Source organism: Taudactylus pleione, unplaced genomic scaffold (assembly GCF_031769625.1).
Source record: "Taudactylus pleione unplaced genomic scaffold, aTauple2 ptg000258l, whole genome shotgun sequence".
Classification (NCBI taxonomy): Eukaryota; Metazoa; Chordata; class Amphibia; order Anura; family Myobatrachidae; genus Taudactylus; species Taudactylus pleione.
In genome coordinates, this window is record NW_028284660.1 from 4,697,641 (window position 1) to 4,819,536 (window position 121,896).

Genomic DNA, 121,896 nt, shown 5'->3' on the forward strand with positions numbered 1-121,896 from the left:
ACATTATACACACAGCCTGAAGGTAATTTTATACAATATTTTCAATAATTTTGTGGCTCAAACAAAGTTTGTGTAAATATATGACATTCATTTATGTGTCATATACACCTTATACACACAGCCTATAGGTCATTTTATACTTTATTTTTAATAATTCTGTGCCTTAAACAAAGTTTGTGTGCATTGAACCATCAAAAACCAAAGTTTTCTCTATCTCAGTCATGCAAAAAATATTCCGTATTTCGGAATATTTGGATATGGGAGACTCAACCTGTATTACCTTTTTACTCTGATCTATTAAACATTTAATTTTCTTTTAAATTTGTGGTACACTTTTTCAAACAAGCGCTCCACTTGTATTGTATTGTGCAGGTAGCAGATCCTGCAGTTGGAGCTGCTAGATGTGAATTAGTTACATTTTCTGATTAAAGGGGTAGCGCACCTATTGTCTCTGTTTACATCTAAATATTGTGTTGTCTCATCTGCATCACCAGTGACAACGTTCTTGTAAACAGCTCTTTGCACCTCTTTAGATCTGTGTCCTTTGGAAAGAAAGACAAGACGTATGACTTAAACCTGTGATCGAGCACGGTCACCAAAATGTATTGAGTTGATTTTAAGATGCTGACAACCCTTGGATCCATGTGAAGTGAATAAAAGACTTGATTTACAAGTCCAACGTACTTAGCGGAATCACTTCATTTCAGCTTCTCCTTTTCCAAATTCAGATTAGGGGAATCACCTGTCTCAAGCTGGCAGTGTCTTTACATGTAACAACTTCAAACGCTTTCAGCACCTTGCACAATATGGAAAGTATTCTCCACTGCTCTTGTGTAAGATACATTCTCCCTATGTCATGGCTTGTTGTATAGCTTTGGATGGCTTTTTCCTGTTCCTCCTTCCGCTGAAGCATATAAAGAATGGAATTCCACCTTGTTACTACCTTTTGCTTCAGCTGGTGTCAGGGCAAATTAAACTGTTCTTGCAGGTGCCGCAATTTTCTACATGCAGCTGCTGAATACGGAAAATGTCCCGAAAATTTTTGTCCCACATACAACAGCTCCTGCTTGGCCCTGTCATTTTTAAAAAAAATCTGCATCACCAAATTGATTGTGTGAGCAAAACATGGGACGTGTTTGAAATCACCCAGCCATAATGCCCTCACAATATTTGTGGTGTTGTCAGAAATCACAAATCCCGAGGAGAGTCCAAGCGGGTTAAGCCATTTTGCAATGACTTCCCTGAATTTTTTTGAGAGGTTGACACCGGAATGCCTCTTAGTGAAGCCGGTGATACACAGAGTAGCCTGCCTTTGAATGAGCTGGCATTTGTTAGCTGCAATACACCCACCACAGTGGGCTGTCACAGTCATGTAATGTTTAATATGCCCTGTTCTGCTTTGTACACATATCTGTGGATAAGTGTACAGTTGTTACAATGGCATTTTAGATGGCACTAATTAAGTTTATTTAATGTCCATGTACAGGTTGGGAATTGCAATTTCTAGTGAAGTGGAATCTAGATGGGATTTGGTACTGGTGACACAGGACCTCAATTAACTGTCTAAAACCCACTGCATTGATGGCAAATATTGGATGCAGATCCAATACCAGCATAGCTGTTATGGCATCAGTGATCGCGGTGCAACTGGATGACAGCTGTCATACAGTAGTTGCTTCCTCTAACAAAGGATTGTTTTACAGTCAATTGTTTTTTTAAACTACTACTAGTAGTAGTCTTGTTGGTCCTTTTCTGGAATGAATATCTACCCCAAGAAGCAGCAGCATCAGGCCTAGCGCTCAAAGATTCTTCTGGGGAATCCTGGATAGGGGAGGACTCGTTTTGCCTTGTCAAATTGGATGCAGGACTATTTCCGATCATGATTGTGGATATTGATGATAAAGGTGTTGGCTTCTTGTTACTTTTTTAGCATTAGTTTCTGATTTTGCCAAAAACTTTTCATGCACCCGCTCTAAATGACATAGTAGGGAAGAGATTCCCAGATGGTTTAAGTCCCTATCTCTGGTTACCATGGCTTTTCAAACTCTACAGATGGTAACATATATGTTGTCCGGCTTTGGGAAAAAATTATTCAACACATAAGAGGTGGATTTTTTTTGTCTTCTGCCCTGTCATAACAATGGCCTTCTTCTTATCACAGACAAGAACTGCTTCCACTGGTGCCTCACTTACACATAGAACATCCTCATCATTAGCATCCTCATCATCAACATCCTCATTAGCACCTGAGTCAGCTACACAAGTATCCCCCACATCATGTTGCACTTTTGTCGTAGCATCCTCAATATCTAGGTCAGCAACTTCTTGAGTGAAGTGGATGGACACAGCAGCAGCCACTGGACACAGGGCCTGGAGTGGACATAGCACTGCAGCAGCCACTGGAGGTGGAGAGGATGAACACAGCACAGCAGCCACTGGACACATCAGCCTAGACTGGAGTCAGTGAGAAATGGTGCCCGAATCACGGCGGGTGGGACTTATATACAGTAGAATCCACAACCCACGAGAATCTGACTCCAGGATGATTACGTCTTGCCCCGATTTGGAATCAGAGCAAGGCGGCAACACACGAGCCGCTGCTCAGATTCACTCGGATCGGGAAAGTTTCAGAAAACCAAGCCCACACATATATATATATATATATATATATATGCTGAAGAATAATAAGAGACGTGCACCTAATAGTGTAGTAATTAAAGTAAAATAACTTGTGCTCAAAAGGTAAGTAATGTGCGTACCAAAAAATAATTTTGTTAAAGCTTATCTGATGTCCAGGCAACACTCCTACAGTCAGGAAACATGTGGCAACATTATGTTCAGGATAGAAGTCCCAGGGGTGGTATTGCTTGAATAAACCAGATAATGCAATATATAGTACATACAGGAATCTCACTCCTCTGTATTCCTGGTATTTAAAGACCAACTACCAGCTTCATAAACTAGACACAGCAGGCCTCAGACCATAAAATGGAGAACATTTTTCCGTAAACAATATTTAAAAACAATCCAGACAGGAAACATAGATAAACATAGAGTAGTGACAGAATAAACTAAAAAAAAAAAATGCTTATCTTGTAAAAGGTTAAGCAAACAAAATTCACCTTTGTTACCTTTTGATGTTTAAAGAAGTAAATATATCAATCATTGGTAGTGATATGCACAGACTCCCGTGTTTTAGTTTTAGTTTTGGTTCTACAGTAATTCATCATCATGTTTTGGTTTTGGCAAAACCACCCTCAGTGTTTTGGTTCGGATTCAGTTTTGTTTTTGGACCTGTTTTGTTCCTTTTACCCGCCAACATTCCACAAGTAAAACATTGGCTTTGTGAAGCTATCAGTATTGAAATGTTTGTCTAAGCCGCTGGACATTTAAAGTACGTACATTGTGTAGAAGGTATGTTGTAACTTATAGTGAGGTACTATTATGTATTGTTATGTAGTTTTCAATCTGCTGCTTGTGGAAATGTCATAAAAATGTCATAAAAACGTGCAAATAGTAAAATTAGCTTTTAGCTCCAACTGTACACGTGAAACGCAAACGATTGACCCATCCTTGTGAAAGTTATATTGTGAAGTGTTTGTCACACATTTGTATGTACAAAACAATGTTTTATTTTACTTGGTATTCCGCTGGTGTATCTATGAATGCCAATATGTGAAACATACAGTGCATCCGGAAAGTATTCACAACGCTTAATTTTTTCCACATTTTGTTATGTTACAGCCTTATTTCAAAATGGAATAAATTCATTTTTGTCCTCAAAATTCTACACACAATACCCCATAATGACAACGTGTACATTTTTTTTTGAGATTTTGCAAATGTAATTATTAAAAAAAACTACATGTACATAAGTATTCACAACCTTTGCTCAATACTTTGTTGATGCACCTTTGGCAGCAATTACAGCCTCAAGTCTTTTTGAATATAATGCCACAAGCTTGGCACACATGTCTTTATGCTGTTTCGCCCATTCCTCTTTGCAGCACCTCTCAAGCTCCATCAGGTTGGATGGGAAGCGTCGGTGCACAGCCATTTTCAGATCTCTCCAGAGATGTTCAATTGGATTCAAGTCTGGACTCTGGCTCGGCCACTCAAGGAATCTCACAGAGTTGTCCTGAAGCCACTCCTTTGATATCTTGGCTGTGTGCTTAGGGTCATTGCCCTGCTGAAAGATGAACCGTCGCCTCAGTCTGAGGTCAAGAGCGCTTTGGAGCAGATTTTCATCCAGGATGTCTCTGTACATTGCTGCATTCATCTTTCCCTCTATCCTGACTAGTCTCCCAGTTCCTGCAACTGAAAAACATCCCTACAGCATGATGATGCCACCACCATGCTTCACTGTAGGGATGGTATTGGCCTGGTGATGAGCGGTGAATGGTTTCCTGAAAACATAATGCCTGGCATTCACACCAAAGAGTTCAATCTTTGTCTCTCATGGTCTGAGAGTCCTTCTGGTGCATTTTGGCAAACTCCAGGTGGGCTGCCATTTGCTGTTTACTAAAGAGTGGCTTCCATCTGGCCACTCTACCATACAGGCCTGATTGGTGGATTGCTGCAGAGATGGTTGTCCTTCTGGAAGGTTCTCCTCTCTCCACAGAGGAATGCTGTAGCTCTGGCAGAGTGACCATCGGGTTCTTGGTCACCTCCCTGATTAGGGCCCTTCTCCCCTGATGCTCAGTTTAGACAGCCGGCCAACTCTAGGAAGAGTCCTGGTGGTTCCGAACTTCTTCCATTTATGGATGATGGAGGCCACTGTGCTTATTGGGACCTTCAAAGCAGCGGAGAATTTTCTGTACCCATACCAAGATTTGTGCCTCGAGGCAATCCTGTCTCAGAGGTCTACAGACAATTCCTTGGACTTCATGCTTGGTTTGTGCTCTGACATGCACTGTCAAGTGTGGGACCTTGTATAGATAGGTGTGTGCCTATCAAAATCATGTCCAATAAACTGAATTTACCACAAGTAGACTCCAATTAAGTTGTAGAAACATCTCAATGATGATCAGTGGAAACAGGAAGCACCTGAGCTTAATTTTGAACTTCTTCATGGCAAAGGCTGTGAATACTTATGTTCATGTGATTTCTTAGTGTTTTTATTTTTTATTCAATTTGCAAAAATCTCAAAAAAATTTTTTACACATTGTCATTATGGGGTATTGTGTGTAGAATTTTAAGGACAAAAATGAATTTATTCCATTTTGGAATAAGGCTGTAACATAGCAAAATGTGGAAAAAGTGAAGCATTGTGAAAACTTTCCAGATGCACTGTATGTCTGTCTTCCATTCTATTTTACAAAGCAGCCCCAAATGTTGTATACTGCACAACCTTAGCACCAATGTAAATTCCCCATATTGAACTCAACAAAGCAATCCGATGAGTGGTTCATGGTGCAGTGGGGCAAAAGGTTAACCTTCAAAATCTTGTATATAACATATTGATAATGTATTATAGAGATCATGTTTATTTTAGAGAAAACTATTCCGGAGGCATCTGAGATTTATTATAACCAGAACACTGTGATTAATACAGATGTTTGAAAGCTGTCTATTTAAGCTGGAGACCTTTTTTAAATGTTTCCTCTGATATAAAGTATTTTTCTCCTATATTATGCATTAATGCTGTACTGCTTAATGATACCATAAACTGGGATTATGCTACACCTACAGGAACAGACGTTATGCTTTATATATCAGTACTGTACAAACCCACCTCCTCTTCCTGATGAAGCTGTGGCCATCCCTGGGAAACGCAGTGAAATTCCGGTGAAATTGTATCACATTTTGTGCCTGATCAGGGGAGGATTTAGGGGTCAGGCCGCCCCTAGGCACAACATTATCGCCACCATAATAATTCCAACCGCACCCCGCCACCTCCTGCACAAAAATTTGCTGCCCATTGCTCACCGCCGGCCAGTTGCAAAATAAAAAATTAGTTAGAATGAGAAAAAAAGAATCATATGTCCTCATCGGGCTCCTGCACCAGAGCCTGCTCAGCCACCCCCAGCAATTAGCCTCACGTGCCTAGTGGGAAATCCACCATAGGCCTTATCCACTATGGCAGCCATGACTGTGTCTTTCTATGCATCGTGACTGCAACTTTATGCTAATGCCACAGCCCATAGACTTCCTACTGAGATGTCCACTGACTGTGACACTTACCTGCCACTGTACGCACAAAGACACACCATAGGTAACACCTTTGGCCATTGTACCAGCTCTATGGAGGTGCAGAATGTCCATGAGAACATGGCTGCTGGTGCCAGTGCAACTGCGGCAAAAGACCCAGTCACTGCTGGTGACACGCCCGCATACTATATGTTACCACCCAGAAATGCCCACTGAAACTGCCTCTCTCTGCGTCCAAATTCATTCTGTGTCTCCCGGCGGTAACCATCAGGACACATGCTCAGTGTGACGCAGACACACGTTGAGATTTGCTTTTCACATCATGTAACTCTGAATCAGCCCCTATGCTGGTCTAACTAACAAATATTAGTGCTTTCTTATCTATTATATTTATTCTTAGAATAATACTGCACCAGGATTTATATTGCATGTTGAGGATGATTATGCATCCCATTAATGTAATTTTATCCAACATAGGATTGCGTGCATTTATAACCCAAAAATGCAGGGTACACACTGGCCGATATATTGCCCAATCAATTGATCGGCCAATATATCATGCCCCCATCGGCCAGTGTGTACAGACGATATGTCTGTGAACAACGTCATTCACAGCATTATCGCATTGGCTGTGCTGCACAGCCGATGGACAGATATGTCTGCAGACATAGCTGTCCATCGGCAATTGTGTACGGGCGATCAGCCGATCGCCCGTACACAGGGGTGCAGAGAGGGTGGGTGGGTACTAATTACCCGGGTCTGGCACCGTTTCCCCTCCCTCTTAGGTCACAGCAGCCCAACACACGTTGCTGTGTGCTGGGCTGTACTGGGAGACTGTCCGAGGCTGCTAAACCAGCAGCCACAGCAGTCTCTTATCCAAAAGGGGTGGAGCGATCATGCTGATTGCGCCCTCCATTGGCACACGGCGCCCCTCTCCCCAGCGCACAGCGCCGCAAATTATTTTTTATTTTTTTAAGGGGGTGTGGCCACACCTTTCGCAATTAGGCCACGCCCCCTACCCGCCCCCAGGCAGGGCCGACCCGCTGCAGCATGCAGATGATTGTTGTTCAGTGTGTATGACCGACCATCATCTGCAGATATATATCGCTATTAGTGTGTACCCACCTTTACAGTATATACTGTATCTGTATACAGAGAACTTTTTTTTTACTTTTTTTTTATCCTGATTTGTGAGTATTATTCTTTACATGTGTAATTAAGTACAAAGGAAAACAAAAAAGGGTGTTTTGAGGACAATTATTTCTATATACAGTATGTTTGCAGAGATAGATATACAAGGACTGATTCAGAGTTAGGAGAAAATTATAAAAATGAGTAATTTGCCACTTAGAAAATCCATGGTGCATGGCAGGTGGGGCAGATCTAGAATGTGCAGAGAGATTTACAGCTGTACCAGGCATTATTTTCCTAACATTTGGCAGCTTAAATTGGACGTCTGTAAGTCAAAGAAATTATTTACCTTTACAGTTATTACTATAGATTGTGTCCAAGATTACGTAGAAAAGTCCTTACAGTGTAGATGAAAGTCTATATACGGAATGATAGTAGGGGGTAAATTCACTAAGTGGAGGGTTTTCAAAACCACTGGATTGTTGTAATATTTCCAGCTGTTACTAGTATGTGCAATATTTGAAATTTTTTTAATTGATTTATGGTAAACTACAGGTCCCAGCAAACCCTGTTATGCCCGACTTTAATGGCTGCAGGACATTCTGGCACCTGGATAACTATCATACTGTCCTGGTATTAGTGTTCCACCAGCACCTACATCCACATCCACATCCACAAAACCCACATAAATAACACCCTCATTTACCCATTTATTACTCATATATATTGCAAAGATCCAAGTAGGCACACACTATTTATTTTTCTCAAAATAAATACAATGGTCGATGATAGGATGATTAACTTGTCCATTGTGGACCCCCCCGCATGGGTGACAGGTTTACAGCAAGTCATTAATATTAAACTGAATAGCTTGGCTCTGATTGATGAGAGCGTGAGAAAAGCCATTGTAATTGGTTAGAATGCCACGTGAGCAGGTTACTTCTAACCAATCAAAATGGACCTCTATAATGCAATCTATCCACTTTGGTCTGCATCAGTGTCAAACAGCCAGGGAAACCAATGCTAAGTTATACCCCTTTTCCACCAAAATTCCGGGTCTGACCCACAGTTATAGCGAGCGGCCAGGAAGATGGTCGCGATGGTCAAGACCATCGCGCCCATCGGGCTTGCGACGAGACCCTTGTGTAGGGTCTCGTTGCCGCAAGCCCCAGAGAGATTTCGGCTCTAACATCACTCGTGATGTCAGTGGGGCCGCCCCCAAACAGAGGCGTTCACATGGGACCCACCCACCAAAGGGGGCGTGCTGTCACTCAACATCGACAGCACTTTGGTACGAGACCCGGAGCGACGGAGTGCCCATCGCTATCCGGGTTTCGTGCATGCGCACGACGGAGCCGGCTCCGTCGTGTGCATGCGCACTGGGCCACCATCGACCCGCTTGTGAGTGCATTTTGCTCGCGAGCAGGTCTGAATCAGGCCCAGAGTTCCTATCCAGATCAGACCCAGAATTTAGCCGGCACCAACTTGGGATATTCCAGAGTCGGCGCCACTCACACCGGAGTCGGGTCTGCATAGACCCGCCTTTTCCGGTGTGAAAGTGGACGCTTGGAGATGACACCAATCGGCCGGCTAGCAGCGCACTCCAGGTCATCATGACCCGGAGTGCGCTGTTCTCACAGCAGGGTTTCACGGGCTATGCCCGTGTTAAACCCTGCTAGTTACCTGGGTTGGATTGCTGGGTCACTCGACCCGGCGATCCAACCCTCTCCCCTTTTACACCAGGGAGCTGCCCGGGTTAACCCTGCAATAACCCGGGTTTTAGCTCCGATGTAAAAGGGGTATAAGTTAAGCCCAGAGGGCCTCATTTATCAATGAGTTTTATCACTCACAACAAGTGATAAAACTCATTGCGTATGATAAATGTTGCTCCAGCCAATCAGCTCCCAGCTGTCATTTTTCAAACAGATGACAGCTAGGAGCTGATTGGCTGGAGCTCCATTATCATACGCAACGAGTTTTAGCACTCATTGTGAATTATAAAACATGTTGATAGATAAGGCCCAAAATCTCTTATCTGAGTGTCAGGTTTTTGAACAGAGGCTGGAACAAGAAACACAAAGAATTTGAGGTCTTCAAATACATTTATGGTTACATTTACTAAAGCTTCTAAAAGTGTAAAGTGATAGTGTTGCCCACAGCAACCAATCAGATTCTCTAAGATGCAATAGAGAAATGATAGACAAAAACTGATTGGTTGCTAAGGGCAACACAACAAATCTTGATTTTTAAAAGCTTTAGTAATTCTACCCCGAAGTTCTTTGCCTCTGTTTAAAATGGTTGCCATGACATTAGTTAAGGTCTCTGGGCCAGATTCAGCAAGGAACACAAGTGAGAGAAAGCACGCTGCGAGCCGATGTTTGCGATCTGTGTATGCATTGCGCGAACAGGTTGCTGAGTACGGTAAGGACTCAATCAGAGTACGCAGAGAGTCCGCAGAGACCTCCGATGTTGATTGACAGGAAGTGCCGTTTGTGAGTGGCGATGGGGGTAGTCAGCCGAACGCAGGCGTGCCTATGCATTCGCACGCCATTACAGGTGCGTGCATAAATTAATCTCAGCGGCGCCGCACGCTGCTAGGTGCCTCCCTGCGTGCAGGAATCTCTCAAGTCCTGCAGCAGGGTCATGTCTATCCTTAGCGTGTACGCAGTTTCCATGGCACTCGATGTTCCCGATGTTTACGCTGTCAATCACGGCAAAGGTGGGCGGCTTTATGTTTTGCTGGGTGTCTGCTTCTTATGCTGCGGTCTGCGTGCGTATGCATTGATTACCATATACTCACAGTGGCTGGGGTGCGTGCGTTCCTTGCTGAATCAGGGCCTGATTCAGACCCGCTCGCGAGCGCTGAGCGCTCGCAAGCGGGTCGATGTTGCATAAGTGTGCATGTGCACGACGGAGGCTGCTCCGTCGTGCGCATGCGCGAGACCTGCCTAGCGACGGGGAAGCCATTGCTCCGGGTCTCGCACCAAAGGGGGCGTGCTGTCGATGGTGAGTGACAGCACGCCCCCTTTGGTGGGCGTGCCGGGGGCGTGGCTGTCCAGACAGAGGCGTTCCCATGGGAACGCCTACCGTCTGGGTCCGGCTCCACTGACATCACTAGTGATGTCAGTGGGAGTGTTTTTGGCTCTGACAGAGCCAAAAGCACTCCAGGGCTTGTGGACAACGAGACCCTACCGCAAGGGTCTCATCGCAAGCCCGATGGTCGCGATGGTCTTGACCATCACGACCATCTTTTTGGCCGCTCGCATAATGCATCCTTTTGGGGTTCAGACTGATTTCCCCAATTCTGACAGTACTTTCCGCCTGTTTTGCATTCGCCACGTGTCGTTTTTGCCTGATTAGTAATTGAATAGGGCGAAAAGCGGGGACGCGCAAGATAAATTTTCTCGTCCAAAACACGCGATGTAGGCGAGAAGTCGGGTAGGCGGAACTTTTTCACCGATGCGAAACTAATTGAATATGCCCCTAAATTGCTATTACATTGCTTGGTCCACTGCAGCTGTCTATCACCCTACACTGATCTGTGGGTTCTGGGGAACAGTGTACTAATAACACCGGACCTTCACAATAGGAACAGGAAAGAGGGTCCAACATACCTCTGCTAATAGGAAAGCCCGGGGAGAACGGCCGCTCTGGGACACAGGACTGAGACCAGCAGCCAATACCTGTCTGTACAGCATCCGGACAGCTGATTGTTCATAAGTCCGTAGTAAGATGCTGCTTAAATGTGGCCCCGCTGCAGTAGACACGGGGACCACTTAATATATACACGCACCTTACCTCAGCCTGTATATCAGGTTGGCAGGAGATAAATCATCTATTTGGGTGAGACTATTGGCACTTTTTCTGGACAATGAGTATTGACTTTATAGAAAAGTGTGACCCACGGATATATTTCACAAGAGAGGGACTCTGGGCCTGATTCAGAGGCGCCCGCAAAAAGCGAGCGATTGCTCTGAATCAGGGCGGGTGCAGGTTTTTTTAGTTGCGGCCTCTTGGCCGCTCACATAGCTGTGGGTTACCACCCACAGCTACTGTGAACGGCCATGATGATGGTCACGATGGTCAAGACCATCGCGACTATCGGGCTCGCGACGAGACCCTTGTGGTAGGGTTTCGTGGCCACAAGCCCCAGAGAGCTTCTGGCTCAAATAGAGCCGGAAGCTCTCTCACTGACATCACTGGTGATGTCAGTGGGGCCGCCCACAAAAGGCAGGCGTTCGCATGGGAACGCCTCCATTTGTGAAGCCACCCCCCCGCCACACCTACAAAATGGGGCGAGCTGTCGATCAACATCGAGAGCCGCCCCTTTTGTAGTGAGTGCAGGAGCGAGTGCTTGCTCCGGGGCTCATGCATGCGCAGTGCACATGCCGCGCTTGCGCACTGGGCCACCATCGACCCACTTGCGAGTGCAATGCGTTTGCGAGCGGGTATGAATCAGGCCCTCTGTTCTGGTTTCCGTATTAAACTCCATGTATTGCCTTTTGTTGGATAGCATTTTTATTCTCACTTATATATTTAGTTTTAGCGTTCATATGCACCTTATTGATTATATATGTGTGTACAGGTTGAGTCTCTCATATCCAAAATGCTTGGGACCAGAGGTTTTTTGGATATCGGAATATTCCGTATTTTGGAATAATTACATACCATATTGAAATGTCTTAGGTATATGGCCCAAATCTAAACACAGAATGCATTTATGATTTATATCCACATTATACACACAGCCTGAAGGTAATTTTATACAATATTTTCAATAATTTTGTGGCTCAAACAAAGTTTGTGTAAATATATGACATTCATTTATGTGTCATATACACCTTATACACACAGCCTATAGGTCATTTTATACTTTATTTTTAATAATTCTGTGCCTTAAACAAAGTTTGTGTGCATTGAACCATCAAAAACCAAAGTTTTCTCTATCTCAGTCATGCAAAAAATATTCCGTATTTCGGAATATTTGGATATGGGAGACTCAACCTGTATTACCTTTTTACTCTGATCTATTAAACATTTAATTTTCTTTTAAATTTGTGGTACACTTTTTCAAACAAGCGCTCCACTTGTATTGTATTGTGCAGGTAGCAGATCCTGCAGTTGGAGCTGCTAGATGTGAATTAGTTACATTTTCTGATTAAAGGGGTAGCGCACCTATTGTCTCTGTTTACATCTAAATATTGTGTTGTCTCATCTGCATCACCAGTGACAACGTTCTTGTAAACAGCTCTTTGCACCTCTTTAGATCTGTGTCCTTTGGAAAGAAAGACAAGACGTATGACTTAAACCTGTGATCGAGCACGGTCACCAAAATGTATTGAGTTGATTTTAAGATGCTGACAACCCTTGGATCCATGTGAAGTGAATAAAAGACTTGATTTACAAGTCCAACGTACTTAGCGGAATCACTTCATTTCAGCTTCTCCTTTTCCAAATTCAGATTAGGGGAATCACCTGTCTCAAGCTGGCAGTGTCTTTACATGTAACAACTTCAAACGCTTTCAGCACCTTGCACAATATGGAAAGTATTCTCCACTGCTCTTGTGTAAGATACATTCTCCCTATGTCATGGCTTGTTGTATAGCTTTGGATGGCTTTTTCCTGTTCCTCCTTCCGCTGAAGCATATAAAGAATGGAATTCCACCTTGTTACTACCTTTTGCTTTAGCTGGTGTCAGGGCAAATTAAACTGTTCTTGCAGGTGCCGCAATTTTCTACATGCAGCTGCTGAATACGGAAAATGTCCCGAAAATTTTTGTCCCACATACAACAGCTCCTGCTTGGCCCTGTCATTTTTAAAAAAAATCTGCATCACCAAATTGATTGTGTGAGCAAAACATGGGACGTGTTTGAAATCACCCAGCCATAATGCCCTCACAATATTTGTGGTGTTGTCAGAAATCACAAATCCCGAGGAGAGTCCAAGCGGGTTAAGCCATTTTGCAATGACTTCCCTGAATTTTTTTGAGAGGTTGACACCGGAATGCCTCTTAGTGAAGCCGGTGATACACAGAGTAGCCTGCCTTTGAATGAGCTGGCATTTGTTAGCTGCAATACACCCACCACAGTGGGCTGTCACAGTCATGTAATGTTTAATATGCCCTGTTCTGCTTTGTACACATATCTGTGGATAAGTGTACAGTTGTTACAATGGCATTTTAGATGGCACTAATTAAGTTTATTTAATGTCCATGTACAGGTTGGGAATTGCAATTTCTAGTGAAGTGGAATCTAGATGGGATTTGGTACTGGTGACACAGGACCTCAATTAACTGTCTAAAACCCACTGCATTGATGGCAAATATTGGATGCAGATCCAATACCAGCATAGCTGTTATGGCATCAGTGATCGCGGTGCAACTGGATGACAGCTGTCATACAGTAGTTGCTTCCTCTAACAAAGGATTGTTTTACAGTCAATTGTTTTTTTAAACTACTACTAGTAGTAGTCTTGTTGGTCCTTTTCTGGAATGAATATCTACCCCAAGAAGCAGCAGCATCAGGCCTAGCGCTCAAAGATTCTTCTGGGGAATCCTGGATAGGGGAGGACTCGTTTTGCCTTGTCAAATTGGATGCAGGACTATTTCCGATCATGATTGTGGATATTGATGATAAAGGTGTTGGCTTCTTGTTACTTTTTTAGCATTAGTTTCTGATTTTGCCAAAAACTTTTCATGCACCCGCTCTAAATGACATAGTAGGGAAGAGATTCCCAGATGGTTTAAGTCCCTATCTCTGGTTACCATGGCTTTTCAAACTCTACAGATGGTAACATATATGTTGTCCGGCTTTGGGAAAAAATTATTCAACACATAAGAGGTGGATTTTTTTTGTCTTCTGCCCTGTCATAACAATGGCCTTCTTCTTATCACAGACAAGAACTGCTTCCACTGGTGCCTCACTTACACATAGAACATCCTCATCATTAGCATCCTCATCATCAACATCCTCATTAGCACCTGAGTCAGCTACACAAGTATCCCCCACATCATGTTGCACTTTTGTCGTAGCATCCTCAATATCTAGGTCAGCAACTTCTTGAGTGAAGTGGATGGACACAGCAGCAGCCACTGGACACAGGGCCTGGAGTGGACATAGCACTGCAGCAGCCACTGGAGGTGGAGAGGATGAACACAGCACAGCAGCCACTGGACACATCAGCCTAGACTGGAGTCAGTGAGAAATGGTGCCCGAATCACGGCGGGTGGGACTTATATACAGTAGAATCCACAACCCACGAGAATCTGACTCCAGGATGATTACGTCTTGCCCCGATTTGGAATCAGAGCAAGGCGGCAACACACGAGCCGCTGCTCAGATTCACTCGGATCGGGAAAGTTTCAGAAAACCAAGCCCACACATATATATATATATATATATATATATATATGCTGAAGAATAATAAGAGACGTGCACCTAATAGTGTAGTAATTAAAGTAAAATAACTTGTGCTCAAAAGGTAAGTAATGTGCGTACCAAAAAATAATTTTGTTAAAGCTTATCTGATGTCCAGGCAACACTCCTACAGTCAGGAAACATGTGGCAACATTATGTTCAGGATAGAAGTCCCAGGGGTGGTATTGCTTGAATAAACCAGATAATGCAATATATAGTACATACAGGAATCTCACTCCTCTGTATTCCTGGTATTTAAAGACCAACTACCAGCTTCATAAACTAGACACAGCAGGCCTCAGACCATAAAATGGAGAACATTTTTCCGTAAACAATATTTAAAAACAATCCAGACAGGAAACATAGATAAACATAGAGTAGTGACAGAATAAACTAAAAAAAAAAAATGCTTATCTTGTAAAAGGTTAAGCAAACAAAATTCACCTTTGTTACCTTTTGATGTTTAAAGAAGTAAATATATCAATCATTGGTAGTGATATGCACAGACTCCCGTGTTTTAGTTTTAGTTTTGGTTCTACAGTAATTCATCATCATGTTTTGGTTTTGGCAAAACCACCCTCAGTGTTTTGGTTCGGATTCAGTTTTGTTTTTGGACCTGTTTTGTTCCTTTTACCCGCCAACATTCCACAAGTAAAACATTGGCTTTGTGAAGCTATCAGTATTGAAATGTTTGTCTAAGCCGCTGGACATTTAAAGTACGTACATTGTGTAGAAGGTATGTTGTAACTTATAGTGAGGTACTATTATGTATTGTTATGTAGTTTTCAATCTGCTGCTTGTGGAAATGTCATAAAAATGTCATAAAAACGTGCAAATAGTAAAATTAGCTTTTAGCTCCAACTGTACACGTGAAACGCAAACGATTGACCCATCCTTGTGAAAGTTATATTGTGAAGTGTTTGTCACACATTTGTATGTACAAAACAATGTTTTATTTTACTTGGTATTCCGCTGGTGTATCTATGAATGCCAATATGTGAAACATACAGTGCATCCGGAAAGTATTCACAACGCTTAATTTTTTCCACATTTTGTTATGTTACAGCCTTATTTCAAAATGGAATAAATTCATTTTTGTCCTCAAAATTCTACACACAATACCCCATAATGACAACGTGTACATTTTTTTTTGAGATTTTGCAAATGTAATTATTAAAAAAAACTACATGTACATAAGTATTCACAACCTTTGCTCAATACTTTGTTGATGCACCTTTGGCAGCAATTACAGCCTCAAGTCTTTTTGAATATAATGCCACAAGCTTGGCACACATGTCTTTATGCTGTTTCGCCCATTCCTCTTTGCAGCACCTCTCAAGCTCCATCAGGTTGGATGGGAAGCGTCGGTGCACAGCCATTTTCAGATCTCTCCAGAGATGTTCAATTGGATTCAAGTCTGGACTCTGGCTCGGCCACTCAAGGAATCTCACAGAGTTGTCCTGAAGCCACTCCTTTGATATCTTGGCTGTGTGCTTAGGGTCATTGCCCTGCTGAAAGATGAACCGTCGCCTCAGTCTGAGGTCAAGAGCGCTTTGGAGCAGATTTTCATCCAGGATGTCTCTGTACATTGCTGCATTCATCTTTCCCTCTATCCTGACTAGTCTCCCAGTTCCTGCAACTGAAAAACATCCCTACAGCATGATGATGCCACCACCATGCTTCACTGTAGGGATGGTATTGGCCTGGTGATGAGCGGTGAATGGTTTCCTGAAAACATAATGCCTGGCATTCACACCAAAGAGTTCAATCTTTGTCTCTCATGGTCTGAGAGTCCTTCTGGTGCATTTTGGCAAACTCCAGGTGGGCTGCCATTTGCTGTTTACTAAAGAGTGGCTTCCATCTGGCCACTCTACCATACAGGCCTGATTGGTGGATTGCTGCAGAGATGGTTGTCCTTCTGGAAGGTTCTCCTCTCTCCACAGAGGAATGCTGTAGCTCTGGCAGAGTGACCATCGGGTTCTTGGTCACCTCCCTGATTAGGGCCCTTCTCCCCTGATGCTCAGTTTAGACAGCCGGCCAACTCTAGGAAGAGTCCTGGTGGTTCCGAACTTCTTCCATTTACGGATGATGGAGGCCACTGTGCTTATTGGGACCTTCAAAGCAGCGGAGAATTTTCTGTACCCATACCAAGATTTGTGCCTCGAGGCAATCCTGTCTCAGAGGTCTACAGACAATTCCTTGGACTTCATGCTTGGTTTGTGCTCTGACATGCACTGTCAAGTGTGGGACCTTGTATAGATAGGTGTGTGCCTATCAAAATCATGTCCAATAAACTGAATTTACCACAAGTAGACTCCAATTAAGTTGTAGAAACATCTCAATGATGATCAGTGGAAACAGGAAGCACCTGAGCTTAATTTTGAACTTCTTCATGGCAAAGGCTGTGAATACTTATGTTCATGTGATTTCTTAGTGTTTTTATTTTTTATTCAATTTGCAAAAATCTCAAAAAAATTTTTTACACATTGTCATTATGGGGTATTGTGTGTAGAATTTTAAGGACAAAAATGAATTTATTCCATTTTGGAATAAGGCTGTAACATAGCAAAATGTGGAAAAAGTGAAGCATTGTGAAAACTTTCCAGATGCACTGTATGTCTGTCTTCCATTCTATTTTACAAAGCAGCCCCAAATGTTGTATACTGCACAACCTTAGCACCAATGTAAATTCCCCATATTGAACTCAACAAAGCAATCCGATGAGTGGTTCATGGTGCAGTGGGGCAAAAGGTTAACCTTCAAAATCTTGTATATAACATATTGATAATGTATTATAGAGATCATGTTTATTTTAGAGAAAACTATTCCTGAGGCATCTGAGATTTATTATAACCAGAACACTGTGATTAATACAGATGTTTGAAAGCTGTCTATTTAAGCTGGAGACCTTTTTTAAATGTTTCCTCTGATATAAAGTATTTTTCTCCTATATTATGCATTAATGCTGTACTGCTTAATGATACCATAAACTGGGATTATGCTACACCTACAGGAACAGACGTTATGCTTTATATATCAGTACTGTACAAACCCACCTCCTCTTCCTGATGAAGCTGTGGCCATCCCTGGGAAACGCAGTGAAATTCCGGTGAAATTGTATCACATTTTGTGCCTGATCAGGGGAGGATTTAGGGGTCAGGCCGCCCCTAGGCACAACATTATCGCCACCATAATAATTCCAACCGCACCCCGCCACCTCCTGCACAAAAATTTGCTGCCCATTGCTCACCGCCGGCCAGTTGCAAAATAAAAAATTAGTTAGAATGAGAAAAAAAGAATCATATGTCCTCATCGGGCTCCTGCACCAGAGCCTGCTCAGCCACCCCCAGCAATTAGCCTCACGTGCCTAGTGGGAAATCCACCATAGGCCTTATCCACTATGGCAGCCATGACTGTGTCTTTCTATGCATCGTGACTGCAACTTTATGCTAATGCCACAGCCCATAGACTTCCTACTGAGATGTCCACTGACTGTGACACTTACCTGCCACTGTGCGCACAAAGACACACCATAGGTAACACCTTTGGCCATTGTACCAGCTCTATGGAGGTGCAGAATGTCCATGAGAACATGGCTGCTGGTGCCAGTGCAACTGCGGCAAAAGACCCAGTCACTGCTGGTGACACGCCCGCATACTATATGTTACCACCCAGAAATGCCCACTGAAACTGCCTCTCTCTGCGTCCAAATTCATTCTGTGTCTCCCGGCGGTAACCATCAGGACACATGCTCAGTGTGACGCAGACACACGTTGAGATTTGCTTTTCACATCATGTAACTCTGAATCAGCCCCTATGCTGGTCTAACTAACAAATATTAGTGCTTTCTTATCTATTATATTTATTCTTAGAATAATACTGCACCAGGATTTATATTGCATGTTGAGGATGATTATGCATCCCATTAATGTAATTTTATCCAACATAGGATTGCGTGCATTTATAACCCAAAAATGCAGGGTACACACTGGCCGATATATTGCCCAATCAATTGATCGGCCAATATATCATGCCCCCATCGGCCAGTGTGTACAGACGATATGTCTGTGAACAACGTCATTCACAGCATTATCGCATTGGCTGTGCTGCACAGCCGATGGACAGATATGTCTGCAGACATAGCTGTCCATCGGCAATTGTGTACGGGCGATCAGCCGATCGCCCGTACACAGGGGTGCAGAGAGGGTGGGTGGGTACTAATTACCCGGGTCTGGCACCGTTTCCCCTCCCTCTTAGGTCACAGCAGCCCAACACACGTTGCTGTGTGCTGGGCTGTACTGGGAGACTGTCCGAGGCTGCTAAACCAGCAGCCACAGCAGTCTCTTATCCAAAAGGGGTGGAGCGATCATGCTGATTGCGCCCTCCATTGGCACACGGCGCCCCTCTCCCCAGCGCACAGCGCCGCAAATTATTTTTTATTTTTTTAAGGGGGTGTGGCCACACCTTTCGCAATTAGGCCACGCCCCCTACCCGCCCCCAGGCAGGGCCGACCCGCTGCAGCATGCAGATGATTGTTGTTCAGTGTGTATGACCGACCATCATCTGCAGATATATATCGCTATTAGTGTGTACCCACCTTTACAGTATATACTGTATCTGTATACAGAGAACTTTTTTTTTACTTTTTTTTTATCCTGATTTGTGAGTATTATTCTTTACATGTGTAATTAAATACAAAGGAAAACAAAAAAGGGTGTTTTGAGGACAATTATTTCTATATACAGTATGTTTGCAGAGATAGATATACAAGGACTGATTCAGAGTTAGGAGAAAATTATAAAAATGAGTAATTTGCCACTTAGAAAATCCATGGTGCATGGCAGGTGGGGCAGATCTAGAATGTGCAGAGAGATTTACAGCTGTACCAGGCATTATTTTCCTAACATTTGGCAGCTTAAATTGGACGTCTGTAAGTCAAAGAAATTATTTACCTTTACAGTTATTACTATAGATTGTGTCCAAGATTACGTAGAAAAGTCCTTACAGTGTAGATGAAAGTCTATATACGGAATGATAGTAGGGGGTAAATTCACTAAGTGGAGGGTTTTCAAAACCACTGGATTGTTGTAATATTTCCAGCTGTTACTAGTATGTGCAATATTTGAAATTTTTTTTATTGATTTATGGTAAACTACAGGTCCCAGCAAACCCTGTTATGCCCGACTTTAATGGCTGCAGGACATTCTGGCACCTGGATAACTATCATACTGTCCTGGTATTAGTGTTCCACCAGCACCTACATCCACATCCACATCCACAAAACCCACATAAATAACACCCTCATTTACCCATTTATTACTCATATATATTGCAAAGATCCAAGTAGGCACACACTATTTATTTTTCTCAAAATAAATACAATGGTCGATGATAGGATGATTAACTTGTCCATTGTGGACCCCCCCGCATGGGTGACAGGTTTACAGCAAGTCATTAATATTAAACTGAATAGCTTGGCTCTGATTGATGAGAGCGTGAGAAAAGCCATTGTAATTGGTTAGAATGCCACGTGAGCAGGTTACTTCTAACCAATCAAAATGGACCTCTATAATGCAATCTATCCACTTTGGTCTGCATCAGTGTCAAACAGCCAGGGAAACCAATGCTAAGTTATACCCCTTTTCCACCAAAATTCCGGGTCTGACCCACAGTTATAGCGAGCGGCCAGGAAGATGGTCGCGATGGTCAAGACCATCGCGCCCATCGGGCTTGCGACGAGACCCTTGTGTAGGGTCTCGTTGCCGCAAGCCCCAGAGAGATTTCGGCTCTAACATCACTCGTGATGTCAGTGGGGCCGCCCCCAAACAGAGGCGTTCACATGGGACCCACCCACCAAAGGGGGCGTGCTGTCACTCAACACCGACAGCACTTTGGTACGAGACCCGGAGCGACGGAGTGCCCATCGCTATCCGGGTTTCGTGCATGCGCACGACGGAGCCGGCTCCGTCGTGTGCATGCGCACTGGGCCACCATCGACCCGCTTGTGAGTGCATTTTGCTCGCGAGCAGGTCTGAATCAGGCCCAGAGTTCCTATCCAGATCAGACCCAGAATTTAGCCGGCACCAACTTGGGATATTCCAGAGTCGGCGCCACTCACACCGGAGTCGGGTCTGCATAGACCCGCCTTTTCCGGTGTGAAAGTGGACGCTTGGAGATGACACCAATCGGCCGGCTAGCAGCGCACTCCAGGTCATCATGACCCGGAGTGCGCTGTTCTCACAGCAGGGTTTCACGGGCTATGTCACTCGACCCGGCGATCCAACCCTCTCCCCTTTTACACCAGGGAGCTGCCCGGGTTAACCCTGCAATAACCCGGGTTTTAGCTCCGATGTAAAAGGGGTATAAGTTAAGCCCAGAGGGCCTCATTTATCAATGAGTTTTATCACTCACAACAAGTGATAAAACTCATTGCGTATGATAAATGTTGCTCCAGCCAATCAGCTCCCAGCTGTCATTTTTCAAACAGATGACAGCTAGGAGCTGATTGGCTGGAGCTCCATTATCATACGCAACGAGTTTTAGCACTCATTGTGAATTATAAAACATGTTGATAGATAAGGCCCAAAATCTCTTATCTGAGTGTCAGGTTTTTGAACAGAGGCTGGAACAAGAAACACAAAGAATTTGAGGTCTTCAAATATATTTATGGTTACATTTACTAAAGCTTCTAAAAGTGTAAAGTGATAGTGTTGCCCACAGCAACCAATCAGATTCTCTAAGATGCAATAGAGAAATGATAGACAAAAACTGATTGGTTGCTAAGGGCAACACAACAAATCTTGATTTTTAAAAGCTTTAGTAATTCTACCCCGAAGTTCTTTGCCTCTGTTTAAAATGGTTGCCATGACATTAGTTAAGGTCTCTGGGCCAGATTCAGCAAGGAACACAAGTGAGAGAAAGCACGCTGCGAGCCGATGTTTGCGATCTGTGTATGCATTGCGCGAACAGGTTGCTGAGTACGGTAAGGACTCAATCAGAGTACGCAGAGAGTCCGCAGAGACCTCCGATGTTGATTGACAGGAAGTGCCGTTTGTGAGTGGCGATGGGGGTAGTCAGCCGAACGCAGGCGTGCCTATGCATTCGCACGCCGTTACAGGTGCGTGCATAAATTAATCTCAGCGGCGCCGCACGCTGCTAGGTGCCTCTCTGCGTGCAGGAATCTCTCAAGTCCTGCAGCAGGGTCATGTCTATCCTTAGCGTGTACGCAGTTTCCATGGCACTCGATGTTCCCGATGTTTACGCTGTCAATCACGGCAAAGGTGGGCGGCTTTATGTTTTGCTGGGTGTCTGCTTCTTATGCTGCGGTCTGCGTGCGTATGCATTGATTACCATATACTCACAGTGGCTGGGGTGCGTGCGTTCCTTGCTGAATCAGGGCCTGATTCAGACCCGCTCGCGAGCGCTGAGCGCTCGCAAGCGGGTCGATGTTGCATAAGTGTGCATGTGCACGACGGAGGCTGCTCCGTCGTGTGCATGCGCGAGACCTGCCTAGCGACGGGGAAGCCATTGCTCCGGGTCTCGCACCAAAGGGGGCGTGCTGTCGATGGTGAGTGACAGCACGCCCCCTTTGGTGGGCGTGCCGGGGGCGTGGCTGCCCAGACAGAGGCGTTCCCATGGGAACGCCTACCGTCTGGGTCCGGCTCCACTGACATCACTAGTGATGTCAGTGGGAGTGTTTTTGGCTCTGACAGAGCCAAAAGCACTCCAGGGCTTGTGGACAACGAGACCCTACCGCAAGGGTCTCATCGCAAGCTCGATGGTCGCGATGGTCTTGACCATCACGACCATCTTTTTGGCCACTCGCATAAGCTGTGAGTGGTCACCCACAGCTATGCAAGCGGCCAGGAGGCCGCTCCAATATTAGGTAGGACGGCCCTGATTCAGAGCGAATGCTCTTGTCAGAGCGTCCGTCTCTGAATCAGGCCCACAGGCCCTCTGATACTCAGCTGCATTGCATTACTAAGCAGCACAGATCTGCAGTTGGGATCGGCTACTACTGGTTTATAAGGCTGACTGCACCCAGTTTTATACTGTATCCAATGATTGTGCTATTGTTGTTATCGTACTACTGCTTGCATTTTTGGTGTTATGTCTGTCTATGCTCAGTGACTTTGTATCCAATATAATATTTGTATGCACCAGTCTATATAAACCTATACTATAGCACACTGACCTGGGCTCAACTAAGAAACAGTAATTTCATAGCAATCAGGGGTGGCTCGAGACACGTTTGACCAGTGTGGCCAAACAGGGGCACCACTCCATAGAGGGTGGCGGGCGCACCCCTCACAACCATCCCAATTTCAGCGGGACAGTCCAGTTTTTTGGGCACTGCCTTGCTGTTTCACCCGTAGTCCGAAGTGTCCCGCTGGTGGTTGGGCAGTTGGGCACCCCCACCAGTGGCAAACGCAGGATTTATATGCTTGATTTTAATGCTTGATTTTAGAGTGAGTGTGGCCAGTCCATGAAGAGGGCATAATTAGCACTTATCCAGCTTTAATATGCGTCATACAAAGTGTATTGTGTGTCATAATTCTAGCATATACTGGACCAGCGATCACAGTAAGCCATTAAATGCGGCACTAGGGCCATCCTGCCTGAGCTGAATGTTTTTATTTCAGATGTGGGCTTCAGGCACTGGAGCAAGTCTGGGGGAGCAGCAGAAGAACCTAGCACTGCTCTGGACATATATGTACATATTGGTCTCATCATGTACTGGATAGTGTATTGTTATAGGGTATTAATAAGTAACCCTATTGATGGTCTGTAGCAGTGCACCCCTAACAGTGCATGTTTTCCAGATCTCCTAGTTAGTGCACATTTGTATTTATTACTGGCTGACACATTTTAAAAGATCCACAGGTGGTGCTAATTATTTCATTTGTGAAATTGAGAAGGGGGGTTTCCAGGCAACTGGAACCCCCCCTGCATTTGCCTATGCCCACTGTGATACCCTGTTAATGTAGGTAGGTTATTATTAAGCAGTGCAGATTTCTTACCACCGTTGAAGTTGGTCACACTCGAGTTATTCTCTTCAGCAGCAGGAGTTCCCAATAGTGAGAGGAGGAGATCTATTCCTTACACAATGAATCAAACCAATAGTCCCAACAAAGTTGCTATTTATTTGCTTTAACAATTATTATTCTACAAATATAGACAATGCAGCATAAAGCAACACTTTTGAACAATAGGTTATACAAATAACTTTTCAGGTAAGTAAGCACACACAGAACGATGCAATTTTTATTACACTGGAACTCTGCAAAACCACGATTTCCCCGAACATAGTTCCTAAAACCTGAATTAATTAATTAACAGAGCAGAAGTTCTGCACAGTATTTTCCTATGCAATAACTTATTTTAAGCAAACAAAACAATTAAAATATCACTAGAGTTCTTATATTGCTGTCCAGCATTTACTATAACGGTGGTGCACAATGGGTGTTATATGGAGTCTGCAATCCCCTGAGAAATACGGATGTCTGAAGTAATTAAACTAATTAAATCCTGTTAGTATCTCTGTTGCACTTTCCTGTCTCTCTTCACAGCTTGCTTGTTTAATGAGGCACAGATTAATTCTGCTTTGCAAAGTCAATAAAGTTGCTAATTGTAATCCTGCTCTGGGCTGTTGATACTGTTGCTATTTGCTTCCAAAAATCCTCTCCCCACAATGCACCAATTACAATGCCAGGCTGCGTGGAGGATAACAGTACAGTATCAAAACAGTGAATTGCTTTGCAGCATATGAAGGAGGCAAATTTGCTGTATCCTAATAGAACTGCTTTGAGACTCTCTTGCTAAATTGGGACGGCTATATTCCCTATACAGGCGGTTATTGTTATTAACTTCGGGTTAATTGCTAACTGCTGGTCTGTTGAAGAACTTGTAAAGTCTGACAGCTTTAACTACACCAATAGGGGCAAAGTCAATGGGCATCAGGGCAGCGGCTACTGCTTTCTTAACTGGCTTCCTGAACTGCAAGAGCAGCTATACTGTCATTATTAGCCAGCCAAATGGAGGATTTGTTACTGCCTTAATGATGTACAGTACAGGATCTGCATGTGTGAATGTAGCCTGTCAGCGCAGTGCCACAATAGTAATACAGGGTGATGTTGGTATTTGTAAGCAGGTACATACCTCTCCTGCAGCTGTTTACACTGAGATGGGAGTCTCCTCTCAATGCATCACCGCCCCTCTCCAATACAACCGCCGGGCCTCTCCACCTCCAACAGGATACTCTGATAGCCAGCGGTCTCCGTAGTCAGCGGACCCTCAGGTAAGAGCTTAGTGTAGCTCCGTCCTCCGTGACAGCTACCTCAGAACACCAATGGTTGATCAGACAGCCCCTTATAAAGGATCCCTCCTGGACCTCTGCATGCGCTCTCTCTCCTCCCGCCGAGCGTTCGTGCCAAAACCCTATTGCTGCGAGACAGTTACTGGCACCCCACAGGCGTAGAAGGCTCCCCTCTAATGTCAATAGGCAAATGCTAGTCCCGTGCCTGGGTTACTTTTAACATTACAACTGGCTGGAGGACCATTAACCCCTTAGAATAAGGGGGAAAATCACATACAGTATATACAAAGCGTTAACAGAGGTTAACAGTACATATTAGGGGTGAGCGGGTTCGGATTTCTGAAATCCGAACCCCCCCGAGCCCCCCCGATCCGAGTCCGATCCGAGTCAGGCTCGACTTTTCCCGCCTGACTCGGATCTGAAATCGAGGCAAAACGTCATCATCCCGCCTTCCGAGTCTCGCGGGTTTTGGATCCTATATAAGGTACCCGCGTCGGCGCCATTTTCTCACTCGGCTGTGGACAGTGAAGAGGGAGGGTGGGAGTTAGGGCTGTGTAGTGTAGTGTAGTGTAGTGCTGCTGTTGTCCACTACTTCAAAGTCCATAGGGGCTGGCTGTGTTGTGCTGTGCTGCTGTTGTTAATAGGGGCTGTGTCCACTACTTCAAAGTCCATAGGGGCTGGCTGGACTGTGTTGTGCAGTCAGTTCTCCATAGGGGCTGTGTCCACTCCAAAGTCCTGTGCAGTGTCCCAGTCCTAAAGGAGTGCTGTAGTGTTGTCCAGGGGGTGCTCTGTCCATCAGGGGTGCTCCCCCCAAGTGCTAAAAAAAAAAATATATTTTCTGTGTTTGTGAATTGTGTGCGCAGTAGCCGCACGTGCATCAACAAAGTAGTGCCAAGCGTGCGCCTGTGTCATAAGTAAAGGGCCGGCTGGCTTGACCGTTAAAGGGTGCTGTAACCCCCGAAAGTACACTCCAGTCCAAACCAAAAAAAAATTATTTTCTGTGTTTGTGAATTGTGTGCGCAGTAGCCGCACGTGCATCCACAAAGTAGTGCCAAGCGTGCGCCTGTGTCATAAGTAAAGGGCCGGCTGGCTTGACCGTTAAGGGTGCTGTAACCCCCGAAAGTACACTCCAGTCCAAACCAAAAAAAAAATTATTTTCTGTGTTTGTGAATTGTGTGCGCAGTAGCCGCACGTGCATCAACAAAGTAGTGCCAAGCGTGCGCCTGTGTCATAAGTAAAGGGCCGGCTGGCTTGACCGTTAAAGGGTGCTGTAACCCCCGAAAGTACACTCCAGTCCAAACCCAAAAAAAATTATTTTCTGTGTTTGTGAATTGTGTGCGCAGTAGCCGCACGTGCATCAACAAAGTAGTGCCAAGCGTGCGCCTGTGTCATAAGTAAAGGGCCGGCTGGCTTGACTGTTAAGGCTGCTGTAACCCCCGAAAGTACACTCCAGTCCAAACCAAAAAAAAAATTATTTTCTGTGTTTGTGAATTGTGTGCGCAGTAGCCGCACGTGCATCAACAAAGTAGTGCCAAGCGTGCGCCTGTGTCATAAGTAAAGGGCCGGCTGGCTTGACCGTTAAGGGTGCTGTAACCCCCGAAAGTACACTCCAGTCCAAACCAAAAAAAAAATTATTTTCTGTGTTTGTGAATTGTGTGCGCAGTAGCCGCACGTGCATCAACAAAGTAGTGCCAAGCGTGCGCCTGTGTCATAAGTAAAGGGCCGGCTGGCTTGACCGTTAAAGGGTGCTGTAACCCCCGAAAGTACACTCCAGTCCAAACCAAAAAAAAATTATTTTCTGTGTTTGTGAATTGTGTGCGCAGTAGCCGCACGTGCATCAACAAAGTAGTGCCAAGCGTGCGCCTGTGTCATAAGTAAAGGGCCGGCTGGCTTGACCGTTAAAGGGTGCTGTAACCCACAAAGTACACTCCAGTCCAAACCAAAAAAAAAATTATTTTCTGTGTTTAGCCGCACGTATATATCAAATCGATATAACATAAATGGAGGACCAAACTTTCTCCGATAAAAATAAAATAGAGAAAGATCAAGAACCACTTCCTCCTAGTGCTGAAGCTGCTGCCACTAGTCATGACATAGACGATAACATGCCATCAACGTCGTCTGCCAAGGCCGATGCCCAATGTCATAGTAGAGGGCACATACAATCCCAAATGGCAAAGTTCAGGAAAATGACCTTGAAAAAGACATTTAAATCAGCTGAAGAGAAACGTAAACTTGCGAATATGCCATTTACGACACGGAGTGGCAAGGAACGGCTAAGGTCGATCCCTAGTATGTTCATGACTAGTGGTTCAGCTTCACATGACGATGGAAGCCCTCCTCCCACTAAAAAAATCAAAAGAGTTAAGCTGGCAAAAGCACAGCGAAGAACTGTGCTTTCTAAGAAGATATCACAAATCCCCAAGGAGAGTCCAAGTGTGGTGGTGGTTGCGATGCCTGACCTTCCCAGCACTGGACGGGAAGAGGTGGCTCTTTCCACCATTTGCACGCCCCCTGCAAGTGCTGAAAGGAGCACCCACAGTCCACTTGCTGATATGCAAATTGAAGATGTCACTGTTGAAGTACAACAGGATGAGGATACTGGTGTAGCTGGCGCTGAGGAGGAAGTTGGCGAGGAGGATTCTGATGGTGATGTGGTTTGTTTAAATCAGGCTCCGGGGGAGACAGTTGTTGTCCGTGGGATGAAAAAGCCCATCACGGTCATGCCTGGGCAGAAGACCAAACATTCCACCTCTTTGGTCTGGCAATATTTCTATCCAAATCCGGACAACAACTGTCTTGCCATATGTACCATATGTAAAGGTGAAATAAGTAGGGGTAGGGACGTCAACCACCTAGGAACATCCTCCCTTATACGGCACCTGCAGCGCGTTCATAAAAAGTTACTGTCAAGTTCAGAAACTTTGGCTAAGACCGTAAGCAGTCCAGGGACACCTAAATCCCGTTGTCCTGTTGTATCCAAGCGCCTGCAAACCACACCGTCAACTCCCTCCTCGTCAATTTCCTCCTTAGTCAGGATCGGAAGTAGTCCTGCAGGCCATGTCACTGGCATGACTGACTCTCCTATCCGGGATTCCTCTGGAGGATCCTGCATTGCTACGCCTACTGCTGCCGCTGCTGCTGTTGCTGCTGCTGGGAGTCGTTCATCATCCCAGAGAGGAAGTAGGAACACCACTACTTTTACTAAACAATTGACCCTCCAACAGTCTTTAGCGAGGAGGATGAAGTACGACAGCAGTCATCCTGAAGCAAAACGTATAACTGAGGCCTTGACTGCTATGTTGGTGTTAGACGTGCGTCCGGTATCCGCCATTAGTGCAGTGGGATTTAGACAGTTGATGGAGGTAGTGTGTCCCCGGTTCCAAATCCCGTCTAGATTCCACTTCACTAGGCAGGCGATACCGAGACTGTACAGAAACGTCAGAAAAAGTGTCCTCAGTGTCCTGAAAAATGCCGTTGTACACAATGTCCACTTAACCACGGACATGTGGACAAGTGGAACAGGGCAGACTAAGGACTATATGACTGTGACAGCCCACTGGGTAGATGTATCACCTTACGCAGCAACAGCAGCAGCGTCACCAGTAGCAGCATCTCAGAAACGCCAGCTCGTTACAAGGCAGGCTACGCTGTGTATCACCGGTTTCAGTAAGAGGCACACCGCCGACAACCTCTTAGAGAAACTGAGGGAAATCATCGCCCAGTGGCTTACCCCACTTAGACTCTCCTGGGGATTTGTGATATCTGACAACGCCACCAATATTGTGCGGGCATTACATCTGGGCAAATTCCAGCACGTCCCATGTTTTGCTCACACAATAAACTTGGTGGTGCAGAATTTTCTGAAAAGCGACAGGGGCGTGCAGGAGACGCTTTGGGTGGCCCGAAAAATTTCTGGCCACTTTCGCCATTCAGCGACTGCGTGCCGAAGACTGGAGCGCCAGCAAACACTCTTGAACCTGCCCCGCCATCACCTGAAGCAAGAGGTTGTGACGCGGTGGAACTCAACCCTCTATATGCTTCAGAGGATGGAGGAGCAGCAAAAGGCCATACAAGCCTATACATCCACCTATGACATAGGCAAAGGAGGGGGTATGCACCTGACTCAAGCGCAGTGGAGAATGATTTCCGTGTTGTGCAAGGTTCTCCAGCCCTTCGAACTTGCCACACGTGAAGTCAGTTCAGACACAGCCAGCTTGAGTCAGGTCATTCCCCTCATCAGGCTTTTGCAGAAGCAGCTGGAGAAAGTGAAGGAGGAGCTAAGACGGAGCGATTCCGCTCGGCATGTGGGACTTGTGGATGAAGCCCTTCATTCGCTTTGCCAGGATTCCAGGGTGGTCAATCTGTTGAAATCAGACCACTACATTTTGGCCACCGTGCTTGATCCTAGGTTTAAAGCCTATGTGGTGTCTCTCTTTCCGGCCGACACAAGCCTGCAGAGGTGCAAAGACCTGCTGGTGAACACACTGTCAGCTGAAGCGGAACATGACACGTCAACGGCTCCTTCTTCATTTTCTCCCGCAACTGGGGCTGCCAGGAAAAAACTTAGGTATCCTAAGCAACCCGCTGGCGGTGATGCAGGGCAGGCAGGACCAAGTTTGGACATCTGGTCCGGACTGAAGGACCTGGCAACAATTTCTGACATGTCTACTGTCACTGCATATGATACTGTCACCATTGACAGAATGGTGGAGGATTACATCGGTGACAGCATCCAAGTAGGCATGTCAGACAGTCCATACCTGTACTGGCAGGAAAAAGAGGCAATTTGGAGGCCCCTGTACAAGCTGGCTCTATTTTACCTGAGTTGCCCCCCCTCCAGTGTGTACTCCGAAAGAGTGTTTAGTGCAGCCGGGAACCTTGTCAGCGAAAGGCGTAGGAGGTTGCTTCCACAGAATGTGGAGAAGATGATGTTCATCAAAATGAATTATCAGCTCTTCCAGGGAGACCAGCCTCCAGAAGGTACAGAGGGACCTGTGGTGGTGGATTCAAGTGGGGACGAGTTAATACTTTGTGAGGATGAGGATGTACACACTGAAGAGGGTGAGGAATCGGTGGATGAGGAGGATGAGGATGACATCTTGCCTTCGTAGAGTAAGTTTGTGCAGGGACACATTAATTGCCAGCTTGTTTTGTGGGGCCCAAACGAACCAATCATTTCAGCCACAGTTGTGTGGCAGACCCTGGCGCTGAAATGATTGATTTGTTAAAGTGTGCATGTCCTGTTTATACAACATAAGGGTGGGTGGGAGGGCCCAAGGACAATTCCATCTTGCACTTCTTTTTTTTCTTTGCATTATGTACAGTTTGGGGCCTAGTTTTTCTAACTGCCATCCTGTCTGCCACTGCAGTGTCACTCCTAGATGGGTCACGTGTTTGTGCCGCCCACTCGTGTCACTTAGCATAGTCATCCAGCTACCTCGGTGCAACCTTTTGGACATGAAAACACTATTGTGAGGTGTGAGGTGTTCAGAATAGACTGGAAATGAGTGGAAATTAAGGTTATTGAGGTTAATAATAGCATAGGAGCAGAGAAACCAACAAATTCTGTGATTTTAGCTGTTTTTATGCTTTTTAAAAAAAAAATACAGATCCAAAACACAAAAGCCAGAACCCAAAACACGGAAGGGTGGTTTTGGCAAAACCAATCCAGATCCAAAACACGAAGAAAGATCCAGATCCAAAACCAAAACACAAAACACGAAAAGTGGCCGGTGCACACCCCTAGTACATATACAGTATTGGCTGGTGACAATAATTTCCTTTATACATAAGTCCCAACACATATCAGTATGAGGGCCCCCTCCTATAAGTGATACTCCCAGTAATGGGGGTATCACACCACTGCCGCAGCTGCACGGCGGTGCTGGACCCCGGAGAAGAGGAATGGATGTGCGCAGCATTCATTCAGTGCAGGGAGAAGGCTGGTGGGCAGGCCAGCTACTGAAGGAGTGCTGTGCTCACCCCCAGCATGCCATTAAACGTGAGGCGTGCCATATGGACACGCCACCAAATAAGCGTAATTTAGGGGGAATGGCCATATGGCAATTAGGCCACCTCCCATTCTCAGTCACGTGCAGCGAAGTCGCATGCAGGGTTAACAGGCTCCTGAGTCCCGTTCTGCACAGGGCGTGGCTTCTCTTGAAACTGGCCCTGATAGCATCTAAGGGGAATATAGTATGTTATACAGTAGGTGACACCTTGATGCAGTTATATAGGCATTGTCAGGGACCTCAGTAAGTATCCCTGGTGTGGTTGTGCCATGATTATGGCCAAGCAGCGTAATTTTAATACCTAGACAATACATTGCTTCCATTTACTGCCACCACCTGTAATACATAAAGGAGCAACAAGTCACCTGACCCTATAACACAATTGCGCAGGCTCGGTGACACAATTCCCACTCAGTTAATTGGTCGCCCCCTTGCATCTGGCAATTATGAACAGATTATAGCATAACCCTAGCCGTCTAATAGTCTCCTCATATACTGGGTTTTGGAGCATATATGAATTAAACTAATAATAACATATCTTTATTTACCAAAAGAGTACGATGCTTAGGTATAATAAATGTTACAGAAGGAAATGGTTACACAGGACCTGATTCAGCACGGATCGCAAGTCTGCGCCCGCAACCGGCCGCTGCGAATATATGCTAATGAATGCAGTCGCAATGCTCTCACACCACACAATGCAGACGCCCAGCTCTACATAATGCCGGCCCCTTACCTTTACTCACATCCACAATACCTCGCAAAACAGGGAAAACATCGGTAACATCGAGAACCATCGGACCCATACACACAATAGTGGTTAACCTGACCTCCCTCAGAAATTGCTGAACTTCCTGTGTGCATCTAGTGCTCAGACTGCGTATTCCATCACAGGGGCTTAATTATGCACACCCCTGTAATGGCTTTCAAATGCACAGGCATACCATTTCACAGACCCCCCCCCGTCACCACCGCCAAACAGCACTTCCTGTCAATCACTGGTGGATGGGTCTGCGTAGAGGAGTATCGTGTAGCCGGGGCGTCTGGAGCATGTGCGTGCTATGGCGCCCCCCTCAAGTGTTCCAGGGAGGAGGCAGGTCCATATGTAATTAAAGTAAAGAGAAGTAAAAATAAAGATTAGGGGCAGCATCAAAGTGGGGCATGGAGGGCAAAATATATTCCACCTTCTTTCCCCTGTCTCTCCATCCTCCTTCCCCAGCTTTCCAGCCTCCTTCCGTATCACTCCTGTAGTAGTGTCCCTTACGCAGGGCCCTCTGTAGTAGTGCCCATATGAATTGCCACCTGTAGTTGTGCCCATATGCAGTGCCCCCAGTAGTGGTGCCCATATGCAGTGCCCCCTGTATAGATGCCCATATGCAGTGCCCCCAGTAGTTGTGCCCCTTAAAGTAGTGCCCCTGTAGTTGTGCCCCTGTAGTTGTGCCCCTTAAAGTAGTGCCCCTGTAGTTGTTCCCCTTAAAGTAGTGCCCCTGTAGTTGTGCCCCTTAAAGTAGTGCCCCTGTAGTTGTGCCCCTGTAGTTGTGCCCCTTAAAGTAGTGCCCCTGTAGTTGTTCCCCTTAAAGTAGTGCCCCTGTAGTTGTGCCCCTTAAAGTAGTGCCCCTGTAGTTGTTCCCCTTAAAGTAGTGCCCCTGTAGTTGTGCCCCAGTAGCTCTGCCCCTGTAGTTGTTCCCCTTAAAGTAGTACCCCTGTAGTTGTGCCCCTGTAGTAGAACCCCTGTAGTTGTTTCCCTTAAAGTAGTGCCCCTGTAGTTGTTCCCCTGTAGTTGTGCCCCTGTAGCTCTGCACCTGTAGTTGTTCCCCTTAAAGTAGTACCCCTGTAGTTGTGCCCCTGTAGCTCTGCCCCTGTAGTTGTTCCCCTTAAAGTAGTGCCCCTGTAGTAGTACCCCTGTAGTTGTGCCCCTGTAGTTGTGCCGCTTAAAGTAGTGCCCCTGTAGTTGTGCCCCTTAAAGTAGTGCCCCTGTAGTTGTGCCCTTTAAAGTAGTGCCCCTGAAGTTCTGCCCCTTAAAGTAGTGCCCCTTAAAGTAGTGCCCCTGTAGTTGTGCCCCTTAAAGTAGTGCCCCTGTAGTTGTGCCCCTGTATATCTGCCCCTTAAAGTAGTGCCCCTGTAGTTCTGCCCCTGTAGTTGTGCCCCTTAAAGTAGTGCCCCTGTAGTTCTGCCCCTTAAAGTTGTGCCCCTTAAAATAGTACCCCTGTAGTCCTGCCCCTTAAAGTAGTGCCCCCCCCTGCAGTTCTGTCCCTTAAAGTAGTGCCCCCTGTAGCGCACGCAGGGGGGGGTTCCGAGCACACAGAAACCCCCCCCAGGCAAATCAATTTTTTTTTTAAAGACGGAGAGAACCTTGATTCTGCAGATTCAGCGGGCTACCCACGGCCGCGATTGGAGCTGCCGCACATGTGCAGCAGCTCCTCAGGCAGAGAGCTCTGATCGGAAGAGCTCTCTGCACTGGATACAGAAGATACGGAGAGCCAAGGGAGCTGAGGCACATGTGCAGCATACTATCTGCTAGGGTACCCGCGGCGGAGAGCTCCTCCTCCTCAGCCCTGGGTTTATGTAAGTACTATATGCTGTATGTGTGTGTGTATATTCTGTGTGTGTGTGTATGCTGTGTGTATGTATGCTATGTGTGAATGTATGTATGCTGTGTGTGTATGTATGCTATGTGTGAATGTATGTATGCTGTGTGTATGTATGCTATGTGTGAATGTATGTATGCTGTGTGTGTATGTATGCTATGTGTGAATGCATGCAAACTTGTGTGTACAGTACAGTATGTATGCTGTGTGTATGTTTGCTATGTGTGAATGAATGTATGCATGCTGTGTGTGTGTATGTATGCTATGTGTGTGTGTATGCTAAGAGTGTGTGTGCATGTATGCTATGTGTGAATGCATACAAGCTTGTGTGTACAGTACAGTATGTGTGTATGTGTATATATATATATATATATATTTATATAATGGAACCCCCACCTTAAAAATCCTGCGTTTGCCACTGCCCCCCCATAGTTCTGTCCCTTAAAGTAGTGCCCCCCTGTAGTTCTGTCCCTTAAAGTAGTGCCCCCCCGTAGTTCTGTCCCTTAAAGTAGTGCCCCCCCTTAGTTATGCCCCTTAAAGTAGTGCTCCCACTTCATGATAATTCTGTCCTTTAAAGTAGTGCCCCCCCTGTAGTTCTGTCCCTTAAAGTAGTGCACAGCCCCCCCACCCCCTGTACTTACCTGATCCATCATGGCCGTCGTCCGGGCTGTCATTCCAGCTGCCGCGCTGACTGGATCTAATTAGATCCAGCAGGCATGGAACCACCCTCCCTATGCCCCTGGGTCTGCGTATAGACGGCAATCGCTTCCCCAAATGCAGTGGCTAGTTTGCGCTCCCACACTACGATGCATTCGCATGCGCAGAATGCAAACATTGGCCGGGCGCATGCAAATTCGCGGCTGCATTCCTTGCTGACTCAGGACCAATGTACTTACGTTTGTTGCAATATAAAAATAAATAGGTATAAACTTACATAATTAACCGGCAGCTCAATCCGTGCTGAGGGAACAGCAGAAGTCATGGAATAGTCCCTCAATCAGATTGAACCCTAGAGTTTGAACCAAAAGCTGCTCATGCACTTTATTAGCAGAGCTTCACACTAAGGGGCCTATTTACTAAGCAGTGAGATGACAGTTGGGAGCTGATTGGCTGGCACCTGATCACTTTCTTATCACTTTTCACTCTGTCTCCTAACACTGCTTAGTAAATAGACCCCATAGTTTGATGTCCCCTAAGGCTCTGGTGACTGATTGCTAAGTTAATTAGATCTGGGACCCTCTCCAAACTGCTACAGTCACATTTAATATAAATCCAAATAATTCTTCAGAACTTCCCCTCCAGAATGATTACCTAAGATATTGGGTGTTCATATTAATCTCTGCTATTTTACTATTTTACTCTGCTATTACATTATAACTGTAAATATGAAGCCATGTGATGGGGTATTGGGGCAATACTTCATATCTGTGACCTAAATCAATATTTCAAATATATCTGTATGACTTTGTACTATCCCAGCTATCATAGACATATCAATTTTATGTCCAAAACCATATCAGATATGGGATGTACAATAATAGGGTCCGAGTTTTTTGTGTGAGACAAACTCGGAACTTCTTGCACATTTAAAGCTTAAGTTTGTCTCAAAATTCGTCAAATGTAATAGCATGCGAACATATGAGTTTGAGGCTATTACATTTGGTGAGTCCCGGTGAGTTTTCTCCTCTGAAACTCGGGCCTTTTAATGCAACTAGCATTAAAAGGTCCAAGTTATACAGAAGCATTCACATATCAGTGAGATCTGTTAAGGCTTCGGTGTTTTAATAAAAAGTAAATAGTAAAAAAAAATTAAAAAAATTATGTGCATCCCTTCCCCACAACCATAACCAGCCCATGTTGAGCCTGTACTAGTTCTTCACATACAGGGGAAAAATGCATAGGGGTCAACTGTATTTTAAGAACCAGCACTGGGCTCTGCTGAGCCTGTCTTGGTTCTTAAAATACAAGAGAAAAAATGCATAGGGTTCCCCTGTATTTTATGAACCAGCACAAGGCTTTGTTGAACCGGTCCTGGTTGTGGAAATACAGGGCGGTGTGCTGCCACAGCCAGGGGAACCCTTTCACCGGGTCCCCCGGCCAAAGCATTACACCTGACTACTAGTCAGCCCAGGCCATGGATCCCTGGGGAGGCGGTGATCCCCCCAATAAAGGGGTCCCCCTTTCCAGGGCACCCCAGGCCTGGGCTGATATCCCAGGGCTATCCTTGGCACCCCTGGCAGGTGGGTGCCGGGTTGATTGTGTTAAAGTGTTGTGTAAAAAATAGATTTAATAATATTGTCTATTGTTGGAGAACTACAGGTCCCAGCATCCTCTCCCACATACTGGTACTTGGAGAACAACAAGCACCGGCATTCAGGGCATTAAGGGCCTGCTGGTACCTGTAGTTCACCTGCAAAAGGAATATTAAAATAAAGACAAGACTCATACACCGTGAAAGCAAAATGTTATTAAAGTATACATTCACACTCACACTCACGCATATTCACCTATAATCCCTGTAGCCATTTACGTCCCAGTGTCCAGTAGAATCCACGGCACCTGTAAAAAACAAATTCCATACTCACCTATTCCTAGTGTAGATGATATCCTCCTCTGTCCATGTATTCACAGGGTTAAAAAAAAACGTCACGCAAATCCATATACCCTTCCTTCGCGCGAATAACCGGCACCCATGTGACTCCTGCCATTGCAAGAGCCGCCAGCCCATCAGCAGGTGCTTCTGTAGAAGCTGCCCACTGATTGGCTCAAAGTGTTCAGGCTGCCTGTCATACTTTCCCCCATAGACTTCAATGGTGGGAAAGCTCCATTGAAGTCTATGGTGGGAATCGCTACATAGACTGAAAGCCTATGATGGTAATGGCAAGGTTGATTGAGGTGATCCTTCAATACCCAACAAATCCTTTTTTTAAAATTTGGAAATAACAATATTACAGTTTTGGTTTATTGTTGCTTTATTTGTATCCATCTGATTGGTCAGGTCTGTGACACATGTTCCACAGATACAGATTTCAAACTAAAGTCAAGAAAGGGTTATTTTTGTCTTATTGGAACATAAATCAGATGTCAAATATTTATCTATAGCCTCAAATGATACATCAGTACATTATCCTATAATATCAATGTCAGATCTTCACAGCTTTCCTCTGACATATGAATCTATAAGCAGAATTACAGCTGTCAGTGTAATAACCAGCTTTATCCATTAGTGCACAGTTCTCAGTATTATCCTCCAGCTGGAATCTGTGTGGAAAAAAGCAAAAAAAGACAAAACAGAAAATCACATTACAATGAGCTGGAGGTGCTGAGAAGTAATCAGTCATTATAGGATGGTCACTGATGGCACCGACACACACATGGACAGGTGCATGACCTGGATTAAAGGTCAATATTAAAATGAGACTGTATAGAACATCAGATTTACTTACAGGCTGGTGTTATAGTGATACAGTCCAATCCAATACCTGTCATCTGTCTGTTGTGTGAGACCTCGGCATATAAATACCTGTAGCAATGTGACATAAGATACAGTAGCAAATGATTATTGATCTATTTATATGTAATATGATATTGGATATAAGACAGTATCACTATGAATACAGTAGACTATAGACCGTACCTGCTGCCCCTGGTCCTCTATGACTAGTAGGTGTCCTCCCATCATCTCACACTGCTCCTGGCTCTCACTCCATGTCCTACGTGTAACATGTGAGTAGTAATAACAGTTGTCCCCATACAGCAGCCAGTTATTAGGACACAGCGCACACCCTGTAAGACACGGTGTTATTTTTTTTATTTTGTGCTGTGATTTTTTTTGTACAGTTTTCCCACTGTACTATTTTTTTTCTAGATTACTATTGTACTATAAGCCTGCAAACTCTGCTACACACAGGTATCAGTATTTACTGTATATCCAAGATGAGCTGCCTTACATTATTACATAGATCATTAATCACTGAACTGCATCTATTTAGCCTTATACCTCGGTGTTGCTCCCCTCCCTTTGTGGAGGCTTGTATGATCGTACCACTGAATTTAGAGAAAATGTAGAAAAAAGGGGGAGTTTTAACCCTCTATTGTTCCTCAGCACACTGAATTATACTTGCAACAATACATGAAGACTATATGGTAATAGAGATTCAGAGATATTAGTTGCATGCATTTGCAAATACATGGGAAGCTGCTAGGCCACGTCACGGCTTCTCTGTCACTAGCAGTCCCTAACACTAAGGGGTTCACGTCCTGGGAGCAGGGCGCCCCAAAAAATGTCCAGCCCAGGACCCCCCCAGGGCATCACACGAGAAAAGGAGGAAGGATGACAGTGAAGTGTAAAGTATTGATGTATAAGACTAATTAATAAGTGATGAAAAAGGGGTTAAAATATATGAATAAAAGACAAACATTAAAGGTGATGTGAAAAGTAACTATGTGTATTAAGTGGTGATGCCATGAGGAGGCCCAGCCAGACTAGCATCAGGGGCCCAATGCCCAAACGCTCACCCCAAATGTAATATGTATCAATTATAAGGCCTCATAATGAAGGCACATATATATATTGACAAATGTAAGGCCTCATGATAAAGGCACGTACATAAATGCATCCAAATTAAGAGCCAGCTTACCTGGGAGTCACCCCTGGGAACTCCAACTAGCACTACTAGAACCAGCATGCCCTCCTAATACTGCCTCATTCATGCATCTTACAACAACAATCAGTGCAAGCTCTGTCCCTGCAAGGGATTTGTAGTAAATCCCTGTGATATTGCCTGAATTCGCAATGCGAATTCAGTCAATAATATCACACTACAATCTGCATTACAAATGCGGATTGTAGTAAATAGAGCCCTAAGTGAGATTGTTACATGCTATGGAATATACTGGTGCTATATAATTAAACTTCATATAGGAAGTGTATATTACCATTGTTCCCTTCCATTTTCTTTGTTGCCATTTATTAAGTTTATGCCACTCACATTTTTACATCTTTTTATGGTTTTATGTTATACTGATTGTTGATGTTGTACTTGTCCTTTCTTTAACATACAATTAAGTGAGACAGGAGGATGCAGCCCTGTAGATTAGCCTGTGTAGCTCTATCATACCATGCATGCTGTATGGCATGGGAGGGGTAAAGAGGTGTAATAATTAATATATTTAATTCAGCACGCTGGCAAAAAGGCGGTCTTCAGTCAAGTTATAGCCTAACGTTTTTCCATGTGTAACACCTGCAGCTTTCTGCATGCGAATCAAGTGCTAATAAAACTTGTCATCACATGGGTATCTGTGCATGGAAATTGTACCTAAAGTAATGTGCATAGCGCCACACATGCTGCCTAGAATTGTTTATGTTATACACCGAGTAAGACATTTGTCACCAGCAACTCCCTTCTTCCCCGCTGCTACATACAGTCAATGCTGTTATGTGCGTGCATGCTGGGCCTACTGAGTATAACATACTGTATGCACATGCTGCACAGCTTATAATAATAAGCCAATATTGTAACATCACGGTCTTCTCTCCCATTACATATTGGGGCAAATGTATGAAGCTCTGGGAAGTGATAAAGTGTAGAGCGATAAACGACCAACCAATCAGCTCCTACAGTTCCTGTCACTTTACAGTGTTTGAAAAATGGCAATTAGGAGCTGATTGGTTGGTTGTTTCTCACTCTCCACATTATCACTTTCCAGAGTGGCACATGGGTATATGTGGATAATAAGGACTGGCAGCAGTGCTATCAGAGTAGCATCATACACTGTGCCAGGGAGGTTAACAGATATGAACAACAGGGGAGGAGCCTGGCACTGGCGGGGGTTGGGAAGCACCGGGGGTAGCAGAGGAGCAGGTCACATACCATGAGCTGTGCCAACTCTAGAGTGATGGCAGAGCACCAGAGCAGCATGGCACCAGTCGCCGAGCACTGTATCAGTGACAGGCAATATTCAGTCTCTGGTTGACATCACTGCACCTGTCCCCAACTCCCCATCATCACTGGCAGTTCCGCCCACACCATGCCCCCAGCCTGAAGGCAGCAAATACAGCTTGCTCAGCGGGAGGATTCCCTCCCACAGAAGTTAGAGAGCCGGCACCTGGCAGTTGTCCAATCAATGCCTTGAGAGCCTGCCGGGGTCGGAAGTATTTAACAAGCCCTGCGCAAGAAAAAATGCTGTCCGATTACATAGGCCTGTTATCGAGCCACATGGGACCCACTGGGTCCTAGGCGACCACTTGTGTTGCCTAGTGGTAAAACTGCCGCTGATGTGTGTGTGAATACTTGTGTGTCCGATGCAACAGCCACATTTTTTTCTTGAGCCATGTTGTGCTTAATCTGTGACTTGGCACATATTGAAAACTAATTCCGGTGTGGTTAAAGTCACCCCCCACCTCAGTGCAGGGGCATTTTAAGAGAGGAGGGGACCTGTGAGCAGGTCACCGGGAATGTGGCTGCCGCCATTTTCCCAGTGATTTTGTTGCTGCTGGCGCTGCGGAGCAGCACACCGGAGTCTGCGGAATGGTAGGTATTATTAACTATGAGTGCAGGGTGTGCTGTGTGGGCCTCCCTGGACCCAGTGGCCCATGTGCCCCACACACCTTGCACCCATAATAAAGACGCCAATGTCTCAGTCTCTGTAGTATAGATTGAGTGGTGTTTTGCTGTGTCTGTGATGCGAGTAAGACACTGGGGCCTGTTTATTAATAATTGCGTTTCTTAGTTGCAATCTGATCTGAGCACAATATTAGTGCCCATGATTGCGTGGCTGGATGCGATCATAGCGCTGGGATGTATGAAAAATCACATGCAAGGACAAGGTCTCCAAAAGGAGGCCATCCTTGTGATGTAGTCTACAGACCACACATGTGCGGTGGCCATTGCCGGGAGGGTTCTTATGGCTAGTTTTGTGATATGTAGCTTATACAGCTGCTGCAATCCCTTCATGATGCAGTCAGGGGATACTAAATATTTATTAGTATCCCCCAAAAACGGGTGTTTTCACGGAATAAATCGCAAAGATTTCCTGATAAAAGGGCCCCATAGAATTTAAAGAAATCTATGGTATGCTACAGTACTCCCCTGTCAGTCTCAGTCACATCGGGTGTCTCGCGTTGTATAACGCAGACACTAGGTACATATGTGAGAACACATCTGTAAGTTTTTCTTGCAACTTGCCGGCCACTTTATTACACTATTATTATTTTATTATGACTTTTCTCCTTACCTTATTGCCATATCTCCCCATCCTCATATGTATCTCACCTGGCAGGTGCAGAATATATGAGTTACCGGTGGCAGTGAAGCTTACAGATGTGTCCACATATATGTATCCTCCGTGTGCTACAAGTCACATTACACGTTACATGGGTAATGGCCGTGCCACTCGGTAGTGCCGAGCATATTTTCATGCTTTCCCTTAAAATGCATCTTATTCACAAGTGATGAAAATAGAATGTATGTACAAGCAACTTCTGCTGATTAAAATGATATGCGACATGCCTATATTCTGTGTGTGACTGCGGGTGTATCTGCATGCAAAATGCTACGTTACATTGTCAGCAGCTGTAACACAGTAATGTAGCATTTTGCATGCAGATACACCCGCAGTCACACACAGAATATAGGCATGCTGCATATCATTTTAATCAGCAGAAGTTGCTTGTACATCCTATTTGCTGGGCGCGACTGGAAAGACTGTTTAACGCACAAGGAGACTAGATGAATGTGAACACATCTGTAATTCAGACAGAGCCACAAAAAATAGCCACAGTGAGTGGAAATACAATTATTATATTACACCCCTGAAAACTCCCTGCCCAAGGATAACTGTTGCTGTGGGCAGAAAGATCTTTGTCTCATATGTATATGGTGGTGTATTTAATGGGTGACAATGGTGGAGCACCCTTTGCTTAGAGTCTTATTGGCACACATGCACATAATGGGCTTCATTCAGAGGCGGTCGTTAGATGCAAGCGGTCGCTCTGAATCAGGGCGGCCACTTGCATCCTGAACGGCCACCTCCTTGTCGATCGTTAAGCTGTGGGTTAATACCCACAGCTCTGACGACCGACATGGGTGATGGTCGCGATGGTCAAGACCATCGCAACCATCGGGGCTTACAACCAGACCCTAGGGTAGGGTCTGGGCACTCGTAAGCCCCAGGGAGCTTCCTGCTCTGTTTGAGCGGGAAGTTCCCCACTGACATCAGCAATGATGTCAGTGGGGCTGCCCCCAAACGGCAAGTGTTCTGACTGGAATGCCTCCATTTGGCCGGGCCCGCCCAACAAACGGGGCGAGCTGTCACTCAACATCGACAGCTCGCCCTATCTGCTACGAGACCCCTAACGATGAAGTGCCCGTCGTTAGCCGGGTCTCGCGCATGCACACGACGGAGCCCGGCTCCGTCATGTGCATGCCCTGTGGGGCAACATCGAGTCGGTTGTGAGCGCTCAGCGCTCACGACCGACTCTGAATGAGCTCCAAAATGCTGTTTTATTTTCCACTTGGTCTGAATTTCCATGAGTTACTTTTCAGATGATAGTGCATTTACCTTCTAGTGTCCCGGTGGAGCTCACACAGAGCTGGTCTCTGTCCTATAGTTCTCATCATTTGTATCTTGGTACTGACACTGATAAACTGAAGGACAAAGAGAGAGGTTGGTTTAGCACAGCAAATATTTTATCTATACTATTACAAAATTGCAGACTCTAAATTATTAATTAAAAGGGAAGGTGAGTCATGTCGACATCCGAGTATCCAATCTACAGTAGGAGCCAAATATGAATTTATATACAAGTTTTGTTATTGTGGTTAGTGAAGACATTTTTGTATTGGTAACATTTTTTGGGGGTTTCAGCTCATAACAAGTGATGAGTCAGAATGTTCCCTGGGAGATGTACTGGGGGTCACGTATGTGGTATTCAGGACTATGCAGGATCTCTTGTGTAGATTAACTTTTTTAAGGCTGCTATTCATAGGCATATCTATTATGGGTGCTGGGTGTGTGGAGCACATGGGTCCCTGGGTCAAGTGGGTCCCTCACTGCACCCCCTGCACCCAGATTGGTATCCCTTCAGTCCCCCCTCACTAACTTTTTGCCAGCAGTGCAAACTTTCATGTGATATAGTCACAAAGATGGCTCTGGTGATAGTAATGGTTCCGGCCAGAGCCTTCTCTATCATTTGCGCACGCGCCATCTTCTAATATTATTGCTCTTTGTGTTTCACATTTGCCTCATTTTACTTTATTAATTGAGCACTTTGTTATTGTAATTTACTGCACAACTTGAGGATGTTAATAATGAAAATAAATTCTGCATTATATCATTTCATAAAATACCCCTGTACTTATCACACCATGTTTATCAGCTTGCAATTATTTCCAGAAGTTATCTATCAGGTGATAATGCGCCTCCAGATCTCAAAGAGCCGCTGTGTTTACTCCATGTTTATTTATCAACATATAAAGATTGAGCTCCATCATATACTGACAGAGACAGGTGTCAGAACTGGGTACAATACAATACGGAAGATGCTCAGGCACTGATACTACACAGCTGTGATGTCACTTACCAAGAACGGCAATGATGCGAATGAAGATGATGTTGACGCCAATGAGAACAGTAATAATGACGCCCTTCCTGGTAGGGACCCAGAGCTTTGTCTGGAGAGATTTATCTGGGAGTGAAAATAATAATGTACATGTTAGCAATTGACAGGACAGGTTAATATAATGACAGAACAGGTGTGCTAATGTGAAATCCCACACATGTATGATGCATTTGTACAGGGGCAGAACTATGGGAGACAATGGAGGTTCCTGCCGCCGGACTCCAGCTCTGAAGGGGCACCTCCTCTGTTGTCCACAACATATTCACTCCACTTAGAGCTGTAACTATGCACCCAGAGTGTACTGTCACAGTCGCCCAATACATGGCACCCCGACCTGAGAGCTCCTTGTTAGACCATCAGCTACTGCTGTCGTCTGTCTATAGCCTGTCTGCATGCGAATTGCTACAATACAGTGTCAGTGGCTGTGACGGGGGGGCACCATATTATAACTTGCCTCCGGGCATCTAGGGTGAACTTACGCCACTGCATGTGTACCAACTTCCTAATATGTTTCGCTAAACTTCAACAGCTGCTCAGAACAATTCCAGAATTTAGTACAAGGATAATGAGATAGAAATGTTAGAGGACAGGTTCTGTCACAATGAATAGTCAGGGAATTGTCATCCTTCTAAACTGCATGTAAGTCCTTACGGAATTAAAATTATATCTAGTTAGTTACAGAATACTTTTGCAGGTCTCTGGTGCATTAGTCATGCCTGGGTTGAGTCATGGATCTGTGAAATAGTGACAGATCAGTGCCATAGAGCTCATACAGTAGCAGGTGGTAAGGATGCTTTGTAGAAGGACACAGCACATTTGTGGCAGAAGTGGGTGGCAATGAGAGAGACAGAGAAGTGAGTCAGATGAGGAGGAGAAAGGATCATGGTCAGTTTATGTTTGGTGAAAGCAACCTTGGGTGGAAGACAGGGGCATACTAAGAGATGAGGGGCCCCATGTGCAGTCTCCATTTGGGGGCCCCTACTCTCTCTCCAGCCACCGGCAGCGCACTGAGTGCAGCGCCACAGCAGTAGACTCTGGGCACCATTTTCCCAGCTCTTTACTTATTGCGCATGCACATAACACTGGGAAAATAGCCATTTTCCAAGTGATTTTTACAGCGCTGAGACGTGGGACGCCAGAGAGGTGGTTATTAAAAATATGGGTGCTGAGTTAGTGGTGTGGTCCCCCTTGGACCCAGGGGCCTGTGTGCCCTGCACACCCTGCACCCATTATAGATATGCACCCTGGAGGGAGAGGAGGTAAAGGGGTAAGGGAAAGGCTAAAGGTAAGGAGAGACCAAAAGATGTGGACAACAATAGACCAGACTGTGCTCAGTTTCTGAATTCCCTTTCTCAGATCATAACCTTATCACCTGCACACTCTCCTCCATTATGTCAACCTCAATTTCAATCAAATCAACCAAGCCTCCTCAAACCCAAAGAGATTTTAATGCTATTCATTTTCAACAACTAGCCACCTCTCTGCAACAATTACTCTTACCAATATCTACGTTCACTTCTTAGAAAGCTGTATCACACCTGAACCAGACTCTAAGAATAGCCTTTGATGAAGTGGCTCCAGCTACCCATCACACTCCATGTAGCCTTAGACGTCAACCGTGGCATTCCAAATTAACAAGGCATCTACAAAAACTCTTACATAGAGTTACGTCAGTGGCGATAATTTGCATCAGTGGCATAAATTTCCTACTCCAAGTGACTGCCTCACAAATAAGACTATCTACCACTCTTATCGTAAGGCTCTGTACACTGCCAAACACACATACAGTATTTCCAATTTCTTATCTCTGCCAATGCCTCTAACCCCAAGCGACATTTTAATACATTTAAATCTCTTCTTACCCCTCCCTCACCCAACCCACCTGCTACTATAAGTGCACAAGATATTGCTTCCTATTTCAAGGACAAGATTGATAATATCCAAAATGGGCTCTTCCCCAGCCAGTGACCAGCTCAATTCCCTACCTTAACCCACTGGCGCATCCTCTTCATTTGACCTCACAAATGAAGCTGAAGTATCTACACTCTTCTCATCCTCCTTCACTACTTCCTCTCCTCTGGATCCTATACCATCACAAATTGTTAAAGCTCTGTCTCCTGTGTTCATCCCACCCTTAACTAAGATCTGTAATCTGTCTTTCTCTACTGGTATCTTTCCATCACTGTTCAAGCATGCAGTGATCACTCCAATTTAAAAAAAAAAAATTTTGGCCCTAACTCTCTCTCAAATTCCTATCTCCCAGCTCCCATGCCCCTCCAAGCTACTGGAGAGACTTGCCTACACTCGCCTCACAAACTTTTTTAACTCACACAACTTATTGGATCCATTTCAGTCAGGCTTTCGTTCCCAACACTCCACAGAGACAGCACTGACTAAGGTAGTAAATGATCTGATCACTGTCAAGGCTAAAGGCCATTACTCACTACTTATTCTTCTTGATGTCTCTGCTGCAATTGACACTGTTGATCACTCTCTTCTCATACAAACACTACAATCCCTAGGTCTCAGGACACAGCCCTTTCTTGGTTCTCATCCTACCTGTCTAATCGCTGTTTCACTGTTCGCTTTTCTGATTCTGCCTCCTCTTCGCTAACTATATCAGTTGGAGTACCACAAGGCTCAGTCTTAGGTCCTCTGCTTTTCTCAATCTATATCACCTCCCTTGGCAAACTAATCAGCTCTTTTGGTCTTCAGTATGATCTGTACGTGGACGATACTGAAATATACCTATCCTCCCTAGATTTGTCTCCATCTGTGCTGGTCCGTGTCCCGCATTATTTTCCTTACTGGTCTTCCCAAAAACAGATCTTGCCACTACAATCCATTTCAATGCAGCTGCGAGGCTGATCTTTCTTGCTAAATGTTCATTGTCTGCTGATCCACTCTGTCAGTCCCACCCATGGTTGCCGGTCTTCTACCGTATTCAATATAAAATACTTACACTCACACATAAAGCTATTAACCAAACCACACCAATAGACATCTCTTCACTTATCTCAAAATATCTTCCAACCCGACATCTCCGCTCTGCACAAGATTTGCGTCTCTCATCCATATGCATTACTTGTACCCATGCATGGTTACAGGACTTTTTTTGGGCTGCACCTACCTATGCACAATAAGAATTTCTGCTAGTCTCCAAACATTCAAGTGTTCCCTGAAAACTCTCTCTACAGACAAGTTTATCAGATTACAGAAATGCCCATATAACCTTCATAGCTTCCCTATCTAACTCCCTTCTTAAAGTATACACATCATCACATATTTTCTCTTTCTTCAATTTCACATCCTACTAACCCTATGCCAACTTTACTGTGTGACTGGATCATACAGCTCACCAATAGCCTCTGCATTCTGGCTGGACCAATTTGCAATATGTAGCACCTTTCTTTGTTTATTAACAAATTATAAGATTTGAGAGCAGGGCCCTCTTACCTTTATGTCTGTCTGTTACTACCAGGTGTTGTTCTATTAATGTTGTTTCCATTTGTAAAGTGCAACGGAATATGCTGCACTATATAAGAAACTGTTAATAAATAAATATTGAAATTTGCCCAAGATTAGGGAATATTGGGAGAAAGGAAGTGATGGGAGACAGGCAGCAAAGTTATATAGGAAATTGGAGACATGACCAGGAGTGCAATAGATGACAACTACTATGCAAAGTTGAATAGGGTGGAGGAGGTGAATTTCGAGAACATCAAAGGAAGACAATGGGGTATGAATCTGAAGGAGCATCAGGTGCATAGAAAGACATCCATTTCAACATTTTGTCAACTCAAAAGATGAGCGGTATAACAGAATGAGAAGCCACCAGAGGAGAGGACAGTGGGTGAAGTTGTGTAAGACAACACGTAATACCACAATTCAGTGATGACTAGGAGGTTGATGTAGTTGAACAGGAAGTGGATGGTAGTTTGTTACAGAAAGACGTGGCAATCTAGAGGTTATGTGAGAGAGTTAGAGTGTGGAGGAGGGGGATGAGATTGTCAGTGTTTCTGGTGCATAAGGTGAGACAGATTTGGGGTGATTAGAGGGGGAGATTATCAGGATGCTTATGGGGGCTAGGTAAGGAAAGGAATCTGATAGTGGTGGGCAAGGAAGGGAGATGGCAAGAGAAGTGGATCAAAAAAGTGTAGAGTTTAAAAGTTTGAGAGTGGATCTTAGTGGGGGGACCAAAAATTGGGGTGAAAAGATTGGATTGAAAGCAAATGGGGTAGGTAGAAACCGGGAAAGTGGCTTGGGAAAAGGGGTGCAGTAGCATAACAAGGGTGGAAGAAGGGGGAAATGAATGCTCCCACTAACATAAATCTTGCCCTGCTTAATATCTTCTAAAAGATTTGAGTTTAAGCAGAAAGGAGTACAGTAGCTTTCTACTTATCTGGGTCCTAGCTGGTAAAGGTGCTCTACCTGTGACCATGGAAGGGGCTCCTACACTGTTGTCTAAGTTTTCCCATTCGCTGCACATATTGCTATTCAGTTGGTGTATATTTTTTACAGTTTGCTTCCTCAAACTTTCAAATCTGGCTACACTGTTGGAGAAAGGCTGGCAGTGTAGAGAAGATAGAGGTATAAGGAGGGAGCGGAAAGTAGGGGAGAAGGAAAAAGCAGTGTCTGGTGAAAGAAGAGTTTATGAAGATGGTAAGCATGTAGGAATTAAAGGTGGGGTACATCATGTGGACAAAGGGAAAGGAGGAAGAAACCGTGAAGGAGGAAGTTGCTATGGGAGCAGAGAAGTAGTGAAACAAAATTAAAACAGGAAGCAGCCAGAAAGGGTGATTCAAAAAAGTGAATGGGGAAAAGTGGTGTAAGAAAGAAGTGCAATAGCAGATCATGGTTAATGAGACAAAGGCAAATAATGTGAACAATAATAGCAGTGAGATCTGTGGTAGAAAATAAAATAAAAAGAGCAAAAAAAATGCAAATTAGGTTAAGCATTGGTAAAATAGTAACATAGCACAGTTTAAAAAATATATATATTGTGATGGCAATGCAAGTAAGTATGTCAATAGCAAATCAATCATGCTGTAGGAGGACAGTGATAGGCAATCAAATATATAACTCTCTGTGAAATTAATAAAAGTAACAGAAGGAAGAGCAATGGTAACTGCATTCATGGCTTGAAAAATAAATATACAGACCAAAGGAAAATAGAGTCCAAGGCTAGGCTAGAGCCATGGTCTAAAGTATAGAATAGCTGGGAATTGGATGTAGTTTCCAGGTGAGTCAAAACAGTCTAAGGGCTCCAAGCTTAGTCCAGAGCCGTGGGCAAGATTAAAAGTGGCAGATGAAATGTGTAGGAGGGTCTGGCACTAATTTAGAACCCAGGAGACATCATTTGTGAATCAAGGAGGCAGGGCCAACAGTTTAAGGTGCAGGCCAACATGATGGCAGGTCCAGAGAAGTCATGTATGATATGTTTGGAAACAGCAGATAAATTACAACTAGAGGGGAAGGGAGGAGATGTGATGTGACTAGTCCAACACTATGGCCAATTTGAAGGTCCTGGAGGGAGAGCAGCTCCGTAAAGGTTGGAGTTAAGAAGGCCAGTAGGGAGAGAAGGAGGAATTGAAGACCCAGTATTCAACAGGTGAGGATCTAGGAGGTATGGATCAAGTATAAGGTCAAAACTATGAATTGGAGTTTTGTTTGGAGTTTAGGAGAAGTCATGGATAGCTGGCTCTGGAACTATAGATCCAGGACTACTGTAGAGGAGCTTGATATATAGGAAAGCGGTAACTAAGTAGCCCAATGGCAGGAAAAGAAGGAGTTGAGTAGGCCAAAGCTCTGGCTGGAATTAATAACTTTCAATCAGATTTAATATCCAAAGCAGTGTGGTAAGGGCAGAATCATTTCCCTAATTGGCAGCTCTTGAATAAAGAGCAGCTACAGAAGGCTGGGGAGCCAGAAAGGCCACCCAGGTATAAACTTTCCCAGTGTGGTACAGTGGAGAATTGCAGTGTCAGTAGCAAGTACAGTATGTCATCAAGGAATAAACAACGCACCAGCTGTTATAAATTGGCATATTGGCATATGTTATAAAGGATGAATAGTACAGGTATGGATAATATGATAAACACTGTGTAATAGAGTCGAGACATTCCTGAGTTCAGCACACTAGTAGGCAAAATTGATAACAGTAAACAGATGAGGTAGAAATCTAGGTCAAGTTCCTTTTGTGGGTATAACACACTAAAAAGTGGTCCAGATGTCAGAACACTAAATAATACTCATACTGGGTTTGGAACACGATAACTAATCTAATCAAGAAAAAATGACCTGTCACTCAGGGAAAAATTAATTTTAAATATTGTGCAAAAACTACTAGTTAAGTCCAATAATTCTACTATTACTCGCATTATAACTATCGGTTTCTAACTACAAATGTGTCCGGCTACATCTTTGCTCATAGCGCACCATAATGGCTTCTAAGCATAGGCGAAACTAAGGGATGGTCTGGGGGTGCACCGGACCACCCATTAGCCTCTGCCACCAATTTACATTTTTTTTAAATATAATTAATGGGCTCCCGTAATGCCACTCAGGCCGCCACCACCTGAGTGGGAGGACCTTCATATTCTGCACCTCCGCCTCTCTACCTAAACAGGCATCACCAATCGAACTCATCCTTGTGTGTGAGCACACAGTGACGTCATGCCATGCACGCTCGCGCGCTATGCTAGCGTGGAGCCAAGGTGCTCTCACTGTCACCTGCTGCCATGGGGTGGAGAACACTGTGACCTTACCCGCACCGCAGCTTACAGGGGAGGAGACTTACCGGGTACAGCAGCAGCCGATTCCCTCTCACCTCCACACATGTGACCCAGCGCTGGGAGCCTGGAGGCACAGGTGAGGTAACCAAATGGTCTGTGTTTTGAGGGGGGGGTTGTGCTGTGAGGAGGGGGTTGTGCTGCGAGGGGGGTCTGTGCTGCGAGGGGGATCTGTGCTGTGAAGGGGGTGAGGGGGGGTCTGTGCTGTGAGAGGGGGTCTGTGTTGTGAGGAGAGGTTCTGTGCTGTGAGGGGAGGTTTGTGCTGTGAGAAAGAGGGGGTCTGTGCTGTGAGAAAGAGGGGGTCTATGCTGTGATGGGGGGTCTGTGCTGTGAGGGGGGTTCTGTGCTGTGAGAAAGAGGGGGTCTGTGCTGTGAGAAAGAGGTGGTCTGTGCTGTGAGGGGGGGTCTGTGCTGTAGGGGGGTCTGTTCTGCAAGGGGGGGTCTGTGCTGTGAGGGGGGATTTGTGCTGTGAGTGGGGGGTGAGGGGGGGTCTGTGCTGTGTGGGGGGGTCTGTGCTGTGAGAGGGGGTCTGTGTTGTGAGGTGGGGTTTGTGCTGGGAAGGGGGTTTGTGCTGTGAGAAAGAGGGGGTCTGTGCTGTGAGGGGGATTCTGTGCTGTGAGAAAGAGGGTGTCTGTGCTGTTAGGGGGGGTCTGTACTGTGAGAAAGAGGGGGTCTGTGCTGTGAGGGGGGTCTGTGTTGCAAGGGGGGTTTGTGCTGCGAGGGGGATCTTTGATGTGAGAAAGAGGGGGTCTATGCTGTGAGGGGTTCTGTGGTAAGAGGGGTCAGTAATGTGAGAAAGAGGGAGTCTGTGCTGTGAGGGTGGGGGGTCTGTTGTGAGAGGGGTAAGTGATGTGAGAAAGGGGGTCTGTGCTGTGAGGGGGGTCTATGTTTAGAGGTGATGGGTCTGTGCTGTGAGGGCTCAATGATGTGACAAAGAGGGGGTCTGGGGGGGTTGGAGCTGACTGCATAGGGGGCTGGGGGTGATTGGAGCTGACTGCATAGGGGGCTGGGGGGGTAGGAGCTGACTGCACACAGAGCTGGGGGGGTTGGAGCAGACTGCACTGGGCTGGGGTGACATGGGATGGGGAATGATGCTGACACACACTGGGGCCAGGGGAATGGAGCTGAGAGACTCATGCTGGGGCCGAGGAATGGAGCTGAGAGACACATGCTGGGGCTGGGGGAATGGGGCTGAGAGACACACCCTGGGACCGGGGGAATGGGGTTGAGATAAGCACACTGGGGTCTGGGGAATGGGGCTGAGTTATGCACACTGGGACCGGGGAAATGGGGCTGAGAGACGCACAATGGGACCGGGGGAATGGGGCTGAGAGATGCACACTGGGGCCGGGGGAATAGGGTTGAGATACGCACACTGGGGCCGGGGGAATGGGGCTGAGATATGCACACTGGGGCCGGGGGAATGGGGCTGAAAGAGGCAAACTGGGGCTGGGGGAATGAGGCTGAGAGCCACAGGTGAGCCTAAGGATGGAGAGATGCAGGTGGTCCCGGGGATGGAGAGGCCCAGGGGGTCCTGGTTAGAGACAAGGGGGTCTGGAGATAGAGAAACATGGAGGCCTGGAGATAAAGAGACACATAGAGTCTGGAGAACCACAAGAGGGACCTGGGGATGGAGACATTGGGGGGTCTGGAGTAACACAGGGGAGCCTGGAGAGACGCAGAAGTTTGATCAGGGAAATTTATATTTTTCCTGCACAAAAGCTTCTGTTACTACAGTATATATTATTTGGTTATGATGATGACATGGGTTATATTTCTACGTAAACAGGCATCTTCCAGACAATGTGATCTCCTACATGAATAGTGAATACCGGCTGAAGACGCTGCCCAGTGATGTGCAAATTCCTCAGAGGTTCATTGTTGAAGAGAAACCACCATATAGGTAAGAAAAGACTTTCAAACTGACTGGGGCCCCAAAAACCCGCTATGGGGTGACTCCAAGGTGACAGGAGCCGGGTACTGCACTGTAGCATTAAATGCAGCACTCGACTCTTGACAGTGTGAGGGAGCTGGCACTGCACAGTGCTCACCTGTACTACTGGCACCCCCCACCACACCAGACCACTGGCAAGGCCATACCCCTTCCCAAGTGACCACACCCACTGTTCATGAGGCCACACCCCCTTTTCAGTGGTGTGCACAGATTGTCCCTCTCAACATAGGGTAACACCATGGGGATGGACGCCACTGGTGTGTGTGATACAATTTTTTTTTCAAGAAACAGTAACACAATATCTGATGTGCTAAAACTGGGACCACCCATTACCAGATCTCTAGTTTCGCCTATGCTTCTAAGTTATGGCAGGAGAATAGTGCGGCATGGCACGGTAAGGCACAGTGAGACTTGACAACATCTACAGCATGCAATACACAGCTTCACTGCTGGGTGGCCAGTGCTCCACTGAATAAGTGTGAATACAGTGTAAGTGGTGAATAGTAGATAGATACAGTAATGGCACTACAGAATACAACAGAACAGTAAGCTGCGACATGCGGACCAATCACATATTGTACAATACTGCAGAGTGTAAACAGTGACTTTAATACAGTATACAGTACTGTCGTAATTCTGCATGGCAGGCTATTTTCATCAGTGATGTGTGGCACTCACATATTGATGGCATGCCTTAGAAATTAGTAGTGGGGTTTTAGCAACGCTGTATGAAATCATCAATGAACCACAAATCTATGCCCATAAATAGGTATCTTTAGATTGCAAACTGACTGTGCATTTTATGCCACATACTTGTGGCAAAGTTAGCACTGCTGTGCTGCTAGGAGTTTGTACAACATGTTGCTAATTGGTACTCATCAGTTAGTGCTGGTCACTGCTGCACTGTAGAAAGTGGTGTGTAGCGCTGTGACAGTGGTGACATGCCTTAGAAAATGAGTAGTGGGACTTGAGCAGTGGTGTATAAAATTATCACTGAGCTACAAGTCTCAGCCCAGAAAGAGGTGTACCTGAATTACAAACTGACTGTGCGTTTTATGCTGCACACTTGCAGCAATGACCACACTGCTGTGCCCTAGGAACTTGGACAACATGTCACTAATCAGTACACATAAGTAAGTGCTGGTCACTTCAGCACTGTAAAAAGTTGTGTGTAGTGCTCATACAGTGATGACATATCTTAGAAAATAAGTAGTGGGTCTTGAGCAGTGGTGGGATGCAGGTCCAACTGGCAACAACGTTAGCAAGGACCATGCTGCCAAATGCAACATGGCCCCTGCCATCATGTGTACCAAGCTTTAGGGATGATCATCGGTAGGTTACTCATCAATGGTTTCATTCACCAATGGTCATTCCTGTTTTAATACAGGATGTGCAGTGGGCTAAGCAAAACTAGATAACATGCATGCAGGTTCAAAGGGCGATGTCGCTGATAATGTGCAGGAGCACGCATCGTCAGCGACATAGCAGGTACACACTGCCCAATTACGATATGTTGTCCAAACTGCAGGATCAGATGACATATCGTCCAGTGTATACCCATCTTGTAGCTCTACAGTTTATGGCACACAAAGCTCATTCACCTTATGTCACACAGTAATGGCACTATGGAGGATCCTGATTGGCTATACTTAACTACTGTAATTCTACAGTAATACTGTAATTACTACGGGCAAGATGTTGCCTGAACCTCTGCAGTTGTGGGGCATCTTTCCTCACTAAATCGCTCCAGTGGCGCTGAAGGGAGCGAATCAATCTAATCCGGTTTAATTGGGCCAGGATATTGAGCCGGGCATTTAAAAATGTCTGGCGCTTATCAGCATTGCTGAGAAGTGGCTGATCCCTCCATTGAAGGAGGATCTGCAGCTCCCTCCTGGATATAGTTGCTGCCTAAACACCATTTTCCACAGCATATACTATAATAGCAGCACTCAGGACACACGACGCAGGATGCAAGACATCGGATATTAATGTTTGGAGCGTATGCATGCAAAGGCCATGTTTTAATCAGGGTGTGTGTGAATTTCGCTGTCTTAATACTGCGATGTGTACCGATTAGTGACATGTTGTCCAAGATTCTAGTGGCACAGCAGTGTCGACATTGCCTCAAGTGTGCGGTGTAAAATGCACAGTCAGTTTGTAATCCACAGACAACTCTTTCTGGGCTGAGATTTGTAGTTCAGTGATGGTTTTATACAACACTGCTCAAGTCCCACTACTTACTTTCTAAGACATGTTATCACTGTGTGAGCACTGCACACTACTTTCTACAGTGCCACAGTGATCGGCATTTACTGATGAGTACCGATTAGTGACAAGTTGTCCAAGCTCCTAGTGGCAAAGCAGTGCTGATATTGCCGCAAGTGTGTGGCATAAAACGCACAGTCAGTTTGTAATCCAGAGACAACACTTTCTGGGCTGAGATTTGTAGTTCAGTGATAGTTTTATACAGTGCCCTTCAAACCCAACTGTTCATTTCTAAGGCATGTTATCACTGTATGAGTGCCACACATCACTGCAGAACAATGTCACAAGGACTGGCAATGACTTTTCTATAATGAGGTGTTATCTTGCTTATACCTGTATCTAGCATAATGTACTGTAGTAATGATGGCAGGACATATTATAAACTGTTTTTCAAAAGTGTACTCAGGACTCGCACACCAAATGATTTAATCCTTTATTACACACTCAATTACAGCTCTCGATCCATAACAACTGTAGCGTACCTAATGACAGGTTGTCAGCCAATCAGCGGGGGTACTACAGACATTGGCCCTGATTCAGAGCCGGACGCTCTGACCAGAGCGCTCGCTCTGAATCAGGGCCCTCCTCCATTAAAATGGAGCGTCCTCCTGGACGCTCGTATAGCTGTGGGTCACCACCCACAGCATATACGAACGTCCAACAAGATGGTCACGATGGTCTTGACCATCGTGACCATCAGACTTGCGAGTGAAACCCTGTGGTCGGGTTTCTCAACCACAAGCCCAGGAGTGATTTTGGCTCTATCAGAGCCAAAATCACTCCCACTGACATCACTAGTGATGTCAGTGGAGCAGGCTTCATCTGGCAGGCACGCCCCCGGCACGCCCACCAAAGGAGGCGTGCTGTCAATCAACATCGACAGTACGCCCCCTTTGGTGCGAGACCCGGAGCGATGGAAAGTCCTTCGCTCGCCGGGTCTCGCGCATGCGCACGACGGAGCTCCCTCCGTCGTGCGCATGCACAGTGGGGACCATCAAACCACTTGCGAGCGTACTGCCGCTCGCGAGTGGGTCTAAATGACACCAATTGTATTGTCTTTTTTTTAATGCATGAACAGTGCAATTTAGGAAAAGCGACATCTGGTGGACAGAAAGTTGTATTACATTCTCCAGCTTTTCTTGCGCTTCAGTACAATATGATGAGACTCAATACATCGCATGCAGCATGACTAGCAGGGCACGCTACATGGCGTATTGAGCAAAGATGCAGCAGGACACATCTGTAGCTTTGATCTATAGCACACCTTTCACACATGCAAAGCTATGAGAGGCTGATTGCATTATTGTATTATTCCAGAGGATCCCAAACTCGGTCCTCAAGGCAGCCCAACAGTCCAGGTTTTAAGGATATCCATACTTTACCACAGGTTACTTAATTAGTACCTCAGTCAATTTGACTTAACCCCCTGTGCTCAACCATGAATATCTCTAAAACCTATACTGTGTGGTGCATTGAGGATTGAGTTTGGGAACCTCTGGATCATTTAGTATAGCAGTACATAGCATGGTAATGCCTAACCTCATTTCTGTTGTGTAGTCTTTCTCAGGATGCTACCACATTAGTACTAAATTAATAACTTTTAACCTATTTCACTGCCCATAACCACTAAGAGTCATGCCATCTGGCGAAAAGCGAAATTAATTTGTCTCTTTTGCCTGTTTTGATGCAATGTTTTCTTCATGCGTGTCCCTGCTTTTTGCCCTATTCAATTGTAAAACAGGCAAAACGTAAAAAACGCGAATAGGCGAAAGCGAAACTGGCTTAAAGTACCTACGATTTAGTGGAAATCAGTCTGTACCCCAGAAAAAGCTGCACTAACACTGGTAATCAATATACAAGTGTACTAGTAGCCCTAATAAAAGTGTTTTGTGTTCTTAAAGTGTCAGAATTGGCTGTTATATGCATAAATGCAGAAGTGCAAAAAAATTATAGAAAATTATTATTATTTTTTTAAATAAGTACTGTAGTTCAATTTGCAGCACATTAAAATTGGTACTAGCATATTTTGATGTCTCTAAAGTGAAGATTTAAATAATCTTAAAAACATACCTGCTGCAGCCTCGTGCAATCCCAAAATATCTGTCCCGTCCATATAGCCCCCCAAAGTACAGGGCCCCCCACTTTTTACCCATTTTCCAACACTTTTTAAATGTTTGCAAAAAGAAACAAATTTTTTTTTTGTTTCCTTTTTTTTTGATCGATTAGTCATTAGGGGGGTGTCCAAAGGGTTCTGGATCAAAACTCCACATTTGCACCCCAAAATAACAATTTTGTCTGCCTATAGGTGGAGAAACTTTTTTGCCTGCTGTATCTTTCCTTGAAAAGTTTTTGCGTAGGTGAAATGTCCTGGAATGGAATACTGAGATACTTTGAAAACAGGCGAAAAGTCAAAATCGGCTAAAAACTTTTCTCCAAACGGCGCTTTTCGTGGCAAATTGAATACAGTCCTAAAAGAGGTCTTGATTTTATTTCAATAAAATAATAAAAGTTATAATTTAACTCAAGTGCATCACAAAAGAGATACTGTAATTTTCTAATCTTTGGTACCAAGGTACCACCAGAACAAAGGCATGTAATCAGAGAAGCTGGGGTCAATACACTGCATCAGCAACAGGAGCATACTGTACCAGAAGTTTGTAATCAATCCCAAGCCAGGATCGGTAGAAAGATAATTACACAGGATACATAGTGTGGTGTGCAGGAATAAATTTGGTAGCACTAACAATCACCTAGCATCGACTGTTAAGTCTACTCCTGCTTTATACTGAAGCATCAGGGGTCATGCTACTAAAGACATAAGATCTGGTCAGCTACTTGCACATGCACTGTTGCACTTCATCAATGCCAGAGACTTATACTGGATGCTGTATCTACCTCTAAGCTTGCATGAAATGTCCCAGAAAGTAAGTGGCCTAACCTTCTTATAAGCTTCTTATAGGCCCTTGGCATCGGAAAACTGCACAGTTTACATTGACAGATGGCAACACTTCTTGAAAGAAAGAAGAGAGGTAGTTAGGACAAAGCTGTGGCCTATATTAGTGTCGGTCGACCTGGATGTATTTATACCTGTCTGACCATTCTTTCTCTGTCTCTTCTCATGACTCAACCACCCCGCCTCTTCTGGTAACTGTTGGAATCTCTCAAGGTATTGTTATTGGCTTCTATCCTTCTTATATACTTCCCTTGCTGAGATTTTCAGCTCATTTGGCCTCAAATACCATCTCTATGCAAATAGTACTCAGAATCCCCTCCATTGCCTTCCTGAATGTATCAGTACTCTTTTAAAATAAACATGTCATCTTCCTGCTCATCTGAGTTTCCTCACCTAATTAAATTTCACTATGTATTGACAACATTACATTCTCTTCTTTCCCACAAGTCTGCAGCCTAAAAGTAATCCATGACTCCTCCCTCACTTTCAAACTTCACATTCATGCCCTCTTCCATTTATACCAGTGCCACCTTCATAATGTATGCAGGAGCAGAACCCTCTATGCAACTAAAGCCCTCATCCACCCAGTAGTAATTGCTAGGTTAATGCAACCTTCTTCTATCTGGCCTTCCTTCCTTCCAACTCCCTCTTCTCTGCTCCATTCTAAACTCTGCTGCTCAAATCATAATTTGTCTTTCCAGCTGCTCTGTATCTACATATCCTTTCCATCAATTCCTACACTGGCTCCTCTACCCCTCCTCACACTCACCAGTCATGTTCGGGCTATGGGGAGGCACTGGCTAGTATCAGAGCCAGATTTACAGATACATACTGTATATGAACCCGAGGGTTCATGTGAGCATTATACAAAGGCGCAGCAGTATATAGTGCTGTAAATTTTGTGAGTTTTGATCAGGGATGTGCGGAAAAGGTAGACAGGGGAGGCAGTGCCTCACCTACCATACACTTTTTACTCCAGAGTTTTGACTATAAAAATTATAAGAATAAAACAAAGAAGATATTTATAATATGTTCTACAAATCTTTCTTATAAATTTATATTAAAACCTGTGATGTATACCTAAGTATGACAGGAGAGGCTCTGTCTCACCTGACCGCACATCACTGATTTGTACATAGGCTCTATGAGTAAATGGAGCCATTACTAGCCTGCATCATTCAAGTGCTGTTTGTAGTATATGCAGTGCAGTCAATATTTATCTTACCCTACCAGTACTTTCCCTAAGATTGGCTGCCTGTGGGTCCCTTCAGCTGTCACTCCCCCAGCTCTTCACCCTAGAGCTGTCCTTGTTGGCCAGTGGGGAACCTCTGTATAGCTGTAAAGCTGAAGTATAGGAAACTCCAGTGGGGTGGAGTTTCCTATACTTTAGCTTTCTTCTTAATCACTGTCTACCATAGAGCCAACGCAGATACTGACTGGATGGCAACCCGCGCCTACTATCCCGGGGAGATCTTTTCTGCGCATGCGCAGATCACTGGGAAAATGACTGCCACCATTTTCCCAGTGAGTGTTTGCTGCTCTACAGCGCCGGTCCGGCACTGCGGAGCAGCACTTCAGGAATCGGCGGAGAGGTAAGTATAATTACCTACGGGTGCAGGGGTTGTGGTGTGGGCCCCCCTGGACCCAGGGGCCCATGTGCCCCGCACTCCCTGCACCCATTATAGATACGCCCCTGAACAAATGCATAGGTTATATTTCAAAGAAATAAAAAAGCCACATGTTTCAGATATTCAGTACTATTTAAATCATAATTCTCCTTTTTTCATGTATAAAGGGGGCACTACCACCGACAAATATAAATATACCATAATCCAAAAGGGAAGAAAATAATTGTAATGTGCGGTGTACACCTACCAAATATTAAAACATAACTTTTATTGTTATATACATATAAAAATATATATTTCTTAAACACATAACATTAATATAGTTTTTCACATTGATCAGTGATCTATCGGGACCATCAATGATCAGAACATCATGACCTTGTGACTATAGCAGCTGAGGGGTGATATATTTACATTTCTCCGGTGGTTGTTCCTCCCTGCAGCCATCAGATGGTGGCTGCTGCCAGGCTCCCTGATCAGCAGTGATTGGCTGCACAGCAGACACTGGGGGGAGGGTGTAAGGATGCAGAGAGGTCAGGAGGTCCCTTTGATTGGCGGCTGCTGGAAGATTATCTTCTATCTGCCGCCAAGTGGGCATTTCTGACTGGTCGCTTTGTTTGTGACCATATCACAGAACGCACAGACTGACGTGGTCGCATTATGTGACAAGCAAGTAGTTAAGCAGAGCTTCCCAAATGCGGTCCTCAAGGCTCCCCAACAGTTCAGGTTTTAGAGATATTCATGTTTGAGCACAGGTGGTTAAATCAAATTGACTGAGGTACTAATAGTCACCTGTAGTCAAGCATGGACATCCTTAAAACCTGGACTGTTAGATTGTCTTTACTGTTGAGGACCAAGTTTAGGAACCTCAGAGTTAAAGGGTAGTCTCAGAAGCACCAAACAGCTGAAATCTGCAATTATTTAAAGATGATTACAGCCCCCCCCTCATCCACTCAGCTTTATTCATCTCACTTACATACAGATAATGCAAGGACACTGCAAAGCAATATTCAGATTTCAGAATGACATTATTGTACTATAATATACACTTATCATACTAGAGACAGGAAAGCCTTGCACAGCTTGGAAACCAGTGACATCACATGGTCTTGATACAAGTAATTATGCTGGAACAATCTTCCACTTTTTAAATTTATACCAGAATTCCCACATTTTCCAACATACAGGTGAGCTCTTCTCTGAGCTGGTCACATGATCACATTTGCTAACATACAGGTGAGCTCTTCCCTGAGCTGATCACATGATCACAGTTTTTGCATCATTTATAATACAAAGAAATACAACTTACCTGATGTATCCATTACTTAGCAGAGCCGGGTAATGTCTAAGATACAGCTACACAGTAACTAATTATATAGATATAATGTGGTATATGATGTGTGATTGAACATTCTGCTCTTCCTGTGTGGTCTAACCAGACTAGATGAACATTTCACTTAGAGATATTAAGGAAACACACTCAATGGTCAGTAATGGTAAAGAGACCGTCAGTGCTTTAATAACACAAAACAAGAACCTCATCTCACTAGTGGCCTATATAAGGATCAGATGGGGCTGGTAAGTTATGCGTTTAGAGAGATGAGCAACTGCAATCATTCTTTGGCTTGAGCTTTAATACAGTAATTACCTGAAATAGTGACACTGACACAGTTTGTCACTATTATCAAAGTAGTATAATTGCCATAGGGAATCAGAAACCTGAGGTAAATGAAGTATCCGTATACACACAATAACATGGCTGCCCTCTTGGTGTACAGCACTTACCCATAACAATGTTAATTTGTTTTTAGACAGTCCTGATTCCCTATGGACAACAATGACGCTGCCTACTGGTTTGGGACATGATCATAGCTACATGGTGATATGACTGGGCTGAATCTGGCATAGTTTGGTTGTCTTAGGGCATTAGCAATATTATTTTATGCACAAAAGTGACATGGTCGGATCTGTCTGCCCATGAAATAGGGCATTTCAGGGTGAGAACTGAATGGTAGCACAGCGACCGCACCGTAACCTGACTTGTGTAAGTCATGGGAGTGATTTAGGCGTGAATCGAAAGCGCTGCATGATATGTGCATTTATATGTAAAAGGGGACCAAAGGATGGCGGTACAGGCATGGAAAGAAGATAAACCCAGTAGACAGGTCTCTTGCACCTAGCATGACGCTGGTGCAAGTGGAGACACTAATGATGATAATTGCGGATGCCGGTGTAAAATCAATGGGTGGCAGCGGTTTCTATTTGCACAGGCTCAATCCCCACACTAGTTAAATGGATACGTGCATTAGTAAAACAGGATTTGTCAGCTGCCTGCAGCCTCCAAAGGTAAATGCAGGGAAGGGGGGGGGGTTCAGTTGCCTGTTAACCCACCTCCCCAGCCCACACCATGACCACAGTTGAAATACTATATAATTAATTTAATTTACTAGTGCTGCATGTTCTCCTCAGTATCACAAATTAGCACCACCTGTTGGTCTTTTAACATGTGTCAGCCAGTAATAAATACACCTGTGTACCAACTAGGCCATCTGGAAAACATGCACTGTTAGAGTTGCACTGCTATATATCATCTATAGGCTTAAATATTAATACTGTTATAGGTTCTTCTGCTGCTCCCCCAGACTCCCAGACTTCCTCCCATGACTCGGAATGTTGCCCACATGTGAAATAAAAACATTCAGCTCAGGCAGGATGGCCCTACTGCGGCATCTAATGGCTTACTGTGATCACTGGTCCTGTGTATGCTGAAATGATGGCACACAATATACTTTGTATGACGTATAATAAAGCTGGTACTAATTATGCCCTCTTCATGGACTGGTCATTCTTGCTCTAAAATCAAGCATTTGAAAACCCCCCTCTAGAAATACTGTGTTTGCCCCTGGCCTCTTTACAGTCATCCTATGTCCTCCTACTGAGTTTGTCTCCTGCCTGTGCCTGTGCTCTGGGTTTGAGCACTGACTATGGTTGCTCAGCTCAGATTACTAAACCTATCTTCCACTGCCCTCCCATTCAAACTCTATACAACTGCTGTAAGTATAAAGGGAAGAAATCAATTGCTTCAGGCAATGTAGGTAACTTTGTGAGTTAAGCTATAAATGTAGAAAAACCTAACTGTATGATCCAACTGTGTAACCTGTTTCCCTACATTATATTTAATACATACTGTATAAGAAGCTATTATACCTAGAGTATGTGCGCATTGTACTCTGCAGCTTTTCCTATTTTCCACATACAGTATTCATATTTTATTTCTGGCTTCCTGGCCGGCAGAAAACTGTCACCTCCAGACCTCTTCCTCCTCTGTCTGACATTGTTAATCAACCATGTAACATAAGTAGCAGGGTTGTTTGCTGGAAGACACATTTAGCAGATATGAGAAGATTGAAATTGTGGTTCTTATTCAGATTTGGACATAAAGGAACTGCAACCAACTCTGAATAAGGAGCAAAGTGACTCCCTCCTTTCTAGTGATGCTTAGATGTGAGTACAAAATATGCTAAAAACACAGGACCTGATGCAGATTCCCGATGTTTGAGAATCTGCGCCATTACAGGACCTATATACTGTGTATCAAAAAATTCTATAATTTATACTGTGTATCAAAAAAATGTTGCACAGAAAGAAAAGAGGGAATGTAAAATCTTGGATAATTTAATTCACAGCGAGTTCAAACCAAACTCCACGTTTTTTTCCAGCCTATATCAAAGGTCCTCACATAGAGACATTTCAAAAATTGGTAGAAAATTACATAATGAATATCACAGGAAAAAAAAAATATATATAACCTTACGAAATATGAGAAACAAGCCCTTAAAGAATTGAAAAATGATGAATATAATATATTGAAACCAGCAGACAAAGGAGGGGGTCATGAACTTAGCAAGTTTTGAACTTCCATTTCATATTGTGTTATCAGATAACATCACCTATAAACAACTTGAAAGAGATCCTACAATAAGATATCAACAAGAACTGAAACAATTATTAGATGAAAGTCTAGAAATAGGAATATTGACAAAAAAAAAGAGTTCAAATTTCTCTACATAGAACATCCAAAAATACCCACTTTTTACCAGCTCCCAAAATTACACAAAGACCCAATTAAACATCCAGGCCACCCCATTGTGTCAGGAATAGGCTCATTGTTTTCCAATTTATCAAAATATTTAGATTCTTATTTACAAAGCCTGATACAACAAAAAAGCTATCTAAAAGATACCTTGCACATACCAAAGTATCTAGAAAAAATGAAGTGGGAAGAGAACTATATCCTGTATGAGTGACGTTAAGTCACTATACACATGTATAGCCCATGATAAAGGATGTGAGGCAACCAGGTTCTTTTTAACAAACCATTCTGAACTACCAAATGCACAAATCAATTTCTTAATGGCTTGCATAGAGTACATTTTAACTCATAACTATTTCTGGAACAAAGGAATTTTCTACAACCAGACGAAAGGAACAGCAATGGGTTGTTCCTTCGCACCCAGTTATGCAAATTTATTTGTGGCTAGATGAGTGGAGAAAAATATCTGGAGGAACAACCCATTTGAAAACCATATCATCTGTTGGAGAAGATACATAGATAACCTTCTATTCATTTGGAATAGCCCTGAGGATACTTTGCAGGAGTTCTTCAAATATATGGACACTAACACGTTTGGACTAGAGTTTACTTCCATAGCAAGTAAAGAAATGGTCATATACTTGGATTTAGAAATATTCACATGGGAAAACAGAATAAACATAAGGAATCATATAAAGAAAGTGAGTGGAAACAATATGCTTCCTCAAACAAGCAACCACCACAAGCAGTGGCTTCAGAATATCCCAGGGGGACAGTTTAGAAGACTGAGACGAAACTGTACCCAGAGGGAAAATTTCCTGGAACAAAGCCAACAGATGAAGAGCATATTTACTCAAAGAGGATATGATGAAATCATAACGGAAAAAGAAATAGAAAAAATAACAAATATAGATAGGAAAAAAACTGATAGAATACAAAGAAAAAAAAAATAAAAAAGATTTCAATACAACATTCATTACCCAATATAATAGCCAACACTATCTAATTGAAAACATCTTGAAAAAACACTGGCATATACTACAGCTGGATATTGAACTGAAACCTGTCATACAAGAAAAACCAATAATCATATACAAAAAGGCGAGGAATTTAAAACAAGAATTAGTAAAGCTTCATCAAACCTGATCAACTAAACAAAGAGAAAGGAAATAAGGGTTGCTACTATTGTCTTAAATGCAAAGTCTGCAAAATTACAAACAAAACTACAACAAAACCAACTACTAAATTCATATCAAATGTCACAAAAAAAGAATATCAAATTAAAAATATAATTACATGTGAAATGGAAGGCATCATACACATGATAGAATATACATGTGGATATCAATATATCAGACAAACTAAAAGGAAATCAAAAGCGAGAATCACTGAGCACATATACAACATTAAAAGAGGATTACAGACACACAGTGTATCAAAACATTTTTTAGACTGTCATGAAAAAATACTAAAGAAATGAATTTTGTAGGAATACAAAAAATTACAAACAATTGGGAGAGGTGGAAATATTGTAGAAGCTCTAAAAAGAAAGGAGACAGAATGGATCTATATTATGCAAGCTCTTCATCCAAAAGGATTAAATATTGATATAGAAATTAATACATTCCTCTAAATCACTTCATTATAAATAAATATAATAAAACCTGTATTAAATTCATAACAAAATTATTAACTTTGGAAGATAAAGTATTATATTATTAATTTCATTCTAAAGTAATTTTTATATTTTAGCGCAATACCTATTTTTTACTATTTTTCTATGTATATTTTTGGTAATTATCAGAATATTCTGAATGATCAGGGCAAAAATGACATGTGGTTACCACTATTTTAACCAGGAAGTTACATCACTTCCCATTTTTTAATCAATCAATTAAATAAAGTTTTAAACCCTATGAAAAGCAGCTATGCAGGCAGCACTTTTTCCTTGAAAAAGGGCAGACAGCCTAAAACGCGTTGGAGCAGACATGCGGCGCAGCTACACGAACACCGCAGCTTCACCCTTTAAGCAGTCACCGCGATCCTCATTTTCACCTGAGGTACAACAGCGGAGAAAAAGCATATGGAGAAGGGAACCAGCCGACGCTGTGCGCTACATCTCTGGAAGGTAGGCAGCAATAGGGACAGACAGATTAGAGTCCTTACCATTCCGGAGAGGCACGCTATTGGCATAGCATAGGAACCCCGTATAAGACTCATGAACTGCCTAGATCGACAAAAGAGGCTATAAACATAAACTAACATAATTACTTTTCATTTTTTAGGTGTTGCGCAACATATGTTTCTTTTTCTTGCATAGTTACATTATCTAATACATTGTACTAATTACATTATATATTGTTTGTGCTCTATAACCATATCATTATAAGGCAAATTTCTATGTAGTAAATCTCTGGACCCTAAATCTCGTTAATTTGCTGACAGGAGTTAAACAGAGACTATCATTGCCAGCTTAAGTACAAACCTGTTGGAAGGATATAGGCAGCATAACAAGAGCGAGAGAGGCTGCAGACATATCACCGCAGACCCCCAAACTGGCAACACAGTAACGATTTACACCATCGACCAAATATAGTTTATAGGAGAGAGGAAGCAGCGTTAGATATTTACCCACATCAGGAGGACTGCAGAACCACTATTCATAATCGCAGCTATATAAATATTGCAAGGGAACTGTGACAGGTATAACTCCACTGCAGTGTTAGGAGAAAACACGTTATTACCCTTTCATGAGCTCCAAAGCTGTCTGTAATTGAGGTATATCCATATAATAAAACGAGAGTCAGGACACAGTGACCTCATCGTTCAGGCAAAGTATACTTTATTACAGTTTGCAGTACTGCTAAGTTTGAACATTAGTAAAACAACTAATAACCCGGGCACCATTGATCACATTGCGCAACCCTAAGACAATTACTTGCATGCAGTAATACTAGGTAATTGACTGTGCACAAAGCCAACGTTGAGCAGTGTGTTATATTTGCAACTGATGCATTGTGATTATTATTTGATGTGTCAAAAATATGTGCTAACCCATTTACTCTACAGTCTGAAGAGGGTACAGGTTGAACGTTGTTCCTGCGTTCCAGGTTAATAAAAATGACTTCAGGACCAGAGAGTGTATTTACTATTGCCCTATGTATGCATCCTACTGTATTTTACATTGTTGGTCTGTCACTTCTTGTACAAATTTGCTCCTTTGTGAGATTGTTAATTAGAATAAATTCACTCTGTTGTTCAAACGCGAGTTGGAAAAACCTATTACCTGAATCTTTACTGCAACTAATCCGGAGTGGTTAAAAGGACTAGGAGTCAGCCTGACCTGGTAAGGATGCACCACATTACACAAAATTGGGACTTGGTGTATTACAATTGCAATGCCATACGCCCTTTAGCATGTAAGCTCTTACGAGCAGGGCCCTCTATCCTCTTGTGCTTCTCCTTACTCTACTTCCATCTACTTCTTACTTCCGGCTAGGGCACCTAACACTTGGTTACTTTGCTTTGTTGCTTATCTGGGTGTCATGGTCGCTGATGTAGCAATGTATATTATCCATGTCTTTTTCCTGTATTGCATTGTACTTTATTTGTACTGTAAGTCACTGGTCAACTTATTTGTTTATGTACTTTGTAAGGCGCTGCGGAACAATTGTGGCGCCATATAAATAAATGCTAATAATAATAATAAATACGCAGCCTAACATAAGGACGCCCACCTTAGCTTACACACATCCGTAATACTTAGCAGGACTGCAAAACCATCGGTAACATCGAGTACCATCGCAGCCTCATGCACACTTGCACAAGGTCTGATCTTACTCAAGTTGCTTATGGCAAATGGCTAATTTTTGCACACCTCTGTAACAGGTGAGGGATGCAGAGCCCACAGAGGAAATGCAATTGTGGGGGCTCCTGAAGTTCGGTGCCACAAAGCTGAATAGGAGTGGTTGGCCGCCAGGGTGGCAGAAGGAAAGAAGAATAACTTCCACGGTCACCTCATCTGAGTGATTCCTCTTTCCTTCTGGCACAGTAAAAAGGGCAGGGGTATAATTTTGGGATATGTTCAATATCCCAGCACAGGGGATGCCGGGACTTAGAATGCAGGTGCCAAAATCCCGAAACCTGTCAGAATCTTGGTGCCATCATCCCGGAAGGTAAGTAGTGATGTTAGGGGGAGGGTTAGGGGTTAGGTTTAGGCACTAGGGGGAGGGTTAGGTTTAGAGTGCAGGGCGGGGAAGGTTAGGTTTAGGTACCGTGAAGGAAGGTGTCGGTATCCTAATCCTGTCGGGATACCGGTGTCGAGATTTTGACTGCCGGCATCCCGTACCCAATCCATAATTTTACATATATACAAATAGACAGGAGGGAGGACACAGAGATGGGAGAGTGAGAGGCAGAGATGTGGAAGAGAGAGGTACTGTATATGGGGAGAGAAAGATAAAAAGTAGAGCGAGAAGTACAGATGTGTCCACAAACACCTTTCCTAAAATCTAGCCATATGCCTTTAAATCTGCGAATTAGCCACACCATGTGATTCTTCTTCAAATTTGGTAATTTAATCTGCCACTTTATACAAATAGTTTTGCAGTTGCTACTCATCGTGGTGCATCTTAGCCGTGACGGCATCTCGTGTCAAATGAAGCAAAAAAGGAAAGGTGTATGAGGACACATCTGTATATAGGGAGAGATAGAGATTGGGAAGAGAGAGCAGTATATAGGGAGAGGAGATAGAGATGAGGAAAGAGAGGTATATAGGGAGAGGTATATGGGGAAAAGAGGAATATAGGGAGAGAGGTATATGGGGAAGAGAGGTATATGGGGAGAGAGAGGTATATGGGGATAGAGAAAATGCAAAGAAGGTAACTGGCACAACAACTGCAGGCAATAAAATTGAAAAGGATTCCTTATATACCTTTACAAACAATTTTAAACAAAAAGAGTTCTAAACAGCTGCTGTTGATAGTTCAAAAAAAGGATGGAGGAAGGAATAGTCTCTTCCTTTCTCAATAAGTAATATCTTTCAGAGTCAATAAATTGTGATTTTCTTTCTCCCTTTTGTCCTTCAGAAAACCTTGACTTTTCCTTTCCTCAAAGGGAACAATAAAGGATATATAATGTAACTCCGTGAGATAAGTAAATTAAAAACAAGCTTTTATTAGACTCACATGGTTACAGAAATAAACAGACATATAGCATCGCCAAGTGGACACAATATGGGGATTCACATGGATATTGGTACCAGAAGTTAGAAGTGATGCAAAGATGGGGGTTCCGGACACCAACCCAATCCTTGGACAGTCCTTCAATCTATAGGTCCACAAGTCCACGTCCCTTCCACTCTCTCACCAGGCTTAACGCGTTTCGGATTTAATAATCCTTCCTGCATGTGTAATCGCAGTTGCGATCGGTAGTGAAACAGGACCTGAGTATCTTTATTTATGTATTGTATCACACACATTGTTTGACATATAGGGGACTATTTACTAAGCAGTTTTAGGAGACAGAGTGAAAAGTGATAAGGTACCAGCCAATCAGCTCATAACTGTCATCTCACTGGCTGTGTTTGAAAAATGACAGCTTATCACTTTTCACTCTGTCTCCTAACACTGCTTAGTAAATAGACCCCATGGTCTTATAGGTCCTACCAGCGCCATCTTATATCCAGAGTGTTGTCTTTATTTTGTCAATAACTGACAGTCTGCTGCTGTTTATGCGTGGAGAGGGGGGTGTCGATATCCCCTGATTCCCAGAATGGAGGCGAAGTCCTGCTGTCATGAGGGGGGGGGGGGGTGGAGAGGCTAGGATCTCATCAGCTGACAGAGATTTCCTGGCCTCTTCAACCCATCTACGGTGGCCGGCTTGCATAAACCCATGCAGTGGTGTCACAAGGAGGGTGCGGGCCGCACCCATGTGTCACCCGCCGAAGAGTGATACCAAGGTGCAGACTGACACTCCCCCACAGTGACAGGAGCCGGGTGCTGCACTATAGTATTAAGTGCAGCCCCCAGCTCCTGACAGTGTGAGAGAGCCGGCACTGCAACACAAGGCAGTCAGCAAGCACCCCCCCAGTAAAGAACGGGACCACCTTTTCGGGGCGTGCACGGCTTCGGCGTGCTCACAACGTCCCTCCCCGCACCGGGTGACACCGCAGGGAGGGACGCCACTGAACCCATGGTCACTCAGCTGGCTGAAGGGATCGCCAATGATCCAATGCTGCATCCTTGGACGTTGCTTGGATCGGTAATGTTTGTAGAACTCGTGACGCCTCTTGTTGCATTACCATATTTACAGCTATCGCAGCTGCTAACATGTTAGCAGCTAAGATAGCACATCTGTCTGCAGCTATATGACCTCCTCTGTTCTGCAGCAATTTCTGAAACTCGGGTGATTTTGTAGGAGTGTGGGTAGGTCTGTAAGGTTATACTGCCTCTTTTGAATTTGATCTGCTTGCTGTTCAGTCGCAGGTTGTAGAGCTCTGTTTTTTTATTGCTTATGTATCTTTTTATTCTTTACCTCTCTATCCTACCTTCATATTTTACCTCTTTTCTCTTTTCCTCTCTATTCTGCCTTTCTCTGTTGCTCCTCTACATGTCTCGCCCCCAGCGTACCTGTTCTGTCTGGCTGATGCTGCTGGGCTGGGGCTCATGTCCTCCCCGTTAGTGTCACTGTCCCCCACTCCCCTTGTCACTGCCCAGCGGCCACGCTGGTCCTCCCGATGCTCCAGGGAGGCAGGCACGGCTGGTGCTTTAACTCGGCGCCGGTTCTTGTCGCCCCGGCTGAGTCCTGCTCTGGGGATCTAATCGGCCGGGGGACCAAGCGCACACATGGGAGAGTGAGTTGGGAGCCTGTCATGGCTCACTCCATAGCGGTGGGGGGTGGGGCCAGTGGCCATCTTCTCTCTCTGGGGGAGGGTCCAGAGGCCATCTTCCCGGTCTGGGGGGGAGATCAAGTGCAGCAAGGTCTGCTTGCTGTCATGGGGTCCCCCATGGCAGCCTCTGCCCCCCCCTCTGGTAGTGCTAATTTAGATGCAGCTGGCCATGCTGGTGCTGCGGCCCTGGATACTGGGGCTATTGCAAGGCTGCTGGTGGCAGTGGTGGGTGCTCTTACACTCCTGCTGTCTCCGCAGTCTGGAGGTGCGGGGTTGTCTGATGCATCCTCATCTGTGCCTGCGGCATACAATATGCGGATGCAGATAGGTCCATTCCTACAGCAGTTAGGCCTCTCCCTCCCAGCCCTGTCTACTTCGGCTGTTTCCTTTGCCCCAGTAGTGGATACAGGTAATGTCACGGCCGATGTGAATTCACTTGATTCTGCCTCTGTATCTTCTGTTTCAGCTAACAGTGTGGTCGACGCTCCCTTCGTCACCCCTCATGCTCTCATTGTCACCCCAGCTACCTCGGGAACCCCTGGGGTTGGCATCGTCGCAGATTCTGGTCTCCGGAACGTGGTCAGTGTGCCTTCTGGTGAGTGCAATAGTTCCTCTGATGTTAGTTCTTCTTGCAGTTCTTCATCCTCTTCTGACAATAGTTCTCGCAGGTCTCGGCACAGGCGATCTAGGCGATCGCGGCGGTGTCATGCACGGAGGCATCGTCATTCTAGTGATAGGTCCTCAGGGAGTAGTACTAGCGTGGAGAGTGGGGCTGGTCTGTCTGATGTAGTGCACTGCATTAGCATGTAGTGAAACGCATTTGCAAGAGTCGCTATGTGGACTCACTGCGAAAGCCAAAAAGGAGTCTGCTGCGAAAAAGAAAGGAGGCATTGGGGTGGAGGCTTACAAGTCCTATACCAATTGGCTCTCCGGTTTTTGTGTTTTTTCTGCCTGCTACTTGAAGATTAGACTGTCCGAATACCTTAATGATATTCGTTATCTCCACTTGATACATGGTCTTTTCCTGTCGTCTCAGGATTCGGCCTGGCGTCAATATGATGAAGAGTTTAGCAGAAAACAGGAGAGGGTAGTCAATTTAGATCTGGGTTGTAAGGATGTCGAAGTTTGGAAGGAGGTTTCTCGACCTGCCCGGGGAGCGTCTGAACCGACCCAGGGTTGTCAGGTGCAGTCTGCGTACCCATTGCCCACGAGGACACCTGGCACTCCTCAGGCAAAGGAGAAGTGCTTCGTCTTCAATTTCGGCAACTGCACGATGGCTGGCTTTTGTCGCTTTCATCACATCTGTATCCGTTGCAACGCAGCTCACCCCAGTAAGGATTGCCCCAGAAACAGCGGAGGATCCCCAACAGCTGTTCCAGTGCCTGCCCCCAAGCGCATTGCCTCTGGACCCTCTAGGTAAAGTGATATCCCCAATACATTTGGATGCCATGTCCAGGTGGCTTGAATGGTATCCTTTACGGGGTGATGCCAAATTTTTGCGTAGTGGGTTTGCTGAGGGGTTTCGCCTTCTGGTTTCTGGGCCGGTGAGTTCAGGGTTTCCCTGGAATCTCCATTCTGCCTGTGATCTTCCTCAAATTGTTAAGGATAAGGTGATGACGGAGGTTGGTCTGGGGTGCATGATTGGGCCTTATGACGAGCCTCTGGTGCTCGGCCTGTTTCTTTCCCCTGTGGGAGTTGTACCCATGAAAACCCCGGGTAGTTACCGGCTTATATAGCACTTGTCCCACCCCTCCGGAAAATCAGTCAATGATGTCATTGCGGATAAAGTATGTTGCGTAGGCTATCAGTCCTCTGATGTGGCTCTTGATCTTGTTTGTGCTTCCAGTACAGGCTCGCTTTTGGCCTTCAGCTCTTCACCGATGCTACCGACTCATCTGGGTTTGGGGCCTTATTGAATGGGTCTTGGTGCTTCTCTGAATGGCCGGAGGAGTGGGTGCGGTCAGGCTTGACCACAAACTTGCTCCTCCTTGAACTCTTTCCCATCATTGTGGCTCTTGAACTGTGGGGTCTGCGGTTGCGTGACCGGTCTGTGGTGTTCTGGTTGTGATAACCTTGGAGTTGTGCAGGTGATCAACAACCAATGATCCTCGTGTCTTCTGGTGCTGCGGCTCTTAGCCTGCTTGGTGCTGGGTGCTTTACAGATGAACATTAATTTTACTGTCCATCACGTGCCTGGGGTTGACAATTCTATTTCTGACGCGCTGTCCAGACTGGATTGGGTTAGGTTCATGGCCTTGGCCCCTTCAGCTGCTTTGCTGGGTGACCCTTGTCCATCATTGTTGGTAGATTATTGAGACGGCATGGAGGATCTTGCACGTCGATCCGTGGCCCCTCGAACCTTGACTGCATATCAAGCTTCGTGGCACCAGTGGGAATCGTTTTTCAGGGTCGGAGATCAGCAGGTTCTTCGCAGCGTGCCCTCATGCTGGATTTCGTGTTGAGTCTGTTACTTTTTGCAATTGGCAGGGCATAAAGATTTCACTAAGGGTTTTTAGATTCAAAAAGCCCTCAGAGGATGGTCATGCGCACGCCCAATGGTGGATGATCGTTGATGTTCCTTTGGTCCTGAGCTATTATTACGGTTCATGGATTGTTTGCAAGTTGTTTGTTCATCCCCTTTCAAAACATCTCTCTTCCAGCTCGCTTTTGCAATGGCCTTCCATGGGGCATTTCGCATCAGCGAGTTGGTTGCACATTCTCGTTCCGCTCCCCCCCCGCTGCTGCGTTCTCACATTGTCCTTCGTGACTCCATGCTCTGCCAGATTCGATAATCTAAGATCAATCAGATGGGCAGGGGTCGCTGGGTGTCCCTGCAATCCTATCTGAAGGAGGGGATTTGTCCAGTACGCCTAGCTTCCCAGTATATTGGTTGCCACCCCAAACTTAAGGGGGCATGGCTTATGCATTTAGATGGTTCCCCTCTAACTAAATTTCAATTTTGATCGGTTTTCAATCATTGCATCCGGCACTTAGGGCTTTCCACCTCGGAGTTCAGTACCCATTCCTTTCGAATTGGCGCAGAAACTTTTGCATCTTCTTCAGGTTTTTCCTCACAAGAGATACAGGGCCTCATTCAGAGGTGGTCGGAGGATGCAAGCGGTCACTCAGAAACTGGGCGGCCGCTTGCATCCTGACCGCCCGCCTCTGTTTCGGTCATTAGGCTGTGGGTTTACACCCACAGCTCTAACGACCGCTAGGGTGATGGTCACGATGGTCTCGGGCTTACAACGAGACCCTAGGGTAGGGTCTCACTTGTCGTAAGCCCGGAGAGCTTCTGGCTCTGTCTGAGCTGGAAGCTCTCCACTGACATCACTAGTGATGTCAGTGGGGCCTCCCCCAAACGGCAGGCGTTCCCATAGGAATGCCTCCGTTTGGGCTGCCACCCCCCCGGCACGCCTTCCAAATGGGGCGAGCTGTAAATCAACATCGACAGCTCGCCCCCTTTGGAAAGAGACCCGCTATCGGTCGTAGCGGGTCTCACGCATGCGCACGAAGGAGCTGGCTCCCTCATGCGCATGCGCACTTGACAAACATCGAGGCGGCCGTGCGGTCGTAGACCGTACGGCCGCCTCTGAATGAAGGCCACAGTCCCTGGGAAGGTGGAAGTCCAACGCCTTTAGAAGATACGTTCTTGTGGAATCTTGATGTACTGTTTGTTGTAGGCTTGAGTGCTTCGGCCAACTCGTCACCTTTTAGGTGGGGGTCTCTAGGGATTTTGCCCTGCTTTGGACAATGATTGGCATATATACAAATTATGTGAATATGCAGTACTAAATGAAAAGATCCAGCAGGTTTACCTCGGGTCAAGCCATCCTTCCCCCTTTACCCCATCACCTCCCTCTGCAATAACATTATAGTCACAGTACTCATGTATTTTTCTGTGTATTGCAGGTGATTTCCAGGATTCTAAGCCCATTTGGTTTGTCGGACACTCTTTTATATTTTGGGTGGGTCAATCCTGCTTCGCTTCAGATGCTTCTGTTTTCCCTCATTGGGATAGCGTTAGGTGGTTGGGTCGTACAGGTATGTGTTGGGAGGCATTATTGCCCTGTCTATGGACGACAGCAGAGGCCTTTGGTTCTCCTATAGCCTTAGTGATTTACCTGGGAGGGAATGATTTGTACCAGCAGACGTCTCTTGAATCGTGGCACACTATTGTACGTGATTTGAATGGGTTGCTTGGACTTTGGCCGGATTGTGTGATAGTATGGTCCGACAGTATTGCTAGGGTTTCCTTGAGATGTAGGTACAGTGTTGTGGGGATGGACAAGGCCAGTAAGAGAGTGAATAAATGGGTGGCCAGGAGAGTTTTGGAAATGGGAGGTTTGGTGGTGCACCACCCTTTAATTAGGGTACAAGATGCCCATCTATTTTGCAGGGATGGGGTTCACCTCATGGAGGAGGGGCAATTTTTATTTCTCAAGAGTATTTGTTCAGTGTTGGGAGGTTTAGGGAGTTAGGTTGTACGGTGGCGGGCATGTTTCCATCATTGGGAACATGTGTGGCAGGAAAGAATGGCAGTCTATATAAAGCATCCATCTTGCTGCTGTATGAGCAGTGTGCCCCCCTTAAATGCACTTGTTAGGCTGATTTTACCCTACTGGGGTCAGCAACACCTATCGTCGGAGTGGGCTAAAATAGTGCATTGGGATGGGGGCTGGATACCGTCTCACTTGCCAGAGAGGGATATCGGCCCTTGCAAGTTTTTATATCACTCTTACACTTGAATTGGGATAGTGGCCCTTTCAGTGAGTGTTTTACGTCCTTGCCTAAGTCAAGTGGGGCGTCAGGTGACTTTCCTTTCTTTCCTATTCCACCATACTCTGATTGTAAAATAAATAAAGCTGACCATTCATTTTTTATCACATATACTTGGTCTGTCTCTTTATTTTAGTTAAGTTTTGGTTAATAAGTTTATGGTTGCACACATTATCTGCCGATAGAAAGTTTATTCAGCCAGCATATAACAATTCTGTCTTATACAATGGAATCACTCTGCCAGTATATTAGATACAGTAACCAGCTGCTAAGACGACAGTTAGTCGAAAAGATAATTTAATTATTGTTTTAATTTCTAGCTTTTGATTTTCTTATTCATCGTACTGTTTATAAAATCTAAAGAATATACAGAAAGATTAATAGGTTATTTTTAAAAAAATTAAATGTTAAGACTTAATATTGTATATATAAAATATTTCATAGATGGGTTCATTGTGAAGAAAATAATATCACTGATAAATAATTTAAAAATTGCAATTTGGGATTTATGGTGTAATATTCACAGAAACCCATAAAAAGGTTTATAAAAGTTGAAATGTAAAGTGAGTTGCATTTTGGCTAAGACAACTCTGCTAATTTACTGTACGTTAATTTGTATATAAGAATTTAAACTCCTGTTTTGTGAGCAAAGTAGTTTAAGTTCCTGAACAAATGTCTAAGTCTGAGGTTTCTACTAATAATATAAATGGTAATATTACCTGCTATTCTCAATGGTAATACAAGGTAAGTATATAATATCCACAAGTCCATCTTTGGAAAAAGAGCAATTAATAATAATAAAGTTTTGATTTGCAGTTCTTTAATCTGATATTTAATTATTTTACATACAGTATAAGGTTTCCAAGCTTAAAATCAGTAAAATGTGCAGTTATTATCATCCTATAGGAACATAAATCAGCGGTCAGATATTTATCTTCAGTCTGAAATTACACACCGAGTTTCCTTGCACTATAGTGTCAGATCATCACAGCTTTCCCCTGACATGTATATCCGTAAGTAGAATCACAGTTCTCAGTATAATAACGACCTTTATCCACGACCGCACACGTTCCTGAGTTCCCGTTCAGCTGGAACCTGTGTATACAATATAAGACAAATGGTGATGTCACAACACCAATGAGCTGGAGGATTAAACAATCAGATATTATAATATGATCTACTAGTTGAGCTGGAAAACACAGAAGTTCAGGAACATGGATATAGGATAAAAGGTCAACGTTATAACAAGATTATGTATAACATCAGAGTCACTTACAGGCTGGTGTTATGTTGCCGGCCATTTACCCATCTCCACCCATCTTTCACATGGGAAAGTCCTATCCAAAACGTCTCACCGACCTGTTGTGTGATAATTCTGTGTATAATCCCCTGTAACAAAGTGGCAGCATAAATCATAGTAACAACAGATTAAAAAAATGTATCTAAATTGACAATTGGAACAAAGAGGATATCAATCTGAGTACAGTAGCCATACCTGCTGCCCCTGGTCCACTATGACTAGTAGGTGTCCTCCCATCATCTCACACTGCACCTGGCTCTGATTCCATGTCCTCTGTGTAACATGTGAGTAGTAATAACAGTTGTCTCCGTACAGCAACCAGTTATTAGGACACAGTACACACCCTGAAATACATGTTTACAATTATATATATAATATCAAGAAAGATGTACAGGGGATGTTCCATAGTGCATAAAACAACTTTTTTAATATTCCCAACATAAAATCAACAATCAGCCACCTGGTATTACAATTGGAAATACTCAAAGAGGTGCACTAATTCCAACACCTGCTGTACCCAGATCTACAGTATATATATATAAGGGGTTGGGTATGAGATCTCGGTGGTCGGGATGCCGCTGGTCAGAATACCCACAGCAGCATCCCGTCAGTCAGAATCCCAACACCCATAAGGAAATAAGGTAAGCTCTTACGAGCAGGGCCCTCTACCGTTTTGTGCCTCTCCTTACTCTACTTTCATCTACTTCTTACTCCCCACTAGGGCACCTAACACTTGATTACTTTTCTCTGTTGCTTAGCTTTGTGTTATGGTTGCTAATGTAGCAATATTATCCATGTCCTTGTCCTGCATTGTATTGTATTGTAAGTCACTGGTCAACTTATTTATTTATGTACTATGTAAGGTGCTGCGGGAACACTTGTGGTGCCATATAAATAAATGATTATTATTATTATTATTTTTATTATTATTATTATTATTATTATTATTATTATTATTATTATTATTATCATTTATTTATATGGCTCCACAAGTGTTTCGCAGCACCTTACATAGTACATAAACAAATATGTGATACCCCAGAAAAAATGGATATAGTTATTCAATCATATAGAGCCTGTTAGTTATAAATAAATTCATTGATGTACACCATAATATATATATATATATATGTATATATATATATATGTGTTCATGTTGATATGGTAATGTAAGAGGGGCTGTAGCAATGTAATGGCACCTATAGCCCGGTGCCCTATTGTCCTGCTGGTTTCCCCCATCAGTGAGTGATGGACTTTTCTAAAACAGCCCCAGCACGGACTTCACCTTTAACTGCAGGGGAGGGACTTGTGCTGGACACTGCAGTGAGGGTAAGGAGAGGTTATAAAGAGACCTGACAGATGACAGATGGGAGGAGTGTGCCTGAGGCAGTTAAGTGGAAAGGAGCTCCTGCATTAAGTGTCCCTTACCTCAGGGACATCGGAGGTGGTGACCCGTGTTGGTCGGAGGGCAGGACAGGCACGGAGTGAGCTGCCTGAGGGGACAAGAGAGTAGGACTCATTGGAGGCTGTGTGAGAGGGTCCGCAGCCATTAGGGGAGCACAGGAACTGGAGCTGACAGAAACTGCCAGGTAGATAGAGGGAAGTAGCATCCACGGGATCGCCCTAAATCCTTCCCCCTCCAGAGTGACTGACAGCCGGGAGGGAGCCAGAGAGGAGGGGAGAGTGCTGTTCCAGGTGCTGAAGCTGTACTACAGGGAGCAGGTCTGTCAGCTAAATACACATCACAGCTCAGTATAACACGCTGCAGATATAATAGACAGTTATACAGCTGTTATATGGTCCTGTTAGTAGAAAAATCTACTGAACTGATATAGCTAAATGGCTCAAGTGAAACATTTCACCAGTAGTAGCTACATTAATGCCAACTCCTCTCCTTACCCTATCTACTAAGGAACAGAGGTTGAACAGATCCACTGATAAATAAGCTTGACCTGAGGTAAATCGAACTGTCAGGAGAGTATAACAGGATCCCTCAGTGGGTAAAACCTAACAGCTTACTGCTGATGTAATACCCCTTTGTTATATATATATATATATATATATATATATGTATATAACTTGAGAGACTGTGACAGGAAAGGGAAACTCAGATTCTAAATAATTAAAAAACTGCATCTAAAATATGGAGGATCTGACAAGATTCTGCTTGATATAAAAAGAACCGTGAGTGAGGTCTGGATATTATGCCGATGATGGGCAGAGTCAGCTACTGTACATTCAGTGACAATTAAAAGAATATCCATCCTAAGGAGTGACAGTCATCTTCAGGGACAGCATCAGTCCACCTAAACTAATCATAATCTAACCTTGTATTCAAATGTGCACCAACAAAAGGGGTATTGGCCAGATTTTGAGGGACTTGGGAGCTTACTAAGCCTTGAAACCTGTTTGTGCATAATCTGCTAATAGAGTTATTCCATTATTTGCATGTACAGCAGTTTGTAAGCATAAGACTAATCCATTTTCCCACAGTACAAGATCAGAAGCATTCCTGATTAATAAAATTCAAACCCAAAGTGTGTGAACCATTGTTAAAGGTGTTATTAGTGTACTTAATGCTATTATTAATGTATGTCTCTACTATTGGCTGTAAACTTTAAAGATTATTATTATTTGTAAATATTTGTTACAAGTTGCCGTATTATTAAATAAAACTGCAGAAAATTCATTAATTTCACTATCCAAGTCTGCGAGAGTGTAAATCCTACAACTATCTGACTGAAGAACTCTGGGTAAGCCTCTCTTGATACCAATTAATCCGGTGGGGGTGTTACAAATAAGTAACCAGCGACTTACAATACAATACAAAGCATGAGATAGATAATAAACATAGCTATATATTAGCGACCTTTACACCCACATAAGCAGTCAAGTGTTGTTTGCCCTAGTAGGGTGTAAGAGATAAATTAAAATACAGTAGGGCGAAGTACAAGAGGGTATAATAAGACTAACCCTTACCCCTAACCCTCCCTCCCCGATGCCTAAAACTATCCTCCCCCTAGTGCCTAAACCTAACCTCCCTCTCCCCGCACCCTAACACTAACCCTCCCCTTAATGTCTAACCCTAACCCAGCACCTAATCCTCCCCCTAACACCCGATACGTACCTTCATGATGTTGGTGGTCAGGATTTTGGTGCCAGTTATTCACCCGTCGGCATCCAACACGCCGGGATGCTGGCTTGGGTATGAGATCCCGATGGTTGGGAGCCAATGGTATTCAAACATATGTTTTCAATGAGCTTATATAAGGGAGGATTTATCCTCTCTTATACATTTACTATTTATATACCAGACACATCAAGGGTTTTATTTCTGCACCTCCATATACCAAACAGGTCCACATTTTTAGTTATCCTTTAACTGACGCACACACCAGCTAGCCATTGCCCTGGGAACATGGCTCTATGGACTGACTGCTGCATGTATCTCAAATCTGCTAATTTAATGCACAAATACAAGTTATTTCCATTGACAAGTTACTGATAGAGAGAGAAAATTTATTTTTTTCAATATAGAATGATACAATATTTTACATGAGCTATTTTGTAACAATCCTCTGTAGTCGCAAGTGGCTGGGTGGCAGAAAAAAATGCTGCCAGGTAAAATAACTAGAGATGTGCAGTTAAATTTTCCTGAAATATGAATACACCCAAACTAAGGGGTCCGAGTTGAATTGAGTCCTAGATCAGCAACATTTAGGGGTTCCGAGTGGGACTGTGCCCAGCTTGGGTCTGCTGTCAATTTGAAACTCAGATTTAAAACCCAAACTTGAATTTTGGATTGCATGTACACAGATCCAAATGACATGATTTCAGCAGTTTTAAGGAATCCAAAACCGAACCAAAACCGAATCCGAACCAAAACACGATGATGAATTAGAACCAAAAACAAAACAAGGGGGTCCACACACATCTCTAAAAATAATACTACCACTCGCCACTTAGAATGGTAGTATTAAATACCAGTGGCTTTTAGAGAAACAGCACTGTGAGTGGCAGAGAGAGCGGGTACTATATTGAGCCAGTTTTTTGTAACACTGGGCCTGATTCAGCAAGGATTGCAATTGCAAAGCTGCAAGCAGGCCTATACTGTAGTGTGTAGTGCAGGCCTATACTGTAGTGTGTAGTGCAGGCCTATACTGTAATGTGTAGTGCAGGCCTATACTGTAGTGTGTGGGGCACGCAGGCATATACTGTAGTGTGTAGTGCAGGCAGCATATACTGTTGTGTGTAGTGCAATCATATACTGTAGTCAGAGGCGGATTTCCCGTTAGGCAATAAAGGCACCCGCCTAGGGCCCGGTGGGTAACAGGGGGCCCATAGCCAGGGCTGTATGCAGTTGCGCTGGCTGGCTAATGAGACTCCGGCTTCTGCGCTGACAGCCTGCCGGCTGCCAGCTCTGGTGTGCAAGTTAGTCTTCGTGCTTTGTTGTGCATGAGACCTCATGACGCACCAGTGTATGATGTCATATGCACGGAAAGAGCAGCAAGGTGAATGTGACTGCTGGACGATCTAAGTCCCACCCCCCTGGGTGGATATTGCCATGATTTGCGGGTGTACAGGTAGGGGGCATGGCCTAATGCCGTGACATGCCCGCCCCTGTGAGGAACCTGATCACAATGAAGCAAGCCAAGCAGGTAATGTGTGACTGTGTGTGTACTTGCAGTCTCCCTCTCTGTCTCCCTCCTTTTGTCTCTCTCTCTCTCTCTCTCCTCTCTTTGTCTCTCTCCCCCTCTCTCTCCATAGGTAAGGGGCATAGACGTGGCTGCAGGGGACCGTGGAAATGTTATTTATAGGGGCCCCCAGAATTTAGTTGCCCAGGGGCCCCCGCAAGCATTAATCTGGCCCTGGTTGGGCAGCACTGACTGTATAGAAGATGGGGGCCTGCTCAAATATGGGGGGAGGTGGTAGGCAGTGGTAACCATCCTTTAATACTTATTTTCACACCCAGGGGCCATTAGTGACCGTTGCCTGCTACAATCAGTTTGGGACACACAGAAATTGATATATAATGTGATCACTAATGGCCCTGAGTGTAACAATAAGTATTAAGGGATGGGTGCCACTGCTTGATACAATCAGCATGGCCAGCTCGAGGGCAGTTCTTGTGCAGCGGCTGATCAGGTGCGCATTGCGGCCATCGGGATATATCTGGTAGACCACTGCTACATCCAGGCCTCCGTGTCCTACAGAATCCACGACCGCATTGCAGGCATCATGGCTGAGCCTGCCATTATACAAATTCCTGGCCTGGTCAGCCCTGGGCTCTTCTGTGTAGTTCAACTGCAGGCTGTGCGTGATCTATAGGCTGCATGATGTCATAAGTCACACTGCCACACGCTGTCCAGCCCGCGCGCGCAGAGCAGATGCAGCAAGTGACTTATTACTGAGGCTGCTGCTGCGTGCCGGTGCCACGGTGGGCTGAAGGCAAGTGAGGGACCGGATGACCAGTCACTGATCCTATGGGTCACTATGGAGCTCCTCCTACACCTTTGCCTGCAGGTGAGGTCACTCAGTCTTCTGGGAGGGGTGGGGGACAAAGAATTATGGTATGTTTTTTTTCTTCTGTGGAGACAATAAATGTATGTTTTATTTTTTTTTCCTGTGGGGGCATTAAGTATGTATGATTTGTTTTTTTTTCCTGTGGGGTAATGAATTAATGTGTTTTGTTTTTTCTGTGGAGGCAATAAATGTATGTTTTCTTTTTTTTTCCTGTGGGGTAATGAATTAATGTATATTTTGATTTTTTTCCCCTGTGGGGACAACTGTTTTTTCCTTTGGCAGACAATAGGCCTGATTCAGTACGAATTGTGATCGCAGCTCCAAAATCGCACGCAGTGCTGCTGTGTAAATATGCTAATGTCTCTAACCGCTTAGCCAGCATAGAGACACCCACTACTGCTTTCTCACATCTGTAATACCTCACAGTCCTGCATACACATCGGTAACATCGAGGAACATCGTCCCATCATGCACAATTATAGCAGCTCTGACCTGTCTCTGAAATTGCAAGTCTCATCGCATGCAGTTTGTACTCAAGATGCGTATGACGTTGCAATGGCTAACTTATGCAACAGCATTCAAACGGAAAAGGCACACCTGCATTTGTACGCCCACTACCCCATCACCACTTCCAAACGCTTACGGCCTGTGACGCATTCTGCAATGGATTCCTATGTGCGTGAATGATCACAGCGCACGTGATGTGCAGTGCATAACGATCTTTGTACGCGGTTGCAATTGTGATCCATGCTGAATCAGGCCCCGTGTGTGTTTTTTCCTGCGGCGGACAATTTGTGTTGTTTTTTTCCTGTGGCGGACAATTTGTGTTTTGTTTTTTTCCTGTGGCGGACAATTTGTGTTGTTTTTTTCCTGTGGCGGACAATATGGCTTCACTTCTCGATATTTATTTACTTGGCTTCTGTGGAATAATTTGCTAAATTAAAAACTATTTTGGTTAATAAAAGAACTAATTATGAAAATAGCTGGATTTGGGTGTAGGAGAGTGGTGCCCCAAAATTTCTTGCACAGGGTGCTAGTAGACCTGGGGACTGGGGGGGGGGCACTGATATATAGAGTGGTCACTAATGGCCCTGGGCACCCGCACATGCAGGGGGGGTTCCGAGCAGTGACGTACTGGAGCATGAAGGGCCCACCGGTGGAATGCAGTGATAGGGGCCCATGCTTAAGGGGTGTGGCCAGTCTCCACAGGCTAACCAATAGGCAACTCTTGGTGTAGTTTATATAGAAAGGAACCAAGCACCCATGTTGATCAGTGGTATTACTCCACAAGGTAACTGACAATCTAAAAGGGTAACAATGTATCATTTTAGATATGGAACCTGACAACTAGATGAGGAGGGTGGGCCCTCAGGCATTGGGGTCCACCGGGGATTTCCCCTGTACCCCTGTGGGCAGTCCAACCCTGGTTCTGAGTACCTAGAACCCCCCCCTGCCCGTTGCTCCATCGCTGCTGGCCCAGCAAGCAGCTGAACAAAATATATATATATTTTTTTGCAAAGAGACACTGCCTGGGTTGGTTGTACTACTGTAGCTGCAGCATGCAAGCCCCTCCCAGTCAGTTCCCATAGGCCGGGGCACCGTGATTGAATGAGAGCGCCTGCCACCGGGACAGTGTCCACAACTGCCAGTGCTGTGGAGTCCGGGAGCGGCAAGACGCAGGTGGGGGTGCCGCCGGGGGTATAATATTTATTGTATAAAGCCAGACTGTTGTATTGCTGTATGTCTATGCAGGGGGGGTGGAGGGGGTTTTGCAGGTGACGGTGGGCGAATAATGCTTATTAAATTATCCCATTTGACTGCCGTATGTATACGCAGGGAGGTGGGCTGCGGGCGGCGGTGATGGGACAGGGGATAATATGTATTAAACTATGTCATTTGACTGCTTTATGTACTTGTGGTTGGGGGTGAATTAGGGAGGATAATATTTATTAGATTATGCCTGGTCACAGGTGTGGGGTGGAGGATCTTTAGTAAATGATGGTGTTCTTATTTACCTGCATTCAATTTGCCTGCACTCAAGTTTTTAAGTGAAAGAGGTCTCTGTCATTGTGTGTCTGTGTGTAGTCTTTGTCAGTATGTCTGTGTCAGTATTTGTGTAATACTGAACTGTCCATTAAGTACATATATAGGGAATATTTATTGTGGTCAGATTTTTTTTTTATTGGAAACCCCCCTTTCAAAATCCTGCGTTTGCCATTGCCCAAACCGGTCTCTTGCCTAGGGCCACAGGAGGTCTAAATCCGCCTCTGACTATAGTGTGTAGTGCAGGCCTATACTGTAGTGTGTAGTGCAGGCCTATACTGTAGTGTGTAGTGCAGGCCTATACTGTAGTGTGTAGTGCAGTCATATACTGTAGTGTGTAGTGCAGGCCTATACTGTAGTGTGTAGTGCAGGCCTATACTGTAGTGTGTAGTGCAGGCCTATACTGTAGTGTGTAGTGCAGGCCTATACTGTAGTGTGTAATGCAGTCATATACTGTAGTGTGTAGTGCAGGCCTATACTGTAGTGTGTAGTGCAGGCCTATAATGTAGTGTGTAGTGCAGGCCTATAATGTAGTGTGTAGTGCAGGCCTATACTGTAATGTGTAGTGCAGGCCTATACTGTAGTGTGTAGTGCAGGCCTATACTGTAGTGTGTAGTGCAGGCCTATACTGTAGTGTGTAGTGCAGGCCTATACTGTAGTGTGTAGTGCAGGCCTATACTGTAGTGTGTAGTGCACGCATATACTGTAGTGTGTAGTGCAGGCCTATACTGTAGTGTGTAGTGCATGGGCGTATCTAAAATGGATGCAGGTTGTGCAGGGAAGACGGGCCCCTGGGTCCAGGAGGGCCACCGCAGACAGCAGGGAAGTATGCAGCTTCCGTGTTCTGTCTGGCTTGCGGTACAGATAACGCTGTTCTCAGATGGTGAATTTGTACCGCAGGAGAGGAACAGAAAGCTGAGCTTTCCATTCTTTCATGAATCGCATTCGCCATACAATAGTATGGTGATGCAATACAGGCATGGAGCAGGGGTACCTCTGGAGATGTAATACACTTCTTCATGGTAAACTAGTTCCATGAATAGCATGAAGCAGAGAAGTGCCCTGATTTCAGCTAAACAGGGCTCTTCTCTGCTTCATGAATAGACCCCATAGTGGCAAAGCAGTGGCTTACAGGATGGAAGTTTAATAAACTAGAAAACCCTATAGAAGGACAGCGTAAGGCAGGTGCAATCTGACTGAGGCAGGTTAAACCCCATGGTTGTGGTAGCAATATACCTTTAAGAATTATGATGTTAGTGTCAGTCATTAGTGTTAGCCTATAGGCTACCTTGGGGGTTTGGCCTTGCTGGTGGTATATTAGGTCTGTTATCCAAAGACTCCTCCTCTTTGTTTCTGGAAATCCCACCCTCCCCCCCTGTTTGTGGTGTGTTGTTTGCTAGGTTTGTTGTGGTGGAAAGAACGGTAATGTGCTTTTAGTTATACAAATTAGATGGGTGGCCTCTACTTGATCAATGATAGGCCAGAAACGTCCGTACCGGGAAATGACACAGCCCGTCCGGGCGTACTTTTTGCTGGAGAGTTGAACACCAATGGTGATGTGTTTGGTCTGCGTGTGCTTTGTGGGAGTGTCCGTTCTTTGTTGTCCGCCACCATACTAACTGTAAGCTCACAATCAATTTCAAATGGCAACTTCTAATCATCTAATTAGATATCCCAAATTCAATATTATATTAATTATTAATAATCTAATGTCAAAGAAATTTGACCTTTAATTTTAAATCCAACTCCTGTTGTCCGTGTGCTTATTTTTGATAAGTTTTTAGCTGTGTTAAGTCTGAAAGGTATAGTGCGCATATCAACCATAGGGAGTTTATGTTTTCACTAATGAGGAACTAATCACCTAAAATGAAAAGCCTAGTAGAAAACATAATATACTATATTACGAACAAGAGATGTGCAGTTCGGTTTTCCAGAACTCAGAACACTCTCAAACTTAGGGATTTCAAGTCGAATCAAGTCCTAGTTCAGAATCATTTTGGAGCTCTGAGTGGAACCAAGTCCCAGCTCGGCTCATTTGTGACTATTATGTCCACCTCTTGTCAGTTGGTTGTCTTGTATTGTCTTGTGATTTTGGTGGCATTAGCTGAGACTGTCTCCTTGTGAGGGTGATAAGAACGGTATATAGTGTGGCTATTAATGGGTTGGAATGGACAATGCACAGTAGGTATCTTACAGATGATAATGCACTCACCTGCAGCTGTCTCAGTGGTGCCCCCACAGAGCTGCTCCTTTATCTCTCTCATATAGCGCTCAGCACTGACATCTTGATGCACTGATATAGAAGGGATATTTATGGTTTGTATTTAGGTAAGCAATCTGCAGTAACCCACAACAACCAGACACTTACTTTTCTTGTATTACTCGTACTGGACAAATACAAGCTACAAGATGTGTCCACATTCAGCTTTAATTGTGGCCAGACATACAGTAGAACAGTGTGGAGTGATACATATATATAAATATATATGTATTCTAGCGACCCACCCCGGCTTTGCACGGGACGAATTTCATCTCATCTCATAACAACCTGCGCTGTGCGATGTCCCCTGCATCTCACAACGGCCTCCTGCTTCTCACTTGTACCCCCTGCATCGCACAACAGCATCCTATATTTCACCGCAGGCCTCTGTTTCTCACTCCTGTCATTGACTCTTACCACACTCCCCTGCATTTCACAACAGCCTCCTGCTTCTCACTACTGCCCCCTGCATCTCACAACAGCCTCCTGCTTCTCACTACTGCCCCCTGCATCTCACAACAGCCTCCTGCTTCTCATTACTGTCCCCTGCATCTCACAACAACCCCCTGCTTCTCACTACTGCCCCCTGCATCTCACCACAGCCTCCTGCTTCTCACTACTGCTCCCTGCATCTCACAACAGCCTCCTGCTTCTCACTACTGCCCCCTGCATCTCACAACAGCCTCCTGCTTCTCACTACTGCCCCCTGCATCTCACAACAGCCTCCTGCTTCTCACTACTGCTCCCTGCATCTTACCACAGACCCCTGCATCTCACTACTGCCCCCTGCATCTCACTACTGCCCCCTGCATTTCACCACAGCATCCTATATTTCACCTTAGCCCATGTGGGCTGTATTATGTTGGTCAGGTATCTAGATCTTTTCATGAACATATGGCCTTACATAGGTCAGCCATCAGGGCTGTACTTCAAGGCAAAAACATAGATCAATCCATGGTATGCCACTTTAAGACCTTTGGCCATACCCTGTCCAGTCTTAAATATAAAATTACTAATCACATTCCCCCTTTGGCATGAGGAGGTGATAGAAACAAGCTGTTATCCCGATGTGAAACTATATGGATACACGACTTAGACACGTTGGCTCCCAGGGGTGTTAACGAGAAAGTAGCCTGGAAAGTTATTCTTTAAGATAAATCTCTCCGATTATGCTTGTGTGGTACCCCAGAAAAAAAGTATATACTGTATGTAAAAATACAGTATGCACTATGTATGTGGAAAATACTGGTTAATATGAACCATATTGTAACTGACTGATAAATTGATGCCCCACCAGAGTCTGGGGGCTTTACCCATATACCTATATGTACTGGTGCAGGCAGTATGTGGTGTGTCAGCAGCAGGTCACATGACTGAGTAGGTGCTGGAACCAGCTAAAGGTGGCAGACAGTAAAGTCAGTTAAGGACCGTAGACACTGGATGATATTTATGACAGACATGAACGATAACGATATCATTCAATGATATATTGTTCATATCGTCCAGTGTATATGCAGTAAACAACTTTTTTTCTAGTATGTTACTTCGCAGGTGGATCTTGACCATCTGACCAGTGAGCCCACAGAAGTTGAGGAGACCGATATGCAGATACCACCATCTCAGGTTCCCTCAAAGAAGCGGAGGATGTCATCCAAGGCTCCCACTTCTGGACCATCTAGGTCGGACCAATTTTTAAAGCACGCAGAGAAGGTTCTTAAGAAGGCCCAGGACAAAAATAAGATTTTTGCTTTAAACCTTGCAAATGAAATGCAGGAGATGCAGCCAACCCAGCAACTGCATTTCAAGCATCTGATATATGACGTTATGATACGTGGGCTCCAGAGACAATTGGATGAGAACAGTATCAGAGGGTCAAATACCAGACAACAGCCCATTCCACTGGCCTCAGGCATTTTCCCCATCCCACCTCAACAACCGTCGTATCCCCAAATGCCAATTCCTCCTCCCTCACAACGCCACACCTATCCTGTGCCACGTAGCCCCACGCCACCCCCCGACTTTCCCTGCACCTTTTCGAGTGGTATGCATGGCTGAGTGCAGAGACCACTTTCCATGACGAGGAAGATTTTTATAATATGTGATTTTTTTTATATCGTTTTTATTTTGTGTAAAATTGGTACGACCTTTTCCTTCGGCTTTTGCTCCAGGATGACCAGGAGTTTGGTCAAAGTACCATAATGATGGTTATGGGACTTCATTTTCCCATGTTACTGAACATTGTGACTCTTTATGTTTCTTGTACTATTATCTGAAGACAGTTTGCAAATTCTGGATCTTATTCTTGGCCCTATTTATGTTGGCATCACTATTTTGGTCTCTACTGTACATGACCAATTGTTCTAGTGCATGATATATTACTAGCGTTCCCGCTAGGCTGTTTTAGCGGGGTGCCGTGCCCTGCCCTATTTTTGAAGGGCAGAAAGCACCCTGCCCTCCAGCGCGGCGCCCTGCTGAGACAGCTTGCGGGTTCTGTCTCCACCCACGGGTCACAGTTTCCCACGGGTGGTCAAAACGGCAGTGCAGCGGTCACCGCCAGTGAATGGATGCATTCACTGTGACCGCAACACTTGATGGCTGCCCGGCATGTCCGTAAGTGCCGTGCATGCCCCCAGGAGTGACGAAAAGGAGACGCATCATAAAGACAACCCCCCGTTTCTTTTGCCACGCTACCTATTTGTGCGGGCGCGCAATTTTGGTGCATGCAGAAGTGCCCTAGCTCTAGGTCCGGAGCTCTCCCTGCTGCCAGACCTAGAGTGAACACTATATTACAATTTGTTGGAGTAGTCTTTGCTCTAGAGCAGTGATTCCCAACCTCGATCCTCAAGGCACACTAACAGTCCAGGTTTTAGTTATATCCATGATTGTGCACCGATTGTTAAATCAAAATAACTGAGGTACTAATTAAGTCACTGTGCTCAAGTATGGCTATCCCTAAAACCTGGACTGTTAGTGTGCCTTGAGGACCGTGGTTGGCAACTCCTGCTCTAGAGGCACTCAGTGTTAAAATCAATGAATCCAGTCCTGAATTCTATGTTCTATGCCATTTTCTATAGATAAAAATTGTTTTGAAAAAAACCTGTGTTGTGTGTTTATTTGCACCATAGACATCAACATATTACGGACAGCTATTGGTTAGATAGGGGGAGATAGGGGCGATTGCCGGGGGATAGGTATCTTTGTCAATCCCCTTTGTGGAAACAGTTTCATAACGTGGTCATGCAGTGCAAAAGCCTCATCTGCTAGAAACACAAAATGTAGTCCAGACTTGCATTGGGAAGCTTGAGGTACTTTGAGGCTTTTATACATGATCCTATCATAAAAGACCGTCTCTCGGAAGGACCCACCATCCGATGCAGGGTCATTCATCCCCATGTCCACATACAGGAATTCATATTTTGCATTGACGATGGCCATCATCACGATGCTAATAATCCCCTTATAATTACATGGACCCAGTTATCCTCACATGCTTGCCATCAATGGCTCCCCCACAATTTGGAAAGTTCCACTGTGACTCAAACTCATGAGCAATACTTTGTCATTCCTCTATAGTTGAAGGGAACTATAATGAAAAAATAAGAGAAAAAAATATTAATACATGGTTTTACATTTAAATACAGATCTGTCCAGCAGCATATACTGTAAGGTGAGCATCAAATAACACTGGGAGGCATACAGTGGTGGCCAGAAGCATATACTGTAAGGGGAGCAGCAAATAACACTGGGGGGGGGCATACAGAGTTAGCAGCAGCATATACCATAAGAGCAGCAGCAAATAACATTTGTGGGACGTACAGTGTTGGTCAGCAGCATATAGCATTGTGGGACATCAAAAATGTTCTTACCTTGAAGTACTGCTGGATGGTGAATATAGCTTTGCAGGTCTCTAGGATGATGAGGCCCAAAACTTGAAGTGATGTGAGGGCACCAAACTTGAGGTCTTGCAGGGATCGGCCAGTCGCCAGGAAGCGCAGGGTAGTGATCAGCCTCTCCTCAGCTGGTATAGCCTTCCACAGCCTGGTGTCTTCCCTCTGGATATAGGGCGTCACCAGAATTCAGAATACTCCTGAAAGGTGACGTCATCCATTCACAGGAAGTTCAGGTAGTCATCCGGATTATTCTCCCAAATCTCCATAAGCAGTGGCATGTGAGAGAGAGAATCCCTCCGCAGCAGCCACTCCTTTGTCCAACATGAGCGAATCTTTCTCTGAGGAAGGAAGGACCCATGCAGCAACGTTCACTGGAGTCTCTGCGGGCACCAGAGTTGTGCCGGGAATCGGTAGCGCTGCCCATTAGAACTGGCTGCTGAAGCTCCTGGTGGTGTGCCTGGTGATGTACAGCACTTGTGGCTGGAGGTGGAGAATAGAATGCGGATCCCTTCTATCTGGAGCCCGACAGTGAAGCAGACTCTCCCTCCTTCAAGGCAGACAGGGAAGTGAGCAGGAAGCCCGGCGTCAGTGCTGATTGAAAGAGGGTGGTGATCTTCTTATTAACCGATCCCCATTTCAGGACATAGGTGAAAACATCTGGAGAGGTGTGTACTGTAGTCACTCTAAGCACAGCCCTACATTATCACACTACCCCCAACTGTCAGGCTACACAGTAACAGTGTCACAGCAGAGAGTAGCTCATCTCCCCAGTAATAGTGTGTCTGAGTAAACCGGATAGTTACATCCATTCCTAGGACAACATTACAACAGTAAAGCAGCCAATAATACTGTACTGAGAGACTCGCTCAAGTCACAGGATAGTTCTCAGTCCTCAAATTAGAGTGCAACTCTTCACAGTGTCATATGGTGGCAGAAAAGATATAGTAGAAACTGTTTTAAGAATAATTTCTTAGCCACAAACAGAGCCAGAGGTTTTGGGATTTTCCAGGCCCTACACAGGAACATCTAATAGCCACTTCCCCTTGACACAAGATCCGAGAAACAGATTTGCAACATATGTGCACCACCTCTACAGATCCAATTGACTAAATTTTAAGTTTATGCCAACTTTTGTTTTTTCCTCCCCGGGATAAGCCTGAGGTGGAAAAGCAGGTGGGTGGCGATGGGGGAACGGGGCCTTTTGGTTTGTTTCATTAAGCCCCACCCTCTGAGGTAAATTGTCGCGATTGGTGCAAATTTAAATAGAGGCGGGGCTGAATGACGCAATTCTTATAGAATCACATCAGTAAGCCCCACCCCCTACACAGGAATCTGTGATTGCCCTGGAAACTCTCCCTCATTTTGTCCACTTCACTAGGAAGTGGTCAGGAATGCAGGAAAAGTCCTTATTCTACTGGGGGTGTGGGGGGGTTACCGGAAAAAATGGGAGCCTCCCGCAACTTCCGGGAGAGTAGGCATGTAGGATGAAAATACATAGTTTATTGGAAATTTCATTTGAACTCACATTACTAACAAATAATAACAAATCTATGTAACTATACAAACAACATAGTGGCCTATGTACTGAGCCTTGGAAAGAGATTGTCAAAGCTGGATAATTGGCTGAGACCAAATCTTTAAGAATATCTGAAGACGCCATTTTGCGTCTTTAGCACGATGCCATACAGATGGTATACGGCGCTATTTTAGCGTTGTGCGAATACCGTACTAACTGCACACTGTTAAAGTCCTTACATTAATATTCAGTGATGACAAGACAAGTCTTGTGGATTTGTCTGTGACAAATGATTAAGAATACACAAAGATAAGGTGAGCGTTTGCTCTGCATACAGATACAATATGTCTGTGACAATTGAAGTATAATACAGACACTGATATGCTCAGAAGGAGTGTTCTAAAGGCAGATTTGGAAACAATTGTTAGACATTTAAGCTATCGTTAGCCATTGTAGGCCTGGTATCTAATGCTGATGTGGTTAGGAAGAAATTAATTGTACTCTAAAAAAACCATTGTCTTTAAATCTGATGCCTAAACAAACTAGCATTTACATTTGTGATTTCATCAAGCATCTTTTGGCCACCTGTGAAAACCCATTGTCTGTCATTTTGTAGTCCAGACAGAAGTATATCAAAATATGCCAATCAATGCATAAAGAGATAGATATATATATATATATATATATATATATATTAATCCATGATATATACATACATACACACGCATAGACAATCGCATGTGTATCCACAATGCGTGCACACAAATACACCAATGTTATTGCAGATATAAACACACACACAGAGCATGTGGGCGCTGTACACAACCCCTGCACACAGCGCACCTTTTCCGCTGTGCTCAGACGCACAATGCATACTTACATATAATCATAAATACACATGCACTCGTAAAAAGTTCCTGCACATTATGGTTTATATTAAAGTTATTAATTATGATGTAACATGTATGTATTTGACATTAATGGTATAGAACATCGTAGACATTTCATGTTTGGTACTATACTGATACCCTGTCTATTTCCAGGTACCCAGTTATATCAGCAAGGGAGTCGGATCATGTGTTCGGGAGTTATTGATCATAGTGATTTATTGGTTGGAATGTAAAACTCTGTATGCTGACTCTGTAGTTAATTTAAATCAATTAAAGAAAGACAATGCAATCTGGAGAAGTGGGACATACCCCTAGTGAACTGTCCTATGAACTACAGAGTACTACAAAGACCAAGAGCAAGAACCAATGGAATCATGTTTGTTTGTCAACATTGCTGTTATCATTCTCTGTTAGAGTATATAGCCTGTGTCCTGTTAGTAGCCATTCTTCTTGGATGACCGCAGGCTTCTGGATTGATGACTGTAACTAGGACCAGTGCGCTGGAGTATGTATCGACTGTACGTTAATGAATGTAACCCTTGCACTCATTGTTTAGATTAAAGTGTGCAGTACCTTTTTCTTTGTGAATAATAACTTTTGTGCTTTGGAACCACAATCAAGGTCTGAAAGTGTTTATTTTTATGTGCGACTATTCATAACGCTAAATAGCGTCATCTAAGGTGTAGAGGTTTAGATAGGATTCCATAGTTGGGGGTTTCGTCCAGTGAGATCACGCTACTACTTACGCGATGGACACAGGTTAGCGATCTCTCGCCAAAAGGGTGGAAAGGCGCCATAAGCAGGAAAGAACGCTTTGCCGTCAAAAACCTGCTGCCACTTGGTTGCTGAGAGACCGCTATCCATATATTGTGTGAGGTCAAGGAGCGCTGATTAGGACCTAGGGACAAGGAAGGAAAAATTGTTTTCTTTCATTGTTAGAGTATTGTGTTAGGGGGTAAGCCGCACAATAACGTAGCGTCTGCATGTTTTCTGTATTGCTGCCGCATGTTCAAAAGGTCATTGTGTTCAGAGCGTGATTACCTGTTCAAATCTCTGAATCATACTGCTAATATTTGGGGAAAAGGTTCGTGTTTTTCTGCGCAGAAATAGGGGTATGTGATTGAGGTGTGCATGTAAAGTTAGGCTACTGTCGGTAAGCCTGGTGGAGGTTACTGTCTCTTAAACCTCAAGTGAAACTCTGTAGGGGCCTGACGAGGCCGTACAACTACTGGGCCAGTGTACAAAGCAGGTACATTGTGGTTATCGAGAAACAAGAGTTTTTCTTGGTCCGAACACCCATTAATCGCAAAGTCCATTGATCAGTTAGGTTCCATTGGGCAGCGCGATTGAACCACATAGTTTATGTAAACTGTGATTGTGAAGTGGGCGTCGTGGGAGTGAGACTGCTGGTAAGGTTAGTTGTAGTAACTTCTAAATGCTGCCGGCCTGAGAGTAAACTTGAATTAGGAAGAAGAGTGGTAAAGCTTGAGTCTATTTACCACGAGTAAAATAACTCACAAAGCAGGTTATTTTGCTCCTCATCTGTGCAAATGATCCCTAAGGGTGGGAAACCAGTGCATAGCGGGAAAGGGGTGTGTGAACGTTAATTCTACAGAAAAAAAAAATCATTCACCAATTGAAATTTTCTGGAGATTGCTAAACGTTTCCTCAAAATCGGGGCTAAGCAATCTCTGGTTATGGTCGATGGGTTGGCCAGGTATGTTAAGTTTAAAAAGTATGGTGCGTACGCTACGGCATACTGTAACATATGGGTGAAGATGACCAAGAAGTATAGAAAGCCTTTTCCCAAGATAGGTAGTTTTGATTTGGAGGTTCTGAACAATGTTAGAGACAGTATTTGTTTGGTGAGGTCTCTAAACAAAAGGGTAAAATTTAATGACTGTTTAAAGTTGTGGCAGCACGAGGAGAACATGTGGCATAGCAGTGTGCACGCGACGCAAATCAGCGGTGCACGCATGGCGCAAGGGAGCGCATGCACAACACAAAATAGCATTGTGCACGTGACACCAGGGAATGAGCACACGCAGCAAAGTAGCATTGCCAAAGGTACTGTTAGCGCACATGCACCACCTCCGCCCTATGTGAATAGTGGTGTAGGTACAGTCGATCACAAAAATCATAAAAATGTAACAAGTAACTTATACCCTCTTCTGAGTAACTATAAGGAACATGTTTATAATGCAGATGATGAACCTGTTTTAATGTCCTCTTTTTCCCATGTTGCACAAATGTTAAAATTATCACCACAAAAGCACAGGTAGCTACCCCACCTGCACCAGTAAGAGAGGGGGTTTCACCATTGATAGTGAAGGAAATATTATCACCTGCAGCTACAGAGACTGTTAATCCCATACGTAGTAGTCAGAGGCTGAACCCTCCACAAGGTAATAAAGCCACAGGTAGTGGTGCAGAAGGCATCCACCCCGTTCGGACGGACAATAACTGTTCCCAATGGGAATCTGGATGCACAGGGTGTGTTGACCACAAGGGATGTAGCGATGCATTTTCCATGGATGAAAGCAGAGTTACATTCCATAATTATAGACTTCCCAGACCCTAGGAAAGAGTTAGCAAAGTGCCAAAAATTTGTAAAGGATTTGGGTAATGCTCATGACCCAACCAACAAGGATTGGCGAGTGGTATTACGGGCATGTCTTCCACACAATACCGACGTGAAAAAGTTTATCATGGCATGTGTATTGGATGGAGATATTCCTATAACTGATGAACATAATCCAAATAACATAACCCATATTGTCAACCAATTAGCCTTATTTTTTCCAGTAGTAGTTAATTGTAGTAAAATTTTTACACTTAAATAGAAGGAAAGTGAGGGTGTGGCAGACTATTTTAACTGAGCTCTACAGACTATTACCCAATATACTACAGTAACAGTGCTTATGGATGGTCTTAAAGACATCCTTAAGACAAGGGTTCAGACCTCACTTCCTGGGTGGAGGGGAATTACTGTGGATGAACTCAGGGAACCTGCAATTGAACATGATAAAAACATCCTTCAGAAGAGAGAAATGCAGAGTGAGAAACTAATGGCTATTAGTATTCAAGCTCTAGAATTAATGCAAATTCCACCGCAACATTCCTATCACACACGGCCGAAATACACTCACCCCACACGACCTCCAAACTCATATCCTCATACCCAACCTCAATCTTTTCATACGTCTCCACCTACACAACAACAATCTTTCAACACACATTACTGACGAAGTTGTTTTAGATGTAACCAGGAGGGCCACATAAGTAAGTTTTGTAAAACTAAACCGTGGGAATTAGCAAATCAGGGGATCCCTAGGTACCAACAGAAGGGACACCCACAGCAGTCAGGACAGTCATTGCTATCATCTGCTCACATCGTGGCCATGAATGCTGTTTTAGAAGAGGACAGTCAACTCTAGGGATCAGGTCACACCTGTAATCTACAGCCAGTCAGGTTAACTGGGGATACTAGGGAAAACCACTAATGATAATTGATGTAGCTGGTACCAAATATCCTTTTCTTGTAGATACAGGTGCGACCAGATCAGTGTTAAATTCCTCATCCAATTTACAGGTAACCAGCAAGACATTACCAGCAATGGGTGTAACGGGTAAAGTGAAACATTATCCTTTAACCAAATCTGCAGAGGTTACTATCGGTCCATTGCATACCAGGCACTCTTTTCTCCTGGCAGCAGCGGCCCCTACTAACCTACTGGGAAGGGATTTGTTGTGTAAAATGGGATGTGTCATTTATTGTACCCCTGATGGTATATTTTTGGATATCTCAGACAGAGTTGCACATGAGGTGTGGGATATGTTGGACACTCCCCAAAGGTTAATGTTCTACTCTACTGTTACAGATAAAAATCCATCTCAGGTAGAACAGATGCTATCTCAAATACAGAGTTCCCTTTGGATCAAAGATGGACAGGACACTGGATTAATGGCAAATGTAGCTCCAGTAATGGTAAACCTAAAAAGTGGTAGGCAAGCTCCAAAAATTCCCCAGTACCCATTAAAACCAGAGGTAGAATTAGGGGTTTATCCTATAATTGAACGGTTATTGCAACAGGGAATTTTAGTACGTACAGCAAGTGTAGCTAATAGTCCCATTTTTCCAGTAAAGAAGGCTGGGGGGAGGGGTTATAGGCTAGTACAAGACCTTAGAGGAGTTAATAAGGTAGTAGAGAGCCAATTCCCCGTAGTTTAAATCCAGCTGTCATCCTTATGCAGATCCCACCAACTGCCACCCATTTTATTGTCATTGACCTCTGTTCTGCTTTCTTCTCTGTTCCCTTACACCCTGACTGTCAGTACCTCTTTGCTTTCACATACAGGAGGGTACAATACACATGGACACGATTAAACCAGGGTTTCATAGACAGCCCCAGTATCTTCTCCCAAGCCTTACATGACTATTTGCAATCTTTTCAACCTACCAATGGATCTGTTCTAATACAATATGTGGATGATTTATTGTTGTGTTCTGATTCATTTACCCATGTTTAAATTATACTAAACTTTTGTTGCTTCATCTCTCACAAACAGGGCGCAAGGTTGCTAAGGACAAATTACAGCCAGGCTAAGGTTAAATACTTAGGACACTGCCTAACCCAGGGCCTACGACACCTGACTACTGACAGAATCCAAGCCATACAGACCATGGCACTGCCGCAGAACCAACAGCAAATTCGTACCTTCTTGGGAATGTGTGGATACTGCAGAATGTGGATCCCAGGTTTTCTATTTTGGCCTTGCCATTACAGGATTTAGGGCCTCATTCAAAGCCGGTTGTTAGATGCAAGCGGTTGCTCTGAATCAGGGCAGCCGCATGGATCCTGAACGGCCGCCTCCTTGTCGATCGTTAAGCTGTGGGTTACAAACCCACAGCTCTAACGACCAACATGGGAGGTGATCACGATGGTCAAGACCATCGCGACCATCGGAGCTTACGACCAGACCCTATGGTAGGGTCTGGGCACTCGTAAGCCCCAGGGAGCTTCCTGCTCTGTTTGAGCAGGAAGTTCCCCACTGACATCATCATTGATGTCAGTGGGGCCGCCCCCAAAAAGCAAGCGTTCTGACTGGAATGCCTCCATTAGGCCGGGCATGCCCCCAGCCCGCCCAGCAAATGGGGCGAGCTGTCACTCAACATCGACAGCTCGCCCCATCTGCTACGAGACCCCTAACGACAGAGTGCCCGTTGTTAGCCGGGTGACACGCATAAGCACGACAGAGCCGGCTCCGTCGTGCGCATGTGCTGTGGGGCAACATAGAGTCAGCCGCGAGCGCTCAGCACTCACGACCGACTCTGAATAAGCTCCTTAGTCTCTTCCTCAAAGCCTGATCATGTCATACACACAGAAGAAACAAAGCAGGCTTTCCTTAATCTTAAGGATAATCTGACAAGAGCACCTGCATTGGTAATACCTGACTATGAAAAACCCTTTGAGTTATATTGTATGGAAGCCGATGGTTGTGCAGTAGGTGTCCTTACCCAAAAACATGGTGATGTAAGCAGACCTGTAGCATACTACAGTGCCCAATTGGACACTGTGGCATGATCACTCCCAACGTGTTTAAGAAGTGTTGCTGCCACCATTCTTTTGGTAAACAAGAGCGAAGACGTAGTGTTAGGGCATGATACAATTGTCTATACACCCCATGCAGTATCTGCCTTGTTAAATTCAGCCCAAACCAGACATGTCTCCTCAGCTAGGTTCACAAAATGGGAACTAGCCCTGATAGTGCCTGCAAACATCACCATAAAGCGGTGCAATACATTAAATCCAGCAACATACTTACCATATGTTCATCGGAAAGGTGAGCCTCTGGTAGGTGAGTTTTGCAGGGGTACTGATGAACATGATTGTATGGATTATTTGAATCAAACGTTTACAACTAGGCCTATGGCATCTGAGAAATTTTATGACAGCAGCGGGCACACCAGTCACTCATTCTAAACATATAAAAGGACTATTGACAGCGATTCAAATGCAAAAGTCAGTGGCCGTCATTAAATGTAAAGCTCACACATGAGAGGACGATCCAGTGTCACTAGGAAATAACAGAGCAGATGAAGCTGCCAAATGGGCAGCAGGGTTGAAACTGAATGTACCAATTGAACAAATGATGACTTTTCAAACTATTGATATGCAGAAATTAATTGAGATGCAAAATTTGTATTCCATTCAGGAAAAGGCAGTCTGTAGATCCAAGGGGTGTGGACAGGAGTCCTCTGGACTCTGGAGAGATGGACAAGGTAAGCCGGTGGCATACTACTCAAGCTTGGCTGAGGCAGAGCACGGTCTGACTCACTTGGGAAAGCAAAGTATGTGCAAGTTGGTCAGGGCATATTGGTGTGCACCAGGCTTCTCTTCTCAAGCTGAAAAGAGGGCAATGTCCTGTTTGACATGCTTGAGGAAGAATGTTGGAAAAACAATACCAACCGAACCATCCCACATCCCTCCGACAGATGGACCTTTTCAGGCAATACAAATTGATTTCATCCAATTACCACCCTGCAGGAATCTCAAGTATGTATTAGTTTGTACAGATATATTCTTTAATTGGGTAGAGGCTTATCCAGCTGCCACTAATACTGCTGTGTTCACTGCTAAAAAGATTGTACAGGAGTTTGTATGCAGATACAGTATCCCTAGAATTATTGAAAGTGATAGGGCTACTCATTTCACAGGTGATGTCTTCCAGAGTATGTGTAAGTTGATGGGTATTGATAGTAAACTTCACACCGCCTATTGACCACAGGCCAGTGCCAAGGTGGAGAGGGTGAACGGTACTATTAAGAATAAATTAAGTAAGATCATGGCAGAGACTGGGCTGGGATGGCCAGAAGCATTACCGTTAGTCCTTCATAGCATCAGGACTACTCCTAGACCTCCTCTTAATGTGTCCCCCTTTGAAATACTGTTTGGCAGACAACCTCATTTGATTGTAAATCCACAGGAAGATCTGAAAAGTAACAACGAGGTTACTGTAAGGTATCTTATAACAATGAGTAAACAGTTGAAGCAGCAGCAGCAGAAACTGAAATTGTTGTCACCCGATATGCCAGAAACAAACTGTAATGATGTCAAACCTGGATAATTTGTTATGATCAGAAATTTCTTACGTTCAGGTTGTCTGATTGATCAGTGGGAAGGACCGTAACAGGTGTTGCTGACGAGTACTACATCCTTGAAGATGGCTGAGAGGGATACCTGGGTTCATTCCACTCACTGCATGAAGGTCAACCAGCCGGTGGAGATACAGGGTGGAGTTGAGGCAGATAACGTGGACCTGTCAATTGCGAGCCTGTTCCGGGAAGGTTAAAGGTTGCAGTGAGATATCTGAGTTAAAGAAATTTGTAGATCCTTGTTACAGCAATGGATTGGTCTGCTGTGTTTATTTTTGTGTTTTTTTCCAGAGTTTCCATCATCCTGGTTTGTTTGGGGATTTCCGGTTTCTGTAACGGAAGGAGTGGAGTCTGGAGAAGGAATAAATACAGTCACACGGGCGGTACCTGACCAATCTCAGTACAGTAATTGCTAAGAGATCTGTAATACCTGAAATCCGGAGACAGCGCGAAGGTCTATTGTCTGAAGAATTTTGTATTTGTGAATTCTGTGGGTCCCTAGTTGATGAAAAATGTATCCAATGGTGCCAGCCTAAGTATAACACGTATTGGGGGGGTATCCTTTAGAGGATTATCATGACATGGTGGGCAAAGTTTTAAATCAGACCAACTGTTGGGTGTGATCTCACATGCCTCAAGGACAGCATAATGTAGGTTAGTGTCCAATGTCCATTAAATATTTCTGAGGTTTTAGAATTGCAAAAAGGGAAAACGCTGGATGGAAAATTCCTTATGTCCAAACCACCTCATTTTAAACTCCATCAGTACCAAGTAGATAGATCACTTTTATCTTAGCGTTATTTTAGAGTTGTGCGAATATCATACTAGCTGCACACTGTTAAAGTCCTTACATTAATATTCAGTGATGACAAGACAAGTCTTGTGGATTTGTCTGTGACAAGTAATTAAGAATACACAAAGATATGGTGAGCGTTTTCTCTGCATGCAGATACAGTATGTCTGTGACAATTGAAGTATAATACAGACACTTATATGCTCAGAAGGAGTGTTCTAAAGGTGGATTTGGAAACAATTGTTAGACGTTTAAGCTATTGTTAGCCATTGTAGGCCTGGTATCTAATGCTGATGTGGTTAGGAAGAAATTAATTGTACTCTAAATAAACCATTGTCTTTAAGTCTGATGCCTAAACAAACTAGCATTTACATTTGTGATTTCATCAAGCATCTTTTGGCCACCTGTGAAAACCCATTGGGCCAAATGTAATATTTTGTCTGTTTTGGTAAATTGCGAGTTTAGTGCTAAACTCGCAATTTTTCACAACTCTCCAATGTAATAGGGTGTCTGTTCACTAAAACTCGCATTTTTCAGAGTTAGTAAAACTCCCCATTCTCAAACTCGCATCCAGATGTTTTCACATTGAAAACAATCAACTCGCCCAATGTAATAGAGTGTCTGTTTCAGACTCGCAAAAAAAAGATAACCAAAAGTCCCCCAAAAATAGACCTGCTTCAGGCTAGCGAGTACATCCTGAGCAGGTCAGATTAACACAGAAACATGCACATATCCATGAGATGTGTACATGTTTCTGTGTGTACTTATGTAAAATGTTTTTAAGTAAGAAAAAAATGACGTACTCCCCCTCCCCAAAAGCATAGCCAACCCCGGGCTTTATAAAGCCTGTTCTGGTTCTAAAAATACAGGGGCCAAAATGCGTAGAGGGCCCCTGTATATTAAGAACCAGCACAGGGCTTTGTTGAGCTGGTCTTGGTTCTGGAAAATAAGGGGAGAAAACGAGTAGGGGTCCCCAGAAAATTCCAGAACCAACACCGAACTCTTTCTAGCGGGGGGATAATGCCACAGCCAGGGAAAACCTTTCACCAGTTTCCCCGGCCAAAGCATTATCCCTGACCGCTAGTCAGTACAGGTCGGAGATCCCTGGTGAGTTGGGGACCCCCCCAATAAAGGGCCTCCCCCTCTCCAGGGCACCCCAGGCCTAGACTGATAGCCCAGGGCTATCCCCGGCACCCTAGGGCAGTGGGTGCCGGGTTGATAGTGTTAGTGTAAAGTGTAAAATTAAAGTTTCCATATTGTCTTTAGTTCTAGAATCACAAGTACCAGCAAGCCTCCCCTGCATGCTGGTATTTGGAGAACCACAAATACCAGCATTCGGGGCATTACGGGCCCGCTGGCACTTTTAGTTCCACAACTAAAGAAATACGTAAATAAACAAACATACACAGTGAAAGTAAAATTTTAATAAAACATACATGCACACTCACACTCACACATACTCACCTAGTATCCGAAGTAATCCATGGGGTACCTCAAAAAAAAAATCCATGCTCACCTCTCCTATGCGTAGATCGTGTCCACTTGTGAGTGTGAGTGTATGTTTTATTAAAATTTTACTTTCACGGTGTATGTTTGTTTATTTACGTTCTTCTTTAGTTGTGAAACTACAAGTGCCAGCGGGCCCGTAATGCCCCGCATGCTGGTATTTGTGGTTCTCCAAATACCAGCATGCAGGGGAGGCTTGCTGGTACTTGTGATTCTACAACTAAAGACAATATGGAAACTTTAATTTTACACTTTACACTAACACTATCAACCCAGCACTCACCGCCCTAGGGTGCCGGGGATAGCCCTGGGCTATCACTCTAGGCCTGGGGTGCCCCGGAGAGGGGTATCCCTTTATTGGGGGGGTACCCAACTCCCCAGGGATCCCCGGCCTGGACTGACTAGCGGTCAGGGATAATGCTTTGGCCGGGGAAACCGGTGAAAGGTTTTCCCTGGCTGTGGCATTATCCCCCCGCTAGAAAGAGTTCGGTGTTGGTTCTGGAATTTTCAGGAGACCCCTAATCGTTTTGTCCCCTGATTTTCCAGAACCAGGACAAGCTCAAAAAAGCCCTGTGCTTGTTCTTAATATACAGGGGCCCTCTACGCATTTTGGCCCCTGTATTTTTAGAACCAGAACAGGCTTTATAAAGCCCGGCGCTGGTTATGCTTTTGGGGAGGGGGTGCACGTTTTTTTTTTTTAAAAACACACACAGAAGCTATCACGGAACTCACTGATCTGTGATGGCTTCTCTAAAACTCGCACCTATTAATACTAGTCGCATTAAAAGGTGTCAGTTTACATAGGGAAAAACTTGCCTACACTCGCAAATGCAGTAACCTCGAGCTGAAAGGTCGCAGGCTATTGAAGTTGCGAGTTTCAGTACAAACTCGCACTTTTTAAAAGTGCGAGAAAGTGCGAGTTTGTACTGTTACTAAAACTGACACCCTATTACATTTGGCCCATTGTTTGTCATTTTGTAGTCCAGACAGAAGTATATCAAAATATGCCAATTAATGCATATATATATATATATATATATATATATATATATCTATGTAAATTCATGATATATACATACATACACAATCATAAATATACACGCACTCATAAAAGGTTCCTGCACATTATGGTTTATATTAAAGTTATTAATTATGATGTAAAATGCATGTATTTGATATTAATGGTATAGAACATCGTAGACATTTCATGTTTGGTACTATACTGATACCCTATTTCCAGATACTCGGTTATATCGGCAAGGGAGTCGGATCATGCATTTGGGAGTTATGGATCATAGTGAATTATTGGTTGGAATGTTAAACTCTGTATGCTGAGTCTGTAGTTAATTTAAATCAATTAAAGAAAGACAATGCAATCTGGAGAAGTGGGACATACCCCTAGTGAACTGTCCTATGAACTACAGAGTACTACAAAGACCAAGAGCAAGAACCAATGGAATCATGTTTGTCTGTCTACATTGCTGTTATCATTATCTGTTAGGGTATATAGCCTGTGTAGTGGTCCCAGTTAGGAGCCATTCTTCTTGAATGACCGCAGGCTTCTAGATTGATGACTGTAACTGGGACTGGTGCGCTGGCGTATGTATCGACTGTACTTTAATGAATCTAACCCTTGCACTTATTGTTTAGATCAAAGTGCGCAGTACCTTTTTCTTTGTGAATAATAACTTTTGTGCTTTGGAACCACAATCAAGGTCTGAAAGTGTTTATTTTTATGTGCGACTATTCATAACGCTAAATAGCATCATCTAAGGTATAGATGTTTAGATAGGATTCCATAAGATAAAGTGGATGGAGATAAAGTACCAACCAATCAGCTCCTAACTGTTATTTTCAAACAGCCTGTAACATGACAGTTGGGAGCTGCTTGGTTGGAACTTTGGACCTCAATCAGAGTCGGTCGTAAGCGGCCGCTCGGTCATAAGGGAAAAGGGTCCGGATATGCAAATGAAGTGATCGAAAGTTGCGTCGCTAAGATGGGATCGTTAGCTGGACGAGCGAGGGTAAGAAGCGGCCGTAAGACTAAATACACACTCCCTTCTCGATCACAACACCATCATCTCCGGGGATATAAGGATTAATTGAGACCATCGGGACCCATCGGAGCTGCTCGCAGAGCTTAAGGCTGACCATACCCTCTCTCAAGCAGTACGATCTAGTCAGTGTAAAAACCACCCATGTCACGTGTGCCATGACACTACTTTGATAATTATGCACTCCCATTAAACTCCGTTCGCATAGTTAGGCACGCCTGCGTTCGGATCTCCACTCCCCCGTTTACAAGCACCTTCCCCTGTTACCACCCACAAACGGCTCATTCTGTCACTCAAACTAACGACCTGGCTGTGTTCAAGGAGAGAGAAATTTCGGATCGCAACAGCTAGTAGGCGCACATGCATTGCGAATCTTACGCATTCGGAGTTTAGCGAACATCGCTGGGTACGACCGAGCGGCCGCTTACGACCGACTCTGAATGAGGTCCTCAGTGTGTACATAACAGCATATACAGAATATTAGAGTTTCAATTGGATACTGTACAATAATTGTTGGACACAGTATAAAATCACAAGGAAGACACAACTATTATGTGGTACTAAGCATTACCTTCATCCTCCTCTCTCTGCTCCTCCCGCTGCTGTGCCTCCTCTCCAAGCTCCTGATACTGATCATGCAGGTGCCATCCTTCCATATGAGCTGTGGCGAACAGCGCCGGTCCTGTGCTGTACAGCCGAGCCCCTTCCCTCCCCCTGAGCGCTTACCCAATAGCGCCAGGTGGAGGGTGGTAGGCAGGCTCAGGCTGTTGTATTTACACACCCATCGCCGAAAGCGCGACGGCGATGTGTGTGTTTCAGCAGCCAATGAGCATCAGACAGACTCTTATTGGCTGCTGCCGCGCCCACTGCAAGAGCCAGGCTGGAGCTCACTCATGAGCTCCGTATTCCGGGTTCTGCAGTGGGTAATGGGAGAGATGGCGTGACATTTCTCTCATAATGCAGAGCGCACCAGCCTGGGAGGACTGACATGCGGATGGTGGTGGGAGCAGTAGCCGTAGCGTGGATTCAGGTAAGTGTGTTTTTTTCTTTTAGTTACTTGTGTGTATTTATCGGGGGGTGGGGGGAACTACTACTACTACTACTACTACTGGGGGCACCACTGGGGTGGACTACTACTGGGGGCACTGCATCAGGGGGGTGGACTACTACTGGGGACACTACTGGGGAAGACCTCTACTGGGGGCACTAGTGGGGGGACTACTACTGGGGGCACTGCTGGGGGGGACCTCTACTGGGGGTACCACTGGGGGGACCTCTACTGGGGGCACTACTGGGGGGGACCTCTACTGGTAACACTGCATTGGGGGACCACTACTGGGGGCTACTGCATATGGGGGCTACTACTGGGGACACTATATAAAGGGCACTGCATAGGGGGGCTACTACTGGTGACTCTATATATAGGGCACTGTATAGGGGGGACCACTACTGGGGCACTGAATAGGGGGGTCTACTACTGGGGGCACTATATAAGGGGCTTACTACTGGGAGTACAAGGGACACTGCACTGGGGGACCACTACTGGGGGCACTGAATAGGGGGGGATCACTACTGGGGGCCAGCATAAGTAGGACCACTACTGGGGGCACTGTATAAGGGGCACTACTGGGGACCTGCATAAGGGGGACCACTACTGGGGGCACTGCATAGGGGGTCTGTATAAGGGGCACTGCATTAAGTTGCATATGGAATGGCAAGGAATATTCGAAGTGACGAGAAAGGGGTGTGTGTCATGTTGACATATCCCATTTTTAACTGACCATGCCCCTTGTGACCACGCCCATTCTTCACCAGGCACGCCGAAGGCGTACGCTGATAGGGGGGTGGGGACTCCATTTTTATATTTACCCTGGGCTCCAAATACTGTACCCTAGTTACGCCACTGATCTATTGTCTTCTTCTCTGTCCTGGTCACTGCACAGAGGAGGCGACAGAGCAGGAGCACACTCCCTTCTAACACAATTGATACACAATTCTCACCAAAGACTCTCTATACTCCAAAACCACAAAACAATTCTATGATCCCTGACAATCCCCACACAAGATAATAGACACAGTCACACACCAAGCAAATTATTACTTTTTTTTTTATTGGATCTAGGTATTGAGAAAATGGATTCCCTGAAGTAATAGGGAACACAGCCATAATGCATGCATATGGGAATCTTTTGGAGCATTCTAGGTGAGACATGCAAATATTCTAGGTGTTCACTCTTCCATCAATCTAGAATAATACCCCTCCATTTATAAGTCATCGGCCACCAAACCACCAGTCAGCTGACAGTTCTCTATTGCATTTTTCTTGTTTTTTTTCTCAAAAATTAGAGCCAATCTAGCAAAATCGATGTCATATTCGGAATCAGCAAAACAAAGTTACTTTAAAATTGCTCTAATATGATTGCCAATAAAATGACTGTTGAACGGTGTAATCGTTGCAAGCTCTGTCTTTTAATGGATACCATAGACATTGGCACAGATACAGTATAAGTCACAGCAGTAGACATGACATAGCAATGTCACTTTAAATCAAATGGTCCTGCAAATACTATTGGATGCAACTTAGACAAATGCAGTACTCTGATGTTCTATAGGAAGTAAATTATACCAGTCAAATGCGCTTTAGTACTCTGAATGCAGTTTGAATAGACTTACAGATACAGAAACACTCTGAACAGTGGCGGATCTCCTGGAAGCAATGGAAACATTTGCCTCAAGGTACCAGCTTTCAGGGGGGTATAGATAAACCATTCCAATGCTGCCTGTACCCTGCTGATTACTGAAGTAGCTCAGGCAGTGATTATAGCTTCATCTATCTGTGGGGTCTGGGCAGCCACTGTCACTTGATGGTAGCTGCCTGGTACAATAAAGATTTTTTTTTGTCTTTATTGAAACACAGTGCACATGACATTATGACGTCACATGCACCACTGATAAAGGAGATGGCCAGACCATTGACAGAGGGGTAGCCACCCAGAAGACAAATGAAGTGCGCGGGGGCTACAGGGGCTGGCTGCATGTGCTTGTTGGAGACAAAAAGCTTCTGGCTGAGAAGACAGAAGAGAGCTGGCTGGAGTGACAGAAGTGTGCTGGCTGGAGAGACAGAAGTGTGCTGGCTGGAGAGACAGAAGGATGCTGGCTGGAGAGACAGAAGGGGGCTTGCTAGAGAGACAGAAGTGTGCTGGCTGGAGAGACAGAAGGATGCTGGCTGGAGAGACAGAAGGGGGCTGGCTAGAGAGACAGAAAGGAGCTGGCTGGAGATACAGAAGGCTGCTGGCTGGGGAGATAGAAGTGGGCTTGCTGGAGAGACAGAAGAGTACTGGCTGGAGAGACAGACGGGCTGGCTGGGGAGACAGAAGGGGTCCTTGAAGGGGAGACAGAAGAGGTGCTGGCTGAGGAGACAGAAGAGGGGTTAACTTGTGAGATAGAAGTGGGCTGGCTGGAGAGACAGAAGCTTGTTGGCTGGAGACACAGAAGGGTGCTGTCTGTGGAGACTGAAGTGGGCTGGAGAGACAGAAGGGGAATGGCTAGGGAGACACTCGGGGGATATTAAGACAGAAGGGGATTAGCAGGCTGGGGGAGTGCCATAACATTTATTTAGCCTCCGGGCATCTGGTGTGAGCTTGCACCCCTGACTCTAAATTTATCTTAAACAAGTTTGAAATGTCCTGAAAAACTCTAAAGGGAGCCTGCAGATGTAGCAGGAATTTTTAGAACATAATCTACCAGTCAAACTGTACACTAGTCCTATTTAGCAACAGAGGGCTAAGCAGAGTTATGTTTAGAAATTAAAGTCTCTCAAGGGATGATCCCCGGGGCTGTCTCTCTCTGTAGTTCTCTCTGCAGCCTGCTCTGCCCAGCACCATGCTCCACTCTGCAACCACAACAAGATTGCTCCTTCTTGTAGCTCTGCTCCTTATCGACATCTAAGTAATGGCCTCACACTAAGGCAGGATTGACTGTGGATGTGCAGTCAGCCTCTTGGCTCTGTCCACCATCTGTAGCTATGGAAGCCCATTTGGTGCCAAAGTTAAGGCTTTAATTTTCTTTGATAGCCTGTTTCCAATTTCTTTTGGTTTCTTTTGATGTAATCTTCCTCAATATACACTCCTGGACTGAGCAGCGGCGGCAATCTTGAGAATATCCTTCATGAAATTAAATGGTTCCTCTAATATACCACTTTCTGAGTCCTACCACTTAAGCTAAGCATACTCTGTCCTGGTCTATTTCCATATGGGAAACCTTCTCCAATCCTCACACTTTTTATTTCTCCCTCACTAGAGAACAAATTGTGATGCCTTTAAGGTGCCCACACACATACCGACTTGCTCCCAATCAGCCGATGTACACGATTTCCCCTGAACTCTCCCCAGGCAGTCGTGGTCACGATTTGGAGTTAAAAATGTCCAATCTGACTAAAGATCTATCTTGCAGCCAGTCCATTGGCTAATCTGCCCTACAGCATGGCAGATCTGAAGATGCGAGGTACGACAAGCAGGGAAGCGCATCAGCATCGTGATCAAGAGTAGAAACTCACAATTTGGCCATTTTTTACATGATCTCTCGTCACGATTCATCGAAATCGGCCAAATTGGATGAAAAGTCAGAATGTGTGTGGGCACCTTTAGTGCCCAATATCTGTCAGATTATTGGCTACAATTCCTGTCACTCAAAATCTGGGTTTTAACAAATTAACCTTTTGACCTAACTGCATTTATCTTTGTATATTTATTTTATTATGCGATATCTATTTTTAAGCGACTTACACACTAAAGCATTTTGTGTAAAATGTAATAGGGTGAGAGTTTAGAAAATGTGAGTGTTTAGCAGTAAACTCACATTGGTGGAGTTTTATCTTCAAAATGGGAAAACATCTGGATGGGAGTTTGCATGTTCTCGGACTCTATTACATTGGGTGAGTTTAAGCAGTGTGACAGGTTACTGCTGAACTCTCACATTTTCTAAACTCTCATCCTATTACATTTGGCCTTTTACTGTATATCCAGTGTCCAGTTACACACAACATAAAGCATTTTATATCCAGGATTCAGTTACGATATGTTTTTAGATGAATGTACCACTATTGTCACCCACTAGGAAGAAGTGTGCTCTATTGTACTATAAATATTTAGACAGCAGCAGGAACACCACTATCTTGAGAAAGACTGTGTATGTCGAAATGCGTTAATGTAGTGAGATAGGACTAAATCCAGTACTCTATGACTCACTGCAATACCTAGTGGTGAGAATACCAGTTTTTTTTTATTTCTTCCACTTTGGATTTTTTTTATCGGACTGTGTTTTATTATGTTGCCAAGTGCGGATCGGTCTTATACTTATATGTTTTTTTTTAGATTTTTGATTATTAAAATGTTACATATTTTAAGTCTTGAAATATTCCTTTTTACCCACATCCGAGAGAAAAGTATCTCTGGGGGCACACATCACAGGGAATACAAAGGAACCATTATGAGTATGAAAAAACTTCACTTTATGTAAGCATAAATGTAAGCATTGTGTTGTTGTTATTATTATTATTATTATTATTATTATTATTATTATTATTATTATTACATAAGTGGTGTCTATGGGATCCAGACCATATTGAAAAGAAACCTTTTTACATGTTCTACCTTGCATGTGAGCACTTGCTTATACCTTATCTCATACATAACAGGGGGATCCTCCCTAATAATTAGAGGAAGCACCTATCATTTAGTGGTGTTTTGTTCTCCCTGGACTTTGCAGAATTGTTTAAATGCCAGTGATGATATTTTACCAACTTGGTTGCCAATACTTTCCCAAATCCAATGTAAAAAAAATTATATAAAAAGTCATCAATAAAACTGCACCACATACATCTCTTCTCAAAATATCTCCCAACTTGACTACTCTGCCCAAGATCCGCAGCTCTCACCCATACTCATTACTTGCTAGCAGTCTGATATATACAAGACTGTTTTTGGAGCTGTTCTGTGGAATTACCTCCTTTGTACTACAAGAATTTCCACTTGCCTCCAAACCTTGAAGCATACCATAAAACTATACTCTCTCTGCAATCTCAGCAAATTCCCAACCCACTTTCTTAACACCATTACCCTATTTTACCCAATTACTGCCCTTCTATACAGTTCAGGCTTAAAATAAATGTATTCAGTTTATTAACTGTAACAACTTTCTGATGCCCAAACCAACCTTTCTGTGTGACTAAACACTTTTTCCATTGAAATCTGACAGCTAGTGTCACTGGTGGGGCAAGTGCCCAGGCTGACAGAGGAGGTACCAGTCTTTTATTTAACTGTAGAACCTGAGAATGGAGGTTAGGGCAGGAAGGGAGCATGGCCAACAGTATACATCTTGTACCTATCCCAAGGGTAAAAAATATTCTCTGTATTTTATGGCAGTCACTGATATGCGCTATATAATATATCAGTCACTGATGCTCTCTGTATAACATGGCAGTCACTTTACTAAAGTACAGGTTTTTACAATTGGAGAAGTAGCTCATAGCAACCAATTAGATTCTACTGTACTTAACATTTACTGTATCTAGCACCTTATAGAAGATAATAGCTAGAATCTGATTGGTTGCTATGGTCAACATCAGTTCTAATAATCTCCACTTTAGTAAATATACCCCTTGTTAGTTTCTCTGTTTTATATAGCTGTCACTGATACTCTCTTATTTAACTTAACAGGATGGAGCTTATCCTGCCCCCTGGTGGCCACTAAGACCCACCCCAATTTTTGATAAGTCTGGGCCCGCCGTTCCCCAAGCAGCAGTGGCCATCGAAGGGGTGCAAACCATCGATGGTTCAACATACAGATCTGCCCAGCTGCATCCTTGCCGTTGGTGTGGCTGCTCGAGCCCCACATAGCGCGAGATGCGCATACATGATTGGGTACCATATGCAGGCATGGGGAATCGCATGGTGCGATGTGTGCGCACTTTTGTGGCGCGATCAGCCACAATGTAACTGGGCGCATCTGTAGATGGTTTTTGTGCCATCGATAGCAATCACTGATGGGTCCATTGTTGGCAGCCATCAATGGACACCCCACCAATGCCATCCCTAATATTTTCAAAAGTTTGAGTTTGATCACTTTTAAATTAATCATTTTCAAATCAATCTAAATTGATGTTGTGTTTCTGGAGGTAAATCACACATTTACTAAAACTTAAAAAAAAAAAAAAGCTTCAGAAACACAAAATCAATTTAGATCATTGTATTCTCGCACCTCCAGAACAAGTGTGATTTTTTTCAAAAATTTTTAATTTTAGGAAAAATCAGTGGGACATGCTCTGGGACCCCAGCGGCACCAAACCCCCCTCCAAGAACTAATTAAACAACTGGAAGTTCCCAATTAGCTTAATCAGCCCTTAATTACTTACCTTCTGCAGTGCTGTCTTCTGAATCCAGCGTTGGAAGCCGGGTCTTCTGCAGCAGGGTGAGTATGTCAGTGGGTGTGAGTTATTGTTAGTGTTTGTAAGTGTGTATGAGTGAGTGTGTGTGTGTATGAGTGCTGTGTGTGTGACCCCCAGTGTGTGTGCCCCCCCCAGTGTCTATGTGCCCCCGTAATGGGCGCTGGGAGAACTACATCTCCCAACAGCCCTTGCTCCTCCCACCAGCCCCTGGAGCCTCCCAGCAGCTCCTGGGACTCCCAGCAGCCCCCTCTCCAGTGAAAAGATGGAGGGGAGGCCACCAGGAGCCGCGGAGACCATCGGAGACCCCCGGGCAGGTAAGTGTTTAATTTATTTTTTTCATGCTGCGTGGCGTTTTCAGCTCTGAAAACTCCGCGACCACTTTTTTTAAATTGGATGTCACGGGTATCGGGAGCGCTCTTACCTGCAGTAATCCAAAATTGGGTGCGAGGGGCACAAGGTTTTTCCTCGCTAAACCTCGCGCTCAAGTGAATGTGCCCCTATGTAGATTAGACTCACTGAAGAATTCTAAGTACAGTCTAAACAGACTGAGGGCCTGATTCAGAGCCACACGTAAGCGGCCGTTTGCTCCGAGCGATGTTCGCACATCTGCGCATACGTATGGGTCGTAATGCGCATGCGCCAACCAGTCAGTGCGGTCGGAAATCGTGTTCTCGCAAAATAGCGAATGCCTGCTAATTTGAGTGACAGGATGAGGCATTTGTGGGTGGTAACAGGGGAAGGTGCTTGAAAACGGGGAGTGAAGATCCGAACGCAGGCGTGCCAAATGGTCAAAACGGGCGTTTTAAGGGTGTGCATAATTAACAAAGCAGCGTCATCGACCACGTCAGTTGGTTGTCTTTTAGCCTGAACTGCTCGCATGATTGCGTTAGGAAAATGCTACCACAAGAATAGCGAGCAGTTCATACGCCTTTCGATGTACTCGATTAATCTAATAAATAGCGGAGATGACGTATGATGCGAGCGGCCAAGGGGCGTCTTTACAAAATATCGAGCGCATGTTTCGGACACTCGCTCAGACATAGAGGCGTCAACAAACCGCAATGAGCGAGCGCTCAATTTAAATAGCCAGCCCATTTTTCTGAACGAGCGTCCGCAAATAGCGTCTGGCTCTGAATCAGGCCCTGAGAACACCAAATAATTCTAGAAACAGACTATGCAGGTTAGGAATACTAAGGGCTTCTGAGTACAATTTTTGCAGATTAGAAACACTGTCTAGTGCAGGGGTCTTCAACCTTGGCCCTCCAGCTGTTGTGGAACTACACATCCCATCATGCACTGCCACCTTTTTGATATAACAGCATGCTTAAGCTATGGCAGTGCATGCTGGGATGTGTAGTTCCACAGCAGCTGGAGGGCCAAGGTTGAAGATCCCTGGTCTAGTGTATAGTGTGACACCCCGATGTATCTTAGGCTCCATCAACGTAGATTTTCTCACCTTAGCAGACGTTCTGGTGGCTTCTAGGCTTTCTTATGCTAGCAGAGAGGCAAGCGACCCCCAGTACCCGACACAGTAAACACACCACCGTAAAATAAATTGTAATTTATTGAACAGGAACTCTTCAAGCTAGATTTAGGCAATTTACCGAAGAGGACTCATGCACAGTATTAGCATCGCAAAGAACAGACTATCAATTTTAGCTTATAACGTTAAATAACAATGACTTTATCACAATATGCGTTAACCCTTCTATGTTTCCTATACAACGCCCTATACTAAGAATGTTCCTAATGCCAGGCTAACCCTGGATGTCCTGCCTGGATAGGGCTACATCAGTGCACAATTCAGAACTTAGATAGTTAAACAACAGTTAATGGCAGCTGGTTGCTCTTACTAACTATGGGCCTGATTCAGACCCGCTCGTTAGATGCGTTCGCACGTGGGCCTGATTCATACCCGCTCGTTAGATGCGTTCGCAAGGCAGCAAAAGTATGCAAATCCCACAATCGCACAGCAAGGCAATAGCATTACTATTTCCTGGAGTTATGTCACAGAGTAAACACGGACTCCCGAAAAGTGACCACGGTGTAACTGGCTGACAAGTATACAGCTCAAAGTCCCACTGTGCCTGTGTTTAGTGTGCTACTGCCGAAGGGGTAAATCTCTGATGCAGGGATGTGTCAGAGGGATTGCTACAGACCTAGTCCAGCTGTTTGCTACAAGTGTCAGCCACACAATGATGCTCCCGTATCTCCTCATCTGGCCAGTCTCAGTTGCTCCACCCCCGGGGAAGGTTCTTCACCGCTTGCCACTCCCTTCTTCACTTTATGTAAAGGAGAGGCTCCGTCCCACTGCCGGCCCCAGTCAGGGAACAGTTCACTTTGACCTGCTTCTGGCCTCGCCTTCAACTGATTATTGTTCGGGAGGTTGCAGATCTCTTTAGACGCAAACCAGTCTCTGCTCTCAGCATCACAGGGTCGACTGCCTCCATTCCGCCGATTCACCTCTAGCAGCACTCTCCTCCATCAACGCTCCTTCAGCCCATTCAACTGCCGGAACTTGGCCACTAGAACTGACAGGTCACCGTGCGGTGCAGCAGGAAAACTATCACCCTCACCTGCATGCCTGCTTCAGCAGCTGGCCCCCTGTCTCCAGTGTCACCAATGAAGTCCACAACATACAGTACACCACATATAGAGGCTGTGTCCATCACAGTAGTATGCCCCAATATTAACAATAAAACACAGGGCACATATATATGGGGCATCACACTAGCAGCAAATAAAGTTTATTGCAGGAAAGCGCCTTTTATCAGCAGCAACTCCCAATCAGTGGGGTTTAACTCATACAGCTCTTTATTATAGGCAGTCACATAATAATGCAAAGGGCTATTAAGATGGAAATCTGCCAACATCCCAATCCCTGCAGCAGAAGGCTAAGCTGCATATTCAGTTAACCGGCCAGGACAGAATGGGAGTTTTGCTGAATACACCATTTAACAATTTGTACCCAGTCGATCTATAGTGCGGCGAGCCCCAGCGGGGGTCCAGGCATCTGCAAGTGCATATACTGTTCATTTTCCAATGTAGAGTCCACGTTGCATTCTGCATGTCGATGATGACATGCGCATCGTCAGCCACATAGCGGGTACACACTTGCCGATGTGGACAATATGTCGTCCGATCCACCAGATCGGAAGACATATCGTCTAGTGTGTACCCGGCTTTAGTTACTATGACAGGTAATCCTTAGGGGCAGAGATAAGGCTAATTGGCTGCTTAAATAAGTCTGTGCAGGTTATCTGTGGCTTGGCTATACTTACCCTATCCATCATCGGAGCTAAGACCAGGGTGGAACCGTAATCACAGGTAACTAGCTTCCCATATAATGTCTCACTTCCATAAAGGCCCTCAGGGTGAACCACCTTTCTATCTCAGGCAACCGGGACCTGCTCTGGTGAAATATTCACATGACCTGTCCTCCTTGGTTTCTCCATCCAACTGCACACTAGGGATGGCCATCGATAGTTAGCAATCAACGATGGTTAACTGTCGATGTCCAATGGTTGTGCCATCAATGGCAGAAAGCCAATGGTTCTCCGGACACGTGGGAGCCAATGGTTATTTTTGTTTTTTATCCAGGCGAGGCTTAGATCCACCCACCCAGCATCAGCTAAACCCCGTCCCCATTTTTGATTGGTACGCAGACCACTTTGCCCCCAAGGGGGTGCAAACGATTGATGGTTCACCATAGGTGGTTTTGTACCATTGATGGTAATCCCTTACCATTGCTGGACACCCAACCAATGGCCATCACCTACTGCCCATGGCTATTTAGGGTTTACAGCTGCTCCCTCCTGAGCCCCTAGTGAGTCCACATGTCTCCTCCCACTTTACCTTTTACTCAATCACTGCACTCCACTAGAATCTGTGCCTGCCAGCATTATCTACTATCATAGCTTGTAAAACAGCAGCCACTGTGCTACCCATATCTCTTCTGTAAACACATTACTAAATCAATAAAATAAACTCCCATGATGTATACACATAAATACATATATACAGTACAACCCAATGGGGCACTTTAGTTATTATATTGATCCCAATTGATATTTGTTATGTAATATATATATATATATATTATATATATACTGTATGCTTTATGGTGTTGTTCTGTTCACACTGGCTTGGATTGTCCTGATGACGGTCCCTGTGAGGATCGAAACGTCGACAATATGGTGATGTTTTTAAAGATGATTCTATTAAAGATGTGATTTTATCTTCATTTTCTATCTGGTGAGTGCCTTTTTTCTATTTTTGTATACTGTATGTATATATATATATATATATATATATATATATATAATATACACATCTCCATAAGAATTTAAATATTTAACCACATGTATGCATATAAGAAGCAGGACTCTTCCTCCACATGTTAAAAATTCATTGTCATAAATGCATAATACAAATGTCCCAACATCACGAATTTGGTGCGACAGTTTTCTGGCACCGTACAGTCGTCCCACCAGAGATGGAAAGTTTAGGAGGTTTCTTTCACCTGCTGCTCAGTAAATGGAAGCGTGATGCTCTGTCACGCCCTCTATGTCACAAGCCAAGCTCCCATACTGCAAGATGGTGCCACATTTTCATGCACGTACTAGACTCTTGCCCATCTCCAAATGTTGAGAGGTATGCATAATCATGTCATTAAGCATGGTTATGGATAAAAAAAATGTACAAATTGTGTTAGCATCCATCTGTACATGAACCCATTTGTCAACAGTATTAGCGGCACAGATGCACATAGAGTGGTATTTTATTTCCTAATGGTCTGCATCTTCAGGGGTTATATTGCACAATATAATGCTCTTATCTCCTAGTGTCGGCCTCACACACAGCTGCTTCTTCATCTCTGTCCTACAGTTCTCTGTACATACATCTTGGTGCTGATAGTGGTACTGATACACTGAAACAGACAGAAGAGCTATTCACGTTTCTTTGTCTCATAATCACTAGTGTACACTGGTCAGATAGCGGCCAATTATCAGTGGGTAAATAGCAAAAAGTTAGGACGCTCACACCTTAGATTATCTTATTGTCTTGTGTGGCTGTGGTGTTATTATTGACTAGACCGTGGCTGCAAACAGAATTTTAAATACTATATTGCAGATATTATTAATGTCACCACTTATCTATTCTTTAAACCTCAATTTGATCAAAAGTATAAGGGATGGAGCGAAACGACAAGATGGATTTAAACCTAAGCAACATTTTACACCAACTGGTGGGAGAGAAGGGAAAGCGATCCTTCCTAGTGCATCTAGTTTTTCAAATCTGTGTATAAATATAAATAATATTTTTTAGATTGGGGTTATTAATATGACGTAAAATGGGGGGAAAGGGTGCATTTTGGCAATTTGCATTGATATAGTATGGGTGCACAGCCGCTTTCAGTCTTCCAAAATACTTAATTTTGCACGTGGTACAGTACTGTAGATAAGGCTATAATGTAGGTTTACATTTTGGAGGGCTCCAACCTCAGTTTACTTCCTCCTGCAAAAAAAACTGCCACTTGAGTCCAAACTTGGTTGCAAAAAAAAAAATCATAATGACATTCAAAAAATATAAAAAGGTTCATCTGGTCTACCGGGTCTCTGATGCATGGGGCCTGCTGTACTGCCCTCAGCAAATGGCTTGCCTAGGCATGTTCAGGGCTATAACTAGGGGTGGGTGAGCTGTAATGTCATGCAAGGCCTAGAGGAAGTACTATTGCTTCACCCTGGCACCATCATTTGGCTTGCATGGTGTCAGGAACAACACCATGCAGTCTAGAGAGGCCCAGTCTTCTTGCCATGATATCATGACATCACATGTTCGGCAGGCACCCTGCTATGGTCTTGGGCATATAGTTCACTTGCCTAGCCAATAATCTACCATTGGTACCAAGGCAATTAACAACATGTAGTCTTTCCGTCTGATAGGCTATCTGTGATTGGTTAGGTCTTTCAAGAGATGTCTTCAGATTGCCTACTTCTCAAGAGAGGTCTGTGCAGTCAGTAGTTTCTAGGGTTTCAAGATTCAGCTATGACCATGTCAGAACAAGATGGAAAGATGATTATAAGTATTAAGTCTGGAGACACATTTTTTTTTACGGGGGCAATATTTTTATGTTTTTAATGATTTTGTATTGGTGTACAGTAAATACTTGCGTGTTTCAGTGATGAGGCCACAGAGAGAGGTAGATTTCATCAGAATTGCAGTCTCTACATTTTTCTTTAAAAGTGAACAAGTTATGCCCACATGACAATATCTAATCTACAAGACAAGGCTGGCTCTTCATGCAGGTCTTGATATTGCGGTTAGTCAGGAAATGTCTATATTGATGGAAAACTTGTGTTGTGGTTTCAGTTTACCACAAAACTAAGAGATGAGTCAGAATGCTCTCTGGGAGATTGCTGAGGGTCACGCATGTGGTATTCAGGACTGTGTCCATTCTCTAGATTACATTTATTCATGCTGATATTACTCTACCAGACATTTATACCTTTGGATTGTTCACTTTTCCTTTATTTAGGGGCCTATGTACTAAGCCTTTGGGAGAGATAAAGTAGAAGGGGATAAAAAGTACCAACAAAGCTCCTGTCATTTTTCAAACACAGCCTGTGAACTGACAGGAGCTGATTGGTTGGTACTTTATCTCTTTCCATTTTATCTATCTCCAAGGCTTTGTACATAGACCAGTAAGTATGCAATTTAATTGGAACTCATCTTTATAATATTTGATAAAATATCCATGCACGTACTGTACAACATCATATTTATCGGCTGAGGCAATTCAAGGTTTACATGCTCTCCACATCTCTTAGCTGAGCTCACACATATTCTAAATCATCCTTGTACAGTTATCAACATATAATGACTGAACTTCATCATAAACTGACAGAGACAGGTGGCAGATAAAGGTACAATGCAGAATAAGGAAGACAACCTGATACCGGAATTTCACCACAATAACTGTGACCAGGATATCACTTACTAATCATGCGAATGAAGATGATATTGGCTCCAATGAGAACGGTAGTGAGGACACCCTTCCACGAAGGGACCCAGAGATTTGTCTGGAGATTTTTATCTGAAAGAGACAATGTTAGTACCATGTGGTAATGGGAAATTGCAGACATGGGTACTGACTACACTTCATCAAAGATCGTGAGTTACAGGATTTTACAGCACAAGCTGTCATTCATATGAACTGCATATAAGTCCTTAGGACAGAGGTTCCCAAATGTGGTCCTCAAGGCGCCCCAACAGTTCAGATTTTAGAGGTATCCATGGTTGAGCACAGGTGGTTAACTCAAATTGGCTGAGGTACTAATTAAGTCATCTGTGATCAAGCATGGATATCTTTAAAACCTGGACTGTTAGGGTACCTTGAGGGCCTCTGCCTTAGGATATAAAATGTACTCTTTGATATGCAATGTATGAATGTTGTTGTGTAGAAATAAAGTATTTACAAATGTTTCAGTAACACAGCCAGCTATTAAGACATATATAGTTACTATATAATCTAGTTTGTAGACTATTCCATGGCAATATTAAGCTGTATAATAAAGTATGATCTACTGTACTCTTATATTCCAGTGTGAACTGATTTCCCCATATGATGGCTCCATATTCTACTATAATGTTCATTTGTGGATCATCCCGTCTACTGGGAGGTGTAGCTAGTGGCCCTGTCTTCCAGAGCCATAGAGAGCAGGACGGGCCTGGGTACAGGAGGGGGCAGGGGCGTATCTATAATGGGTGCAGGGTGTGCGGCGCACATGGGCCCCCGGGTGGGCCCGCACCACACACCCTAAACCCATGTTATCTAAAACTTACCTCTCCAAGGTCCCGAGTCGGGTCCCTCAGCGCTGCTGAAAATGCCGGAAAATGTGCACTGCGGCCATATTTCCGGCGTTTTGTGCATGTGCTGTGAGGAAATTGCCATTAGAAATGGTGGCCGCACCATTTCCCCCGGCGATCTGCGAATGTGCAGTAGACTCTAGGAACACTCTTCTACCCAGAGTCTACTGATTCTGCAGTGGCCGGCCAACCACGTCAGTTGGCTGCCGGCGCCGGGGTGAGAGGAGGGAGCCCGTGATGGGGGAAGCACATGGGCCCCCTCCTCTCTAAAGACACCCCTAGGAGGGTGTAGCTAAAAAGTGGAGGTGGACCACGTCCCCTACAAAAAAAATTAGGGGCTGCTATTTATGATCAAGAAGGGAGGTTAGCTGCAGATATTTCCATTGTCCCCCTAAATACAATCAGGGAATACTGTTAGATTGCAGATAACACCCAAAAATGGACATTTTCAGGAGATATCCCACAAATTGCCAGAGGCCCCTTTGCCACAACTTTAGTGACAGTTGGGTGATATCTCCTTTGTCATGCTGATTTGCTTGTGAAGCGAGAGCCCCATGTACCTAACAGTGATGGCTGGGCACAGCTTTGACATTGTGGGGTCTAGTTTCTAAGCAGTGTTAGGAGACAGAGTGAAAAGTGATAAGAAAGTGGTAAGGTGCCAGCCAATCAGCTCACAACTGTCATCTCACAGGCTGTGTTTGAAAAATGACAGTTGGGAGCTAAAACCCGATTGCTGCGTACTGTGCATGCGCAAACTAGCCATTGTGATCGGGACTGTGATCACAATCACTACGCAGACCCATAGCAGATTGATTGACAGGAAGTGCCATTTGTGGGTGGTGACGGGGGTGGTCGGGTGAACGCAGGCATGCCAGTGCGTTTCAATGCCGTTGCAGGGGCGTGCATAAATTATCCACTGCTATGGCCTATGCAGCCTGAGGCCTGATAGCGTGTGTGGTTGTTAGCAATTTCTGAGTGAGGTCAGAGCTTGTGCAAGTGTGCGTGAGGCTGCGATGGTACTCGATTGTACCGATGGTTTCGAAGTCTGGCAAAACATTACGGATGTGTGGTAAGTAAAGTGGGCGTCCTTATGTTAGGCTGCGAGGGCGTTGTGATCACAATGGATGAGCATACTATCACACTTGAACTGCGTACGCAATCGCTATTGCATTCGCAGTTGTGTACAGTAGTGAATCAGAGAGGAATAAAGAGGAGCTGCCTGCAGGCTGATAGGAGTCTGCAGATCTCTCTCTCCAGTGTCACCCCCCTCTGTCCTGAGCAGTGGATAGGATGGGGGTGGAGTCGGAGAGGGCACAGGGAAGCTGGTAGGAGCAGCAATACTCAACCTGAGGCGATTGTAGTGGCCAGCAGCAGTGTGATTGCACTGGCCGTATATTCAATTCAAAGCGCTGTTTGATGATGGAGCTCCCAGTGTTATTCAATCGCGAGATGTTTGTTCCGACTGAAGGATTTCTTCTCGTCTCCTACTGAGGGTTCGAGGAGAAATCCGACCAAAGTGCCGGCCAAGCGGCTCTTTTCCGGCTCAGAGCGATGCTAACAGTCTCGCAGCCAGCACTTTAGTCAGAGAATGCCGGTTCTCACGACTAAACACCCAGGTTTACTCACGAGAACCGGCATTCTCTGACTTAACATTGCACTGAATTGAATACCTGTAGCTCCGGGAGCTCCCTCCCTTGACTATTTATCATGGCTTTGAATTGAATCGCGGCCACTGAGCACTTCTAAGAAATCTTCAGCTTGAGGGAAGAACTGGGGAAGCATATTAGGAGTATTAACTGTGACAAAGGATTACATATACTGATCAGTATGCCCTCCCCTCACTCAGGTTATTATCTATATAACAACTTTATTTGAGGTAATTCAGTGACAGGTGTTGTGTCACTGGGAAAACTGCTGTTTCCATGTGTTAAAGCAGAGATGGGGAACCTCGGGACTGGGGGCCGTATAAGGCCCCCGGAATTATTTGTTCTGGCCCTTGACCATTTTTCTGCTAGCCTCATCTGGATATAGAATGGCACCCTGCAGCCAGAATCTATGCAGCACCTGGAACTTCCTTTGGATGCTTCAGATGGTCACACCGCTGCCCTTACAGCTCCCCTCAGGATGCTCCAAGCATTGCTGTAATCGCTGGCGATTGTGGTCCCATCCCCGTATGCCATCACATGGAGGGGGCGTGGCCTGCATCGGGCCCGCAAATAATGTAATATATATCAAAATGGCCCTCGGCAGAAAAAAGGTTCCCCACCTCTGTTTTAAAGCAATTCAACTTCAAACTTTACTGCAGCACTAACTATTCATTTAGCAGGAGACACTGACAGCAGTAGCTCTAAGTAGAATGTGTTGCCAATGAAAGGAGATCCATTTTAGCAGGGATAAAGTAAAAGTATATTACTACAGTTGCAGATAGAGTATAGAGGATTTCAGAGCCACAAGTCAGCACATAAGTTTATTCTATGGCTTCTATATCTGCTGACTTTTTGATACATCTGTATTTCTACTTTATGAGACTATTTAAACAAGTGAAAATGGACAACTGTATATAACTGTGATATGCACAGGGATGTCAGATTTACTGTAACATTCAAGACTCCTGCCTGCAAAGTTTCAATTTAGGGATATATATATATATATATATATATATATATATATATATATATATATATTTATATATATATATATAAAAATATATATATTTTTTTTTTTCTGATATTGTTCCTACTAACATTTATGATTATAATCATGTATAACTGTGTATTTCAATGTTAGAGTATATGGTAACTACAGTAATTGTTATGGCCTAGGTATTACTTATTCAACTAAAGATATACAGTACTGTATAAATCATACTCTAAGTGTGCTGCTTACCAGGAGGAAAAATTAGAGTTATTGGTGAACACCTAACCTAAGAGGAAAAGGTTTCAAACAGGACTACTATTTTAATATATACACTTGGTTATCTACACCATTTTACTATTATAATATATACACTGGGTTATCTACACCACATTGCTATTAACATTTGGGGTTTCCCAAGTAAGCCCAGA

At 44.4% G+C, this 121,896-nt stretch overlaps 1 pseudogene; it reads right to left on the reverse strand.

Annotated features, from left to right (window-relative positions):
• Positions 1-36,756: 36,756 nt before the first annotated feature.
• On the reverse strand, positions 36,757-118,065 carry LOC148514824 (uncharacterized; annotated as a pseudogene).
• Between the last annotated feature and the right edge of the window lie 3,831 nt (positions 118,066-121,896).